This window comes from Diadema antillarum, unplaced genomic scaffold (genome assembly GCF_040938485.1).
Source record: "Diadema antillarum isolate AM-2024a unplaced genomic scaffold, OU_Dant_1.0 seq00000079_RagTag, whole genome shotgun sequence".
Taxonomy (NCBI): Eukaryota; Metazoa; Echinodermata; class Echinoidea; order Diadematoida; family Diadematidae; genus Diadema; species Diadema antillarum.
The window spans coordinates 2,958,971-3,102,634 of record NW_027271172.1 but is presented as its reverse complement, the minus strand read 5'-3'; the positions used below and the strand labels follow the sequence as shown (position 1 = coordinate 3,102,634).

The window sequence follows — 143,664 nt, the reverse complement described above, 5'->3', positions numbered from 1 at the left end:
ACACGCACATTCAGTTCAGTTCAGTTCAGTTCAGTTTTATTCACCACCATTAACACATTGTCGGTAACAGCAGAGTAAAATGCACCAAACTATTGCTACTCCCAGTGGGGTGTATCAAATTCTGATTGCAGGGTTTAGAGGGAGAAAGAATTAGCAGAACTTTATGTAATTTGGGGCTTGTTGGCATATTTTACTGTATCTTTCCTCAAACATGTTTACAGTATTTCTTTCTTTGCCTGTGAGTAATGCAAGAGCTTATTATGCAAATTTGTCACATGGTATTCTTTTTCCCTCAGGTCCAGCTTTTATAATCATGTACAAGTACAGCTTCAGTGCACATGAAAATACAACGTATAAGTGTATTTATAATTCCCGTACACTTGCTCACAGCACGACAACTACTTAATATGTATATCTTAAGTGTGTGTTCATCATGACAATCTTATGTATTCTTTAAAAGGCACGCCAAAGGCACACCAACGTTATACCTTGTATTATTTTTATTATTATCACTTCAGTTTACTAGCATGCTGCTATGTGTTACTGCTGGGCTTGTGTGCAGAATTACCTAGAAGTTTTATTATGTGAAGTCCTTGCCCATACATTCATGCAGACTTATATTGTGGTCACTTGGTTTGGGTCCCTTTCTCTTTGTGAGTTGGTCGGTGGTTTAAAACCCCACCCAAATGTGTTACCTTTGTCCTTTTGCAAGACCGTTTATCCATGCTGCTGCTCTGCTCAAGGGAGTTTGAATAGATACCCGGAGGGACAAAAACATATGCTGTCTGCAAACATATCTATACAAGTGTCAGAGTAGGCAGCTAGAAGATGGGTACACTCCAACAAGTGGAATATTTGCACTGCATGGCTTATGTGCTGCATAGATATTGTCTTTGTCGTGGTAATATATAAGAATCTGAAAACATGAGATAAACCCTGGAGGAATTTCGCGTTTTATTACTATGTCATTACTACCTTTATTGTAATCACCTTTGTTATTGTTATTGCTGATGTTATGGTATTATGGTATGATAGTGTTAAACCACTTCTCATTATTGTCAATATTATTCTTATTGTTGTTGTTGTTGTTATTATTATTATTATTATTATTATTATTATTATTATTATTATTATTATTATTATTATTATTATTATTATTATTATTATCTTTGTCATCTATTTATATTCGCTGTCATAGTATTCACCAGTTTAAGTTATCAGCTGTGAAGTTTTTGACTGTAGCCTTTGACAAAATGTACCTTCTAATTTTTTCATCTTATTTGACAATCACTGAATGGATGTTTGAACATTTTGTAAGCTTGTATTCCAGATATGAAATGAGTGGTTGATTGTTAGCCAAGGGTAACTAACATGAGATAATGTGAGACTACTATAAACTCAGAAAATCAGGTATTTGGATGGCATAAACCATGATTCAAGAGTGGGTTCTGGGAAGAGTATGGGAGAAGAAAAATACCAAAAAAAAAAGATGCGTTTCTACCATTCAGTTCCACGTGAAGTTTGCCAGGGTACCTAAAGGTATTTTAATTTTGCCATGGAATTGAATGCATGTTCATCCCTGTAAGCTGCAGTGGAGGGGTGGCCAGTCACAGTTATAATATTTCCTCTATATTTTCATTCCATCATTTGAAGGAATGGGCCAGCAAATCTCAGTTTTAATGCGAGCAGAATGAGCTAAATGAATTTTGGTTTTCCTACAAGAATCAAAGGAAAGAGAGAGAGATATGTGCATAGAAATGGGGATTAAAAAAAGATATGGAATTGGAATATCCTTTTACATTTTTCTATTTTTATTTACCCCACTGATCGATCAGGAGAGACTGATGTGTTAGTGGAAAACGAACAGCACTGAATCACAGTGTTAGAGGGATGTTATAGTGGTGGAGATGAGGATTGGGCCTTTAACTTTCTGTGAAATACCAAGAAACCATTTATGAAATAATACAGAGCATACCATTATAAGAGGAATTCAAAGTTTATTCGATGAAAATCAGTTTTGGAATGGCTGAGACATCCAAAAACAAAGTAAAACAAAGTGATCGTAATAAATGGTGGGTCCCACCTTTTATTAGGATTGCTCTTTTTTGGATATCTCAGCCATTTCAAAAAGCAATTTTCATCAAATAAATGTTGAATTCCTCTTATAATTGCTCAGTCACATTTCACAAGAGGTTTCTCATTATCTGAACAAAAAATGTTAGAAACCTGAAGTTAGGTCTCAACCAAAACTATATAATCCCTTTAGGCTCTTGAGTAGTTTTGAATCTGTACAAACAAGGAAACTCTCAGGATATCAAGGTATTGAAATGATCCTAGACATTTGATACGTAAGTTACTTTCTGACTTCAATTGTTTTGTGTGATGTGTTAGAAATTGAAATACTTAATTAAGTGCTAATGGATTAATGAATATAAAAAGTGCATTTCAATTCCTGGTAATAAACAGAACCTGATGATTTTAACCCAGACTTATAAGTAAGTATTACATTGTATGTTGAATAGGTGTGAGAATAATGGTGTCTTGTACAAGCAAAGAATTTGCCTTGATTATTTATGTGGTATTTATGTATATTTAAGCTGCTTGAACAATGAAATAGTCGGTTTATGAATATGAATTTTTGCCCATGATAGTCAAGAATGATTTATATAAAGATGTTTTACTTCTTTGAATGAGGCATTGCTCAAGATGTGTAGATATCTGTATAAAATTTGAACGGTCGGATGTCTGAAACATTGTTAGAGTCTTATGGATTACATTATAACTGGTCAGAGTGAATATTTTGTATATGTTAGGATGTAATATTTGTATTTTGCCCTGGCTTAATTTGAGGTAGCGTATGTCTGAAATAATTTTGATGTTTATCATTAGGATGTAGTATTTATATTTTGCCCTGGTTTAATTTGATATAGATTATGTCTGAAATAATATCATTATTAGATTTATAATTTTACCTGGTACGTATGTATTATTTTTGTTGAAGTGAGAGGAATCTTAGCTATAAAGTGTGACTGACTAGTGAAATGGAGTCAGCAAATTATCTCAAGGCATGGCGAAAATTTTACTCGGATATGTTTGCGATATGTTTGCATCATGCAAGTGATCATTTGATAGAACTACCGTATGGAGACAACTACACATTGTACTGTAAAGATAGTTCATTTTGGAAATGATCTTTTTTTTCAGTTGGCTAGCAGCTTCACTCGTTTTCAAAGCGACATAATGCGCACGCTTGCCCAACATTAACTGTTTATGGAATTCATGTTCAGACAAAGAGTGAACTTGCATAGACCAGCTGACCAGAACGGCCTGTCAATTAATACTTGGGGAAATATTCATGTTGTTTTATTATCAAACTGTTTTCTATTTGTACCATCACAAACTGGCTTATTTTTTGTGAAATAAACAGGAAGAAGGATCCCACCCTTCTAAGCTATAGCACAATAAGCTGTGCTTTCAGAGAGAAAAAAATGCATTTCTAGAGGGCTGGATTATCAAGATATGACCTGTTCATGGCAGGTTTTGATTCTCTCTCTGGAAACAAACAACAGAGAGGGAGGGAGATAGAGATAGGAGAAAATTGACAGGAGTACCATCACACATGTTAACTCTATGTCAGGTGGTACAATGATTTGTCAGCAAGAGACATATTATGATAGACTGCTTTCCCTATTAGTGTAGTTCTTGTCACAATCACCAATTACATTTTGTGACCTTCTGGTACCAAACTAAGCAGTCAAAACTTTTCGGGCGCCCCTCCCCTGTTAGTTGTATGGTAGAGAAAAATATTCTAAAGAAAGAAAGAACTCCACTTTGGCTTAATGCTGGCAGTAAGGAGCTGATTATAATGATCACAAGCTCATTGTAAACCATTCTCCACCCAAATGTTGAATTAAAAACAAAATACAGTCAATAATGTCTTTTCTCTCACACAGTGATACTACGATGTATCCTGCTATCGTTTATATATTCACTGAGTACTAGTACTGTTTTAGACGGGAAGTGGTAAGGAGCATTTTTAAGTGAGCAATATGTCAGTGGTTGCGTTCCTAGTGCTGAAAGTTCTAGTACATGTTATCAAGCCACTCTTGCCAAATCTAAAGTTCTTTTTGGCAAACCAAAGGAGCAATATAGTGCCAGGATGGCAGAAAATAAATTGCTCAATTGCTAAAGTTTCCTACGCCAATACTGTATAATTGAGAATTAGGGGGAGAAGATGCTTGTAAACAGTGTTTGCATTTGTGTTACCTATTTCGTATTGTGAGGATTTCTGCACTTGTGTTCAATAACTTGCAGTGCGAGTTGTCAAGCTCTCTGTTGTGATTTGAAGTGCATATCTCTGCCGTTAAGACACTCAGGACCTTCATTCTAAAATACCATTAATATTGTATGTAGATATGTCATAGCCATGGGAGTAGGGGAGTTAAAGAGGTGTTAATTTCACAAATGTGTAAACGTTGACATGACAGCAGAGCCTTGGAACTAGTAGGAAAAAGTCTGCATTTGTATTGAAAGTGCACTGCATTGATAGCTCTGATGTTAGCATTGTTCAGGAATGTTGGATACTATGAAAGATCTGTCCCCCCTTTCTATAAAGCTGTTTGTGGCATGGTAATATTGTACATTTATTTGCCTGTGTACACATTTCTGTGTATGTTTCTCAATGTTAGTTTCTACCTGGCACACATGCAAACTTGATCATAAAACTCACACTTTGACGTCTTTAAATGAATATGAACTCATGGTTCAGATTAATGATCTATTGTCATTTTTTAGAGACCCCAATGCTTTTGAACAGGTCTCTCATCGTGGAAACAATTCCCACATGACTAATTCAGAGTAATAGAATGCTCACTTAACTCTTGTTGCAGGCTGAGAACTACTAGTACGTCACTGAAAAATTGTTTTTCCTCATATCGACATAGTGTGATCATCAAATGTTTGGGTTTCAATCACATTTTCATGTCACTTACTGTCTTATACTATACATCTTGTACATTTTCAGAGACATTTCTTTTGTCTGTTTTGCCACCAAAGTTTGTATGGAGATTTTATCAGAATAAAATCACATGAAAAAAAAAAAAAGAATCCTGCCTCATGAATATTCATTTTGATAAGGGTCATGTGACCTACTCTTTGAGGAGAATGAGACCCAAATATTCACATGGATACATCAGTGGCAGTGTGAGGAGAATCTGACGTTCCGTTCATGAGTTACGAATTTTTCATAGTTTTGGTGCAGCCTTTGCTGGATGAGAAGACTACTATAGTTTGCGACATTACATTTCAAAAATGATATAAAGACAATGCAAAGAAAATTCAACACGATGACAGATGAGACGCAAATACAATATGCTGTTCTGATAATGAGTTGTATTTGAACACATTAATTGTTCATCAGCAAATTGGACATTCAGTGGGCGTGTCTTCCATGTTCAAAAACCAATTCACAGATCACGCAAACTAATTTCATCATGTTACGGAAGATTGAACATCATACAAGTTTTCGCACCAGCGTTAGAGAAAAGAAAAATCGTATTCAATTTTCTTTTCTGTTTAACAGATGCAAACACTTTCCTGGATAAAACTAAATACATGTCATTCTTGATACAACCCTCTACAAATATGTTTTGTAATCCTTTCCAAAGTCTGCTAATACCACAAATCACTTTACACTGGTATGCACCTTTCCTTATAATAAAATGGCTCTCGGAAACGTATAAACATTGGTAATATAAAGATGAATTATATTCTATCCTTTGTGCAATGCTTACAAGAACTAATAAATCTATAAACTCTAGTTTCTACACAATTGTCTGTTCTATTCATCAAGCAAGGGGTGGCATATAAAATTACATATAGATATATACCTTTGCATAAATATGTAAATCATAGAGATTCCTACCAATTTTTATGATCTGAATATTCAGAAGTTCTACATTTCCTTTCAAAAGACGTGTCTGGTGTCAAATGAAGAAAGATGAATAACAAGTCATATTTTAATAATTATTGCTCTCACATATTTTTGCACCAGATCAACCTAAATCTAATAAAAAATGATGGTGATGATAATGATTACTAAAGGTTTTTGTAAAATATAGTATAACTCTCGGACAACATTAGCAAAAAGTTTTACTCTGGAAACAAATCAACTATCATCATAGATGCAGTATCATTAACTACACACGCAACTTACAAGCTTTAACTCTTGAAGTCCTGTGGGTAAAATGTTTATATACAAAGTCAATAGGATTCCAGGCTGGTGGTGCTGACAGGGTCAGTTGGTCACAATAGCTGCGTTCACACTGGCAAAACTTCTCATAATTTGGCCATTCTGAATGGCACACTTCCTGCAAATGCCTCCCCAAACTTTTCACAAAACTTCCAACTTAATGTAAAAATGGATATTTCTAGAACCCCTGCAAATCTCTTTGACATTCATGCAGTCTGAACGCAAGCAATTGAAATTTTGCAGAGTTTGCCATACACGTATGACCAGTCCAATTCCTGTGCCTCCAGAGGGCGCACTTGCTAGGACATACATATGTGTTCATTGTTTACATGTACATACATGTACAATCCTTGGCTGCCGGATGGTTCACACTTTCTTCTCTGTAAGTTGTGCATGCTCATCAGTGACCCAAACTTTGAGAAATTATTGAGAAGTTTGGCTGGTAGTGTGAACGGACAAGCAAACTTCATAAAAGTGTTCTTGAATTTAAACCTCTAGAAGTTTTTGCCTGTGTGACCGCGGCCACTGTGTGCCTTTTTTGTCCACCTCTGAGATACCTATAGTTAACAGAAAGTTCTGCACAAAATGTGTCAAAAAAGATATATCAAGTGCCCAGTCAGGATGCAAAAAAAAAAAAAAAAATCTATTATCATCCAAACTCATTTGTGAACTGTGCCTAATCTATTAATACAAAATTTACATTCATGCCAGCATTTAATGTCTGTTTGAGGATAACAGTGAAGTTTAGGAAGTCAAAATAAGCAACTGTGACAGATTGTCATCAATTGGTGTACAACCTCTGTCAACATCAACGGTTCTTGAATTGATCCCATTTTAAAATGATGGGCAAAAATACAAGAAACATTATCAGTGACAATAAAAAGTGGTGGTCAAACATTCCCTCGATTTCTTAAACTCCTGAGGATGGGCTGATTTTGCTACAACACGCATTTCCTACAGACCCTGGCCGAGTATACTCAGGATCTGTCCAAGACAGGTTAAGACTCATCTGTTAAGACTTCAAATGGAACTATCACAATTCCACTGAATGCCATACAGTAACTACTGTGTGACAAGTCTAATCCCATTTTTCTTTTATTTCACAAATTTACTCCCCACAGATGTTATCACAAGCTTACAAAACAGTGGTTCCTTGATGAGGGAAAAATTTTTCCTCCTCATTACTACACGTACCTTTTGCCTTCAATTAAAGGTGATGTTATTTTCCCAGCTAGTGTAAATAATTGACATTGTATTGTTGCCTCACAACAAAAGACACAGCTGCTACTAATCCTTTGAAGCTGCTTCTTAAAAAAACAAACAAACAAACAAACATGCACAAGTTAGAATCTTGCCAAATTACGCAAGTCCCAGTGATTTTACTACTGATGGCGCAATGGGGGCACAGCAAATAAAGCTCTGGCCTTATATCAATACCAGTGGGAGAGGTTTCACTGTTACACGGTGACATCAGTTTGCGGCAATATTATATCTTTCACCAGTCAGACAGATACGGGTAGATGTGAAGATGAAGGAAATTACTCTTTCATCTTGAAAAACCGACATATCTTTTATCTTGAAAAACCAACATATCTTGTTGAGGAAAAAAACCCTGCCATACATTATTTGTGATTTGTTTTGAAAGTAGCAGCTGCAATAGTTCTGTGTACATTGCTGTGTGTTCTAAAATAATGGTTAAGAATTACTGTATCTTGAAGTCTCAAAGTTTCAAGTTGCACAGTGTTGCGTGACCAAGATACAGTACATGCCATATACTTAGCGAGTCTAATTTTTTTTGTGAATTGGGGACTTCCCGACACTTTCAGACTGGTTTAATTCTCAAATGTGGAGTATAGACAGGGACAGAGAAATGTACATACGCACATCACATTCATGTCAGGTCAGAGTTGATATTCTCACATGCTTTAAACTTCACGAATAGCATCCAATTTGCAAATTTCGCGAAAATAAAAACCTTGCAAAATATTTGGCGTATACAGTAAGCCTGCTGCTGGTGCAGTTTACACAAACTTGTCCCACACTGTCTGCCAGAAGTAGGTCCTTAAACTGAGAAACAGCAAAAGAAAACAACACGACCTGCCTCTAGCAAATCTTGAACACAACATGACAAAGAGGGCCAACAGAAATGAGTAAACATGCTCGTAATCTGCAACATACAATTACAAAGTTTGGCTCTGCTCGTAATGCACACACATCCTGAATTTTTGTCACATTCATACAATATACAAGCTATATATTCGTCACACCACCATCCACCAATAATTTCATTACATACGGTTTGGCTTGCCATCTGCTGAATATTCATTTCACACTGATTCACAATGAGGTCATATTCACACGTTTTAAGATTCACAAAAATATTCTCTAAAAACCATCACTGAGCAATAACTTTGCAAGGTTTATACATAAATATAGTGTCTGTATTTTTTAAAAATGCCATATTATGGACTAGCACACTATTTCTAAAGCTTATAGAGCAAGCTATGATTACTGTTGATTTCGATAAACGTCCTTACAACTGCATTTCACTGGAGCATTAGCAACTTTGAGCACAGATTTTAATACGGCTGACAAAATCCGCACATTCTCGAGATCCAATCTGAAACTTCCTTTCTGAGAAAGGATACAACACACACAAAAAAACCCACTCCAATTCAAAATTGTTTTCCCCATACAGTAATACGCCAAATGCGAATATAATTCTTGTAATTCATCTAGGTTTCTTTATAGCTATCATTTGTCTTTTCAAGTGATAGATATCTCTTGCAGCTTGCGAAGTATCTTTGTAATGGCACTCCTTCTAACCCAATATAACCTGAGAACATGGTGAAATGTCAACTGATCGACAAATTGCCCTCCATAAACGAAGATACACGTCTGTAAACACTGATTATTGCAAGTGTATTAGAGGTAGCCATGACAAAAATCATGGGCATATAATTTACTCGAGTTGGGCTTGAACCAACGACCTGATTACTAGACAGGCATCATATCCACTAGACTACCGCTTGATAGCAGGTAATGGTTCCTATCCCTCAGAGCAACAGGTACTGCATATTAATGCAAATGATGCCTGCCCAGCAATCAGGGGGTCGCAGATTCGTGTCCCACCCGGGTATACACATATGTAGCTTGTATGTACACTGTATGCCCATGATATTTATCATGTTCACTACTCAGACACTGAATAATCGGTGTTTATTTACGTCCAAGAAGGGCGATAAGTGTTTCTCTATGTTAATGAGGGGCAATTTGTCGATGAGCTGTTGCAATAAAAACATCTTGATGCAAGAATCATGAAATTTGCTGTCACTTGTGCCATTTTCTTTTTTTTAAAGGAGGTAATAGCATCGCTCCAAAAATAAAACTGGAACAGTAAAGTTACACAGGATCAAGAGGGCAGCGTATCTTCCTACACGGGGTCATTACCGCCTCAAGAAGGCCAAGGCGAAATAACGCTGCACAGATGAGAGGGTGAAACAAAAATAATGAAAGCAATGCTTTACCGCATAAGAAAGTGTATGAATGAAAATTGCACCAAGGTACATTTTCTGAATATATGCTTTCCGTATACTGTTACTCACAAACAGTTTCCATACACACTGCCTATACCATGCACACTGTGTGCAAGAGATGTTATAGGCAGACGATACATGACACATTGTTTGAACAGCTTCACACTCTTCAACAACTTGAACTCCTCAGACGCCAACGAGATACAAAATTCAAGAAACTACATTACATCAATACACATCGCTAACCCATTAATATTATACAAGTGTAGGTGGCATGTAACAACCTTGTATAAACAGGTATAAATACTGTATAAAAATCTTTCTGGGACCATAGACTACACTCATTTTCTTTCAAGTCGCACGAGCAAAAAATGATTCGAGTCCAAAATTCATGGAATGGTTAGGAACTTTGATAAATGAGTTGTACACATTGTTAGAAACACCCGACTTTGATTGTTAACGCTCTGCATAAATATTTTCTTGTTTTCATATTCATGCAATCATAGAAAAATTAATCTTCACATCTTTCATCTTTAATACAGTTATACTCGAGTATGAATATTATACACACACTTGTGGCAATACAAAAAAATCATACATACACATGCTTATGATAACATACACAATGTAATCTGAACACAAAAGAAAATTAACATAATCCAGTATGTTTACCTATCAACTAGCAATGACATCAACAAAAAACAAAAACACAAAGAGAAAACAATGAAGTATTTTCCCCTGGATTCAATGGCTATCTCTAATACCAATTTACCAGAAATAAAAAGGGCAAGTTACATGTATTGATAGTTATCATTCTATATGGATATATTATTTTTCTTAATAGAAACAAGTAAGAGCGTGGAATAAAATGAGCATTAAAATGTTTCCCCCACTCCCCCCCCCCCCCCCAAAAAAAAAAAAGAAGAAACCACACACACCATAATTTAACTGGTACTGATTTTAAAATGTTGTCAGGTAAACACTCTGGTTTTATAGGATGTGTAAGTACATTGTACATATACACTCTGTGTGCACTTATTGAACACCCACAAAACTATCACAAAAGTACATGTGCTTGTGGAGACATACACTTCAGAATTGCCATTTTTCATATATGTTTATATTGATTGAGAGATTACTGCATTCTACATGTTTTGTGAATGGTTTTTCTTTTCGAATGGGTGGGACCTTGGGCGGAAGAAACATCCTTGATTGATATGTCACATTATACACCTTGTATACTACAGGGTAAAGACATTTCTTCATATACAATGTAACAGGAGGATCAGGAGCATATATAATTGTATTAGATTTACCAATCACTTTGTAACACTGATTACCATATAGGTTGTTTCACAGAATTTGCAAACATGCGGGAACTTACAGAAAAGATAAGAGTTGCTGTGGCTACGAATATATTTGTGCTGACTCTGTCTATTGCTTTACATTCTTTCAGTGTCACAGTTCTTGAGTGTAGTCTAAAACTTCTCGCAAAATGCTTCATGAAAGACATGCTTTTGATAAACATATCACGTTGGAATTCTAGGGCCTATGGTGTGTATTATTATTAGTATTTGTAAGTAGCATTAGAGATGGTGCAGTAATTCAATAAAACACAAGCAAAGCAAGAACTTAAATTGACCAACAAGACATGACATCAGGTGTTCGCGAGTCTAACGATCAATCATAACCCTGGTTTATATGCAGTAAAGATACAGTCCCATTCTTAAAAGTGAATTCTAACTAGTCCGTACAGTCTTTTACACCTTTCTGGAACATTGGCTGATTTCAATCTTCATTTGATGATTCCATTTCTGCGACACGTTTTCATTCACAATTGCTATGTTGCCATACTATATTGATGGTCAACGCTTTTACACTACTGGTTTCAAAATACAATGCTCTGAAATTCTTCTCGACTACATTTTTCTATCTTTTATCTACAAGTAACGGGATGAAACATTCTTGAATAGGGAAAAATGCCCATCAATGAAAACATGAAACCCTGTTTATAAGAATAAGAGGGGACCAATACTGATGTAACTAAAACAAATATGATATTCAACAGATTGCAAAGACACGGACAAGCATGTGAATGGTTACTGAAAAATCTGAAACACACAACCAAGAAATAACACAATGTGGGAGTCTGGACAAGAAGCTTTCAATTAAGGTTAGACATTGTATACACTTGGGATTCTGTGGTTTGTGTCTTTTCAGAAGTGCTGCTGTTCCGATAAAGTTCTTGAAGAATTCCTTTTGCTCGGGATGTGAAACACGGGACCCCATAGCAATGGGAGAAACAAATACTGCACAGTTGTAAGCTGCAGCAATCTTTGATATTGCCATGGCAACTACTCAAATCCTCAAATCTGATTGGCTTCTGCCATACTGTTGCTAAGGTAGCTGAAGTCATCATCGCTTTACAGTATCCTCGCATTCATCCATCCATCCTGAAACATTTCCACTGGACAAGAAGGTGCCGCAGGACGCAACCCGGCGAACTAAACTCAAACAAATACACACACGCCCACACTCACTCGCACACATGCTGTCTCCACACAGCGTTTCCATGGCTACCAAAGCTCAATGAATTTCATGGTGGCAAAGCCGGGGTCTTTCTTCACGTCCCAGTAGTCTTCCTTGAAGGTCCATCTCTCATGCTTGTCTCCTTCTCGACTCAACCTGTGGAAGGGACCAAGGACAATAGCAGACATCCTTAGGAATGAAAAATTCATGTGACATCATTTCACAGTTCACCAGGTAGAATTCAAACACACATTTCACCCTGCTTGAGATCCAACATCATCCCAAGTCCATTCCTCTTGCCACTGGACATAGATATAACCCCTTTTTGCTGCCCCATCCCACCACGCAACATCCATTAGATCTCCATCATCTTGCCGTAACTACATGAATCTTTGAATCTATTTTCTCATCACATCTTATCCATCTTCAACAACTTGCCATATCCCATCCATTTTGATCACGTTTGATCTTAATCCTCTTGTCATAAATGTAACATCATCTCATCTTTGGTTTCCCTCCCTCAATGCACCTTACCCATCTTCAATTACGTGCCATGCCACACCCACTTTAATCACATCTGATCTTCATCATCTTATTATAAATACATCATCCTATCTTCTGGATGCCCTCCCTCAACCCATCTTAACCGATGTCAACCACTTGCAATACCCTGCCCTTTTGACCATGTTTGATTTTCATCATCTTGCCATAGATACATCATCCTATCTTTGGTTTCCCTCCCTCATCGCACCTTACCCATCTTCAACCACTTGCCACGCCCATCCCATTCAATCTCCACCATCCTGATGTACACCTCTCTCCCATCTTTAGTCCGCTTGCTAAATCACATGCAATCCCATCTTGTGCCACACCTACTTCAATTCCCCCCCTCTCCTCCCCCATGACCCACACACCCATACATCTCTCCCCATGCCCTACCCCAACCTGCCCTACCTGAAGAATCGGGGTTGGTACTCCACGCCCTGCTCCTCCCTGAGTTTCCGCCTCTCCCGCTGCAGCCCCTCCAGCCGCTGCTTCTCCAGCTCTGCCCCCTTCAAGTCCCCTTCCTCCAGTAATCTGGGGAGGAACGTGATAGAAGAGGGTTACCATGACTACTGGTCCAAACATATCTCACGACACTGCAATCCACTCAAGCTGGGTACAAGTGTAGGTCTTCATTAATATTCTGGGCATGCATCTTTGAGTTGTGTCTTTGCCGGCAGCAAGTTAATCACTCCCCTCCTTGTGGTGTCATGTCCCCTATGGATGATGACTGCAGATGATGCTGTGGTATTTCTGGCTCTAGTCCACTGGAGGATTTCTCTTTCTTTTGTTTTACAATTTTGCTCATGTTGATTTACAAGATTCAGAGAACATTTATTTATCTATTTATTTATTGACTAATTAATCAATTCATTTATTCAATCACTAATGCATGCATCCATCCATGCATCCATCCATCCATCCATCTAGTCAATCAATCAATCAATCAATCAATCAATCAATCAATCAATCAATCAATCATCACTCACTCATTCATTCATTCATTCATTCACTCATTCATTCATTCATTCATTCATTCATTCATTCATTCATTCATTCATTCATTCATTCATTCATTCATTCATTCATTCATTCATTCATTCATTCTTTGGTGTGTGTCTTCTTTGAGTCCCATTTACTCAAAGTCAGATTGACTCACTCGACTTGTATCTTATCACTAATCTGAATCAATGACTGGTTAAATGAGCATCTTTCCAAAGTTGTCTCGTTGAATTATGCATTAATTCTGAAGTACATTAGGCTTAATAATATCCAATACAGGCCTCTGCTCATGGCTAGCAGGTACATATAATTTTGTGGTAGCTATAACAGTACAGTTTCACTGTTGCTACGGAATCTTCCCTTTCATCTTCTGTCACGTTTCGTAATCACCATGTATGGACAATAATACAAAGAAAGCATACAGAGAATTCAACATGATTTCATATTTTTAGCATGATGAAAAAAACTTGACTCACCGCTTTCAAAAAACAGGGGGAATGATATGACCCTAACATATGTCAGTAGCATGAGGGAACGCTTACTTTCCATTCAAAACTGAAATTTGTGCGATTCTCTTTATATTCTCTTTGTGTCGTTTTTCATGCTTGACGTTATGACCTGTTGTAGTCTTCTCAGCCAGCCACGATGGCATCAAAACTTTACAAAAGCATATCTTTTGAACAGATTGTCCGACTTTCCTCAAACTTCAGACATGCTCTACCATAATACTACTGCATTCTCTCAATCCACAAAATAAGTTTGGGTTTCATTCTCCTGTAAACGGTTGTCTCACCTTTGGTCAGGTCTGAATCTAGAGTCTGTGGGAGGTAGCGAGTCCTGTGTGTATGGGTCAAGCTCGTTGAGCTCAATGGCGAATCGTGAGAAGCCATAGTACAGCTGGTGGTTGGCTGGCATGGATGCTGTCAGGATGGGCAAAGGGAGAGAGAAAAAAAAATACACACACTGTATGGCTGCACTAGAAAGGTCTTGCTATAAAATAATATAATATAAACAAGAACAGAAAGCTAATTACATGCATGTACACACACACACACACACACATACACACACACACACTACAAGTATATGGCTGCTCCGGAAAGGGCTTGCTATGAATAATGCAAACAGGGACAGTAACAATTTACATATACACCCACACGCACGCAAACACACACGCAAAGAACTGTGGGCCGCACTCTATGGTCGGTGTTTAAGAAGGAACTCTATGTTTACATCTTGTTCATGGATCCTGCATGTTTCAATTGAACAAATGCACATGACACATCCCCTATGGCATTGGACGTCCAACAATGAACGCACATTGACACGCGCATGGGCAAGGTACACTGTACGTCCATTTCTCACTTGCTTTAGTCCATGGATGGTTTGCACCTAAGCCATGGGCTGGACCTAAAGTACCATTTGAGAATTGAGGTACACTTATAAAGCAATTTAGTTTTTTTTTTTTTAATAATAAATAACACTTCAAACATCCAACAATCTTTGCATGCTATTTACTTTCACGGAAGTTCTGTTGAGCAAAAAATTGTAAAAGATTATCACTTCACAAAAAACATTCCTCATGTATACTGAAACATTAAAGTACGCCATCATTTACTAAGTACCTGCCCTCCAGACGCACTTGGCCGACGCCGATCTGCCACAGTAGAGGCCCTCGTTCCACTTGCCAAAGAGCTCGTGCACGACCCTCCCCTCCTGGTTGAACACAAGGCCAGTCACTTCATGTAGCCGGCTACTCCAGAAACTGGCCTGGATGATGAGGTAGTAGAACTATGTATGACTTTCTTGCACTTTGTTTCCTAATCTTTAATGGCTATTAAAGCCAGATTGTATGTCATGTTACAGGCAGATCTGCTCCAATATGAACTTGACCAAATTCATTTATTCAATCATACAAGCACATTTACTTTGATCTATCGATCCATTCACTATCAGTCAATTAATCAATGGACTGTGAAAGACTCACGGTAATAAAATTTTTGTGAACTGAAGCTGAAGGCCTTTTTTGCACCATAACACCTTGGCAAATTGAATACCGACCATGACAGTGTACAGCAGCTCAACTGGCATTCAATGCATTGTGTAGACAAAATCTTTCAGGCGCACTTCACTTCCGCAAATCTTGGCTGCTTGCAAAATTTTGCAAAAGTTTCATGACATGCAAATGTATAGTGTTAGAGTAGATGCATACATAATCCTCCAGCCTACCTTTGTGAAAGTAAGTTTGCATGAGATGTCCCCGCTTCGTATGGTGGTCTCCCCATAGTGGTCAACCCATCTCTCCCCACTCAGGATGTTGTGCACACAGCTTGTCACCTTGCTTAGCGTGTAGTGGTCGTCATACCTAGTGTAAACACATGCCAAGCAATACAGACAGAGTTTAGGGCAGGGTAAGGTGTTGAGGCACCTGGTGTTAAACACTGAATGTGACACAAGTGAAATGTTGATGCCACTGCATCTGGTGTTGAAAGACAAGTGCTACATGTCTTGCAAAAGCGCAATGGGGGATACACCTAGTGTAAGAAACTGATTGTGATACTGGCAAGGTTAGAGGCCCTACAAAGTGAAGTGGTCATTACATCTTGTGTATCAAAATCAAGTGCAGTACCTGGGCCCTGTTTCATAAAAGATGTTAGGATATCAACTCTTGCTGGAATGACAACTTCCCATAGCAACAGCCAATCAGGAAGCTGCATTCTTGTCGTTACCACGACATTTGCCATTCCAGCAAGAGTTGTTATCATATCAACTTTTTAAGAAATGGGGCCCTGGTGTTCAACACCAAGTGGTATACAGGAAGAGTTAAAGCTTCAGCATGGTGTAACAACAGAATGCAAATCAAACTCGAAAAAGAGCCTGTTACAATGATGGGTTTGAAAATAATGGGACCTTTGCTTTAAGGGTACATCAGGAAATTAAATTCATAATGCAACTTTTGTTTATTGTTTCACCTTCATGCAACAGATTATGCTTATTTTACACATAATTGCTGCATAGATGGACAAATTTTGACACTGATTTCCGCACAGAAATGACACTGCTACCGTCAGACTCACTTTGGTATGTGTATATGGATTGTGCCGGCCGGAATAACCTCCATGGACTTGCCCCAGAACTTGGTCTTGATGCGAACATCCTGAGTGTACACGAAGTTCTTGCTCTCACAGTGGCAGGCGATGATGGGCGGATGATGGGACACCTGTTGTCATAGCGATGCAGAGACATAACAACAATATGCAGCAAATGTTAAGGGTACTTTTCAACAATAAAAGTCATTAACTCTTTCTGTGTCAGGGACTTTAGACAGTAAATACCACACTACAGTTTTTTTTGTGTCAATTAATACTCAAAGCACCCAATGTATTATGACAGCAGTTCAGGAACGACCAAATATATGAGAGCAATTTGACTGGTGCTGTGGTCACTGAAATGTTGACAACTTTAGAATCAATGCAGATTTCTTTCTGAAAGAGGGCGGGAAACAACACAAGCTCAATCTTTACACAGGGGGTAATGATAATAATAATGATGATATAGAGTATTTGTAATGCCCCTTACCACTCTGTCTGAGTGATCAAAGGGGAGAAACAGATGACTATGAAATTTGTTTTTATATTGAGTTTCTCCTTTGTAGATCAAGGAAACTGTGTTTGGCCAAATATCATCAAAGTGACCATCAGGCATTACACCTCTCACACTGCAATGGGTACTGGATGAACTTGTTTTGGGGGGGTTTTGGTTTTTGGTTGTTGTTGTTGTTGTTGTTTTTTTTTTTGGGGGGGGGGTTTCTTTTAAAACAGGGGCAAGTGTGTAAACAAGTAACAAAAATACATGTAGACATGAAATGGATGTAGAATTTAAAATGTATGAAGACTAGAAACAGTCACTACATGATCAAGCACACTGTAGTATTGACTAATGAGTGGTTGCACCTGTGATTGTACTACAAAATTGATATGGCCACAACAGGAAAAAGGCTTTCAAATTGTTGGAAATTGTTTAATATTCTTTTCGACAAATTTTTCAAATAGGCCTAGAATATCTGACAGCATTCTGTAATCTACATGTATGCACCAGAAACTAAAACTTTTCATCATTCATACAGAATTATCATCAAAACACTATCACTCACGAGATGAAATAAGTGCCCCCTACTCCTGCCCCCCCCCCCCCAAAAAAAAAGAAGACGAGCTCTTGGCAACCCACCTTTTCTGCAATGAAGCGGAAACCCTTGTCATCCCGCACACACTCGTAGGTCTCCCCTAGCAGTGGGTTGAAGGGCTTCGTCCCTGCCCTGGTGAAGGTGGAGCTGTAGCTGGACACGGCAAAGGCTGCGATGAAGACTATCCTCTTAAAGGGGTCATCGACCTCAGCAGCCTTGTCCAAGAGTTCACTGTACTCTAGCTCCTCACACAGCACCTGCAAAGATACAAACACACACACATGCATCACATTTATAAGCTTAAATTTTCGCAGTGTGGAAATTTTCATGCGTTTTGCACAACCAGAAGCTAGCATGAAAATAAAAGCACATGAATATTTTTGCATGCCATATGTTCCAGTGGGAAATGTCCCAATTCCGCGGAATTAAAAACATGTGAAATTCATCTTACCCGGAGTGTGAAAAATTACTTACATGAAAATATTCACTTTTACAGTAATGATGATGACCATAATAATGATAATAATAATGATGATGATGATGATGATGATGATGATGATGATGATAATCATAATAACAATAACCATCATCATCATCATCATCATAATTAGTACATGTATAACAATAATAACAATTTTTTATACAGTGCATTTCAGACATACACACACATACACAGAGGCAGGAGGAGAGAGAGAAAAAAAAAACAGGGAGAAATGAGAGAAGGGGAGAGAGAAAGAAGAGAGAGAGAGAGGTATAAGGATATAACCCTCTTCAGAGAAATATACCTCAACTCCAGATATTACAGTAAACCTTCTGTGACATTTTATAATGTCAAGCATTCTCTTTAACCTCAAATGAAGTACTGCGTCAACTTTTAATCAAGGAGTCTGCATTCAGACAGTAAGCTCATTTATCTGCTGTAGATAAATTCTGAGAACAATGACTGAAAACAAATAAAAACTCTCTAAGTGCTGACTGCCAAGCTTATGAGAAAATTTGATTATTGCAATGTTGATAAAATCTTTATTGGCATGCAGCTTTTTAAAAACACAGGACTTGTAAGCCAAGAAGCTGATCGACTGCTTCTGACCTACATTTCTGTAGGTTTTTCTTGACTCTGTGAAACCCGAGAATGGGCAAATTGTAGCATGGTGTACGCGTTTACTTTGGTATGGTTCAGGTTTCCCTGCATCTGTGAATTTTGTCATATTGTTCAGGCTGCATAATGGCATTTAGTGTAGGCATGAATTATGCCACTTTCCATACTTGCTGTGTGACTTAATATGTGTGTGTGTGCACTGTATGTGTGTGTGTGAGTTGTGTTCGTATGTGTGAGCGTGTATTTTAGTATTTCATACAAGTGTATGTGTGTGTTATAATAATACAGGCTACTTTTGTTGTGGAGGTACAGAGAAAAATACAGCACAATTAATTGGCTTTATTCTATCAAACTTGCAGGACACACAAGACAACAGAAGCAAATGAATGTGCAATCTCAGATCAATGTGTACGTGTATGAGGTTGTGTGTGTGTGTGTGTGTGTGTGTGTGTGTGTGTGTGTGTGTGTGTTTGTGTGTGTGTTTGTGTGTGTGTGCATATGCATGCCATTTTATTGTGTATTTACGTAGTTACAACATATACTGTATATAGCCGTGCATCACAAAATTGACTTAACGTCGCAATCCTTGATCTTACGTGAGGACTCAAAAAAGGTAAAATGGGTCAACCAAGTCAATCTTCAGTTTCTTACATTTTCTGAAAGAGCAATTCTTCTACGTGTTTCTAAATCTTAGCTTGTCATTCTTTTTTCTCAGTAAACATTTTTCCAGAATGTGACTGTACTTTCTTTCCATTATCAAGATACACTTGCAAATCAACTTGCATTGAGTTATACATCATTATTCTTATCAAAGCATCGAGTCGATTTTCTTATTCTAATTAAAGCATAGAGTCCGTTTACTTCAGAATCTGCCCTGAACGAAAAATCCATGTCTGGCACCTTTTTGGTTGGTTTTGTGATGCAGGGTCACATATTGCCAGAGAGAACACTAAGAAGTCCTGCAACATTCTGCAAACTGGAAATGAAGAGAGCTGACTTCTCATCTTATCACAATCTCAAATGACTTTGAGCACCAGAAAATTCTCTGCATCAAGCAATCTCAGCAAAAGCAACTGAGGACTTATGCTTTCTGTTTTGGTTCCTCAAATACCACTGATGACGGCCCAAACAAGACGAATTGAGCTGTGCAGATTTGAACCATCGAGTTGCAATTCACTTCATATACATGCGAAACTGAAGGAGTTTGGCCAGACTCGTGTGTTCTGACTGGGTTAAATACAGTGCATTCGTGCAGGCTTACTCATTATCGCCAGCACTAAAAACTGACGGACGCTACATGTACAATGTAACTCCATAATTCTGTGCACTGTCTGTAGGCATAGTATACCGGTCAAGGCCAATTTAAGACAAAATCAAAGCAATACCTCGAGCTTCATTATAGGTGTGGCCTACATACTGTATATTGTGGATAATCAAATTTTTTGCTTTAACATCTATACATATCCACAAAATCAATACTTGTGGTTGATCAACACAGCTTGTTGGGAAGAAGTCCCACAGGCATTTAACATACATTGTACATGTATACAAAAGTGCTTATGAAGGCAGTTTGTTTGAGCACGCCTGGCAATGCTGGGTACGTAAACATTGAGTGCAGGAAAACTCTTCAGAAATGCACGGACAGAATGGTTATTACTTCTGAGTGTGCAGAGATTTTAAGAATTGATGTTTGATAGGATTTACTACACTGTACCACAGCATACATCAATCATTGCTATCCCACCCACCCCCACCCCCTTGTAGCACAATGTGATGCTGGTTATCTGACCAGGAAACAAAAACATCTACATCTACATGTACAGTACATACAGGTGTATTTTGTGAAGTTCTGGTCAATGTATATTCATTTGGTTTTTACCCCATGCTGCTGAACAACTTTCAATAATACACTAGTTCATTCACATAGCACATATTTTTGTGGCTGTTACTTCAATCCGGGCTAAAACTTCCTTATTGCTTGAAGGTGTCTGTATTACTTTAAAAAGGTGAACTAAAATACTGCCTTATCCTGTCAAGGACAAACTGATTTTGCTATAACAAACTTTCCCATAGACACCTACCCAAGTATAATCGGGACTAGTCTCAAACAGGTTAAACATGAAAAAAATTGACAGCAGGGGGTATGACAAATATACAAATATGAATTTGATGCAATTCACTGTAAATTTAATAGAATCAAATCATTTGACTGTTCAGTAGAACAAATTACAAACATGTAAATATTGTACACTGGATACTGTATACATTCATTCATAAAATGAAAGGATGCAAATTCCTTAAAGAAGAAAAGCTCGGAATTGAAGCTCATTAAAAAAATGCAAAGCGAGACCAAATTAACATCAAGCGATGAAGACCTACATGTACATTTTGTGGCTGGGTCACTGTGGTCTGCAAGTGTTGGTGATGAAGTTATCCTGAAGCATATCAACTCACCTAATACACTAATACTTTAGTTTTCAAGGCTTTTTTTTTTGTTTCTGCAGATGTTCATACTTGCAAAAAAACTAAAAAATAGATCTTATCTCCTACATCCTATTAACATATTTCGGCAAAATATTTGTGAGTCATTTCAACCATGATCTACATTGTATTAGCTTTTTTTATTGAAGTCACATTTCACACACTGACATCAACTCATTTAATAATGCGAACTACACCTCATTTTCTCCTCACTTGACCATAAATGTGTATCTCAATAATAAACAGCAATTACTGACTTCATAGCAAAACCATAACATTTCTCCGAAACATCCAGTAAACATATCTTGGCAAAATATTTGTGAGTCACTTTGACCATGATCTACATTGTATTAGCTTATTTTTTTGAAGTCGCATTTCACACACTGACATCAACTAATTTGATAACACGAACGACACCTTATTTTTCTTCAATTTACTCTACACGTGTATATCTCTATAATAAACAGCAATTACTGACTTCATAGCAAAACCATAATATTCCTCCCAAACATCCAGTTGACTTATCTTGGCAAAATATTTGTAAGTCATTTTGACTGTGATCTACATTGTATTAGCCTTTTTTTTTTTGAAGTCGTATAACACACACTAACATCAACTAATTTCATAACATGAACTATACCTCAATTTTCCTCACTTTGCTCTCGATGTATATAATGTGTATCTCCATAATAAACAGTAATTACTGATGTAATATAGCAAATCCATAATATTTCTCCCAAACATCCAGTTAACATATCTTGGCAAAATATTTGTAAGTAATTTTGACCATGATTTACATTGTATTAGTCTATTTTTTGAAAGTCACATTTCACACACTAACATCTACTAATTTGATTTATACACAAACTACATTCTATTTTCTCCTTATTTTACTGTATCTTTCTTTGCTTGATGTCATCTTTCATTACAGACATGTCTTCTCTCAAACCTCTCCCCCCCCCAAAAAAAAAAAAAAAAAACAACTCACTTCTCGCAAAGATTATGCTGCAGGAGAGACTCCTGTATAGATTCTTGGAAACAAGAGCAAGAAAAACAACAATCTTGCCCCAATTCCTTCTGAATTGCATCATAAAGAAATTTTGCCTAAATAAATGCAAGCCACACCCCTTTGTTTTTCTTCTCCTGCATCATTATATTCATCATCTCATAACATCAGCGCAAATTTTTGATAAATGAGCCCATTTCAGATTCTACAAATAAGACCCTCAACTCATTTCACATTGCGTCCCCTTGGTTGATTACTGTTCTTTTGACACGAGTCTGAATGGACTGACGTACTTCTCTTCTTTCATTCATGGACGCTCTCTCTCAATGACGAGTGTATCGTCCTTCACGATTCCCCCTCTTTCTGCCTTGCTCATCTCTCGGCTGGCCTTGATGCCGGCTGGCTTTTTGCTTCTTCCATTCCTCGTTTCCAAGGAGGCCTGCTACTGCATTTTGCATTTTATGCATCCATGTGCTTGTGAAAGTGTGTGTGTGTGTGTGTGTGTGTGTGTGTGTGTGTGTGTGTGTGTGTGTGTGTGTGTGTGTATGTGTGTGTGGTTGCGTGTGTTTGTGTGTATGTGGCTGGGCATGTCTGTATGTATGTATGTATGTATGTATTGTATGTGTGTATTGCTGCCCACATCTCCCGTTTGTCTTTCCCTCCTGTTTCTATTGACTGTTTTCACAAATCTATACCTGGTAGATACATGTAGCTTCTCTCTCCCCTCTCTCTCTCTCTCCCTGTCTACGTCTATCTATGCATCACTAAATCTATCTATCTATTTATCTATCTACATTATCAATATGTCACCTACCATCCCTCAATGCACCCCTTCTATCATGTTAATGTCAAGGGAATACACATGTATTGTACATATTGTTATCCTCCTATTATGTGAGGCACTGTGAGTACTGTACAGTACATTGCTACATTAATCAATGCATATTCACAATAGCTAAAAAGCAGCCTCAAATCACAGCACCATCAAACACTACTAAAGATTTGCAGTCTTTTCAAGCCATTTTTTTTCTTTGTGTGTGTATATATGTTTCTGGGTAAACAAGGGGATAAGCAAGCCATATACTGTAAGAGTGGATATTTTTGTGCTCTATCAAGTAAGATGAATTTCACATGTTTTTAATTCAGCGGACTGAAGACATCACAAAGTGGTACACTGTACATACAGCAGGCAAACAATATTTGTGCATATGTTCTTATTTTTTGTGCTAGTGTTTGGTCTCACGAAATGTGCAAAAATTTCTATGCAGCAAAACTATTCACTTTTACAGTAGGCGATACGCCATAATTTTGTCTTAACAAATGCATACACGCTGTATAGTAGTGAGTTGCACCCCATTCATACACCTCATTTGCATTACTTGAAAGAGACTAAGCTTATGGTTAGCCCTCAGGCAAAAGACTGACCTGTAGCATGCTCAGAGGTTCATTAAGCGCAACTGGCATGGAAATCTTTGAGAGGTCCTTGCCAATATTCTTCTTGAGGATGTTCCACAGGCTCAGCTGGCTTGTGTCCGGCTGAGGGGCGGGCAGCTGTGACCTTCGACCCGTCTGCGACCTCTGCTGAGCCTCCTCCGTGCCGTTCTCCACTGCAAGGGGGGCGGGGTCAGGATGCAGGTTGGCAAGCAGGGAGAGAAAGTAGAAGAAAGAGAGAGAGAGAACAGGTGGAAGGAGATGAAGAAAGGGATGCGAGATCAGAGAGGGATGTGTGTGATGAGAGGAAGTGGGTGGGGAAAGGGGCAGGATGAGAGAGGGCAGGGCAAGATGAGACAGGGCGGGGCAAGATGGGAGAGGGCGGAGCAAGATGAGAGAGGGTGGGGCAAGATGAGGGAAGGTGAGGCAAGACGAGAAAGGGCGGCACAAGATAGGAAGGATAGGATGAGAGATAAAGGATACCATGAGAGGGAGGGCGTGATAAAAAGAAGAAATATGGGAGGGAGGGCAAAAATGAGAAAAGATCATGAAGAAACAGGATGAAGGAAAGAGGGTTGAAATGGCGGAGGGAGGGATAAGATGAGCGGGTAGGCCAGAATGATACAAAGACAAAGAAAGAGAGAGAGAACATAATATAATCAATATTGTAACTCAAGACATTTAGAAAGCAACCATGGCTGACAATGCATAAATACAGCAGTCCTGGACATATCAGAAAGTATTCAACTTAACACCTGTCCACAAGCTTCTCCTCATAGTCACTTCAAGCTATTATGTTTTATCTCCTCCACACCCATGTACCCACTACACAAACAGACTTTACTGTTTTACAGCCTACCATGTCAGTTTGCATTGGGGGGGGGTGGGGTACAGGCATAGAGCTGATAGATCAATATTCTGGCCTACTACAGTGTACATGCACATCCTTGAAACTCCTTTAGTCAGTACACTGAGGATGCAGTTACATGCAAAACCCCCTCTTGGCCCTATGGCCTATTCCACACTCAGCTACTATATTAACATCTTCATAAGACAGCAGAAGGCACATCACACTTTATGGGGGGGGGGGGGGGGGTAGTATTGACACTCAACACATTCCTGCACTGACATTACCCACACATAATCACCCTGCACATGTCCAAGATCAAACCGGGCAACTGATATGTTATACATAATACAATGGTGTAGAGAGAGATAGGGAAAGATATAGAGAGTGATTTTTTTTTTTTTTTTTGGGGGGGGGGGGGGGAGGGTGATGGGATATCACAGATTTCAAGTCAATAGTTATCACTGCTTTCTCTTTTGCAGCAGCACACACACATGCTTCTCTGATTTAAGTTTGATCCACGATGGCTTATTCTGCACTTTAGGTTTGGTTTACATATTCCTGTATCCAATTTGAAGGCAATATATTGTACATGTATATATTGTATGTACACATGTATGCCTGGTGATTAAAAGAATATTGACTCCTCTAGGGGTGTAAGACTATGTACCAGGTACATTGTATCTGCAATAGGGTGTGTTTAATAGGGAATGTACAACAGCAAAGTCATATCAGCATGTACTTTATTCACACACTAAAAAATAGAAATTAAAAAGGTAATTTCTCTGTGCATCTTAAAAGAAGTCTCATGCACATACTAAAATGACTGCTCGCACATACAATCAAACATGTACATGAGTGCATGTGTAGGTATACAGTGTACATACGTGTTTGTGTGTATTGTATGCTTGTATTTTCATTCCTGTGTGTCTGTATAGTGTGACTCTGAGCCTGTGTTTAAGCTCAGATTATTGCATTTGCATTTACTGTGATACAACACCTGATTAGAAAAAAAAAGAAGAAAAAAGGCATTGGTGCAGAAACTGTTCACGATCATGGCATGTGACGTGTCGATGAAGACAGAATATTAAGCATGGTCCATTGTGTGTAGGGAATTTGGATCAACACTTCAGGCACTCACCACTCACTTCATACCAAGGGCAGGAAAACACCTTGGCACATATAATATCACTTTTTTCATCTTTTCATTCACTGTCAAAGCATGCCAGATAATCACATAAATCCCCCGGAGTGAAATGCGAAAATTCTCAAACACAACGTCCCCCCCCCCCCCATCACGTCATGGCTTAGTCATTCACAGTGTATACACCTTGTGTACTTAGCCACATGTTGTCATGCCAACGGAGGGAGATTGTGTTTGAAGTGCAAGAATAGATTTGCTGTTGTTACAGTTTCTCCTACTTATATGCTTTGCAGGAGTAAGGAGTACAGGCAGGAGTTCCTTTACACATTTTAATTTTTTTTTAATGCCTAAAAGCATCTTACCAATGAAACAGTACAGATCAAGCTTCCTTTAAGAACAGTGACACTCAACTCTTTTTACTCTAATCTGATTTGTGCAGTTTTCAGGAGTGAAAATGATTGATTTCTTAAATGTGATCATAAATACTGATGCTTGTCAGTCATGTGTTGTTGGAAGTGTAGAAGTCATTTACATTTGAAGTCAGAGTCATTTATATTTGCTTTGAATCCCTGTTCATAAATGAGATATCTGTACGACTATCATGTGAATGAGGGTTACATTGTTTTCCTTTTCCTAAGTTACTAGTAGCCCAACCCTTGTCATCAAAAAATATTCTGGAAAATCACAAGAAGGAATGTTACAGCCTTACAAATGTTGTCATGCATGAGGACATTTTGCAAACCATCGGTGCAACAGTCATTTAATGGACAACACACTCTCACAATGAATTTTTCTGGAGAAAAAATTTCCCTTCACAAAGATTTTCTTTTGGCAACAACTAAATGCATGCGTGAAATTCTGGCCATAGAATACCATTGGAAGTACCGGAGGAAGTAAAATGCACACAGCCATGTTTTAAACATATCAATACAATGTCGAAGCAGTTGCATATAATTCAACCAATCCACTCATGCACCACACCACAACATTGATAAATAATATCATTTTTCCTTAAAAGTACTAACTAAGGATCAAATCCATTCTTGTGTAAAGAATACAAATATATGTCATAATACTTGGAATCCTGTTTGCAGGCACTATGTGTTAATATGTCAGGCGGGTCTCCTGCGTAACATATTAATTTGGCTGAAACTATTTCTACTGTACATATAGGGGTAATCACAAGATGTAAATACAAAGTCTGTATATTATACCCACGAAGTCTACAATGTATTTGAGAGACATTGCTTACAAGAATGTTACTACCTCCTGTGGCACCACATAAATGTAGGCCTTGTGCAGCCGCAGATTAATTTTCATGGTGACTCCAGCGAAAAACGCAATGGGTACATCCAACAAGGGGACATGTTAGACATGAGGGACAAGGCACTTTCCTCTTGATTTAATCAACAGGTGGATCCGATGGGAGCCAATAAAGAAGCGAGAGGGAATTCCACCAAAGTGGCGCGGAGAAATGCCCGGGGGCGAAGCGGCGACCGGTGAAACTTAAACTTCGTGGAACACTTGTGCAAACAGGTGCGTGGGGCTGCACATTTTGATTCAGCATCAAAAGACCGCATTCTTGCTGCTTTTTTTCCAAGCTCCCCATTATTTCAGACCAAAGAGATTTGCGACTGTAAGCAGCCACAGGCAAAAAGAAAAAAGTACTGACTGAATGACAGACATGCTTGTAGTCACACATACACACACACACACACACACACACACACACACACACACAAACACATACACACACACACACACACGGACACAGATGTACATTGCTCAACAATCATTGTCGGAAAGATAGGCCTACAGAAATGATGGACAGGAAAATACAATAACCACTACTGCTGCTAATTCAAGGGCATAATTAGCTTCAGCCTATGCCATCTCGGGTTCCATAAACAAAGTCTATCTGAGCATGGCTGTCCTCAGTTCATTAATGCTATCAAGGCCTGTGTTCTTCAGTACAGGAAGGCATGTGGCCCTACGTCTTCCTCATTTTGCAGTTCCCTGTTTTGGTTCCCAGAGTACGAGGGAATTTGCAGATAGCATCAGGGTGCTGTGCACCGTGTTCCACTAATCTCATCCTTCTCTCACACACTTTGTCAGACACTTTTGGTAATCTATCATAAGTCGATATACCTAATGAAGTCACTCCATGACACATGAGAAGCTATTCTGAGCATGCATGTGTACACTGTTTTTCATTTCTTTTCTTTAAAGGAACAGGAAAATTCTCCTTACATTCCACATTTGTGAAAAGGGCGGGTCTTGAGAACTGTCTTGAATAATGTGAATAAAGGTTTGTATTTTTCTTTTTTCTGTTGGTAGGGAGTTTCAGAGAACAGAGGCAGATGGTGAGATGGCTCAATTTCAATAAATACTCTTTTTTTGGAGGAGGAGGAGCATATAACTAGGAGATGTGCGTATTGGTGAATAAGTTATGAGATGTACATGTAGGATGGAGCGAGATTATCAGTAGATTAGAAACACATTATAAGTGTTTTATTATGTATTTCTCAATTGATAACCAGTGAAATTTGTACTAGATGAATGCAAAGGCAGATTGTGTGACAGACAGACAGACAGACAGACAGAGACAAATGCTCAAACAGACTCATCATAATGGATGCACTGTGGTTTAGTGGTTAATTCTATGGATTCTTTTTACAGAAGGTCAAGGGTTCAAAATCCCAACTGGCAAGTTACATGCATATACATCCGTGGGAAAGATGCTTTACCCGCTGTGTCTCCTACTAACCCGCTATTCAGTGGCATAGCAATACTTCTTGATGTTGGGATTAATGATAATGGGAGAGCCCAGAGTGAGAACAGAGCTCAATTACACTGCAGAGGATAGCCCCAGTTGATAAGCCTCATCATATCCTATCATCATCATAAAGCTAACAAAAAACCCCACAGAAATACAGCAGAAAACATCAGCAGCCATACAGAAGCCAGACGAAGCAGCTGTGTACTTGCAAGTTGGCATCACAACACAGACAAGACCGCTGGCGAACTTAATTGGGGGCATGGCCGCCGAAACCAGCTGGCTCATTGAACTCTAAGTGGCGACGAACTCTGACATTTCGATTCCGACATCATGAAAAAAAAAAGTGGGCATCCCGTTCACATGGCCCTTAAAGAAGAGAGAAATCCTGTCCTTCCTCCAGCCCCACTTCCCCCATTCCCCATCATCATCATCATAATTCCATTACTCCACTTCGCTGGTTCACATCATGTCCCCCTGCCCACACTCTAACCACTGTGTCCTCCTGACCCATTCCATCTCCAGGCACGTCCCGGGTGCTACACACAGAGTGGAGCGACTTTTCAGCCCATTACCCCTTCCGTTCGTTGTTGTGGGGGGAAATCACTTTTTTTTTTTTTTTGGAGCAGTTCTTGCTTATCTAAATAGGTCATACAGTTAGTAAATCACTCGGGATATGAGTGTAAAAATTCATAAACTTGATTTGCATCATCCGTAACCAAGATGATACCGATAAACCGATGGTTGCTATGCACAAAAATTTCATTCATCTTATATCAGAATAATGCATCCTAGAAAATCAATGCATTTTACAATGTCAAGTTTGGTCCTCATGCCTAATCTGCCATGTTACACTTTGGAGATTTAATTCATTTTGGAAAGTGGAGTAAGTGAATTCAATACCATTATCATAAGCCTGCCCACATAGGCACATCTTGGTACAGAATTGTAATTGAAAGACTGGACATTTATGCTAATAGAACAGGCACCAGTCTGTATTAAATGATATCATTTAACATGACCTTGGATATTGCAATTATGGCAGCGGAAGTTGCGCTGGTGATTAGCATTGATCCCGAGACTGCAGCGAACCAGCAACGAATGAACGAAAAATGTAACAACAATCTATATCAAAAAATTAATCAGTCGAAATTCCAATTTCTCATAATTTACAGCACACTGAAACAAAAAGACAAAGAAAAAAATACACAAACAGAGAAACAACTATTTGACCTTGTGTGATATTCATCACTTTGAAAATAGCTTCCTCGCGAGAGCATGTCTTGACCAGGTTAAAGTTAAAGTTCAAAACCAATGGATCCAACTTTCATACATTGAAAATAATGCAAATGAATAGTACTGCAACTGTTATCTTGTTGACAATATACCTATATCTTTCATGTGAAGAGATGAATATATCATGACATTAGTCCATGAAAAGGTTAACAACAAAACCTGCCATAAGACCAAATTTTGATCATCGAATGACTTACATAAATATCTGTAAAAAAGCAACAGACAGAAAAAACCCACAAAACCTCTACATACCCATATCAGACTTGCTTGCTTTAACATAAATTTCTTCAGATTAACTCATTGTTATTTTTTTTTCCCTGTTTGACTACAATGTAGGAATCTGCTATTTGCACATTTCATTCATGATTTACACAGTCATTATACTACTGTATGAAGGTCTCTTCTTACAAGAAAGTCATAGTAGTTTAACCTTCCTTTAATAGTGCCCACACAAAGAAACAGGTTGCCAAATTGGCAACCTGCACTGAATGGTAACAATTGTGTTAACCTGTTGTAGGACAAGCTGATTTTCCTCTAACACGCATTTCCCATAGACACCTGCAAGAGTATACTCAGGACTAGTCTCCAATGGGTTAATACAACTGGAATTTATCATTTTTTACCTATATACAATGTATAGGGAGGTCAAAAATGAATTTTCTTTCTTTTTCTTTTTCATGTGTCTTTATGACACACTTGTTCACTAGATTCCTCATATTGATTTCCCAGGTGCGCAACTGAACTGACCAATAGCATGACGGTAGGAGACAATACTCGTGCAGCACAGAAACACGTACGCACTGGAATAACTCCCCTCTGCTGAAGTACATACAGTGTACACATGATACTTTGCAGGGTATTTACACTGTGCATAATGTATGCTCTACTCCTTCAAACTGGTCTAATTGCAACTTAAGCCTACCCCCCATCCCATCCCAACCCCCGCCCCCGGCCATCCATGTTACTTCGCATAGTGACGTCTGTCTTACAACAATTGCGCAATCAAATTTTACAAGCCATTGCCAACACTTTGCAAGAAGACCAAAAAAAAAAAAATCGCAGCACGCTACTTAGCAACCCGCGGCACGATTAATTATGCCCCTCTGGCTGTCCCCGCCTCATCAAATGGGGTAATTATCCCGGGTTGGTCAGCACCATCGCCGATGACACACGGGAGGAGAGGAGACAAAAAATGGAGACGAGAGATTACCGCCAAACAAACGAGGGGAGACGAAGACAATCAGAGGTGAGAAGAGATCAATTCAAGTGACGGGAATTGCTTCAATTTGCTGCATCGGTGCTGCCGCACTAGAATAAAATATTGCCTGCATTGGTGGTGCCGCACTAGAATAAAATATTGCCTGCATTGGTGGTGCCGCACTAGAATAAAATATTGCCTGCATTGGTGGTGCTGCCCTAAAATAAAATATTGCCTGTATCTATTAGTTCCCCTGAGTTTTCATTAAGACACCCATGCCCTACTCAAGCTCTTAACCCATTGAAGACTAGTCCCGAGTATACTCGAACAGGTGTCTATGGGAGATGCATATTATGCAAGATTAGCTTGTCTTCCATGGGTTAAAAACATGCATGCCTTCAAATCAAATGCATTCAATCAAACGGTACCTGGACCTTGTTTCATTAAAAGATATAATCAATTGTAAATTCCCTTAAATACCACACAGGCTACCATAGACTTACGTATGATAAAAATCAACTATATTTATGAATTATAACTCTTCATAAAACAGGGCCCAGATCATGTGGGTTTTTTTTTCTCCTCTGCATTATCCCATCAAAAGAGTAACTGTATATAACAGTACAAGGCACTGGGTTCGTACACTTTCTCTGCTCCTCTTCAAAGAGTTTCATGGTGAAGGAACCAGTAAGTGGATATTGCAACAGAGATGTTGTCATACAGTGTGACGGTGACACTCAGCCTCAAACATACACTTTATATGGTCTCTCAGCTGAAATAAACGTTCAATCAGAATTGATTTTCCTTTCCTCGAATGCGATCACTTGCAACCATCTCAACAGAGGAAGAGAACTGTTGCCACTGAAATTGCAATGTTCACCGTTCAGCCTGGTTGGGTTGACATTAAAGCCAACGACGTTGATGTCCACATTTACTCATGTGGCCGCCATCCAGCTGTGATTGGCGATGACTTCGCAGTCAAGCGAATGGGCAGAGAGATGGGTGAATTTCCACGTGACACAGAAAAGGAGGGGATTTTGGAAAGTACTATCAGTTGCTTGGGCATACTTTGCTCTCTCTCGTTATTTTCCTTTCGAAGAGACTTCACTCAGGAAGGGTAGAAGTGGACAATTTGATGTGATGGAAGTGATGATGGTCTCCCTGGCATCCTCGTCTTGTCTTCTGTTTTTTTTTCCTTAATCGCTCTACTTCAAGATGGTTTAACTCGCTACCAGCTCTTCAGGATGATCATAGGCCTCCCTCTCTTCATTTTAGCTTTAGTACAATCAGTTCTCACAAGCCAATCTTCCGATTACTGATCCCTCCTGGGCGTTTCGAAATGAAATGAGTGCGAGCAAGTCTTCCATTTTTGGTAGGCTCTTCCCCCCCCCCCCATCACCAATACCCTGTACTTTTAAGATAAAAGTAATATGGTTTGAGGAGAGATTATCTATATTATCATATCCTGTTGCACTGCTCCAGGAAAAAGAAGAGTATTAAAATGGCTAGTCCAACAGCCAAAACAATGCAGTTCAGTTGCCATTGTCTCTAAACCTTTACACATACATTAAACTGGGTGGAAACATGTCATATTAATGCAGTGACATTTAGTTAACCCAACAATGGACCATTGCAACACTGCAACATTGGAAAACCCATTCTAGTATAACAATACCACAGTCTCACACACAGACCAAAATGACGCATCAGGAATTAAGACTGATCGCGAAATCCCTGTTCGTTGATAGATGGTCTCAAGACAACGAGGCTGGAAGGCAAAGAAAGCAGGTCAGTGGATGTGCAATTTGGTGAACAAGCAGATATCAGGGTAGAGTGAAGAATGTCTTGGAGTATGTGGTACGGTAGCCAAAGACAACATGATATAAACCTAATACTGCAATCACAAGTTCAAAAAGCACTGGGCTTTAAAAAAACCACACATGCAAGGAGAAAAGAATCTGGATTTAGACATACACTGTACCAGTAAACGTTAAAGTGCATGGAAACCCCAAAGGATGATTACAGTCGCTAAATCTTGGGCAACTCCAGCTTGGGACAGCTGCTGGGAATGGAACGATCTCCAGCCCACAAATGAACCGCCTCGCAGCCAAAGGGGACGGACATGATAGTTCACTTCAACACCTTCACATGGGTGGGGTGGGGTGGGGGGGGGGGGCAGAAAAGGGGGAGACAGTTTCAAGTAGCTGGCATAAATGTATAAAGAAGAGCACAATAATCTTGCCTCGTAGGTATTAAAGGCAGGTGCACATTTATTCTTAAATGGGGTGAATGTATCTCTGTCACCACCTGCACAGCAATGGAACATGATGGAATGTTTATGATTGTGGTACTTTCGCATGCTCAGAGTTGTCCAAATGTGAACATGCCCCTTTTATCTACCCACCTCGTGAACAAATTGCTTGTGTTTACAATTCATATAAAATCTAAGTGGTGGCAGGATGGCTCTTCCATTACATGTGTTTACATTGGGTCTTTTAGCCTAATATGATCATTCAAACAAAGGACAGATTGTCAAGGAAAAAGCAAAACACATTTAGGTTTTCAACCATTCTTCCAAGAGGTCTTCCATCAACAGAATTTGACAATTTGATCAACCACAGAATGAAACTAACACATTAAAAAAAAAAATAGGGCTGTGCTATTTTGAGAGTGAAATAGAATTCAAGAGCTATCGTATTACATTGCACACATTTGCAAAGTGTCTCCATAAAACACTGGATCTCTACCCCTCATACATGTACCTTGTCTGACATTCTATGAACTCAGTCCTCTGAAGTATTAAGCCACAAAGGTATTCCATTCTAAAGTAATGAGTGGATGATGATCACTGCTAGAGATACAACAAAACCAGTCATGATACCACAGCAGGGAGAACTTATTTTAATTGAGAAAATGCCTAATTCCATCAATTTCACTCGTATTTGAGAGAATAATTGGCTTCTTTGAATTCTAAAGATTAGAATCCAACTTGATAAGGAGAAAAATTTAGCGCATTTACATTCTGACAGTTCTTCAGACATTTCAAGTGTGATGATGTGATCTAGTATGTCAATTTACAGGATTTCCAGTTTGTATTTCTTAAGCCAGAATCCCAATCTATGACTGGGGGTAAGGAGAAAAAATATCAACTGAATTTCTGCAATGATTACTTGCTCTCCTAGCCTAGATGCTTTACTGGATTTAATCTAAGCAAAAGAAAATATATGCAGTGGCACTCCTTTACATCAAGGACTACAGAGTCAGCCCCCAAAGTTAGCAATTTATGGAACGAGGCAACAATCTTGTTACATTCACGCAGCACCGGCTCAGCATCGCTCTTAGAAATTTCATCAAAACCGCATCAGATTCTTCTTATGCTCCTGCAGCGTTACGGGTCTTTGACCTTGAAGTGAAGGAAAAAAAAAACACTACTGATTTTCAATCTCCACTAAAACATAACAGGAGCACACACCACGTCGTGTACATTGATGTGCGCCAGCACGCCTTCAGTTTCATAAGTCGGCCCATCCTCGCCATGACGATGCAGAGAACGTTGACATTAAGAATCGTGCCCACGAAACGAGAGGTGAGCATCCTTGTGTAAAGGTGATGCCATCTGGCAGGAAATTCATCCGCATTAGGCATGCGACCCATCATCTCCTCCATTACCTCATCTGTTGCCATGGTAACAGGCCTCTTTTTTTTTCCAAGTGCAAATAGAACATACACACACACTCAGTGAGGATATTGTAGGTGCACGCCAGTGCACACACAATATCCTTATCAATGGGGCTCTTGATGTACACCAAGAAGTAGCTCACAGTGAAATACATAAATCATCAACTACACCATAGGAGGAAAATCTTAAATCCACTGGAGCTAAAAAGTCTCCTTAAAGCTCTGCATTCATTCTTTCTCTCCCACTCTCTTGTTCAAGGAGACCTCTGTATGATTTTCAGACTTTTACATTATTTTGAACAACTATAAATTAATTATACTGAGTACAGAGTTTCAGAATTTATAGAGATTGGGATGCGGAATAAGAATGTTTTCAAAATTTATAACAAATTACAATGAACAAGGATGATGACATGGCAGCCTCACCATAAGAATGCATGAGGTGGGGATAAAGGAAGCAGAACAAAAGAAGAAGGCATGCATCAGATTCTACACAGGTGACCTTGTTAAGCAAGCAGTATTGTGATGGAATTACACTGCTACATTTCTGAAATATGTGAACACTGTTCAGTGTTATTTGTTTCAGATTTTCAGAGTATCGGTTTCTCTGCTCAAGGACCACAATAAATTCCACAAATTTATGCATGGAGCAATCGATTTATGTACTACATGATGTGAAATTATGAAAATTTTCTGGAATGCCCCTTTAATCCTCAAACATCATAAAGATATCCTTTATCCCTTGCCACATAAAAAGAAGAAGCAAATGTTTGGTATCAGAAGTGAATGGGGGAGTGCATTTCCTTCTCTGCTCGTTGATTTCAGTATCAGGATTTGGGCAGAGGGTGAAGTTCGGGGAATGAGAAATGACGATTTGATGATCGCGCATCCTGCCTGCCTTCCGGATTGGAGTGGTCTCGGGAACACAGGAATGACGACGGCATTAACTCGCATCAAGATTTTCCATATGGGTACAAGGACCAAACGAGGCAGGAACACCACAGATGATTAAATTAATTGTGATTGAGAGACGCACAATGAGAAGCACATGATGAGAAGACGCCTTGGCGACCGAAGCCGACATACAAATTTTATGCATGGGGAGAGATCCGATGTTGAACAGTGATGTTCGGTAAATTTAACGCATCTGACAGCCTAATGATAATTAAGGCGATAGTGTAGGCAGGTGGGGAGAAAGCCTGATAAAGGGAGAGAGAGAGAGAGTGAGGGAGAGAGAAAGAAAGCTATGCATGCATGTGCATGTGTTTTGGGGCACATGTACAGGATATCAAGTTGTAGCTGATAAGCTTGGAGGCATATCATTAGTTGAAAAGTTGAAAAGTCTTTGTAACAAATGCAGGCAATGAATCTAATACACTTCTTTGCCTTCTTTGCTATCAACCCACTGCTTGCCACATCAATTTCATGTACACAGGTATGTGTGTGAAATTTGTGTACATTTTAGTCATTGGCTCAGAAAGGGTTCAAAAAATGGTGTTGTTTCTCCACGGTGTAAATTCTCTATACCTATGCAAGAAGCTTGTGGGTTTCCTCAGATTCCAGCACCATCCTTGAATTATTTTAGATCCTCCTTTCTTTCTTTTCTCTTTGTCTCCTCTCTTTCCTTATCTCTCATTGAATCCCTTTCATCAGGTTTCCATGCCGCCTCCATAAACTAGCGTGGCAGACACATTAACTCTTTATGTGCTATGTTCGCACGCACAAAGCCGTCCACACCATTCGATAAATCGCCAAATGCCACTGAACAATGAAAGCTTTTCTTGTGTTACCGTTCCTCTCATATTTAGCTTGCATTTTATGTGCTGATTGACTAGCAATCGGTGTTCGCTACTGGATTTGAGTGTAAATTCTTAGTTTCTGTCGCTGTTTTGTGTGCAAAAGTCAGCTACTGGTAATTTGAAAGAAAAACAATCATAGATTTGACGTACAATTTAAATCAAGGCAAAGCTTGGTATTTTCTCTACAACTTTGCTCACTACATGTCCAGCTCAACAGATATCTATAAAAGTTACATAGATTTGAAAAACAGAATGTTTCCTCAAAGTATGACTACGTTGGTGTCTCAGAATAATGTGGCACACAGGGGGTTTCCACCATGGCACATAAAGAGTTAATATCGTGAGAAGATAGATTACAAGAAATGTAATGTCATCATTTGGGGTATTGCCTTGCCGGCTTGACCAGGTTCGTTTTAATAGAAGAGTGAGAAAAATGACACATATCCATTGGAACTTTCAAGATACATTTGTTGAGACAGCCCCCCTCCCTACCCCCTTCACCCCCCCCCCCCCAAAAAAAAAAGACCCAATAACATAAGAATACTAAAAAGCAAATGCCATCCACAGTTTCTTCATCAGATCTGACCCTGTTTAGCACGCGTTGCCCAAGCAGACCAATGCATGGGTATGTCATTATGTGTCATGTTTGTTAGCGGTGGCACACTACTTGTGGAAGGAAGGTCACAGGGTGAATCTCACTTGGGGGGCCCCCAAATGGGAATGGCAAAGTTTTAAGGCATAATTTACCATTTTGCAGATGAAACAAAAACCCAGCATTAGTGCTTTAAAATAGTTCTAAAATGTGAGGTAGGGATAGAAACAACCACTGTAAAAATTTGAATAAGTAAAATTGATGTTAAGTATTGTTAAATATACAAAATGTGAACAATAGTTATAATAAAAATGTTTCCAGACTAAACCGTGTACAGTTACGGTTTATTGAGAAAAAGACAGAGATCTCCTTATATTTTAGGCATTATCGTGAAAATTTTATATGATAGGTTGTTTTGTGGTACAACAGACCTACACATATGCATTAAATGTCATATCTTGAAAATTTTTTAAATCATTGTTCCCAAAGATAAACAAGGACTTTAACCCTTTGTCTGCTACAATCACAAGCCACAATTAAAGAAATGATCCCAAAAGCTCTCCCTCTTCACTGTACACCACCAATTTATCAGCAGCACTCCCATGGAAAATGCTGTTAGCTCTTAACAAATCCTCAATTTATCCCAAATGTTACAAGTTATGACGGTGATACTTTGACTACTTCTTATTTCTCATTTTCCCAGTTTTTTCTGCACCATTCATAAGGTAGAGCTGCCACATAAAAATTCTCATTACTTTTATCGGTTCTATTAGATATTAAATTGTGACCATTACACTAATATTACTGTTATGATCATCATTTGATTACCAATATCATCATCATTATTGCCATTACTCATTATTCCTTCTTCTACTATCACTACCACTATAGATATGATGAAATTGACAATGGTAATTGCTGCACATCAAAATGAGAAAAAAATGAATATCAACACACTGAAGATGCAAGTGACAAAAGCCAGAGGTGTGAAACAAAATGAGAGGATCACAGAGTGCAGTCAATATACATACGTGACCCGCTACAACATAAGGATCCTAAAGTCGCTGACGGGTGAGCCGAGAAAATTGAGTTTGAGGTCAGATCATCAAAATCCGTCAAAATGTTCGGATTTCTGTTTTTGACATAATTTTGTTGTCTAATGTATCTTCCATCATCTGCCGAAATTTCAAAGTTAAATGATCAAGGGAAAGGCAAGAAAATAGCGTTTTTCTGGGACATGATTTTCCAACTTTCAACGGAACAGAAACGTGTCCGAAGATTTGGATTTAGCGCTGCAGCTAGACTCTGCCCCTAGGAACGAGGGAGTGATCTCATTGGTCAGTGCGTGGCATCCTGGTTACTGATTGGTTGTGCGTAGACCGCTGGCGCTAAGCTTGAATGAACATCGTGGAAGTTGCTAGGAGCATACCTTCTATTGTCAAACGGTGACACTGCTTTGCTTCGCCTTAATCCTGATAGTGTCGGAAGAACAACTATGAAGGCGGTTTTCTCGAAACGCCGATTTTCTAAACCACTCGACATGCGCTAATAAAATCATCGATATCTCCGCAACCGAGTACTTTTATGAGTCATGTTACATAATATGACATTAAAGTGGAAGAGTCAGGGAATAATGGCATGTCATTTTCAGAAAATTGTCCTCCCCCGACTTTTGGATCCTTTAGTTGCAGTGGATCACATATCATCTAAAACAAACTTCACCCCACACTGAGGCAGACTTACATAAGAAGAGAGTAAAAGTCAAACAAAAGGTGTGATGAGATCTTCATACATATGAAATGAGCAAAAATACGAAAGTTCTCAAATCTTAAAGCTTGGTTGCATGTTTGTATAAAATGTTGACATCAAACAAAATCAAGGGGGAAAATCAGATAAGGTAATACCATCAAGACACCGAGACTGTATAAATTTCCTTCAACTACTGTAAAAGTGGAAATTTTCGCGGTGTTGAAATTTTCGCGCATTTCGCGCAACCAGAAACTAGCGCGAAAATAAAAGCACGCGAATATTTTTGCATGCCACATGTTCCAATGGTTGATGTCTTGATTCTGCAGAATTAAAAACACGCGAAACTCTTCTCACCCGGCCAAGCGCGAAAAATTAGTCGCGCGAAAATATCCACTTTTACAGTACTGCACTGTTTCATGTCAGTGTTCAGAATTATTGCTTGTGAAAAGTAAAATACAAAGAAGTTGGATGTTTTCTCACAAATCATTTACAAAGAAAAAGGAAATAAGTTCAAATGTCAGTCATCATGTGAAATCTACAGAAGATGGTAAACTATCACCAAAAAGGCTTTTTATGTTTATAAAGGATTTATCCACATCTATATCCTATAAAGATTACTCAATGATACAAAATGATACTTAACAACATTGGCAAAGGAATATTCTATACAGCAATTAAATTCTGACTCCCCTTATGTAAGAAATGACAATCCTATATTATGTAACACAAACAGTAGTCTTATTCACACATACCCAAAATTGATGAGACTCAAGAGCGCTTCATTTAAAGCCTAGTGATCTTTTTTTTTTTCTCTCTCTCTGTGAACGCTGACATAGAGTGTTTAAAAGCAGCTTTTGCATTGAGATGCAAAACGTGATAATTCCTGTGTGTGAATGCGGCTATGTAACTCCACTACAGAGCATCAAATTTTCACAGCTTGTGATCTGCATGCAGTCCACATCTAAAAAAAAAAAAAAAAAATCTATCATAAAGATTGAAAACTTGCAGCTCATGAAGTATATGTGATGTTATCACCTTTCCCATAAAAGAATCACTTACTGGCACCGAAACAGAAAGAATAACTTATAATAACAACATCACATGAAATCTCTAGTGGATTGTTCTAACCAATGCTAATTTTAGATAATTCAAGAGTTTTTACTTCCTTGATTTGAATAGCCAAGATGGGGCAGAACTGTAATAAATACTTCTGAGAGCTTCTACTCTATCACAGGTCACAAAAAAAAATCATTATATACTATGTACACTTACATCATATTCCTCTTTGTCTTCTTCTTTATTTGAAATACCACTGTGAAATTACATTCTCCATTCTCTCTTACTACTCAGTACTCCATCTCTTTAAGTCTCTCTCTCTTTCTGTCTCCCCTCATCCTCTTCCACTCTCCCCTTTCAGCGGTGCCATGGCAACACATCCTTGTTATTTCCATCTCAAAAAATTTGTATCAATTGATCCCCGCCCAGCCATGCTCACTAGTCAATTCCAAACATCCCATCCATCAAATCATGCGGGGAGAAACAGTCGTGATATCAAATAAAGAGAAGACACCACGCCATCGGGCAACTAATGTTCTTCCCTATCTCAAATGTGATATATACTTGGAGATATACAAATAAGATATATTATTCTTGTAAGTCTTTCTCTCCACTCTCTCTCTCTTTCTCTGTCTGTCTGTCTGTCTATCTATCTATCTATCTATCTATTTATCTATCTATTTATCTATCTATCTACCTATCAATCTATCAATCTATCAATCTATCAATCTATCAATCTATCAATCTATCAATCTATCAATCTATCAATCGATCAATCTATCAATCTAGCGAATTATCGATCTATCAATCTTTAAATCTGTCTATCGGTCTATCTATCTATCTATCTCCATCATCAATCTATCTATCCATCTGTTTTCATCTATAAGAAGAATTTACTATGAAACATTATTAGGATACCCCTGTCAATCTAATTTTGCAAATTGTAATATATAATATACAATAGTAACAGCATCACTGCATTCGCTCTAAATAAGATACAGAATTATGCATATCATCTTTCTCTGTCTCTGTTTATTTACCTATCTATCTGCCTATCTATCTCTCTACATCCACTATTTAACTATACCTTCCTATCTATCTACATAAATACATACTATGCAACATTAATAGGATACCCCTGTCAATCATAATTTTGCAAATTGTAATTTATATAGCATCACTGCAGTTGCTTTAAACACATAAGATACACACACATATGTCTTTCTCTCCTTCTCTCTATCTACTTTTCTATCTACCTAACATCCATCCATTTGACTATATCTTTCTATCAACATAAATATATATGATGCAACGTTAAGAGGATACCCCCTGCCAATCAGATAATTCTGCAAATTGTATTGAACAGCATCACTGTAGTTGCTTGACTGAAAAGAGGAATTATTCAACAATCATTTTTGCCTGTGATGCCAGCTATCAACAGTCTTTAATTTGCCTACATGCAGGCATCTACCCTCAGCCAATTACGCTGTCATCTACGATCCACACAGCTTTCCTGCATGGAGAATACAATCTCACAATCACTGCTATTAGCTTGCAATTTGCAACAGAGAGCTTCTGTTGTGCTCTACCATTCAGTCTGTCTGTCTGTATGTCTGTCTGTCTGTCTGTCTGTCTGTTCATTAATGCTCACCATATCACTGAGATATTCATCATTCATCAATCCATCAGCACAGCAGGTATACACTTGACATATATCACCATGATAAGAGCCCAGACAAATGATTCTATTATATCATGATCAGTATATGATTTGAAAGGAGTCTTATAAAACTAATGATGGAGCATTCTATACTCCATCTTACCTCCAGCTATCAATTAAGTATAATATTCAGCATCAGGGTATGAAAATAAAGCTATGTGTTTCTATGCAAAAAAAAAAAATGCTTGTAAATACATACATACGTATGTGAGCGAGAGTATTATACTCATAAATATCTTTTAAATATATATGCATACAAACATATACTGCCTTATAATAAAAACATTTGTCTATGGGCATATACAACATTTACATGAATTATACACATTGTAAATATACAAAGTACATGTACAGTATATCAGTGTGACTACAATTCCTCGAATTTTGTACTCCCTATTAAATTCTTTTTCTATACAATTTGTATATAATTATACACACACATGTACACAGAAGACATAGACACAGACACACACACGCATACACACACACACACACACACACACACACACACACACACACATATATATATATATATATATATATATATATATATATATGTACATTTTTGCTACAAGGATTGTATGCACATCAGGATTTGCTTTATCTGTAGCCCTTACTATTGTTAGTTGTAATGTCTTGCATCAGCTTACAAAGCATCATTACAGGACACAAAATAATTGTACATGTTGTATCTTCTGCTAACACCTGATAATTTTGTATTTTCTGCAATATATTTGTTATGGTGATACAGAAATCAATAGACCAAATTATGTCAAAGCAAATCATATCCATAATATTGTCAATTGAACCATACTCACACTAAGATTATAATGTATGCTGCGGAAGGTATGTCACATATATGCATAAATGATAAGTAGATAACTAATAACAATATTGCAATGTATTTGACTGATTTGAATGTGATATTTGAACTTGGTGAGTACACACGCTACAGCTTTAAACGTAAATTCTCCTTGTGGTTAATGTTTTTTTCTTTTCCAGAAAACAAAACAAACAAAAATATATCATGTGAAGAAACAGGTGTTCAAAGACCCACATGTGTGGGCGTTTAAATTTTGTATGCTTGATTGATTGATATTTCTTGCTACCATCCCCCCCCCCCCCTCCTCCACTCAGTAAATAAAGATCTATGTATCACAGTGGTAGATATTTTGTAAGCCTTTTTTTTATAACAAAAATCTCTTTTACCTTTTGTTTCTGTACAATAGTGTTACTGGCATGATTGGGCATGAATTTTAGTTACTAACTACAAAGGCGTCATAGACCCACGATCAAACAATGTTACATACACAAAAGTGAAGCAATCCACTATGATGATATAACGTCAGATCATTCCCGCAACCACATACATACACTGTGTAAGTGCACTACACACCAAACGCAGATCACACAAATGCGGCACTCAGCACCTCTTCTTGCCCGCAAAAGCAGGCGGTGCGAGTGATCGAATGCTCGTGTTATCAATAACCTGCCCACCTACCGGAACACGGCTGGTCCATATAAGTAACTGTCATGCTCTCGCCGCTGCCATCTCAGAGAAACGGCAGAGAAGAAAAATCGCAACGAAGCCGAAAATTCCAGAGGAAGTTTCGTGCGGGGGGGTTGCCTCTCTTCCTCAAGAGGTAGTATAATTCTCCAGCCTCAAATTAAAGCTCATGCTGACTAAAATGCACAGAAACAAACTAGCACCAGTCATGGAAAACACCGGAGGAAGGTGGAGGAAGGACGGCAAATGAAGGAAATTCCTCTTCCACTGAATCTAGATTTTGCTCCTTAGCAACGGCACTCCTCGGGAAGATATGAAATCCTTTTATGGCAAGAGGTGATATATCTATAGCTATCTTTTTTTCTTCTTCTTCCTCTTAATGAGAGGGTGAGAGCAGAACACAGTTTAATTAATCCAACATCACTGCAAGGTCGGCGACAGACACGAGTTAGAGCGGCCGGGAGAAATATTGTGCACATGCATCTGCCTCCAGTGTCCGCTTTCGAGTGAGCAAGCATAAAGAGGAGAGGGAGACGAACTGAATGAGAGAGACAGAACGTGTGATGGAGAGAGAAAGAGAGAGAGAGAGAGTGAGGCAGAGAGAGACAGAAGGGGAGGTGGAGAGAGGGCGAAACAGTCGGTGGTTGCTTGCTTGCTTGCTTTCGTAAAGAGTGAAAAGCGGGTAAGAGGTAAAGAGCAGTGTATGTCACAAAATGCTGTGTGGGCATGCCAAGTGCTCCATGCAGAATCCCACACATGTCTGTGTGTGTCTGTGTCTCTCTATCTGTGTGTGTGTGTGTGTGTGTGTGTGTGTGTGTGTGTGTGTGTGTGTGCATCTTGTATTCCAAGATAACATGCTCTTTCTTTTTTCTATCTCTCTCTGGCCCGACTTTGCCAAATGCGGAGACACTTTAATGGCCATTTTTCATTCATTCATGCCTCGCATTCAATGTTTTTTGCACTGTGTATGTACTCAGTGTATTCATTCTGCACAGCGCCAATTTACAGATGCATGCACAAGTACAAAGTTAATTTTTCTAAGATGGTCTTAACCAATGAGTTTCATTTTACACTTCAAATTTACTATTCATGCATAAATATTTGCATGTGATTGAACAAGCATATGCTCATCAGCATTTGGTTGAAATGATATCAAAATATCCCACGATGTAGTATTTACAAACACTTGATTTCCTAATGTTAAATATGACATGAACGGCTTTTTGGCAAATGTTGGAGGTGTGCATATAATGTGTGTTCATGAGTACATGTTTCTAAGATAGTGAAATATTCATACATGCAAGTCATAAATAACTCAAATCGTGTCATTACCTTGCCTTACATTCACAAGAATTTTACCATAAAGATCATCAATTATTTTCATAATACATGTAACCTACCCATAGAACCCACCCACAAACACACACTCACAGACACATGCCCACACATATCAGAATATGAACAAGGAAAGTCATGTACTACATGTACGCATTTTTCAAAAGGGGGGGGGGGGCTGGTATTGTCTCACACAGTCAATATTTTTCTGTGAACACGAGAAGCAATACAATGGCTTATTTTTTTTATATAATAATAGATCCTTGGGGGAAAAAAATCAACTCTGGTGAAATGAAAAAAAAATACAGTAAATGTACATGGCTGAAAATGCATTAGTGATAAAAGCATATCACAGCCAATTTGGGTTGTGTAAGGTGCATATATGTGTGTGTGTGGGTTGTTGTTGTTTTTTTTTCTGTTACAGTCAATCTATATTCTATCTAACGCTTGTACTTTCTATATTCTATACATTCACTGCATGACATAAGGCCCTCACTCCAATATGTCCACAATTTGGATGCTTCTTTTCGTTTACCATGCCTGCTAGCTCCACAAATATTTGCAGTAGCCAGCCGCAGTGATGTTTACAAAAGCTCAGGCATCATATGTTGTGAGCGCCTGCTGACTTTGCTTATACTGCAGGGCAAGTTAGCTTTAGTCCCACATGTACAATTTGATGGGGAACTTAAAAATCAATCGATCAATCAACAACAAGATGTTTCTAATTTTGAAACATGTTTTAATCTAAATGTCCATGTATACAAACATGGACATTTCAAATTCCTCACTCTTGCTCTCTCTTTCTCATCAAAAAAAGTGTCCTTGCAGACACATCTTGGTAGAGTGAATTTAAATTAAATTTGACCTTCAGAAAATGTCCTCCTTTTGTCTATTACTATTGGGGAATATGGTGGAGAGTAACATTTTCTATGGGCATGGATTTAAACCTTGAAAATAAATCTCAATCTGCAACCTAGACATTTTAATAGATTCTTCTGAATGATTCTTCTATTCGAAATGATATTTCATCAAATTTAACAAACCAAATGAAGAAAAGGATACACCCTTTCCAGGAATATAATGCTAATTTTCTCTATCATGCCTACCGATTGCATGCCATGTTGTTTCCTAATAAAAAAAGCCATAGGTAACACTCTTTGCAATCAGTAAATCAAATCATACAGGGTTGCAAAGGGGAAAAGGAATGGGTGAAAGGACCACAAGTCTCAAAGCAAACATTATGCAACACTGCTGTTATTGGGATGTACTGTAGTACTGTCCCTGTAAAGCATGAATTTAAACACAGATGCTTGAGATTGTACATCTTGTAGTTCAAAATATCACGCAACATACTTGTCTATTCTTCTCCTTCTGTGTTACACCATTTCTTCCTTCACCCAATTGTGACTCCATTTTTGGCAACAATTACAGTATGCATCTAATATTTTGCTTTTTACACTGCAAATGTTGTGTTTTGATACTTTCTTGGACTTGTGCAATTCTCGTACACTGCTGACAAGGTACACGTATATTTATTCCTGCGATCAAAAATCTTCCTAATCACTTCCATGGATTCATTATTGACTTCAGTGACTTGCAGGCAGATTTTGCAAGTTTGTTTGATAAGCATTTGCACAATCATTTTTTCTAAAAAGAGGGAACATTATCAATTTCAGCACCTGATGTAGCACCTGGGCCCTGTTCTATGAAGAGTTAGAATTGATTATAAAGTTGATTTCTATGATAAGTCTATGGCAGCCTGTGTGTTAAGCAAATTTAAAATCGATTTTATCCTTTGATAAAACAGGGCTCTGATCCCAAAACTCTGTAGAAAAATATCACTGCCAACATCTCTCTCATATCCCTTTATTTGGATTAAATGTCTTTTTTATGCCTCCGCCACGAAGTGGTGCCGGAGGCATTATGTTTTCGGGTTGTCCGTCCGTCCGTACGTCCGTACGTCTGTACGTCCGTACGTCCGTACGTCCGTACGTCCGTACGTCCGTACGTCCGTCCGCTTTCGTTTACGCGATAACTTGAGTAATATTGACTTGAATTCTACCAAACTTGGTCCAAGTATGAAGTATGATGGGGCAATTAGTTGATTAGATTTTGGGTGAAATCCGCCAAAGGTCAAAGGTCAAAGGTCAAGGTCAAATCATGAAATTGTATCTGTTTACGCGATAACTCAAGACTGGATCGAGCAAATTTCACCAAACTTTGTCGGAGGATGATGTATGATGGGACAATTACTTGATTAGTTTTTTAGTGAAATCGGACTGAGGTCAAAGGTCAAAGATCAAGGTCAAATCCTGAAATTTATCTGTTTACGTGATAACTCAAAACTGGATGAAGCAGCTTTCACCAAACTTGGTCCAAGGATGATGTATGATGGGACAATTAGTTGAGTAGATTTTAGTGACATTGGCAAGAGGTCAAAGGTCAAAAGGTCAAGGTCAAATGCAAAAAATGTTGCTATTTCCCCAATATCTATGCAATGCCCTAAGGTATTTTCTTGAAACTTGGTGCAGACATGTACTACTGCATATAGATTCTCCAGAGAGAGTTTCATGTCATAAGGTCAAAGGTCAAAAGGTCAAAGGTTAGGTGAAAATGCTGTAATATCACTTTTCTCACAAATGGTTCAATGTATCTTCATAGAACTTGGTACATACGCATGTACTGACTGGCAGAGATTATCTAGGGAATTTAGGGGTCGTAGGTCAATAGTCATGGGGTCAAAGGTCAAGGTCAACTCCTCAATATTTTACTGTTTCCCTCATACACTAATATATGAAATGCTTGCATTATTAGTTTTCAAACTTAATATATACATGCATTACCTAATGGAGATTCTCCAGGAAATTTCCAGCCAGAATGTCAAAGGTCAGAGGTTAAGGGTCAAAGGCCAGGTTTCCATGCGTCCCCCCCCCAAAAAAAAAAAAAAAAATCTATTTTGTACTGTAATTAACTCTTTCTTCATACCTTGGAAATTACTCAATGCATAAACTTATAAAAGGGTCTGTCAGAATTCAAGTAAAAATTCTCAATTCCCCAAATATGTGCACCTGCACTCTTCGACAATTATAGCAAACCCAGTTCAAGGAAAGTGAATATTCAAGTCATTTCTGACAAACCTGTCATATCAATATTTTGCCAGTTATGTGAAACTGTCATGGATCACACATGTGAAGACATTGTACTATACGCCTATTGGGAGAATCATGCATTATGGCGGAGGCATCAGTCGCCATAGCGACATTTCTAGTTTCTTAAATTATTTTTACCCCAAACTATGAATGCATGTATCAGTTTGAATGACAATGACTAAAATTAGCAATGCATGTTTTGATATTTCACATACACATCACCATCTAGTTTGTGAGATTTCCATTTGGCATTGATTATTTCTGTCTGTTTTGTACATGGCCAGGAGTGATTTGCATGGTTTGCTAAAAACATGTTGTCTATTAAAGACTGCTTGTAATTGGTGTTTCCCACTACCCATTTGCTTAAAATAGAAATTTGATGTACATGCGTGCAAGGACACACAGATATACATAGCAAAAACTATATCAAAAATACATACTTGTAAATATAATTTGATAACATATTTGTCTTTCTGTTTTGTTGTCATTTCAACTGACTTCATCTTTAAATGAGTGCAAGTGTGTGTATATTTATATATTACTGCTATTTTTGTAAGTTGGGAATACATTAAGTTTTCTGTATTAAATTTAGAATGGTCATATGAGTAGAGCTTCATCTTTGTGGTAAACAATATCCCACTATCAATGTAAAACTACTATGTAGAGAGAGAGAGAGAGAGAGAGAGAGAGAAGAAACACAGCATGAAGCCCTCCCTTATACAATTCATAAATAGTTTCTTTGTTTGTAACAAGCAGAAGATTATTCCTGATACATATCTAACTTGGGAATATACAGTGTAGTGTATTTAGTTTTCTGTGTTAAATTTAGAATGGTCATACAGAGCTTCCTCTCTGTAGCAAAGAAAATCTTACTATAATAGTAAACTACTATGTAGAGAAAGAGAAGGGTGAAGCCCTTCACAATTTGAAAAAAAGTTTGCAACAAACAGAAGATTATTCCCGATATTATACTATTCTAAATATAAATGTCAAGTCATTGCATCTCAGTTGTTATCTAAAGACAAAAAATTGTGAGTTGATGCTTCATTTAAAAGTCTATGGAGGTACATTTGTAGCACCATATTTCTATTAAAACAAAAGATACATTAGAGAGGCATCACAAACGAACCAAACATCTTTAAAAGTATCTCTCTCTCTTGCGCCCCTCTTTCACCATGGCTAAATTTTGAACTCATTCATCTCTCTCTCCTCCTCCTCCTTCTTCTCCTCCTTCTCTTTCCTTCCCAAACTTTAACCCTTTTGAGGACGAGTCCTGAGGATACTCGGGCAGGTGTCTATGGGAAATGCATGTTGTAGCAAAATCAGTCCATTATCAATGGGTTGATTAGCATGTAGTTCTGCTTGGAAGAGGTCAGCATGAAATTCAAACAGTATGGGACAAGTATGCTGTAAGATGTGATCATCTGGAAGTTTTCATTTGGACTAACAACCATTCCTGGCGGCACATAATAGCGTCTATGGTGATATGACTGGGACAACACTGGCTGGTAACTTTGCATCTGAGGGCTGGTCCGTGAAATGTAACATGTTACTACTGTTGCATTATTAAACAAATCTCTATCAATATGCCACCACTTACAAGAGTATACTGTCCCCATGGCATTTTCCATACAGATCTATTATTTATAATCAAAATTTAGGAAAATGTTAGCAAAATTTTTGGTTCAAAGACAATTTTTTTTTGTTTTCAATAAAAAAGTATAATTTAGTCTGAGCCTGGAAAAGTTTCTTCAAAAATCAAAGCTTTTCTGTGTATATTGTGATGCATACTTTGTGCACTTTACCTCACACAATGAAGAAAAATATAATAATCTGTGGAAGAAGTACCATAAAATATATGAAGTCTCTTGTGATATTTTTCAACGATTTCAAAAACAGCCCATCACAAGTTTTTTGACTGTAATTTACTCATGCAACATTAGCATTTTGTACGACAGTTTGAAACTTGCTTTTCTGAAAACAACAGAACACTCACAACATATGCATTACACTCACAACATATGCATTACACATTCACAGCACAATAACAACCAAGTCACACATCCTCAGACCTGGCATTTCACACAGTATCAAATTCAATTCAATTCAATTAAAATCAAATTCCATCTCCAATATCAAATTGCTATGATCAGGATATAAGTGTATGAACATGCCACATCATATACATATGTATGCAGAGCTGCCAACCACAGCTGATCAAAACACATACTAATGGACAGTCAAAGTAAAACAAAAAACAAACAAACATATTTTCACATACACACAAACAACAAGGAAAAGTAGAAATTACGCGGTGCGTAAAATATGTCCCCGCCGGAAGTAGCATTTAGTAGCAAAATGTACAATATAGGTAAAAAGATCAAGGTCAAAGGTGAAAGAAGTCAAGGGTCAAAATTCTATGTAGAAGTTTTGAAGCCCTCACCTAGTGCCATCACATAAAGCAAACGGAATCGAAATCGGGTTAGAAATGGCGAAGGAGTAGCATTTTGTAGCCAATGTACAATATAGGTAAAAAAATCAAGGTCAAAGAAGTCAAAGGTCAAAAGTCTGTGTAGAAGTTTTGAAGCCCTCACCTAGTGCCATCACATAAAGCAAACGGAATCGAAATCGGGTTAGAAATGGCGAAGGAGTAGCATTTGTTAGGAAAATGTACAATACAGGTCAAAAATCAAGGTCAAAGGTCAAAGAAGTCAAAGGTCAAAATTCTGTGTAGAAGTTTTGAAGCCCTCACCTAGTGCCATCACTTAAAGCAAACGGAATCAAAATCGGGTTACAAATGGCGAAGGAGTAGCATTTTGTAGCAAAATGTACAATATAGGTCAAAAATCAAGGTCAAAGGTCAAAGAAGTCAAAGGTCAAAATTCTGTGTAGAAGTTTTGAAGCCCTCACCTAGTGCCATCACTTAAAGCAAACAGAATCAAAATCGGGTTACAAATGGCGAAGGAGTAGCATTTTGTAGCAAAATGTACAATATAGGTCAAAAATCAAGGTCAAAGGTCAAAGAAGTCAAAGGTCAAAATTCTGTGTAGAAGTTTTGAAGCCCTCACCTAGTGCCATCACATAAAGCAAACGGAATCAAAATCGGGTTAGAAATGGCGAAGGAGTAGCATTTTGTAGGCAATGTACAATATAGGTCAAAAATCAAGGTCAAAGGTCAAAGTCAAAGGTCAAAATTCTGTGTAGAAGTTTTGAAGCCCTCACCTAGTGCCATCATATAAAGCAAACGGAATCAAAATCGGGTTAGAAATGGCGAAGGAGCAGCATTTTGAAGCAAAATGTACAATATAGGTCAAAGGTCAAGGTCAAAGGTCACAACTGAAATTCTGTATTGAAGTTTCAAAGCTCCCATGTAGTGCTATCATATAAAGCAAACAGAATCAAAATCGGGTTAGAAATGGCGAAGGAGTAGCATTTTGAACATTTTGATCACACACGGACGCACGGACAGACGGACACACGGACACACAGACACACACACGTACGGAGCCCGTTTCATAGTTCCCTGCTCGAACTCGTTCGGCGGAGACAAAAATAATATGGTACGAAAGCAAATATATGCACACAGTATCAGAGAATATAAAATCAAATACTTCAGAATACATACACTTCATTTCAGAAACACCTTTTCGTATTTTTGATGAAGATATACTTCGGAATGTTACAAAAAGAGTACTGGTTGGCAGCTCTGTGCATGATTTGTATTTGCTCTGAGTAAGAATTTGATTTATTTTGATAGATATTAGCAATTGCACCCAACAGTCGGGTGCATGAAGTAATTAAAACTGAGATATAAAATCAAATTAATTGTTACTCACAGTCCCTGAAGTCTTCTTCCTCAAACTCCGCCCCCTCGTCATCTTCACTAGCCAATGAGGAGCTCTCAACTTCTTCCTCCTATGACATCACAAGCGAGAGGGCAGAATATCCAAATGAATGAATGAACAAATACATAACTGAAAACATGAATAAGCAGATGAATGAAATAATGAATATTCAAAAAACATGTACAAGTATGATATGCAGGCAATATTAACAAAGGCAGTGAATGATATGAGTGTGAATAAACCTTGGTCCATGTGTTCACTTATATGTATCTATCAGTAAGCCAAGTAAGATTTAGATGGTGTTGTATGGGCAATGCAAACAAATAGCTGACAAAATTATCAATCTCTGTTTCAAAAATAGTGGAGGAAGGCAAAATAGAAACAGCTTCAATAGAAACTATGTAGGTATACAAGTACCAATGAAAACTTTAATATCTGACAGTTTACTGCCACATCTAATTCAACCTGAGTCTGATTTCAAAATATATCTGATAAAGTGAACCCGAACTGATCCTAAACTCTACAGTTGATCCAAATGTGAATAATAAACTACAACTCTAGTCCTAATCTCAAACATTTAATCTTAAATCCCCAGAACACTCCTCAAAGCCTTCATTTCGGTAGTGTGATATCATACAGCCGTACTAACAATGGCATATACTGTAGACTGATTGATACCACATCTAATAGTTTGGCAAGTTATGACCAAGTTCATGGGTACAATGTCAGGTCTTAACAACGGGCATCATTTACAATTACTCTTAGGCCATTATTCCACTTTGTTATTGTAAGTCTTGGCCTTTGTTTTTGTTTTGTTTTTTCTCAACCTGCATCTTGCTGGCTGATTCTCTCCACCTAACTGCATAATCTATGACTGGCTGTTGTGCTAAAAAACAAACAAACAAACCAAACAAACATATGCATAAGGTCTCCAAGATACAATGCAAGCTTGTCTCTCCATCGGAATACTGCCCTCTGTTGTTCAAAGTGATACAGCATGTCAGGTTCAGACCCTCGGGTGAGAATTGCATTCTTCTCTCTCTTCCTCTCTCTCTATTTCTTAGCCCATTGTAATGTAATTGTACAGAGAATTGACTATTACTTTTTGCTCTCAAATGTGGCATATGATACAATCAAACTCATGGGGCTAATCTGGGGTAATTTCACTCTATCAAATCAAAAATCCGGGGAACAGTAATCAGAAACAACTTTTCAAACTTGTACTCAATATTTTCACCTTCAACCTTTTTTTTTTTTTTTTTTTTTTACATTGGAAGGGAGGAGAACACTGATTTTCCATATTGGTCTTTTGTTGTGTGCATCATTTTCTTTTCTTTTTGTCTTTATTTCTATGGTAGATCCTATGTGGAGTTCCAGGAATTGGGGGGGGGGGGGGGATTGGTTGAATGAGGGGAAAACTCTGAAGGAATTTTTCTTACCTCATCTGATGAAGAAGCACTTGAGGCGAGGTATTCCTGAGCATCAAAGAATTCCACGATGGACTCTGACCGTGAGATCCTATCCTCGGAGTGCTGCGGGGTCAGAGGTGAGTGCTAAGTCCCAGGAAAAAAATGAGAAAAAAAAAGTGAAACTCAATGTCAAAACGCTCCACTCTGTTTCACACTAATATAGCAGGACACAAGATGGTATGGAGACATTAAAGGGATGGTATATTTTTGGTAGAGATGGGGATTGAGGTTATAACTTTTTGCAAGCTAATTAGAAACCACCTATATGGAATATTGAAGAGCATACAATTCGAAGAGAAATGTAACATTTATTTGATGAAAATCAGTTTTGAAATGGCCGAGATATCCAAAAACAAAGTGAAGCTAATAAAAAGTGGGACCTATCTTTTATTAGGACCACTTTGTTTTACTTTGCTTTTTGATATCTCAGGCATTTCAAAACTAATTTTCATCAAAAAACTTTGAATTTCTCTCAGAATCGTATGCTCTTTTATATCTCATAAGTGGTTTCTAATTATCTTTTTTGCAATCCCCATCTCAACCAAAAGTATGCCATCTCTTTAAAATGCATTTTCAGTTGTACTGGTACTCTACTTCTATTGCAGGGTAGAAAAAAAAAATATATATATAAAGGGTCCAGTATTACCAAGACTAACACACACTGAAGAGTTGTTCTGTACAAGGTCAGTGAGCCATTTATAATCAGTTACATACCAACATTAATATTCATTGCAAGTCATTACAGAATAAACAAGGAAAAGTAGAAATTACGCGGTGCGTAAAATATGTCCCCGCCGGAAGTAGCATTTAGTAGCAAAATGTACAATATAGGTAAAAAGATCAAGGTCAAAGGTGAAAGAAGTCAAGGGTCAAAATTCTATGTAGAAGTTTTGAAGCCCTCACCTAGTGCCATCACATAAAGCAAATGGAATTGAAATCGGGTTAGAAATGGCGAAGGAGTAGCATTTTGTAGCCAATGTACAATATAGGTAAAAAAAATCAAGGTCAAAGGTCAAAGAAGTCAAAGGTCAAAATTCTGTGTAGAAGTTTTGAAGCCCTCACCTAGTGCCATCACATAAAGCAAACGGAATCGAAATCGGGTTAGAAATGGCAAAGGAGTAGCATTTTGTAGCCAATGTACAATATAGGTCAAAAATCAAGGTCAAAGGTCAAAGAAGTCAAAGGTCAAAATTCTGTGTAGAAGTTTTGAAGCCCTCACCTAGTGCCATCACATAAAGCAAACGGAATCGAAATCGGGTTAGAAATGGCGAAGGAGTAGCATTTTGTAGCCAATGTACAATATAGGTAAAAAAAATCAAGGTCAAAGGTCAAAGAAGTCAAAGGTCAAAATTCTGTGTAGAAGTTTTGAAGCCCTCACCTAGTGCCATCACATAAAGCAAACAGAATCGAAATCAGGTTAGAAATGGCGAAGGAGTAGCATTTGGTAGCAAAATGTACAATACATGTCAAAAATCAAGGTCAAAGGTCAAAGAAGTCAAAGGTCAAAATTCTGTGTAGAAATTTTGAAGCCCTCACTTAGTGCCATCACTTAAAGCAAACGGAATTGAAATCGGGTAACAAATGGCGAAGGAGTAGCATTTTGTAGCAAAATGTACAATATAGGTCAAAAATCAAGGTCAAAGGTCAAAGAAGTCAAAGGTCAAAATTCTGTGTAGAAGTTTTGAAGCCCTCACCTAGTGCCATCACATAAAGCAAACGGAATCGAAATCGGGTTAGAAATGGCGAAGGAGTAGCATTTTGTAGGCAATGTACAATATAGGTCAAAAATCAAGGTCAAAGGTCAAAGAAGTCAAAGGTCAAAATTCTGTGTAGAAGTTTTGAAGCCCTCACCTAGTGCCATCATATAAAGCAAACGGAATCGAAATCGGGTTAGAAATGGCGAAGGAGTAGCATTTTGAAGCAAAATGTACAATATAGGTCAAAGGTCAAGGTCAAAGGTCACAACTTAAATTCTGTATAGAAGTTTCAAAGCTCCCATGTAGTGCTATCATATAAAGCAAACAGAATCAAAATCGGGTTAGAAATGGCGAAGGAGTAGCATTTTGAACATTTTGATCACACACGGACGCACGGACAGACGGACACACGGACACACGGACACACAGACACACACACGTACGGAGCCCGTTTCATAGTCCCCTGCTCGAACTCGTTCGGCGGGGACAATGACCCTACCCTGATAGCCTTTTCTAATAAACACTTGTTATCTGTGCAGTTGCACAACAACACCGACTTCAAACTTTTGTTTCTGTTTCCAAGGTACAGGAAAATTAGGACAGGCAACACCCTTCACCCTAAGATTCCTCTAAATTTAATCTAAATCCTCCAAAATGAAGAAAAAAAAAAAAAAAAAAAATAGGAAAAGAAATATTCATATGTGAATGCAGGGTTTCAACACAGAATTCGTTAACACATACACTGTCATTTTTTCACAGTCTTGAAATTTCTACGTCATTTTAATCACATCCAAGGAAACTGTTGATACAAACACATGTCTGGAAGATGTATGTCTTCAGCCTTGGTTTAAGGAAAGAACACTTTAGCCACAAATTCATCAGTTTCATTGAAATTCAACAAGAAAATAAAACAAAACAAATCAAAATGAATCCTCCCAGCTACTTGAAGACTTTGTTATACAACATAAAGATCTCTCTATGCTCTCTTGTGCCTACCTGGAGGGGTAGCGTCAGATCAAAGTCTGGCTTAGCAGCGATGGGGGTGTATGTGACGGAAGCCTCCTCTACAATCCGGGAAAGACGACTGCGCATGTCTTCATTCTGTGCCTTCAACTGCAGCAAATGGACAAAAATCATATTCAAAACATGCTGTTTGTTGTTGTTGTTTTTTTTTTCAAATGAAAAACCATTCACATACAGCCATTATAACTTGCATGCATTGCAAACAGATTATTTAATCTTATCTGTGCAAAACTATGATCATTTCTATTTATCCAATGACAGGCTACATTTTAACCCTAACTAGGCCGGGGGGGCCTCCGAGGCCCCCCCCCCCCTCGACGTTTCGCGCGATGTATCGCTAACGCGAAAAGCTAACGCCGCGACGTTTCATGACTTTTGTCTTTCGAGTCTCCCACATCTTTTGACACCAAATTTGCGATGCCCGGGCGCGCGGTTCCGAAGTTGCGCATAAATATGTATGTGCATGTCAGACCAAAAATTGCTCAAAAACGTGAATTCGTGTACAATTTCAACGCAAACTGTGCTTACAGGCAAATTTCATAAAAGCATGATTATTTTGGGGTTTTATTGATTAAAATCAATTAATAACATATTTTCTGGGTTGGAACAATGTCCCGGACAAGTTTCATCGAAAAAACGATGAAAAGCATAAAGTCTAAAAAACAAAAAAATACATAAGAAATTCAAAAAAACAATAAAATATTTAAGAAATGTTTTCAGATGGCACAATTTTTTTCTTTTATATTTGCTCAGGACACTAAAAAGAATATTAACAAAAAAAAAATGTGTCCATTTTGAGCTTTATTTAGTGATTTATACCAAATTGTCTGATTTCATGCATCATTATGCATAAATTAGCATAATCAAGCATAAATGATGATTTGTTAAAAATTTAACTCCATGGTACTTTAGATTACGTCATAGGCAATGTGTGTGCGAATTTTCATCGCGATCGCGTGGTCGACGGCCGAGATTTGGAGGGGGGGCCTGGGAGCCCCCCCCCCCCCCCCCCCCCCCCCCCCCCCCCCCACCCCGGCTCTATGATCTACCTAAATAGCCCGGCCTAGTTAGGGTTAAGCTCTGTCTATTCTTTAGTTCAATTCTATTTCTCTCTATTTCTTGAGTGCCTACTATGCCCTGAAATTATTAGGTATCGGCAAAAACTGTGCATGTTCTTTTTTTTTTCATAATCACAGAGCCTATGCAACAGCTGTTGTTTTCTTTTATGCAATTCCTCTTTTTTCTTTATCTTTTTGGTGGAATTGACCGATTACAAAAAACAAAACAAAACATAACAAACCTCAAATCAATATACGCCTAGATACATTAGCACAAAAAGAAATTCTTGCTTTGCTTTTCATAATTATGATACGTATTGTACCTGCAGCATTTTACATGTGTGCTTTCTGTTTCTGCCTCTTTTGGGTGGTATTTAGCAAAATAGCCACACAAAGATTTGAATGATGATTTTTAACTATAAATGCAGTGTTACATCATAAAGCTCAATCATTTACTTGTTCTCATTTGTTTCCTTGAACTTTTTTTGAAGAAGGGAAATCCATACCTTCTGCATAGCATCCTGCATAACAGCCATCTGTCTGGACGGACCCAACGTGCCTCCAAACATGTGGGACTGATACTGTGCGTCGCAGACCTGTTTGCACCTGTCAGACTGCACGGACAGCCAATGGAGGGCGCTCTTCAAATTTCTGTGAACTGCAAGCATGAGTGTGTGAGAGAATGACAATTTTACCACATGTTATGCTATGCAAAGTCTGTAGATTTAAAATATTATTCTATCTTCTTCACTCCTTTTGCAAAAAATATCTCACAGAAAGCTTGATGGGAGCAGAAAATCTGCCACTGCCATAGTCTTTTCACAGCCGTTCATTTCCAGATTTTTGTTCCTTCTTTTTTATCACTAGTCTGTAAATCTTACATCTGCAATATCTATTTCCAAAGAAAGAAAAAAAAAATCAGATCAATGTACTCTGCTCACATCACTTGTTGAAACTCAGTCCATTTTTTTTTTCAAAAAAAAAAAGAAGTAAATTTCCATAACATTATTTGTTCAACTCTTATACCACCCCCCCAAAAAAAAAATTATCTGTTTCTTTTTCCTCTCTTTAAAGTCTCTATGTGAAACATCAAACCATAGCACCACACATTTGCTGGCAGTTCTAACCCACAATCAATGTACATTGTGGAATGCATACTTGTCAATACAGTTCACATCTATAAGTGTTTATTTTGGTGTGAAGTACATCTGGCGCACCATGGAATGCCTATTGCAGCAATCCACAATCAATGACGGTAAACTGTATCACGCTAACCTCATATCAGACAAAACCTTTGAACTCTTTATGTGCCATGTTCGCACGTCCGACTCGGTCGACGGCGTGCCAACTTTGCATATTCTGCTCAAACGCACAAAGCCGCCAAAACCGATCGATAAATCGCCTAATGCCGCAGTACAATGAAAGCGTTTCTTGCGCTTTTGTTCCTCTCACATACAGCTTGCATTCTATGTGGTGATTGACTATCAAGTGGTGTTCCCAACTAGATTTGCGTGTAAATTCTAAGTTTCTGTCACGGTTTTATGTGCAAAAGTTATGCCTTTACAGTAATGTAGCAACTGGTCATTCAAAAGAAAAATTGAAAATAGGTTTGTCATACAATTTATATCAAAGCAAAGCTTGGCATTTATCTTCAACTTTGCTCACTGTATGTCCAGCTTTACAGAAATATGTAGAAGTTATACAGATTGGAAAAACAATTCTTTCTCAAAGCATGGATGCGTTCGAGCGCTCTAAAGCGAACTGAACCAAAGTGTACTGTACCGAACTGTGTCAGTTTTGGAGCGTTCGAGCGCTATGTGGAGAAAGCATACCTCAACAGTTATTTTTAGAAAAGGTCATGCATTTTTGTAGCAAGAATGTCAACCACCTGCCGCTTGAACTACTTACAGCTGTCCCGAACAAAGAGAATGACGTTTTTGCATTGTGACGTATGCGCATGATACGCACATGCTTTACAACGAACTTTTGGTACGCTTTGGTACGCTTTTGGAGCACATCGGGAAGTGGTCCACTTTTGGCTCGGTACAGTACGGTACGGTACACTTTTGGAGCGTTCGAGCGCTCCTCTTGCGTGGGTACGATAGGGTACAGTTCGCTTTAGGAGAGCGCTCGAACGCACCCCATGACTACCTTCGTGTCTCAGAATAACATGGCACTCAGGGGGTTTCCACCATGGCAAATAAAGAGTTAATTAAAACGTGCAGTACTTGATTTATACATGTAAGACACACCAACCATATTAATACTGGTATATGTTTTTCTAACTTCACTTTAACACTTTATATAACAGTTGCATCATGTGTTTTTACCAAACTTACTAGGAGTCAAAGACTAGTACCAATACCTATTGACTTCAGGTACAAATAATACTCATTTACATGGGTCATAGCATTCATACACTTGTAAAAACATATGGTGTGTGTACAGGTTATCATCTTAAATACTGATGCATGGACAAGTGTCGTGATTTACATGTACACTGCATATCTCATACTGGAGACTGAAAGATTACTAGTAGATGAAACTGGTTGCATTCTTTCTAATTTACACAACATGAATAAATAAAGTGAGAAACACAAACTTGATGCTGTTAAAATATGTTGCCAATTGAAGATTCAATCATAAATTTAGCATGTAAATTTTGCACCTGAAACAAATAACAACACTGCGATCATGTTAAAAAGTTTTTTTGTTTGATTTTAAATTGTTTGTACTCTTTCTCATGATAAAAGAGTAATGATCTCATGATGGAAAAAAAAAAAGAAGTTATATAACAGATAGAGCATAACACCACAGAAATGCAGTTCCTGGAACTTGATGGTTTTTAACATGCTGATAAATCATATCGCTGTGTGCTACGTACCTTGATTGGCACACTCCAGGAAGTCCTCGCGATTCTTGAGATCGACGTCCCGCGTACTGGAGATGGAGGAGGTGTGGGAGCGGATGCTGGCTGCATCCTCCTCCACCACCAGACCGGTCCCTGGGATGATGGCTGAAGGGTGGCTGTTTGGTCTCTGTCGGTCAGTGGGTAAAATTGGTAGAGATGAGTGAGATGTTAAAAGACTGATGATCTCAATAGTGCCACTTTTTGGTTAATTTCTCAACAGTGTATGGGGCTGCACTGGATACCTTAGCATGGTGCACCTCTAAGAATGGACCACCATAAAAAGGCCATAGAAAGAGACCTACATTGTACGTGTCGATACAAAACATGAGGATTTTGATCTGTTTTTGTGTTTGCTTTTATTCCACATTCTTAGTAGACCTGTGTCAGATATACCGAATCCTGGTTCAATCTGCAAGATTGGGATGTGCTCGCAGTGTATTTATTTTAGGTGTGCAAATCGCATGTGTGTGTTTGTGTATGTATGCATGTCTTCACATAGGCCCAGCCTGGGAACAATACAGTACAATGGATGGCTTTGTTCCCATGAAGCTTGTGGGTTACAGAAACACAACTTGTGAGAAATACATGTACTAAAAAAAAAATACAGCAAAGGTATACCTAACAGATCAACATGTGTTGAGTTGTGTGTATGACTGTGTTTGTACTGGTGTACATATTTGTATGTGTGCTTGTGGTCACACTTCAACCTACTCAATGAGACAAATTTACACACAACAATTAATTTGTTAAACCCAAATGGAGCTCCTTTGTGTGTGAGAGAGAGAGATCACTAAACAACACATGATACAGAACCCCACTCCATTTCTAACATACCCCGGGTGAAAGCCAACACCAAGGAGAAAAAAGGTGTGTAAATGCAGCTCACCCCTGAAAACTGGTGAAAGTTGGTAAATGGAAATCATAATCACCTCATGTTTAGCAGAGAAGATGGGCAGTCTTCGGATAACATTACCTACATCTGACCAATGGTTTGTTTGTAAATGACTGTATCAAGCAACCTATCCAAAAGTTTCCATGTTTACAAACTTTGCATCCTCCACGATATACTGATTTTTCTGCAGACACGACATCCAAATTCATACCATGAAATGCACCCACAGTAGTCATAATAATAAGCCAGTTCGGAGTTCCACTTTGCGCATGAGCAGAAACAAGGTCATTCGGACCAACAGGCATGTTGGTTTTTAAATTTACTGGGATAAGCATCTGTCATGTAATGATTATTCATGTAATCCTTATAAATGCCGCTTGCCAGCACAACCACCTGACAGCAAAAGTGTATTGTCAATACATCCAATGCAAAATAATGAAATGGATGCTTTCTCAAGTGTGAATTGACAGATCATTCTGCTCATCTGGTCTACGCAAGTTTATTCTTTGTTTAAACGGGATTGATGAATCCCATAAATTGTTACGTAAATGCATTATGTCGCTCTGAAAACGAGTGAAGTGCCCCTAACCAACTGAGAAAAAAGAAAGGTCATTCGTACCAATGTGCCCATGAGCTAACTCCGAACTGGCTTATTGGCCCATTTGCAAATCATGGATGATACTGCTTAGAATAATGCCATGAAATTATCTATTAAGGAGCAGTATCAACTCTAATCTTGCACTTGATTCTCTCAACCAGCTGACATTAAAGCCCAACTAAAATGGTTCTTACATAATTTTGATAGCAAACTAATGGTCTCTACTTTGTGCAAACTTCATAGCTTTTTGAAATTTGTAATAAATTTGATGTCATTTCTTCAATTTGGGAAGTGTCAACACTTTCTTCACTTGTGGCACATTTTCATAAATAATACATTACGACATAGAAATGTGGAGTCAAGATCATGCTCAGTGGCCACTTTGTATCCCTGTAATTATTTGTCCCTTGGATTGATCCTCCTGACATATTTTTTAGAGTGCACATAAACAGCCAATGTTAGATCAAAGTACTACACAACTATCCATATGTGGGACTACACCGAGATGTTCAAATAATTCTTCCCTTATCCTTCTTCCTTTCTGATGTTGCTTCAGTTTTGTTTTCGTTTTTGCTTTTTTCACTGTCACACGGCAAAGGTTAGAAAATGCTTTCCACGCACTTTGCATTCCACTGTGCTATCTCACATAATCAAATTAAAACCACACAATTATCAAAATAACATATATCATACTGTATAAACTCCACACACACTTGTCCATGTCTACCACATACAGAGACACATGGATTGTGCAACTACATCACTGCTGGCCAGAAAATAGAAGAAGACAAAAACAAAACTTTTACCTCTCCCAGCTCATTGCTCGAGGCTCGCAAAATGCTGTGAATCAATCAAATTGCACATTCTTTGAATTTGTTTGCAACTTTTTCAATGGTATATGACACTGGATCTTAAGTCCATTGATGTCTTGTCATTGGTATTTGCTCTATGAATAATAAACAGTATATTTTCTGATATTTGAATCCTTGAAATGCATATTATTATTGTCTCTTTGTCAGTGAAAGTGTCCAGCAAGCTTTAAAGCAAGCTTGAGGATTTAAACATGATACATATTGATTTCTGGATGCAGGCCTTGATAGCATTAATGACCTACGGACAGTCATGTTAGATAGAGAGGTTTGGAGGCGCAACTTTGTTTATGGAACCCGAGTTGGCATCGGCTGAAGCAAGTACATGCCCTTGAATAAGTAGTAGTAGGATACACCCATATACTGTGGTAATTACACTGCACAAAGTCATCATTTTGTTGTCATTAAATCAGTACCTCTGACTTTCAATGCATATCTTCTGTTGGAGAGAGAGATACAATGGAGCTGGATAAATTCATTACATCTGCACAAAGTTAGATGGAAATTTACAAAGATTTGCCAGTTTGAGGAAGAAAAAGGATCTTGTAATTTTCCATGATGTGTTGCACATTTAGGACTAAGTTTACACTAATTTCAGTAAATGAAGAAACTCTTGAAAATTCCGCAAGTCTATCAGACAAATTTGTATGAACAACAGATGGCACGAATAACAGAAAATATTAGACTAAATCTAAAGAACTGCTAACAATGAAAAGTGAAAACTTATAATAACAGGGTGTAATACCAAATGACAGAAATGTTTGTTGGACTTGATCAATAACAGGCAAGTCACTGATTCTGTAAATAAAGGGAAAAAACTTACCGTCTTGATGTCATGAACCTGAGGGTCGCTGGGTGTCTTTCTTGTTCTCATCTTCTTCAAGGACTTACGCCCTTTAGACTTTTTCTGCCAGACAGTCCTTCATCAAACTAAGGAAGAAGAATAAGATTATGTTTATAATGTAAAAACTGCCAAAAAGGTCTATCAAAACTCGTATCAAACTCCCTATCAAAATATCCAATTTCATATCACACACTTTTTATTCTGTGGCTACTCAGAAATACAGAACTAAAATCAGCTTTGAATGGCACATGATACAATGTACATCAAAAACATAACTACTGTATACGCTATAATTTTCGCGTACATAAATTTTCGCGAATGGCCGCTGTCACACATTTTCACGAGTGGTTAAATTCGCGATTGGGGGACCAGAGAAAATATGAAGTGGCAAAGAAAGTGTGAATTTTCAACTTACTAGCAAATAAGAATGATACTAGTTACTGTATACACTGCATGAAAAAAACTTACCAAACTCTGTGAACTAGTAAGTTAGAATTCAACATTTTTGAAGTGGTTAAGTCCATCGCGCTAGATTTCTGACGAGTGGTCCCCTTGCAATAATGGATTGGCTCTCTACAGTATTCGTAAGTAGACGTGGACGTGCGTAAACAAGCTTAGCCAGTATGGTCTGTTCGGTAAGCCGTGACATGGTATATACTAGTACTGAAATGTTCGTATCATCAAGGCAAGGGATTCATTTTGGAAGGTAATATTTTCGCGTGTTGTTAATTTCGCAAATAGCTCCCGACTCGCGAAATTCGCGAAAATAAAACCCCCGCGAAATATATAGCGTATACAGTACATTGTACCTAGAAGTAAAAGAGTGAATATGCACAGCACCCACTCCTTGCTTGCGAGAATATTGGAATTTATCAATAGATATATATTCATATCGATCAATTTCTTACATGTACTCATTTATTCACTATTCATCTACCTATGCCTTAAATATACTTTATTTCCTCAACCAATAATTCATTCACTCACTCTCTCATTCAATCATTCATTCTTCATTTAAACATGCATATTTTCTCAATCCTTCTTTCTCTTTTGTTTAATCCACAGCCATCCCTTGACCACACTCTGACCACAACTTACAGCAAAGATTCCCCCTGGACATACACGTACCTCAAAGTTGCCGTCGGCGTACGGAGGCAGCTCAATGTTGAGGAGCTCCTGGAGGATGTTGGACAAACTGACGATGCTCTCCTCCGCATCACTCAGCTCTGAGGGGATATGGAGATGGAAGAGAATAGCAGAGATGGGAAGAAGATTAAGGGATCATCTTGATAAAATCATCTTGATAAATTGTCTACGGGTTAACACATACAACTCGTAAAATGATTAGAAGTGGAAATGAGCATGTTATTCATTACATGTGATGCCCACACAAACCTGCTTTCCTTTTGTTTGATCTGGAAGAGATTTAAGAAATTTATATACATGTATGATTATAATCTACTCCATACAAGATATTTTTCACAAAAAAAACCCAACAACAACATCAAAAGGAAATGTAGGATCTAAAAGAAATTCGTACTGGGTGAGGAATATATGAATAACATGAAGAAAGAGATAGGGGCATCAAGAGTATTTCTAAACAAAAACTCTAGTAAGTAATGAAGACTTTGAAAGAGAGGGATCAAACATCAGTGTCAAGGCATGGAGTAAAGCTGTCTTGTAAAGTCTATTTCTAACTGACCACAGTGAAGGTATGGATTAGGAATCAGGGATCATCTAAGCTTAAAGAAATCATTTACTGGTAAACAAAGATCACAATTGTTTGTTTGTTTGTTTTTAATTTGTTATATATTACACATACAATTTACTGTTCTATGCTTTCAAGTTATAGTTGCTAATCCTTCTGTCATATTGTTTCTATTGCATACTTTTGAAAGCTGTCAATGCAAGAAATCCCATGTTCCACAACAGATACTATCCAGAGGCACAAGACACTTTTCAAGAACACTGTATCTCCACTCAAGGTAACGCATTCCTTATCCAATGTGTCATAAAAGCATCCACGCACCTAGTCACTCAACTGGGCTTTCTTGACCTTCTTTGATTTTGGGAGAAAATTGCATATAAGATAAGCAAGCAAACAACAAAACATAAGGGTTAAAGACATCAAAGGTATTAAATCAGGATCTAACGTCACACTGTAAAAGTGGATATTTTTGCAATTTTGTGTGACATGACACTAGCGTGAAAATTATAGCACACAAATTTTTTGCTTGTTATTGATGTACACTGTAATACTGTATTATACTTTGAGTCTGCAGAATTGAAAGCACTCAAAATCATATCATACTTGGCTGAGCACAAAAAATTACTCCATCTAATATTTCCACTTTTACAGTAACTTATGAGCATCAACTTCACATTCTATCAAAAGAGAACCTTCTACCACCATGAAAAATATATCATGACTCCAAAGCTAAGTCACCTTTATAGCATTTGTCTAACTCCAGGCTGTCGCTCTTCCACCCGAATGATGCCCCGAGGAGGGAAGCGTTGGGCCCACCCAGCCGCGCCTTGGAGTACTGCTTGCGCAGGCTCTGCCGCCGCCGCTCCAGCGTAATGGCCCGCAGGGTCAGCTCGCTGGTGGGCGTGGCATGGGGCGGAGCCTCAGGGCTGAGGGGCTGGGCCAGCGTGCCCGTCGTCGGGGAGTGCATGCTCTGCTGCTTCTTGTAGAGCTGGTGGTGCTGTAGGTGCTTGCGCCAGTCACAGAACTCATCGTAAGAACTCGCCTAGGGCAGAGGGAGACAAACAGTATAAAAGTTTTAGCAGATTGAATGGATAGAGAGACCAATGATGAATTAATCAATATTTAGATAAGAGATTGATAGATGAATATTTACATATACAAATATATAGATTTAATAAAAATGAAAATATAGACATGAGAAGTAGATACATATAGACATATAGATTAAGAGACAAAAAGAAAGAAATACAGTAGCAAGAGCAATGTACAAAGATTGAGAGATGGAGATGAGAATCCTCTGGAGAAAGAATGTTCAGACAGTGAGAGTTAGAGAGAGAAATACTACCAGGAGTGATGAACAAATGACAAATACAGTTCAAGGTTTCATAAGGAAATAGCAAAATGAAAATACACAAAGGATCAGCAGGGAGAGAGAGAGAGAGAGAGAGTGAGAGAGAAAGAGAAAGAAAGAGACGTCTTTATACATCTTCCAAAGGAAAGATGTGAGGGCAGACCACAGATTTAAAAGCAAGCGAGAGATTTAGTAACACAGTTCAGTTTTGATTGATGTGGTTGAAGGGACCCAAACATAAAGAAGTATATCATTTTTTAAACTGAGAATATAATATCCATCCTTCAGCAACTCTATTGATACCAAATATAAATTTCCAGGGTTGAATACTGACATTTTTCTCTGGTGGCCCTTTTTGGGAGACTAAAATCTTTAATTATGAAATCTTGGTGGCTTGAAACAAAAGCAAAAGTAGCAATCCATTTTGAATCTTATTTGCCTTAATATTCGGCCACCAAAAGATACAATTTTTTAATTTGGTGGCGTGACATCAATTTTTGGTGACCCCGGGCTACCGCTAATGTTGAGCCCTTATTTCGATATGCAGGTCACTCATTTGCACCCCTCCACATGAATAAAGTTATAAGTGCGACAATGTCTCAGAGCTTGCTTGCACTTTGAATGATTTTTTTTAAAGCCAAAGAAATCTCTTTAAATATCTTTAGAGGCAATATATCGGTATAATAAAACACTCCACATATAAACACAGTATTCAATTTTTGCTCTATCATGCTTCCTTTTTCTTTCCATGGATTTCCGACTGCTTGAGATTCCGGATCAAATTCTGGATGGAAAAAGCAGCGCTGTCTTTTTGTATGAACTCTTTGGATGTGCCACACTAACCTTGAGGTGATAGACAAAGTCTTCCGTATCAATGTCGATCCTCCTTGCACTCCTGTGCTCTTCTTTCTCTGTTGCTATGACAGCAGTGGCGATGTCAATCGTTCCATTGATCTTCCCCTTCTGGAGCTGCAATGTGTATGAGTGCAGACTTAGAAAAATGTAATCTGTCTTTTGAACTGTTGATACACAATGTGCCCCCTCCCCCCCCCCCCCCCCCCATACTGCATTTCTAGAACACATCAGGTACAGAGTCATGACTTAATGATCACATAAGAAATATATCCTTGTAACTATCAAGAACCAGATTCTACATTTCTGTGGATGGGAGATGCTAGGCAAGGTGCAATATTCTCATTGCCTACTGGTAATCCTTTGGAGGGATCTCAAAGCCGTTGATCCTATCGTTGCTTGCTTCTAAGCATTCAATGCTTTCTATTCAAATCAATTCTAATCTAGTTTGTGCATCCCTCTTTCGTATAAATCATTCTTGTCCGTCCAAGAGAATCACAAAGAAGCTCTATTTTTTTGAATCTTTGTTTGTTTAGTTTAGATGCCAAATACATTTTCTAAAACAATTGATTGCAATCATCGATATCACCTACCTCTGATGGACTCTTGCCATATGTAAGCATTGCCTTCTCCAGAACAAAGTACCTCTGCAAAGAAATTTCAACAGAAATGTAGAAACACATAACAATATGATTCTCTCTCTGTTATAGAACATGATATTCCCAAATTATATGATTTGATGATATGACCTTCACTGACTTTCATGTATCAGCACAGATGTCCTGGTATTATACTGGTATGTCAGTGAAGAGGGATCATATAATTTTATCACTCCCTAGTTTCAGCATAGTACCTTCATATGGAACTGTCATATTGTTTCAGTAGAATGGGTTTGTCTAAGGGTGCGTGCGAGCGCTCTCCTAAAGCGAACTGTACCATACCGTACCGGTGTACCGTACCATACTGTACCGAGCCAAAAGTGGACCGCTTCCCGATGTGCTCCAAAAGCGTACCAAAGCGTACCAAAAGTTCGTTGTAAAGCATGCACGTATCATGCGCATACGTCACAATGCAAAGACATCATTCTATTTGTTCGGGACAGCTGTAAGTACATGTAGGTCAAGCGCAAGGTGAATGACATTCTTGCTGTAAACAAGCGTGACCTTTTCTAAAAATAGCTCGTGAGGTACACTTTCTCAACAGAGCGCTCGAACGCTCCAAAACTGGCACAGTTCGGTACGGTACACTTTAGTTCAGTTCGCTTTGGTTCGCTTTAGAGCGTTCGAACGCACCCTAACATGTGCTCAACTGTTTCATGGGGGAGTTTTTGAGTTTTTGATCCTACTACACTATAATATAATTATTACCATATCTGCAGCAAATCATCTATAGGGCTAAGTCAACAAACAATGCATTATTAACGCTCTACCCTACCTTTGAAAATGTAAGGGTTTTTTAATTTTCTTATTGTGTCAACCCAGGAAAAGTTTACATTTTGTGACACTAGTATAACTGAAATAAGATGTTGGACATATCTATGATTGGTTTTAGAAACACATTTACTGTGTTACATCACTACTTGATTTAGCGCACAATGATGTACTAAAGAAGATTTTGGAAAATTATATTTCCTCTTGTTGCAAGTTATCATAACACAATACATTATTTATCATAAAACAATACATTAAAAGAATGACATTAAATCATTATTACAAATGTAGCCTTCCATGTCTGGCTACCATCATTTTTCCATAATTGTTTCACTTCACCGTTCAGGCATACATAACTTTCAAATGGTGCATATTAACAGACAATATGCTGACACCCATTGTTCCTCTGGATCTATGAGTTGCGTCCTTCAAAACTGTCAAACCTATCACAGGTGGGATGGTGACTGTCGCCATAATGAACGACATTCAATATTCATGCAAATTTGCCTGCCCCTGAGGGGGAAAAAAAAACAACAGTTTTGAATTGCCACATGTCCTGCTGGAAAAGGGGGGGGGGGTGGCTAAAACTTCATTGTTTTGTTTTATCACAATAGGGAAAAAATGCAAAATGCAGTCCTTGGAGAAAAGTGATTGTTTCTCTTAAACGTCCCTGTGATGTAGGTATCAACAAATTCATGATTTGTCAATTCTGTTACAATGTATATATGTTGCTTGAAATGAAAAAGGCAGTATCTTAATCTCCTGCCTTTTCGATCACAAATTTTCCATGTTGTAGCAAACCTACGCTTTACCTGCTATGAACAATGATGAAATTGTATAGATACCGACATTGCAATTTCAATTACTGCATCCAAAAGCTTGATAGAATATATGTGAAAATATCTGAGTAATCACTCAACAAGAGAGATATACACTACAGCTTATCCTGATTATAAGTTTTCTTGACAACACTCATAAATGCTGTTGAGTAAAGACAAAGGAGATAGAAAATTCCTTCACATGCTTTACATTCCAGATGTTATGTATTGCAGAACAACAACATTCCATGCACGGGGATCTCATGACAAAAATATCTCATATCTGACCCTGAACTTTGTCATATAATCCCCCCTGCCATTATGGCATTACAGAGATTTGTGTCTGATAACATTTGAATGTTTTCCTTATGTGAACCGGCATGTTATGCTGCCCCAAGTGCAATTACATTGTACATCCCACCCTGGTTAGCCTCTGCCAAACGTTAGAAATAAATCCATGATATAGAAATCTTTCAGTGCAGATCCACTCATTACCATTTCTCAAGAGGACGGTAACCCGAGGCCTGTATTGACTCTCACGCTCCGCCCTTGACAACTTTAATCACAAGAATCAATTGACGCATGACTTCCATGCTAATTTTTTTTCCTACCATGTTTTGGATGAATATCGCTGCTGCTGCCCTGTCTTTTGTTTTCTCTTGTTTTTTTGTTGAAGTAAAGGGATTGTTCTTTGCTTTGTTTTATCTTGAAGATTTTTCCTCCACTTTCTCCAAATTCTACTCTGAACCACACATTAATTACTTCACTTGCCAAGATTCAACTTCAGAAATTTAGAAGGTGCAATTTGCTTCATACTCCACCAGAATCAAATGCAGACAATTTTTTCGAAAGTCTCTCCTACCATAACCATTCTACAAAAATATTCTAAATTTTTGTTAAAGGGAAGCAGTCCTGAGATTTTCACTGTACTGATAATTAAGAAGAGTAAAAAATATAAACTTTCACCAATTTATACGCTTGGACATCAAAAATTGTCTCCGTACGCAATTTTTGAAAAATAATTCCTGCAAGCGATCGTGAAAGAGCCGGCAAAAAGATGCTACGTAGTGCATGCCCTACTCACCAAGTTGACAGCCGTGCCTCTAAAAACCAATTTAAGTGTTCAAATGATTAGTTGCAATTTTATCACATAATGTGAAAGTTTGTGGTTTTATAATTTCAAACAAAATATTTCAAGCTTAGATATATATAATTTACGAAAAATTAATATTGTAAACATAAATTTATATGTATTTTTAAACCAAATATACCATGAACTTGACATCAAATAGGCACGGTCGTTTTCTAGCTTCCGTCCGTGTTGCATACTTCTTAGCGTAGAAACCACTCTCGCGCGCAAATCCTTACCATACCATGTATACATACACAGTACACTCGACTCCGTCCAGTCGATTTTGGCATTCAAACCGAAGATAACCTGTGCATGAGAGAGTCGAATTCTTCAAAGAAAATATTGTTTGTATCTCAATATTTCTGTAAGTAGTCAGATAATCGCCTTTCCTCGAAAAAAAAAAATATATATGACGTGAGCCGGGAAGGGTAAACACAGGGGGTCGTAGGGATATGATTTCGCTCCACTTTGCCGTGCATGTCCAGTCGGCACTGGCAGCAGCTAGCTCAGTGGCACTGTACTGCAGTCCAACCCCGGCTGCAGGCCCACGGTAAATTAAACATAGCTAGCCACTTTCCTTACCTCTCTACGCTTTTTTCCCTCGGTTCTCTTCGAAGTCGATGCTCGAGGTGTTTCTGTTTTATAACTCATGTGAGCAAATGGTCAGGATTGCATCTGGTTTCAGGAGTTTTCTCGGTTTATAACCGAGGGCCACAGCCTGCCGGTCCACGTAAAAACATCGCTTCACAAATTGTCCACGCACAGGTAGGTCACAACACGATTTCGAGATTTTGTAGGCCCTAAGTTTCTTATGTTCGGCATCGTTGTACCGATATTTCCCAGCCATACAGCTCACCTTTCACGATACTTTTGTTGGTCTGGGACGGAAAAAAGGATTTTCTTGGGAAATTTTCTGCACGATTCGAGCAAAACTACTGATGTAAGATAGCCTGACCAGACGACGCTGAATGCGGTCGCCCCTGTAGTGTACTAGCGCTAGCAGGCCTGTGTAGAATCGTTTCTACCTACAAATATGTACACTCTGTACGTACTATAGAACATGCATGAGCGGTGACAGGTAGGGCTGCAGCTGCGCTTGAGACTGGAAAAGTGCGAAGGGCAAACCGCGGGCGTACGGGGTGCGTACGTGTATCTACCGTAGATCTATCATCTAGTTGCGAATATAATACACAATACATACACACACACACAAACACCCACACACACACACACACACAACGTAGAAACAATGTCAAATACGAGTCGGAGTAGCCACCGACGTCTTCATGCATACGGGTAAACTAGGGAGTGTACGGATAACGAGCAGAACACGGCTGGGAAGAGTTGTGCATCGACGACGTATGACTCTCCGCCAAGACTTGCTCATTAGCATATTCACCGTGCAGAGTCACACTTTTTCAACCAAAATGTACGAGCTTATTTGGTGATTTTAAAGTTTGTTTTTGGTGAAAGTAGTTCATTGGAGGTACCAACAACAACATATTTTTTTAAATTTCGTGAGGACTGTGTCCCTTTAAAGAATGCAGACTAAACATTTTGAAAAGAAACCTATTGATATGTGGCATACTATATCAGGGCTTTCATGTGTGAAGTTTTGTTCTGTTACCTTTATACCTACAAGTAAACAATAAAAGAGCACACACACAATACACACACACACACACACTGTAATTATGAATATATTGCATGTAAGAACTCAGTGTATAGATGTCTGTGTGTACCTGTGAGAGCTCAATTTACACCAACATCAAACACAAACACACATGTTTGTGCTTCGTTTGGTTCTCCCCCGAGGGACGAGGTCAATCAAACAATTAACAAGCACGGCTCATTAATTACTGATGGATAAATATCACTCCTAACATCGCTGTGTATTTTGCATTTCAAATGCACAAGATCTCTTCCTCCACCTGTCTGTCTATTTCTCTGTCTTTCCTTTCCCATGTTACACACATTCTTATCTACCTTCCGTGTCTCTATTCCACTACTAAACTCAGAGGCCCGAATTCACGAAGGTGGTACAAATGAAACCATGGTTTAAACCATGGACAAAAAACATGGAGCGCCAAGTGTCGCATGGAATATTTTCGTTGCGAAATCAGTCACTTCGTCGATGAAATGATTATTTTGTAACGAAATGACATTTTGTTATAAACTAAATGAACATTTCGTCCACGAAATGATAATTTCATAACGAAACGGTCATTTTGTTGACGAAATGACCAATTTTGTAACGAAATATTCCGTGCCACACTTGGCGCTTCATGGTTTTTGTCCATGGTTTAATCCATGGTTTCATTTGTACCACCTTCGTGAATTCGGGCCAGAGGGTGTGTGTTACTTGCAGAAAAAAAAAATCTGAAACTCATGTAAAAAAAAAGAAGTCTGAAGTGCATACCATAAACTGAATATTTCAATGCATTTAAATTGCTAAAATGTCTGTAAGGTGGGTTTTGGGCACAGTCATGCAGAATCATCCCTGACTAAAATCTACAAGATTACAATTTTTTTTTTCTCTCTCTGTTTCTATTGGATTAACAATGCAGAACACATACAACATACGCATTTACATGCTTCTCTGACACGCAAACACAAACACACTTTTTTTCCTCTCATTATCCCCCCCCCCCCACACACAAACATATACACACAGACACATACATTTGAACAAATGCATACCTTCTCACACACAGGAATACAAACATTTATTCTCTGTCTTCTTCTCCAGCTTTCCCTCTCATCTCCTCACTCCTTCTCTCTCACAAAATATATTTCCTCTTTGCCGTCTCTCTTGTACAATGTATCTCTAAAGCCCACACAAATTGTATTTTTTTTCTCTCAATGATATTTCCTCTGCCCTTCCCAGTTTCTCTATCTCCTTCATTTTACTATCTCTCTTTCTACTCCTTCCATTTCTCACTTGGCATACATTTTCTTTTCCACTTGAAAATACCACAAAACACTTTTGTATTTCTCTACATTTCATTTGTCTCTACATTTCATTTTTCTCTTTCTGTCGACTGTCAAACGTTCATGGAAATGGATGAGCTTTGGGCATCAGACTCACAAATATAATCTATTCCATCAATTTGTGGTATCAAGATTCTATCCCCGTGGATAAAAAAAGGTACTTCAATTGACAAGACACTCACATCTTCATTCCTCCATCACGAAAAACTACAAATTATCTTCAGAATTTAGCATTATATGATGTACTGCCATGTGCTTTTCCAGCTCAATTTGCATCTTTTCTTCTTCATATATGTACATATAATTGCATGCTAGATTTAAAATGTCAGTCAGCACAAATCAATTAATTTGCTTGCTTCTCTCTCAGGCATTCTAACCATGCTTCAAGCAATTTTACAGAATTTTGTATACTAGACTCTTAGATGTTTACATACAAAGATCTACATATGATTGGGAAAAGTTACAAATGACACTCACAGTAATTAAATGTAAACATAATTCATTATATCTAGAGGTATTTGTTTATTCCCATGACCAATTACCACAATGCAAACAGCACAATAAACAAATTCAACACCTGCTGGTTGTTAAATACAGGCACATAAATTCTTCTCCCTCCCTGAAAAAAGTGGGTAATCTCTTTCCATTTCTCCCTCTCCCTATCTCTCTCTCTCTCGCTCCCTGGAGCCCTGTGGTATAGTTCAAAGTGTCCATTCAAATTGCCTCCACGAAGTGACAATATCAATCAATGCTAACAAGGCGGGGGTTGGGGGCGCTATTTCGGCAGGCATCCCATATTGAACTCTCAATCCATAACCATGTGCATCTTGACAAGCACTTTATTAAGGTTAGGAGGGGTGCAGGAGGGGGACGAAGAGAAGGAAGCTGCCTCCGCGCATGATAGGGAAAGGTTAATTTGGATTTAAATGGAGGAGGAGCAACCAGTGTGTTCAGCTGCCCAACACAGCCCCACTTCACATGCAAAAGAAAGGTAGTAGGTTAAACGTAAACATCCCTTCCTGCGATGGATGCGTATATTCATGTACAGGAAAACAATGCACAAGGAGGGCAAGTTAACACATCAGAAAAATTGTGTCTTTCCAACGGGATCTGATTTTCACAATCCATAGTAGATTCTGCCATTTATTTTTAGCTTGTTATAGCATATTCTGTGCAAGCTGGCCCTGTTGACAGTCCTGATCAGTTTAGACTTGTGGCTTATACATGGACTGAAACAGAAAATATGCTCACTCGCAATTAATCTACTTTTGTTTAATCATTTGTCTGTTCATTAATGTAATAAAAAAAGAAATCATAAAGTGTGAATCATAACTCTTGGAAGTGTTGCTGAATTGCACATGTGAATGGTTCTACAAATATATAAAGCTGTCTTTTGGTTTATATAGCCCTATTAATATGCTGGTTTTGATATTACAATGCTGCCCACATTTATATGTCAAAATCAGGGAGGGTCCAAAGAGCAATCGGGGAGATATTTGAGTGTTAAATGCAGCTCAATGAGTGAAAATAATTGTTAACTCAGGGGGGGGGGGGGGGGGGATCCTATACAGTCAAACCTGTCTATAGCTATAGACAGGTTGCCGCTACAGACAGGTTCTTAACATGCTTTTTCTCTCAGAGGGAATTGCTTTTTAGCAGTGGTTATATATGGCAGGTGGCCACTATAGACAGGTGGTCACTAATACAGGTTTGAATGTATACCATTTGAAGATTTTAACGTAAATGAAAATGAAACAATTAGACTTTATGAAATAAAAAGTTTATCTCATCAAAAGTGGGTAGATATGTATGGCATGGTTCCAAATATTTCTAGAATAAAATACCACCCTTGTGGTTGTAATATTAATGAGGTCACAATACCTCTAGACAACATGTATTAGGCACATGTGTGCTGTCACACTCGATAATTTCATGAGGTACATTACCATGGACATATATTACATCTGTAACTAATTATCAATGGTAAGTCTGTCTGCTGGAATTTCTCATGGCTCTGTCTGTGTGTGTCTTTGTGTGTGTGTGTTTCTTTTCATTCCTGGCACATTTTTTCTGTGGGGTAAACACTCCACGGAGGAGAGAATTTGAATTTAAGGAGTTTATGCACGATGAGAATGCAAGAGTTGGTGCTAGTTAAACAGAGTTACCGTAACGGAGAAGAATGATCTCCTCAGATAACAATGATGTGAAAGAGGTCCAGGAGAGCAGCGATGAAGAGATTCTCCGCCGGAAAGCGGCTTGACTACCCGGGGCCTCGTCTTCATTATGCTCGCATTCCGCGGGAATGATCGCCGATCGATCAGCGAGATTGCTGGAGATTGGAACAGGGCCTGCGGGTATTGTTTAACCCCCTGTGAGTGTGCATCCCTGTTTTGTTTTGTTTTTTTCTTCTTGTTATTGTTTTTGTGGACAGCCTGGTGGTCAGGTTATAGAGATGTTAATACTGGAAAGGGGGGGGGGGGTGAATGCAGAATTCATGACAGTATGTTCTTTGATGTGTTTTTCCCAAAAGGGTTGCAATACATTACTAGTACATCTGTCTGTCTGTCTGTCTAGAATTTGTCCAGAGGTTCAGTGTCCTCATTTATCACCACTCAACAAACAATCTCTCCTCCCTAACAAAAAGAAAAAAAAATAAGAAAAAGAAATCTTGTATAAGGCATCTCAATTGTCTTGAAATGAATCATAGATGCACTGGTGTTTTATTTTTGTTTTTTGTTTTTTTCATTAGATGGCTGGGGTCCTCATTCATCAGGAACCATAGCGAGATATACTTGTTGATAAATTGTTAAACTTTGGTAGTATTTTGTTGTACATGATAAGCATTAGTATTAACTTCAAGAAAAAAATCTCACTGTGTACCCCATTTTACAAGATGGGCACAAGAGCACTCCTAAATGCCCAGTATGAATAGGATGTTAGCTTGAATTGGGTATGAATGACATTATGTTAGAGTAATCTCAATGTACCTGGGTAAAAGTATACATTTAGGGTTCCTTTACTTCTCTGGTCATGGGATGAAACTCCATCACGTTACTGTCCAGCAGTACATATCAAAGACGCTTTTTTTCCCTAGCAGAAATCATTTAAAAGAAATCTTTCTTGACCTTTCACCCCTGCTAGTTTGGTGACTTATAGTGTTATTTCTATCCTTCTTACCAGATGATATCCCCAGTGGATATACCTTGCTGTAGTTAAAGTACACCTGAAATGAGCATACCTTGCTAAGTTGCAGCTGAAATGGACCCTTTTCAGGTAAAGTTCAGTACCGTTTAACCTTTCACCTTGAGGAATTTTGCCCCAAATCTAATCCGTGCATCTACATGGTACATCTCACTGATGTGGCATACTTTGGCCATGTGGTACCATTATAAAGAAAATCCACTGAGCTATATTTCTCAATCACACAACAAGATGTGGGAAGAGCAGATAGAGAGCCTGAAAACATACAGTGTACATAATGCTTCTGGCATCCTTTGGGGCTGAGGCATAAAACTGATAATGGTTGTACTGTATTTACCCAGGGTACCCCATTCAGTATTAGTGTTGCTCTTTAGAGAGAGCACTCCGATGATCATTAACCCTGCTAATGTTGAGTACCCATGAGGTGTATACTCCCCTATGAAAGTCAAGAGGGACATTGTGGGTGAAATAGTTTGCCAAGGAATATTTGCAAAGGGCTGTATTTACAGGAAGAACTTCAGACCGCTCACACTTGTTCGGTTTAAAGACCCGGTAGCATGGGGATTCATGGGTGGCCCGATTCATTCGCTGCCCACCAGGGTATACATTCGAAAACCACTTATACACCTATAGCACTGGTCAGCGAATATGTGCATTAAAGCGTACGCTCATGGGGAATTGTTGACTCCAGTCGAGATTCTTCGGCTGTGTGTGTACTTATACAGAGGTCAGTGATAAAGCTACACACAATTTGTTACCGGAATCTAGAATATATCCGAGCTACAAAATTGTAGACCAGTATTCTTCTCCATGGTATCCCTACACTACCAGGTCTTTAAGAGTTCCAGACTCAATTCTAAGACTTCCTAATCTGGACCAAGTACCACCATCAAAACCATCATCATCACCACCACCACCACCACACCCACCCACTCACTTACCCTGTGCCAGCCCTTAAGAGGCCTCTTGCGCCTCTTGAGGAGGTAGCCCTCAATCTTGCCTGGTTCCTGGACCAGGTCTGAGCCCGTCTCCACGGAGAGGGGTTCCAGCTTCAGTGTCTTGCTTCCGTCCATCTCGGACATGCCGCTCTCTGCCGTGTCCATGTTAGAGGCTGTACCTGGGTCCTCCTGTGAATTGACCAATAGTAATACATTGTACATCATATTTATAAATAACATTTTACATATAACACACATGCACATATAAAATATAATACATATATTCAGACAGACAGATGTATGCAAATTGGGAATATTCACATATATGTAAAGATTATCATATGTAGGTTTGTGTGATTGATGTATTGAAATATAGGCCCATATTCATGAGGACGGTTTGAATAAACAAAAGCAAATGGTTTACATTTCAATAGCCTATGAACTAAAACATGAGTGGGAAAGGTGTACCTTACACACACAAGTATCCATGCATGGTTATTACTGGATGTCTGTTGGTGTACAAAAGTCAATGCAATCTGTCAAGCACATTTACGCAGAAAAAAATTTGTATAGGCCATGGACTGAATTTATAGCATCTTCATGAATACTGGCCAAAGTGTTCAAGTCCAACATAGAGAAGTTGGGAGGAAAGTGTCAGAGAAATCTGAGGAACATATAATGCTAGCATTTATTTGATGTCAATAAAAATGATTGCATTTGCCAAATGTTTCTCAGTCAAAGAGGCAAATGAGCAATTTCACTACTGATAACAAACCAAAAAAGAATGAAGCAAAAAGGGAGTTTAATGCATTATGTTTTCCCACCCATGACTATCATAATAAGAAGAATATTATTATGAATACAAAGGTATAATCCATACAGAGGATATTCACTGAAAATAAAAGAAAAGCTTTCCTTCTTTCCTTTTACTTCCGGTCAAATTTTGATGGACATGAAAACTACAAACACGAAAATATTAAGAATCCTTTTAAATTTCAAACTTTGATGGAAATCATACATGTGCATACAAAATGTATGTGTACATACAATATGCAATTATATGAATATCTGTATGATATGATATCATATATGTATGTAGTACATTGTACATGATCTTATGCATTTGGAATATTTGCCAGAAATGTGCATGAAAGAGCATGTTCCATATAGTAAACCATGTAAGAAAAGATATAGCATTCATGTTTCACAGAATTCCCCTTGCAAGAATCAAAAAGTATACTTTACAACCATGATCAATATTAACAAAATCAATGAATGTCACACGGCACCAATTCAACCAGTCGCAAATCCTGATTCACTATTCAGTGTATACACACAGACAAACACATGTCATGACATGAACTCTGCAACATGCTTTGGGAAAGTCGGCAAGATGTGTGAAAGGTGTAAAAAGCAATGACACAACGTCTGAATCTAGCAAAATGATACATAGGAAAGTACATGTGCATTCACAAGCGTGATATTTGAATGATCAACATGCTGTTTTTCATACATGTACTGACAGCACACAGCAAGCAAGGACATAACATGTGTATACACACTATCTTACAGTACACACATAAAATCTGGAAAGCATGAAGTGATTAAATGAAACTTTTGATGAAAACACGAACTGCAAGCAAAATCAAGCAAAAGCATGATATCAACACAAGCAAATTTTCATCTCACATGATCTGGCACGAAAATTGCTAGTCTTGTTGCAATAACAACATACAAAAGTTTGTAGACATCTTGTAGGAAGTTCGGTTCAATCACTTCACATCTTCTGTAGATGTATATGACATGGGGGGGGGGGGGATTCATAGCATGTAAAAGAGCATGAAACCCATGTAAGTTCAGATATAATTGTGGATTAAGGAAATGCAGCAATATTAGTAGAACATATCAGCATAGTTTGAAGAAAACCTGGTGATTCTTTCAAAAGATGAGTGTTGAATGTTTTGTTACAGCCATCGCTGGATGAGAAGACTACAACAGTACTGTTTGTGACATTCTACAAAACTTCAGTTTTTATGAAAAGTACACATTCCCTTGACTTGCTACTGACATGTGTTACAACATATGCCCTTGCTTTCTGAAAGAGGACAATCATGTGATCTTCCATTACGCTAGAAAAGTGAAAACATGTTGAATCGTTTTCATATTTTCTTTATATATTTCTCAATACATAACGTCACCAACTGTAGTAGTCTTCTCAAACTTTACAAATTCATAACTTTTGAACAGACTGTCCTGTTTTCCTCAAACTTCATGGATATGTTCCGCTAATATTGCTGCATTAATTAAACCCACCTATACGTTTGAGTTTCATTTCTCTTTAAAGGAGAAGTGCATTCTGAGAAAGAGCTCTTCAAGTACACATGTCCACACCAGGTCCCTGTACATAAAGTACAGCCAGATGGACAGGATGGTAATGTTTTTGTGTTAATCGACTCAATTTATTACGGTAAAGAGCACATAGCATTTTAAAGTTTGATATGTTTTCATGAATCGTTGGTATAACTTGCATCTATGCAAATTAGTGTAGGTGATGGTATCTGCATCTTATGAGTCTACACTATAACCAGTACATAAATTTTCTAGAATCTTCTTTTTTCTCCCTTCTTTTTATGATCAAAGTCAAGAAGAATCAGTTGTATCTATAGTATTCACAATAAATTATCATAGAGCTCTTTGTAATAACCTGACAATAATAATGTTCATTTGACTAGTAGTAGTCTATTTATTGACTAAAAATATGACTTTCATATTTTTTCTTGCAAATCAATATTGCAAGGCTGCGACCAATACTCTCTGAAGAAAGGTGAAACTTTGTAACGTTTCTTATTTCATGTCCGATTTTGATTTCACCTTCTAACTTCTGATAGTGATTGTGGCAATCACCTCATCAGCCATTCTCACACTCGAGCAAGCAATATACAGCCATCGGATTGCAGTAAAGTTTGTGACGGATGTGTTGACGGACACCTTTCATCTGATCACAAGCTGACATTTCAGCCGGCACGAGCCGCTGCTGACCTACCGCCACGTTCATCAGCGAGGAAATAAACACGTATCAGCATCAGATGTGTTCAGAGATTAGACACAAGCGTGAGGCAGAAGGCACTAGACTACCAACATCCTTTTCCTCTTGGTATGTTGGACCATTTTTTTTTTTTTTAGTTTGGCATTCACGTCACTTGAGACTTATCACCATCCGCATTCCACATGCCTGTAACATTAATCCTTATTCTATCTCTCTCCCTCTCTCTCTCTCTCTTTCTATCTCTTTCTATCTCTTTTTATCTCTTCTTCTTCTTCTTCTTCTTCTTCTTCTTCTGTTTCTTTTAATTCTGTTTGATGGGAAGATAGCATGCCTACGGAGGCTGGTGCCTCGGTCAAACTCATTCGTCTCTCGTGTCGCGAATTTCCCCGGCAGCTGACTCCGATTTTTTTCCAATAACGCCACATGTAACTCTAGGCTGCGGCTGTTCTGGGAGATTGTTTGACTCTTTCGCGAGACTCCTGCAGGGTCTTGTATGAGGAAGAAGCTTTGATCTGTGAGAAGGGTGTCCCAATTTTCATCTTCCCACGTCAATGTGATGTATCTATTTGCCAAGAGTGGAAGAAACTGAATCTGTACGGCACATGAGAACTGCTATAGGTGTACAGCAGACACACAGACAAAAGAAAAAAAACAAATATCTGAAAGTTCCTCCTGTACTCCGCTCAATTCCAAATTAAAGGTGCATGGTCCCGGTGTTTTAGTCAAATGCGTACGCGGGCGCACGGCGCAAGTTTCCTATAGAGACCTACGCTATCGACTCCTCTCTAGCGCTTACGCTTTGGCCCATTTCCCTGAGTCCGAAGATGTCCGATTCACTGTAGTCAGTGGTCGGATCACAGTTAGGCTCATGATTCGGGTGAGGGGGTAGACAGCTTTAGCAAAGTTCTTTTGTGATGTCATAATGTCAAGCACATATCGTCGATTGAGAATGATAAGGGCGTTAAGTTCTCACAAAACCCATAGTGTTCGAGACAACTTAACGCCCTTCTCATTCTCAACAGACGATATGCACGCACCCTGGCATTACTACAGACTGCGCGATGCACAGAGAAGACAACGCAGGCAACGTTACTTAGCAACAACTACGCACTTTACTCTTGATGACAGCTCAACTTCGGTAATCTTCGTATCAATGCTAACGGTGATCGGCAGTATCATCAACAGTGCCCTCTACACCACCAGGACTATGCCCCTTTAAAACTTAGTCTGCATGGTTCATCTTTGTGGCTGCAAGTCCTCACTCCTGTAAAAGTGGAAATTTTCTTGGTGTTAAAAAATGTTCATGCATTTTGCGCAGCCAAAAGTTAGCGTGAAAATAAAAGCATGTGAATATTTTTGCTTGCCATGTGCACCAGTAGTTGATGTCTTGATCCCCCCAAATTAAAAACATGCAAAACTGATCTACAATGTATCTGGCCGAGCGCAAAAAAAAAAATTACTCACACGAAAATATCCACTTTACAGGAAACAAAGCTTGAACCACAGAATTTCATTTCATTGTGGTTATGTTACTATGCTACATTTGGGTCACTACAAGCTCTTGGCATCTCAGTACATCTGCTTCTTCTTTTTTTTTCTTTTTTCTTGGGGGGGGGGGGGTGTTTCCTTTCATCAAAAATTTATTAAACTACCCATGGCCTGTTCAAAGACACTTCACAAAGCCATAAAGTGCTGCAATTGTCTCTGGTGTCCATTTGTGTGTGTGTGTGTGTGCGTGCGTGCGTGTGTGTGTGTGTGTGTGTGTGTGTGTGTGCCACTGACAACAGGTGTATTGGTTGTACTATAAGCATGGATGTCGGGAGGGGGGTGGTATTGGACAGTGAAAAAATGGGAGCACTTTTTGTCTCACTGTCCACAAAGCCTGTTGTATTTCAGCTATCCAACACTGCCCTGAGTGACTACATAACGGCAAAATGCATTTACAAGACAGCCCTAGAAGACGAGAATGCTTAGAGCTTTATAGTTGTTGCTTTCTTGTCAGTGAATACATCTATAAATGAACCTTGAGATATAACACAGCTGACACAGATGGTCAAAAAGAATACTTTCGAATTAAGAATCTACAAATGTATCAACATATTCTTTAAAAAAAAAAAATCCAGCAACATGATTATATGCAAAACAAGTATGCCATTTAAATAACTGCAGGGTAGCTGGACATGCATTTATTTTCTTAATAAAGTTACTAAACTGTGTCTATAAGCTACCAGACAAAGAAAAGTAGTAATCCTCACTCTGACAGTCACACCTTTCAAAATTAAGAGCACAAGTATTTTTTGCTGAGATTCTCCTTCATCACAATCTGTTAAATCGAATAGTCAAATCATCATGACGCCAGTGAATGGCTTTGACTTTGGGTGTTGCCTTGTAAAACAGAAAAATGTCACATGTGCTAAACCAAACATCAATGCATACTATGTTGATAATCATGAAGAGGTCAATGTACTATTATGACAAAGCTACTCCTGTCGAGCTGTCACTGCAAGCCATGTCCAGTGGACGCTATAGTGCATTACTTGTACACCTGTGGTACGAAAGCATTTGGACCGAGTCGACTGATGCTTGCTTGTATGTAACACCCACATACCAAGAATGCATCAGATGCCTTCGAGGCACAGGAGAACAGCCGAAAATCGGGCAATTACCGTTACGAGGATAACGTGTGCCCTAGCACAGACAGTCTGGACAAATGCTGAGGCACTGCTCTTTAATAGAGCACAAAGCAACCTGAGGCTTTTACCACCAACTAAAAGCACTCCACAATTAGCGTATTGATGTCAGCTGCAAAACAGATACGATGTAAATCGCTGCCATTAGGCCAATACAGCAAGGTTGGGCAAATCCTAGCCTGGTGCTCACCTTCACAGCAATCACAAATGAGACGAAAATGAGTCAGTTCTGACTAATTTGTGCGGAAACTCAGATGTTTCGGCATCAATTATTCACCCACAGCATTGTGTTACATATTAACTCTCAAGACGCCTCTCTATCATCTAAACATTCTTCATCCCCATACAGAATGTTACTGAGGTCAAGATGTGATTAAGCAGTAATGGTATATATGGCATAATTGGTATACTTCGGATAACGAAGTAAAACATTTTGCAAATTAGGACTCCTAAGACAATTTCGCAAATGGTTGAATACAGGATTGAGAACTGCAGGTAATGGAATGAGAAATGAGTACATGTATTATTCCTTTTCAGGAGAAAAATGATAATTTTCCATCTTGGAATCAATACACAGCACAGTTGAATTATATGTCAGGGGAGGCAATGTTTTTGCCACTTGTGAATTTTGCAAAAATCAGCAGATTTCCAAAAAGTAAAAAAAAAAAAATTGTGCATCACATGCAGCATAACATTTAATGGTTTAATACTTCTAGGTACTCCCAAATACATTGCAATTCATAATATATACTGCAGGCTTGAGTTTTGACTGTCTGGGGCTAAGATCCAGTTGCAAAAGACTTGTGAAATGTCTCATTTCCATACAGAAACTTTCTCAAAGTTTACAAATTAAGGCTGAACATAAAAAAAGAACTAAAATACAACTTGCTCTTATACACAAAGAGAAAAGGGATTTTCTTGTGTGGTGTACCAGGAAAGCTTCCAGATGACGCAAGAAGTCTACATTTCATTATTAATACAACCTAAAGGCAACCTCTCTACCTATTAAACTTAATGGCCAGCTCATTATTAAATGGAGAGAAAAAAAAAAACATGAGGACTTTTCTACTTGTTCTACACTCATTCACGTCAGCAGAATGCAATCTTGCAATATTAAAGGATTCACACTTCAAATTGCTTCAATCCACTGCTCTCAATTCAGAGTCTCAATGAAAGTGGTTTTGATGGGGGAATGGAATTTTTAGAGAAGCAGTGCGTATGCTTGCTGATTGTATCTAAGTGGTTATTGGAGTGGATCCCTTCCAATTTTTAGAAAAGAAATGTAGTGCATGATGGAGAAAAATAAGTTAAAAAACAATATGTCCTCCGAGATATTTAAATATTAAAGTACTCAAAATGTGACTTTTGTTGAAAGCGATAAAATAGTATGTGTTGAACATACAGATTAATGAGATCAACATTTAATGGGAGGAAAAATTGTATTCTTCTTGTGTTTAAAAAAAGCAAGCAAACAAATAGCCAATGACAATTCCTGAGTGAATGGGTGCATGAATGCAGTAACATACAAAGAAAGCAACTTTCCCATTAGGTATTATCGAGTGCATTTGAAACTAAAATACATAAATACACACAGGCAAACAGTGCATAATGTACACAGGAATACATCTTTTGTATGGGCCATATCAATATACATATTAAACACTGAATAAACAACAAGACAAATACATGTAGCCTGAACAATATGCATCATGTCCATGGTATTCTGCCTAATTAGCACCTTGAAATCAATTTTAACAAGAGTTCCTCCATGGATGCTGCCAAGACTAATACCATTGGGACGGAAAATGGAAATGTACGACCGCGCAACCAAATACCAGGTCTATGAACTTAAAGGGACTGTACGGTACTGGTTGAGGTGGGGATTCAGGTTTATAACATTAATAAGTGAGATACGGAGAAACCTCTTATGAAATATAAAAGAGCATGTAATTCTAAGAAGGATTCAACGTTTATTTGATGAAAATTGGTTTTCAACTGGCTGAGATATCCAAAACAGTGATAATGATAAAAGGCGACAGGCCATGCCTTTTATTAGGATCTCTTTGTTTCACTTTGTTTTTGGATATCTCAGCCATTTGAAAACCGATTTTCATCAAATAAACTTTCGATACCCCTTAGAATTGCTCTTTGACATCTCATAGAGTGGTTTCTGAATTTCTCGCAAAGCATTGAAAACTAAATCCTCACCTCAACCAGAACTGTACACACCCTTTAACACCATGTGAGGAAGGAAGGATTGATCTGTCAGTACAACCTGACACATTGGCTACGTGGTAATTGTAGACGTTGGGAGACATCAAGATCACGAACATTTCTAGTCTTGTGGCGTCCATCTCGCAGCTTTGATTAAGTTGAGCATATTCAATCAGGTACACTGTATAATCAAACTATGTGAATTATCACATATTGCTAAATCCATACAACACAAACTAACAAGAGTGTAGTAACCTGATTTTGCATTGTTCTACCTCTAATCACATTTTAAATCCTCAAACCCCTCCCTAAAAAAATAAACAAATAAAGAATAAAAATAAAACAGGGGGTAAAAAATGATACACTTCCCTCTGCTATCAAAAAGACAGATCAAACTCGGTCTTTTAATCCTAGCATTCTGATCTGTAATGTGACTGCAAAACAAGACTAACCAAAGACCTTGAATGGTGGATGGCAACACATTCGTCAAATAGACGCATGAAGGGTATAGATACAACATTTAACAGTCCACATACAGTAGCTACCATGTACAATGTATAAGGCCATCTTCTCCTGACTGCTATGGATTTTCTTGGGTCACCTAAGGAGCTTATGGCCAAAACATAGATTTCATATGCCTGCAGAACTATCAATCATTGCTCTAAAATGTACAGTATGCATTAAAGAAATGTGTTAAATAATGCTGTAATAATACAATTTCAGTAGGGTAGGCCTAATGACTAAAATATGGAATAGTAGCCACAAAGGTTCACCTGACGTCCACAATCTCAGAGCTTGCCCCATTGCAGTTGCTACATAGTTTTTCATAACTGACTATCGATAATCGACAAATCAGACCACGGTGATATCCATCGATCTTAAGTGCTAGATTAAATCCCATGCAGCTTGTTGGAAAGATACAATTGCACGAGCACGATTGATCATCATGTTACTTTCTATACATTGTACCTTTCCACAATGCTGAATGTGGGCTTAAAGGGTGTGTACAGTTCTGGTCGAGGTGAGGATTTAGCTTTTATCGTTTTGCGAGATATTCAGAAACCACTCTATGAGATGTCAAAGAGCATGCAGTTCTAAGGGGTATCAAAAGTTTATTTGATGAAAATCGGTTTTGAAATGGCTGAGATATCTAAAAACAAGGTGAAACAAAGAGATCCTAATAAAAGGCGTGGCCTGTCGCCTTTTATTATTGTCACTTTTTTGGATATCTCAGCCTTTTTAAAACCAATTTTCATCAAGTAAACGTTGAATCCTTCTTAAAATTACATGCTCTTTCATATTTCATAATAGGTTTCTCATTATCTCACTTAGGAATGTTCAAAACATGAATGCCCACCTCAACCAGTACTGTACAGTCCCTTTAACAAGGAGGGCTCTTCTGGAATAAAAGTTGTGTAATATTAAGATTGAAATTATAAATTCTATACTTTTGATCTCATTACTCTAAAACAGCACATCAAATCGCAGTCAGCCAGCCAAGGTTCTTGGGATACCCTTTTGATGTACTGGATGCACATATTCCAAATGATGGAAGATGAATTTTAAACCCTTTGGAGAACTATATTTTGGCTTTAAAGGACAAGTTCACTCAAATGAGTGGATTGAGCGAATTAGAAAAAAAACATCAGTGAAAGCTTAATGAAAATGGGATAATCCATTCAAGCGTTATGATTTTTTTTTTTTTTTTTTTACATTTTCAGTGCTGCCATCTCTGGATGAGAAGACTACAATGGTTGGTGATGTCACTGCTGTACATCGATGTAAGGGAAATATAAACAGAATTTAACATATTCTTATTTTTCCAGCAAAGTCAAAGAGCACCTGACTTACCCCTTTCAGAGAGTAGGGAGAACAATTTTACCCTTAATAATGTGTCAGTGACAAGTCAAGGGAATGTGAATTTGTTATAAAAAAATGAAAGTTTGTGGAATTCTTTTTTTCTTTATTTCATTGTCCTGCAGTAACATCACAAATCTGTCGTAGCTTTCTCATCCAGCAATGGCAGCACTGAAACTTCTACTAATATTACTGCATTCACTCAATCCACACATATATTTAGGTGAACTTTTCCTTTAATCACATCCTCATCCGAGTTTCAGTTTCCCTCTCTTCTATCTTTAATCTTAACATCTCTGAATTCTCAAAATATAATAACGGTCTCCAAACAAGCCAAACAGTAATGGCCACATGCCCGAAACTGCAACCATCATATAAAGTGGATTGATCACTCCCATGCTGGCTGTCTATAGATACAGGTATGGTAAGTATCTGATAACGCTCCAATTTATGGCACAAGCAGTATGTGAGTCTGTGAAAACAATTCCCTGTTGCAGAATACATTTTGAAGCAAAGATCGTGTTTTTACTCTACAAAGACATGGCAATCTTGCTGCTTGGTAATCTGCACTGTACACTGGAAATGGAAAAAAAAAAGAGTTAAATTTATAGGTCTAGCGCACATTTTTCGAAATGAAATTTGGTGCCAAGAGCGCCGTTGGGTATTGCTCTGACATGACCATCTCACAAATTTCCCTATGATGAAAACTAGTGAGACAAAGTGTGTGTGTGTGTGTGTGTGTGTGTGTGTGTGTGTGTGTGTGGTTTTTTTTAAGTCATGCTGAAAAGAACGCTGAAAGAATTCACACATATTGGGAGACATGATTTCTGATTTTCGTTTGCTTGAAAATTTGTGCAAACAGAAAACTACACACTCTGGGAGTTCCATGATATCAATGTAGTTTATACGCAAAGGTATACACTGTACGATGAACACCAAAGCCTTGAGAGTTTAGACCATCTCTTGTCCAAACTAATATCACTTTGGTTACATAACCTCATTTTTATCCCAGTAACAGGGCCATAGATTGGTTTGGCCTAATGGCCTGCCACTTAATATAAATTACATGATGGATATTTGGAAGAGTGATTACAGAATCTTCAAGGCAGGTATCACTTGTCATCTACATAACTTGCATTCTCTTCCGAGTCCCCATCTTCTTGGCTTTCCATACAAGCCTTCAATACTGCTCACCCTGACAAATCAAATGACACATTGTATGATATCAACACAATGCTATACAGTTTTGAACATCATTTGAGCAATATATAGGCAAATATGTATGTACATTGTATAGTCCTTGAGACATTTACATGAGGTGCAGTATCTTTTTAAGTCCCGGCTTTGAATACTGTGCTCACCATAAAAGTAATCATATAATGCAATGAAATCGAATCTACAAGCAATTTCAACTCCATTCGAGCAATACAGTTTTCCCATGGGACGTCAATACAATGTACATTTTCCAATACATTTCTCCCTCCCCGTTTTGCTTGTTGTTGTTTTTCTTGACTGTCAAATATTCTCTTATATCAGTCTGTCACGTGTACAAAATATGCCCAGTTGCAAAAAGGTTACACACGTTCAATCTTTATTTGGAGTTTCAATATTGTTACAAGCTGTTCCTAGTCAATGGATCTGTAATGAAAGGAGACATGTCTTCAATTATTATGTATATTTCAACTCTCATTTTCTCCCCCTGATAACACAACTCTCTGCAGATTCCATGAATCCTCTTTTTTTCTTCGTAGAATCAAGAGCAATGGCTAATCAAGTTAACTGTGCTATTATACAATGTATGCTGCCTTTTCCTGAATTTTCCTTTCATTTTCTAAAGAAAATACAATCAAATTATCTTGAGGAACTTGAGATTAACAATTTAATTATTAGTAGTTTGTTTCTATGGGCATTTCCCCCTTTATTTGTGGTTGCACTAGTATTGGTTGTGGTTGCTAATATAGGACGAAACAGAAATATTGATCAAATCATGATCTTCATATAACAGTACTGAATATCAGTAAACTGCTGAACATTTATACAACTGTGCATCACTGCAATGGGCAGTCTTACTAAATGTATCAGGTTGTCCCTGTTCACATGTCAAAGACAATTAGGTTTTCACCTGTCTTTGGATGCTACAAAACTCCTCGTCGTAAATAATTTTCTTAAAAATTGATTCAGTAAATAAATCAAATATGATCAGAAAAAAAATACTTTGTGTTTTCCTCATTCAATTTTCAACTGTAAAATTTACTTCTCACAATGTCTAATGCAAGATTGACGAGAGAGAGAGAGAGAAAAGAGATAAATCAAGATTATACATGATTCAGGCACTACTCTTTGTATAGAAGGACGATCATTGCACAATCATGTTTTTATAAATGGACTCATGAATGCTTAGTTGTGACTTTGTTGAAAGCGTGACTCAACGTGAGGAATAATAGTTGACTACTACTCACTAAAAGTGAAAAAGAATAATGACAACTATGAAATCATTCTCAGAAAAAAATGTGTGGTTTCGTTCTATTCTGAAAAGATGTATAATCTAAGAATTCACATTTCCTCAGTCAGTGCATTTCTGATCTACTGACTCATAATGTCCACAGCTTTACATGCACACACAAAATACACTTGTCTGAATCTTGTAACTGTGCCTTAATAGCTGTCAAATACTATGGGAAATATACCGTCTGCCATTTCATGAGTTTCTGTCAAAATGATGAAATGGTACAGAACATGTATACATACTGTATGTAAGGGCGGACGTCCACTTGGGCGCGGACAAGCCCCGGAAGGGTTGCGGAAGCAAATTTTGTTATTTCGGCATCCTGTCCGCGACAGACGCGGAATAACTTTGTGAATCGGCTTGTCCTGGGACATTCCTAGGACTGTCCGCGGACTGTCCGCGGACTGTCCGCGGACTGACTGCGGACATTCCTAGCAATCACTCCGGAAGAGCGCGAAATACCTCGGAATATGCTAATCGTAGCCGGGCAGCGCGGAAACATCTAGGATTACACCAGGAATGAACGCGGACAGTCAGGATGCCTTCCGGACAACACAAGTTAGGCATGCGGACAAACTGCGGACAATACCAGGAAAATGGAAAGGTATAGATTTGGCGCTGACTTTGACTTTTCCTCATTTGACTGCTAGCCGTCATTGATGCTCCTTGTTGTGCTTCGATCCGCAGTAGCGGCTGATATTATATTAATATGATTGGTCAATATTATTTGATAAATGTGACCACCAAAAGTCGAAGAATAGGATTGTCTGCATGTCGGCTGATGACTCATTTTTTTTTGTTGATTTGTCTCATCTGGGAGAACAATTTTTTCTCTGCCTACAGTCACATTGATGATATTCGCAAACTTTTTGAACCATATATATATATATATATATATATATATATATATATATATATATATAATATACATAAAAATGTAAATGTATATACATATATTTATATATATATATATATATATATATATATATATATATATATATATATATATATATATATATATATATATATATATATATTTTATATATGTATGTATAATCATGTTAATAAGGTAGTCCACGTGTGGGCAAGATAAAAAGATAAGTAACAAAACTGCAACAAAGTTCATGCTGTATTCACCAACGGTTTATTTCTTCACAAGAAGCATGAACTTTGTTGCAGTTTTGTTTCTTATAAATATGTATTTTTTTAGACCTGTGCTTTATCCATCGTGTAGTATATACATGTTTTGTCTGATACTTCTGTAGAGCATGCCAAAATGATCCCAATCATTAAATTTGTTTTTCTTTCTCTGATTTTTACCCTTGTGCATCTCTAACCCTCTCTTATTTTGATCACTTTTGAACATTTTCAAGTCCGAGAATTTTTTTTTCATGCTTAGAGCTTACTCGCCTATTGTCAATGAAGTGTAAAAATGGGGAAATATTTGTAACCTACTTTAATTTACTTTTTTTTTGGAGGGGGGGTTCAGCTGGGCTGTCAAATTGGACAATCGAGTTTATTTGCAACTAAAACAAAAAGAGAAGAAAAAAATATTAGGTAATAACAACTTCGAAAATCATTCAGGTAAAGAATATTTCTGAAATGATTTGTGATGCTTATAATGTGTACTTAAAGATATACACTCAGCAAAAAACAAAACAAAAGAAAGACAGAAATTCAACACTTTTTCGAGTTCATGATTTATTGCTTTTTCTCTCATTTCACTTGAATTTTGAAGTGACAGAAAATTGTTCATTTTCCTCTATCATCTTTAGCTTTCATTGTTATTTTGGGCTTTAAAGATATTACATTGTAATGAGACCACAGGTATATCTTTGCAATTGAATTCATGCTTTTTAGTGTGATGAATTTGTCTTTTGTTCTAGTATGTTGTACCATTAGAAATCATTTACGTATGAATGACAACTTTTTCATGTTTATATAATACATTAACATTTAGCCAAAAATTCTATGTTTTTTTTTTTTTTTTCTGAGTGTACTTCCACCTACTTTTGTGATTTTTCAGCTATGCTGTCACATGGACAACCTAGTTTGTTTGCAAATGAAATACGAAAACAACATAAAGGAAAATGTACTATAGTAAGTGATAGGAACCAGGAAAGTCACTCAGATGAAAAATAATTTCTGAAAAGATCAAATCAAAACAAACTTACTAGGAAGTTAGGGGGCTGATTTCACTTCTTTCTGGTTGCTTTTGGCACAGTCTCTACTACCTTCTTCTTTGCCTTCTGGGACCTGAAATTCCTTAGATTTACCTGTTCTTCATCACTAGACGAAAGGTGTGCCTGTGATGGGGATATTTGCATGGGGGCCTCGCCTCCCTTCTTGCTCATTTTGGGTTTATTGGCATGACGCTCGCGGAAAGTGACGACATTTTCGTGTCTGGATCACAAAATTTCCGCATCGGTTCCGGACACTTGCATATATAGATCCGCATCGGCTCCGCGCTGTCCTAAAACATTCCTGGTGTCTTCCGCTTTCATTCGGGAAGCTTCCCCACACCGCGGGATTCTTTCCGGAGCGTGTGCGGAAGAAGCGGAAGGGTTCCGGACAAGCGGGACATCCTCAGGACATCGTCAGGACAAGTCGCTGAAGGTGTCAGGAAGTTCATTTCCGCGTCCAAATTTTGGTCTCGATCAAAATTTGGACGCGGAAATTTTTCTCTCTGCCGAAGGTGCGGAAACGCCCGGACATGTTTAGGACAGTGAGCGGACACGTTCAGCAACGTGCGGACAGGTTCCCGAAGGAGTGCGGAATACCAAATTGCATTCCGGGGCTTGTCCGCGTCTTGTCCGCGCCCTAGTGGACGCCTGGTCTTAGTGTGAAGGGCAGAATATGCACACAATGAAGAATAAAATTGTACGGTATCACTTTGCCCTACAAGTATACTAGCAATTATAGTGTGCTGGTGGGGGGGGGGGGGGGGGGGATAGGAATTTTCCATGAGGCAAAATGTGTATTTAAACTGTATCTACTGTTTCTAAATGTACTATCCACCCCCACCCCCGCAATCTATGTTATATCTCTTTTCTCCACGTCACATGTACTGTCTACATTCACTATAACAGTCCCTTCGTATCTATTGCACATTTTCTTTCTCTTTTATCTTTTATCCATAGGCTTCCCTCTCTGTCTCCCTACATTGTATCTCCCTTTAAGCCACAATGTACTTACCCGATAATGATAACTGAAACAGTGTAGAAATATGAATGACTTCATACACCTGCATTTCAGACCATTTATTATTAAAAACACGGTATAATGGAGGTGGGGGATCGTCGATCCAAAGGCACATTGCTTTAAATTCAGTGACCCATATTTTGTACAGTGGGTTACTATCTAGCCCAGATCACTCGCCTCGGTTTGGGGTACCACCAAAATGCATAATAATGCATGGCGGCTACAAGCATTGTATGGTCTACCGAACAAATGTCAAATCCATCCATGTCCAGCTGCATGAAATCTCAAATTGTCACTCAGATCATGGAGACACAGGTAAAGTCGTAGCTCCATATTCAGGTAATTGTAGTTACGATTGTACATGTAAAATTTGTACACCACAAATTCAGGTAAGAATTTTGATCTCTGCAATGTTACATCGTATTTGTACTAAAACATACCAATCAACCCATGTGCATGTATAACAAATAAAAGATGAAGTGTTATAATCTCGACATATGGAAATTAGCCAGATGATTTTGAAAACTGCTATGCATCAGGGGCTACATGTAAACAAGGCAGGGAGAAATACACTGTGAGTTCTAAGTTAGTCCAGGCTGATCATCATCTCAATCAACTTGCACATGTGATTACAAATATTATCACACTTTGGTCTAGAGGAACACGTGACGAATAATAACAACAACAACAACAACAAAATACTTTCTAGAATCTGCATCTGATTTTGATGAAATTTGTATTAATAGTCTGTTCATCTGATTTTACTTTGTGTCTGAAGGTCAACTTGATCATGGCCAAGGATTACATTTTAAACCAACTCTGGGGGAAATTTGTAGCAAAAAATCACTATAATGTTTGCATAGAACTCTACATTTCACAGCACATGAGATTTTTTTAAATTGTAGAAGGATCTGCATGGAATTGGTAGAATCTGTTCGATGTGAATTGAGGTTATTGAAAGAATGAAAAATTGCCAATATGAGACAGAAAACTAAACTTCAACTTCTGTAATATGTTGCCAATCTAAAGTAGATTTAAATATCTGGTAATTTAGAGACTTTTGATGATAATATTACAAAAATAGATACTGATTCAAGGGCAAAGCAGGAGGGATACAATGAAAGAGAATATTTCATTTTACCTCATGAAGTACTGTAAAAGTGGAAATTTTCGCGGTGTTGAAATTTTCGCGCATTTCGCGCAACCAGAAACTAGCGCGAAAATAAAAGCCCGCGAATATTTTTCCTTGCCATATGTTCCTGTGCGTGACGTCTTGATTCCGCGGAATTAAAAACACGCGAAACTCTTCTGACCCGGCCAAGCGCGAAAAATTAGTCGCGCGAAAATATCCACTTTTACAGTACTAGCAATAAATTATGAAAGTTATGACAAAGATATACAGCATCAAGCCATTAAAAAAAAGAGAGATTCATTTCAGAACAGAGTAGTAATATAGCCCTTGACATCTAAAGGGCGTGTTAAAAGATCCAAGTGGCGGAGCCACATAGACATATTGTATGCAATTGTAACATAAACTTCATCACAAACTACAGTGCATGTGATATCAGCATCATTGGTGCTTTCTTCATTTGGCTTTTCCTGCCTACATTGTAGCTTACCATTTTGCATGAATACAAAGGAATGCGGTAAACTGTATCATGGTCTCTGTTTGAATGTCTAAAACTTTGCTGGATGAATACCAGTAATCCACAATACAATGATACAGCTATTTTGTCTATCTGCCAAAAAGAAGAAGCAGAAGAAAGTCTCTTCCACAGATTACTGCTATAAGAGTACATGTCACAGCATTGTGCAGAAGGACACATCTTTTACTGAGAGAAAGATTAAACTCAATGAATTTCTGACTTTCAAGACAGAAGCCTAAGTGCAACTTTTTTGTTGTTGCTGCTGTTCAATTTAGTATACCCCAGCGAAGTACTAATTAAATTACACCTCAAGAGACCCCATTAAGGGCATTACTAACAGGTGACATGTCGTCCTAGGGTAAGCTGTAAAAAGGGAGAAAAAGAAAACGGTAACCAAATTACTTATCCAAGTCCTGGAGTACAATGTGACAACTGCATTACCTTGCCTGACATTGGCCAGAAGCCAGCGTCTGGCATTAACTGCCAGCGTAGACTGTGCAAGTCTTCGGACAACAGTTTCAACATACAGTAGAATCTGAGCATTCAACGAATGGAAGGTTGCCTGATTCAAGGTTGAGTGAAAAAAATTTCCTAATGCGATTATATGCAGGGGATAATGTAATCCTATACAAATACAATGCTGTGTCATTTTCACTAACTGTCACTTAGTTGTATAGAGGTCATACTGATATATCAAAGCTGCATGCTTTCTATAAACACAATGATCCCGGTAGTTTTGTCTAGTTTTCCATTAATAAGACAACTGTCAAAACCAAGAATAGATCCTTCGCCAAGAGCTATTTAAAATGAAATGTAAGAAACAAGAGGGATATATGGTTATCAAAAAAAAAAGAAAAAAATGCACAAAAAATAAATGGGGGGGGGGGAATAATTCATTAAACAAAAATACTGTGACACTTTTTTTTTCAAGGTGGGAAATGAAACTACAGACATCTCATAATACAAATGTACATGTACATTGCATACTACACTGTATGCGAAGTAGGTCACAATAATACATGTGCAAGCCTGTGACTTGCCTTTAAATTAGTAGATTACCAAATGCAAAAAGTGAAAAGCTACAAAGCTGCAGGAGGATATGAATACCCCAAAAAATATGCTATCCTATTTTCATACGGCCATTAGGTCATTGTTTGTTGTGTCATACACTAAAACTGTGTTCGAGATAAATCAACCATACATCTCAAGGAATAACCGATCAATGACTGATCTGTTCAATATCTTTCTGACGTGTCCTTTAAGTCACTTTTCACCCCCATTATCATGAACGAATGGATGATCATCATCGTCTGATTGATTTGCGGGGCTTTTCATTTTATGGGGCTGCTTGAAGGTCACTCCTGATGGGAAGAGTTGACTGCTGAGCCAACATCCCAGAGAGGTGATGATGAGGTATCTGTGGACTTTGTCGCCATGGCGACAATGATCCTTTGTGTAAACAGTAATGTTGGCAGCACAGTGGAACCAGGGAGGTGAGACCGCCCTCCATGATGGAAGTCACTGGTCTTTGCCAGGCACTGCCACAGCATGGGATAGGCAGGATGCCTGCCTCTTGTTGTTGTGGCAAAAAGAGGGGCACCAAAATGCCAACCTTTCTTGGAGTCCTTTCATAATACCAGGAGCATCAAACATCCTCAATGAACATCTACAGCAATACTAAAATATATCCAACAGGAAACAAAACAAAAAAGTAACAACCAAAACAAAACAAAATCAAACATAAAAATTAAGACATACCTACAACCTGAGCTTAATGCACAACCTATGTCTAAAAGATATCACTGGTAGACCCTAATGCTATAGATACATCATAACAATGGGTATTTCCTGACCATCATTTACATTGTATGATCATATCTTGCAATCCTCATACTGACTATTCTCAGGAAATACCACCTCAAAATACATTCGAAATTATATACAAAGTGATTGCCAATGGTAATGAAAGGGATAATCATACATACCACTGTTTATACAGCAATCAATCCATGGCTTTTAATCCGTTGAGGACGGTTTGATTTTGCTACAACACGCATTTCCCATAGACACCTGCCTGAGTATACTCCGGACTCATCCTCACATGATAAGGACTACCATCTCTTCCCCAACCAATCCCCCCTCCTAAATTTCTCTATATATATGAAGGAGGCTGTACCAAGGTAAATAGACCAAGTGTATACCAGGGTTTGGGTTTTTTTTTAACTTTTAGGACAAGCACTAAATGAAGGCTATTTCTAATAATTAGTGTGAACGTAGAACTGGTCATCTTTTCCATTCCAGCTTAAATCTGTTTGATGCTGTCCATATTAGCATAAGTGACAACACTCTCATATGCAAACACAAAACATCCAAAATCAATAGATCCCACCAGGGGATGGCATCAGTGGATCCTGGTTACCATGCCGACAATACTAATCCCTTGTGTCAATGCATCCTCATTCTCTCCCCCCTCCCTCCCATCATTTGTGAGCAGAGAGCTGGGGAAGGCTTGCTTGCTTCCTGACAGATGCTGTTTGCCGATTGAACAAGAATGCCTGCCTGTGTGGATATAGCATAAAGCATTCACATTTGTCATAGTGCATGAGGAGGGTCAGACATACCTTTATGACATTGATATTTACGGTTATACAAACAGATCAAGGAGCAAACAAAATGATATGTGGATTTACGAACAGATCCCTCCTACAGCTTTATTCACAGACTATCATCATGGGATCTACAAATACATAGTTTGTAGTACCATTGAATAAGTCCTTGTTACCTTTGGCTGATCTATATTGCATCACTATCTGACCAAAGATGATGTGACAGAAATGTTGATATGATAATCCTCCGAAATCTGGGGGGCATTTCATGAAGCATTTTGTCAGATATTTCGTCTGACCAAATACTGAAATCCATGCATCTGATTAGCTGAGAGCAAATTTGTCCGACAAGATGTCAGACAAAATGCTTCATGAAATGCCCCCCAGATCTATTGATTTGACTTTTACTGAAGATTTTTTTTTTTCTTCTGGAAATGAAATATAGAATGGTTGTGTGCTGCTATTTCTCACTGCTCTTTGACAGTTTGTTATCATTCTGTTAAAGGAAATTTTCTACTGCTTGCTATCAAAGGACATCAATGATTACCATCGTTTACTGCCTGTTTCCTCAAGCTAAGATTCACAGTAATTTTTGAATCTTCGGCACATCTATAGCCTTCTTGATATGACTTACCAAGTTATCAAGTAATACAATAACTGTTACCATCTGATCTCCTGTACAATCCACTGCCATAAATACAGCTATGTGTTCTTGTGTATTCGTACTTCCATTACGTTAATTTCTGTAAATGGTTGCATACACATCACCAAACATAATATCTTGTTATGTGCAGGTATTCAGCTTTATAGATGGACTGCACATATCAACTCAGTACTCAGAGTCAATGTACATCCTTCTTTATATTCAGAATGCCTCATCTGTCGAATCATTTAAAATTCTTCTTAAAACTCACCTGTCTAATCAGCTGTAATTTTTTTTTTTTTTTCTGGAGGCGCACACAGTTATCAATTGTTGTACCATTGTATCACATGTATTTTTCTTTTCTTTTCTTTTCTTTCTTCTTCTTTTGTTACTGTTAACGTTAATTTTGTTAATGTTGTTGTGTTTTCTAGTCTATTTGTATGAGTAGCAAAGTGCGCTTAGAAACGTCAGTATGAAGCGCCATATAAATGCAATTATTATTATTATTATTATTATTATTATTCTTTCTGTATCGAGTCAACGAATGAACAGTATCAATACACAACCTACACTTACAGAAACACACCATCTGTACCAGCAACATTTATCTCTGGATCTCCATATGAGGGCCACATCCCGAATATCTCCCAAAGCGCTGCGGAATGAACAGCTGAAGGATATTCTATCTCACAAATCCGCGGCACTTTGCTGATCTTTTTCTCCTTCAGCCACGCTGTTCTCAGATTGATGCCAGTGCAATGTGGCCAATCAAAACCAGGAACTTTCCAGGACACAGCTGTTTAGCCTGATTGATGACTCAAGGAGATTTGCACTCATGTGATCAATTCAACAGCGACACACACACATCTTCAATAATAGCCCTGTTCAGACGAAACCGCACTTTCACACGAAACCTCACTTTCAAACTTAACATGTTGTAATAACCTCAGACTCTTGAATTTCAAGTCCCCAATTCAAAACAGAACCTGTATACTCACGAAACTGTGTAGCCACAACTGATCTATGTTTAGAATGAGACAATAATGTGAATCACACTATCACTTCCCTGAAGGATCAGAAGTATTATTCTGAATACCAACCCAACAGTGCAAATTTGTATTTTAAGTTTCATATAGATCTAGATCTTAAAATAATAACGAAATTGCATACGGTATCGGATAAAGCGGTCACTCATCATATCCCAAAACGCAAATCATTAAATGCCTACGTCATATTCCACGTTCACACGAATGCAGTCCACTACTGTAAAAGCCCATCCCATGTTCAAAATGACTTGAATTCAAGTAAAATTAATCAAACAATCCAAACGGTGAACTTTGTTTCAATATAGAAGAAATCCACTCCAAAATTTGATCAATTTTGTACGAAAGATAAAAACATTTCCTGTACAACAGTGCAAAAATGATCAAAATTGGATAGGAAATAAGGAAATTTCAACATTTTTCGGACAACACTTCTCGACCAGTCACTGTATATTCAAATCAGCGAATTGATGCCATGCTTTCACAATCTATTTACATGTAGTATACAAATACATTGTATGACAAAAATCTTATATTTCAGCTGTATATATAAAACTGTTTCAAAGGTACCAAGCCAGTTATTATACTACAACAGGTTACAGTTGTATACCAAAACAAAATCATATGTATGATTTAAAAAAAGATATAAAAAGCAGATCCTTGTTGTCAAAAGAATGTCAAACATTGGGCATTTTGAATTCTCCAGCAGCCATTTTTGCAATGAAGTCTCCCTTGTGGTCACTATCACAGTATGATAGTGCTAGTGACCAGTCATTACACTTTACGTATGACCGCTCCTTAAAGCAAAATTATGTGTTGCCATGATCTGTTTGGGTTCACTCTTCCAATTGAAGCCAACTTGAATACCGAGTGATGTTTCCCTTTAACTCTATTTTGATCTCACGCCTTCATATCCTGCGCTTAGTTTCCAGTGTGGTTCGAGTACTTTAAAGTGCTGTCTCTGGTGCTATTCCTTATGTACAACTGCATTGCATTGGGCTCCAACAACGACAGTCAGATTAACGCAAGTGATACAAACATATCACTGATCCCACACCTACATGTAGTGTACAGATTTGTATGTCATCTTCACATCACCACCAAGTCTGTGGAGTTCTGCTGGAATTGCACAACAAGAGTGAATACACCAGGCTTCAAAGTGTCAAATACGACAAGATTCGACCACAAATCCTTGTTTTTGGATACATGATGAAGGCGAGGGATCAAAATAACATTAAATCCTAAAGCTCTCCAAAATAAAATCTTGCATTTGCTTTAAAAAACAGATTTACATGACCATCTCTATTAGTGTTTGAGTATGGTTCATGGGCAGAGATTTCAAAGGCATCATAATGTTTGTGGGTCTCAACCCTTACGCATAGTAACAAAACACCAATATCAAACTGTACATTACTGTTTTGATTTTTATGGGCTGGTGTTTCCAATTGGGAAAAAGCAAATTCCCACCATGAATAGTTTTGAAGCTTATTCTGTGCTTTAAGGTCCCCAAGGAAGAACAGAGTTATTCTGAAAATATCACTGGATTTGGGCTATCCTCCGTATTACTTTGATGTACATGATTTTGATATTTTATATATTTTGTATATGCTTTTTTAATACATAATTAGGAAATAATACATAATTAGGAAATAAATACAAACAAACAAACAAACAAACAAACAAACAGTGAATCTGAGTTTAGCAGCGGACATTCAACACAGGGCCCAACACAAGCTACCCGAACTACAGTAATAAATGTGGAGGTATTAGACCTGTTAACATCAACTGATTTCAGGTTGGGGATTATTGCTGATGCCACTCTTATTTAAAGATAGCACTCACACCAGCACTAGCACCAAACTTAAAATCACTCATTAACCTGCTGCTCTTTCTTCATATCAGCACCAAATTTTCTGAAATTTTGAATGCTAATGAATAGGGATCTACATGTAGCACAAGACAGTGCTAGTATTCTACACTGTACCTTCTCTTTGGTATACGGTGTGTAGTAGAAAGTCAAGTGGGATATTCAACCCGAGTGGGTACAATTTGTATGTCCAGCCTGAGTTTGGGGAGACTGAATTGAATGCCATGTAGATGGCTAGGCAAGTAATTGCAACCAATATCTGGGTGGAAGTCGCCAAGGTCATGTACACGTGCAACTTGTTTGCTTGTCCGCATCTACATTGTACATGTATAGTAGGACACGGGAGTTCCTATCTGCACAAAGCTCATTGGGAACAATGAATACATTACTGTCAGTTTACGATTGCCCTAACCTGGTGTGAAGGTTAAATGCTAGACTGGACCCTGAGCATTGTAGGTAGGCCTACATCTTGATCATGTATGACTGCGTTTGGCTCATAAACCCAGCATAAATGCATCAAACACACAGCCAAAGAGTCACGCTCAACTGCAGTTGACCATTACCGTTGGGCGTACACTCCAGCTCACATATTCGTTGGCGCGCAATTCTTATTCTAGCAGACCTACCCAGGGCATGGTTTTCAAATGTTCCGCGATGGGCTGCGAACTAAGATCAAATCAATAGAAGAATGACCACGACTGATTCCCTTTTAAAAACAAGTCTTGTCTCTAGAAGTCCTTCCTTCCTGGGTTATCATGCTTTGGTATGTAAGTCTATCTACTCACATGGCATGTTTCTTGTCAAATCGCATGCTTGTCATGTATTTAAAGAAAAACAAGTATCTAAACACACACTCTAACAAGGTTGTACTCCAAAAGCAAAAACACATCTAGAGGTTTATTTTCTGAAAAAAAGAGTTCAGTTGCATTGAATGAGAGCAGTGGCATCAAAGCATGGCTGCAAAAAATGAATTTAAAGCAGATTTGACTTTAAGTAAAACATAATAGCATTATCAAAAGTGCAATGTTCCAACATTTTTTTTTTTTCTCCAACAGCTGGGAATGAGTTCTAAATCACTAAAAATACTCTACTAAAAAAAAAAAAAAAAAAAAAAAAAAAAAAAAAAAAAAAAAAAAATCAGTTCAAGGAGACATTAAATGCAACATGTCAGAGTACACATACAGTCCTTGTGTGTAATATCATGCTGTGTTGAATACTGCATCTCAACTTTTGCAGAATGTGTAATCTTGTTTCATTGCATGAAGAAAGACCATTCACTATGTCTTGTAATACACATAGATGTACAACACCATGCACTGAAGTGGACACGGTCAAAGCCAATGGCCTCTGGCAAACAAAAATCCTTTAAAAAACTGTCACACTTTTAAAGCACCATATTGAGTTAAGAGTGAAGATGACATCATTAATGAACTGTCCCAAACTGCTCATGGCACTTGTAAATGATATTGCATGCTAATTTTATGGACTTACAGCAAATGTCAAATAATCACCAATAACTTTGACAAATGAGGTAGCGAGAATTTTCATTTGGTGTTGTGTAATTGCATGTATACATCCCAAAACTTACATACTCTATACACAACTTTGAGCTCAGGGAATCTATTAAAAAGTAATTGCCAAAGACTAGTGCTAAATTGACATTTACATTACTAGTATGAGTACTGTATACATGTGAGCTGTTTCATACCCTCTGAAGGTCTTTTACGGGTGTATCACACAATGAGGACAGTTGTTTGGAGCTACAATGTAAGCTCAGTGAAAACACAGACTGTGCAACAGACATACTCAGTACTTGACAGTTATACGTACACAAAATTTGAATCTACGTACATTTGAAGCACATACATGCACATGGACAGGAATGAATGCTGGTGAATAAATGGTGGTTTTGCAGCTCATCAAAGTGGTGGACAATGGTGATGAGGTGGAACAACATGCAGTGAAATATGAGAAAGGAAAGTGCGAACTATTGGTATATTTTTATACATAAAGCTCCTTTGTATTCTGTCCATCAGAAAATGTTTTCTTTGTAAAAGAAATTGCTGTTAAAAAACATACTAGAGCTCAGCAGCTGAAACTTTTTTTTTTTCACGGAATTAGAAAGTGCTTTAATTTGTTTTTCCTGGATACCTATATCTTCCAAGTGGTCAGTAATTAAACAAGAGCATTGCACATTCTGACAATCATTTGAATGTTACAAGCAAGCAAAGAAGAAAAGTGACATAATCAGAATCACATTTATTTCACTCACTGTGTTTGTAATTGGGATCTTTATACTGCATCAATAATAAAAGAAAGGTCTGTAATTATCTCAGGAGACTGATTTGTGTCAGATTTAAAATATCAATGGTCCACATGCAAATAAAAGTTTCTATATAATGGTTGACCTGTGAAGTATACAATTTGTACACTCAAAAAGTACATGCAGAATAAATGTGGGATACATCCAGTCTCTGAACTACAGTAATTCCTGTACCCTGTTGACTGTTAATTAATACTTGTGATATGAAGGAAAGGGAATAGGGATACAAGCGATGACGTAATAATGCTTTTGATAACTGCTTCAATAGCAGCATGGACGAGTAGAAATATAATGTACAATGTAATCTATAATTCAAAAGCTAAATATTCACACATCACATGCTATATAATGGGAGGAGAATGCATTCACACATACACAGAACAAAAATAACTTAATAAAGTAAAATTATCAAGCATTGCTGACTGTAGGGCATTACTGATACAAACCTCTGCAGGTTTGCATCAAGTGGCTTTTACAAACACCACACTAATTTAACAAAGTATGTCACAGACATACTTTACAATACAAAACACACAAATACAAAACACACAAATACAAAACACACAAATACAAATACAAATACAATACAAAACACACAGTCATCACTTTTAAAAAACTGGTTTGAACACATGGAGCAGAAAGTTTTTCGATGAATACTATGACACACATACTCAATTATAAAAAAAAATCTAGAATTACAGACGGATTTTGGTATTTTAATGGCAGTGTAATGGCCTTGGCATAAATACAGGTTTCATTTTTAAGCCGAGGAGTGATAAAACTTGGCAGGAAAGCAAGAAAATAGTGATTTTCTCATGTTCCATTTTGCAATTATCTTGCTTCGAAAGCATCTTTTGTTTAATAGTAGTCTTCTAATGGTGGATGAGAGAGGAAGAAAGCTCTCTTCCCACAATGCTTTGCAAGAAGAGGCAATCACTGGTAACAGGCCGCCCTGTCCGAGCAGCTTTGGATATAACTACAGGTAATCTTTATCAAGCTGAAAATTCCCTACCCATGATGCTTTGCAAGGAGGGATTCCATCAATGGTAAAAGGTCGCCCTCAGTGCACAGCTGGAAATATTTGCTGGTAGTTATTTTAGATGCTTCAGTATCATAATCTGTCATATGATGCACTGAATCTAATAATAGACCTTGCATCATTTTGAAAATGGTGTCACTGATGGTTTACTGAGAAAACTTCGCTTGGTCAGGGAGTCATCATCCATGGAAAAAAAACAATGTAACAGCAACAGCCTCTCCCCATAATGAGAATGCACAACATGAACCGTGGTCTGTGACTATTCCAACCATGAAATGAGACATGAAAAATTGACTACTGGTTACAAGTTTGTTTTTATTTTGTTTTTATAGTGAGATGATTGCATTTTTGCATCGTATTCAAATTTTTCTATGTTAGGTACAATATGTACGTGTAGCGCAATATGAGGTGCTGTGCCTCTATTATAATACCTACAGTATACAATTGTACAATAAAGTAGTTTTACAGTGCATAGCTGAGAGTCAGTCTTCAAGCCATTAATGTGAGGGCTAACAAAATGCAGCAGAGCATTCTACACAGGTGAACCGAATTGTCATGTGATGATGGGGATGTTTATGGCAAGAAGTATACATCTTTTTTTCCCCCAACCCTTTCTGGTGATATACATTTTGTAGGAGGTGTGAACACAAACAGACATGCAAAGTTCAGATGCGACTGGACGGTGGAACGAGGTATGATGAGTGGGGTGCTTCACATTGGGCGATCCATGCACAAAGAAGGATGACTTCAAAACTTACCCTTTCCACCTACGAAAGTTCTCTATGGTAATCTCCCACTTCAACCTATGATTCCTTTGGTCAAAGAGAGACAATACAGAGATCGACGGAGGCAATGGGTTAGCAGCAGGTTTGCTTTGCTGGGGTCATGAACACTGTGCAATATCTGAGAGGGAGGACTGATTTGAATGCATAATGGTGACTGGCAGAGTTATGCATGAAATCCACACTGCTTGGGACAACAAAATCCACAAACAATGATGATAAGCAAAGCCTTTGAATAATTAGTATAAAAAACATTCAATCATTCAATCATTTTCACGACAAACATCTATTGTACTTTTATAACCAACATTCAACACCATCACTTCAATAATGATAAATGAAATACAGTGTCTACTGTACATTTATTTTGTTCAACAATCAACAATCACAGACATCGAACTACAGGTATACAGTACATTGTACAGTATGTACCTGGTACATGTACATTGTACAATGTACATTATGCACACTTTCACTACTGGGGAACAAGAATTTCACACCACTTTTAAATTCTTTTTATATCTAATTCTTATCTATATCCTTCTTGAATGAGAGGATCTAGTTTCCTTCAAATAATTTTGAAAACGGCAACATCACAAGGTGTCGTACTGTACACATAAGAAGTAAAGAGGGTGGCACATGGAATAAAAACAACAGATTGTCCTATTAACTCCTGAACAGATTGTCCAATTATCATCAAACATTCACATAATGTTTTTCCTACCAGTAATCTTTCTGCATTTGCTGAATACAACCATACAATGTACATACAGCGGTAGGAAAATTATCCTTCGTAGTTCAAAGGCTTTGGTGACAGGGAAATAGGTACACTGTACAAGGTGCACAACCATCCCCAACTATCATTATAAATGAATTGCCAATATTACAATCTGAACACTTGCCTACATTTATGCAATGCTTGTTTCAAATAAAAGACAAAACATTCCAGAGGCTAACTGTACAACAACAAATCTAATCAATACTACAGTCTATCTTTTCCCTTTTCTACACTCGACAAGTAAACCTCATTGTTTGCATTTCCGAGGTTCACTACTCTGGGCCATAAACAGGCCGCATGGAACTTGTGTTAACACACTTCAATCTCTTTTGTTAAACACAATTTGAAGTATGCTATCTATGTCTGTGTAGTATAATCACTCTGGGTTCTGCCAACACCCTATACAAGTCCCTATGTAGCGTGTCCACCCCCAATCACCAACCTCCACCTACATGTAGGCCCTACACCCTATAATTTACAACATAACAAGGTTCTGTATCTTCACATTGTATCTGCCCACACAGAGACAAATACATGGTGTCGAGGGGTGCATAACATCTATGGACATAATCTACAAATATCAAGTGCACATTCTACAAAAATACGTGTGCATTAAACCACAAAATAGCTTTAGACAATCACCAGAATGAATTTAAAAAGAAATCTATATCTCCTTGAGTGCACAAAAGAAGTCTAGATGGACAAAAGTTATTTTAAAGTCACAATCAATATTCAATCAGTCATTAATTCATAAGATTTTACTGTGTTTTGTAGACTATCAATAACACTATTAGAAGCAGTGGCAGCATTTTAAATCTTGCTGAATGCTCTGTCCTGTTTCTAGAAATGATTCAAAATGGCATTGCTAAATGTGAGCTTCCACTGGAATTTGAGGCAGTGATTGCAAAACTATGATAATATATTTCCCCCCCCCCCCTTCATATTACATGTAGGTAGGGTTCTGGCAAAATGAAAAAAAAAAACAAAAAAAAAAAACTAAGATGTGAGCATTATTTCCTAATGATGTACTGTGTAATTTACTCACAGAGTATGAACAATTTGTAGAATTATTTTCTTGTAAATAATCATGAAAAAAAAACACACCACAACAGATCTACATTGTTCCTTTAAGGTGGATGACCTGAGGGGAGAAAGAAGTAAAAGACAAGTGCAGTAGGGCCTTTAATTTCCAAGGTCATTGCACTTGCAGCCATCAGGTAATGACGTTCGCAGCCTACACTGACACCTCTGGTTGAAATCAACACTTGCCTCCCATCAGTTAGATTCATGCACCAGCCTTTATCTTCCTACAGACAGGAACTTGTGCGATGTACTTTTACAGTGTACAATGTATGTGTACAATGTACACAAGGAGGTCCTTGCTGGTACGCCTTTAATGACAGACCACATTATATATACCGGTAATCTACAGTTTACAGTCTACAGCATGCGGTGTGAAATGGGGCCTTGGAGATACAAGAATACCACCCCGGTGTTAATCATTTGATACCAACTGACAACTGTATGGCAAGGCCTTACCCTTATTACACAATCATGTGCCCAAAAAGAATGTATTGTGCACATCAAGAGTACAAGCTCATACATTGAACACAAAAACAACAAAAGGACTTGCTTTTAAAGAGTAAATTGAAAGTAAGAGCTCTTATACAGGATGTTAATGAGTGAAAATATCTTTAGCTATTAAATTGGATATATTGCTGTATCCACCATTCTCATCATCACATTCCTCATCATCCTTGTAATTGTCATTAATTACTTGTATCATATTCATAGTCACCTGTCAGATCAATTCATCATTTATATGTATACATTAAAAAACACAAATCACCCCAATAATCATGATCATTGCTTTACTGTGAAAATGTAAAACTTTACTCTTTATTGCCATCATGTTTGCCAACATATGACAATGTTACCATTCTGCTCCCAAGACCAAACCACATTAAAGGTTGGAGTGCCATTTTGCATGATTTAATCCCAGAGCTACTTTTTGTACACTTGTACACGTACACTGTACGAACAGTCAAACTACACATGAACCATGATATGTTTAATACATTTTGTATGTAGTTTGACATTGTGAAATGGTGCCATAGTTCAAGTACTACAAATGTACGTCAATCTGAGGTACATGTACATTGTACATGTACCAGCATTGTACAGATATCACACAGTCATGCATAAAGTCAGATTCGGTGGGCATTTACAATTGATCTTCTCTTTACTATTAATACATTACAGTGTATATCATTCCTTGCTACGGTCTATTAATGCTTTAAAAAAATGCCAACTGACAATGTGGAGGCTCATTTTCCACTAAACCAATTACACACCCCACACCCTTCATTGTCACTTCTCTCAGAGGTCAAGCCCACTGCCTGCAACATGAATTGCAAAATCCTAATACTGGAGAAATGTTACCAGTCTATTTCTGACTGACAAGCACACTGCAATGGATTACGATCCCTGCTATTTATTAGATGTCAACGATGAGATCATTAGTCCTGCATACAATAGTTCCATGTGCAGCTATTGAAAGCGATCATTTATCAAATTTAAGTAGAATTAGCATATTTTGCTAAGATGAAAAATATTGTGGTTTGCTGAACCAACTTGTAAATTCATATCCCAAGTGCACTTTAGCAAGCACTTTCCAAGTATTTTCATCCATGCACTACAAAAGCCAGCAAATATTTGCATGCCTAATTTTACTACAGAATGTTCAATTCTCATTTTATGCAGTGAGTTAGTACAACTATGCATGGATATATACTACTAACAGAAAAACCTAGGTACAGAAACAACAAGAAACAATAAAAAAAAGAAAAATATATCGATGTATTTGCTCTGCTGCAATCTGAGGATTTTCACACTCTTGACACACCTGTCTTCTTTTTTTTTAATCACTTTGTAGTGATTTCCATTTTAGTATCGATGTCTTCCTACTATAGACATACTTTTAAGCATAGATTTAAAGGTTGTAATTGATGATGAATTTTAAAACATGCAGCATCATCACCATTTTTATCACCACCATCATCTATCAAATATCATTATCAACTAAAGTGTACCATCCAAACTATAATCAATTTCCTCACAATCTTTGTTTCCATTAATATCACAGCTCTTCCTTATCTCATCCTTAAATTCATTTCAACTGATACCACCATCTTTAAATACCACCTAAACCATCATCACCATCATCATCTCAATCAACATCTTCCCCATTCTCATTCACATTATCTTTATCAGTTTTGCTACCTACAATATCATGATTCATCAACATCATCCAAGCAACTTCGTTATAATTGCATAAATTTTATTTTTTTAATACCATATCTTCATCATAATTATCATCGCTGTCATCAAGTTCCTAAAACATCCCCATTATCATAATCATCATCATTGTTATCATCATCATCAACATCATCATCATCATCTTCATCATCATCACTATAATCTTCTTCATTGTTACATTCATCATCTTCATCACCCTAATCATCATCAAATCATTATCTTCATCATTATCATCATCACCACTATCACCACTTTCATCATCATCACCTCCACAAGTTCATCCTGATCACCATCATCTTCATCACTGGCCCAAAGAAGATAAAATTTCAATACCTGGATGGGTGCCGTGCTCGGTGTTTGCCTCTGGAAACGCTGTCTCTTCTCTCTGATGTCAACTTCTTCCATCGCTATGGAAATGGGACGCACATCAAGATGTCATTAAAGAAAGATAATTCCTATCTGCATGGCGAAATGAGAAGGAGAAGAGACAGTGAATATGAAAGGCCTTTAAACTCTACATTATATTCATTGCAACATTATTTTAAATTGACATGCAATGAAAAAAAAAAAAAAATCCCCAACTTTTAAGACTGACACAGAACCTGTGCCCTGTAAAAGACAACGAACAAATGGATAATCACACCAACAATAATTCTTTTTTTTTTTAATTCTCTGAATCACATTTGTAATGCACATGTCTGCTTTCAGCTTCTACAGTGCTGTGCCAGCAAACTCCTATTAAAAGTCTTCACTACCTGGTACACATACATACCACCTTCTTGGTAGGGTACATTGTTCACTAGCTTTCTGATCTGTACAGGGGCCTATAAGTACCTGCAAAACTGAATGCACTTTATAGTAATCAATTTGGCTTTCAACCTCTAAACTCAATACAGCTGTTTACATTATCCCATGCCCAGGACAGAGTCAATGAAAATAAACACACACACACACACACACACACACACACACACACACACACACACACACGCACACAAAAACCCACTTCATTTTGCAATTGGCAAGCTACTAACATCAAACACACATTGTTGACAAAACTACAAATAATCAAACAATGAAAATCCTTCTGGAACACCTTTCAAGAGAACAGAGAGAGCAGTACAATGTACAGTAGATAATAACACATTATCACACAATGTGGAACGTGCTGCAAAATACAATGTACTGTTGTACTACAGTAGATACCATGTCATTTTTATCATTTTGCTTGTTTGTTTGGTTGTTGTTGGTTTTTGTTTGTTTGTTTTTTTTTTTTGGGGGGGGGGGGGAGGGGGAACCATTTCAATGTGAACAAAGTGCAGAAGTGTGATTTTATAAAATCAGGCAGTCACTCATCTGCCAATGCTGGTGATTGTAGTTCATCACACTGGTACAGATGCACTTGAAAAACTGTGGACTAATTACATTGTAACCCTCCCAGCCATTCAGAATATGGCATGTTGTGTCGACACTCCGAATTTTAATTAGGACTTCAGCGGGAGGTCTGGTAAGAAGCCAAATCTCTAGATAGTACACATTTGCATCTTGATGACAACAGTGGTGTATAATTGATTCTGATACAAAATCTACTCCAAACGTGATACGTTGTATAGTTGGTTGTTGTCAAGTACACTGTACTTACATAGAGGTAAAATCTTTCAATATGATATTGCAAAATAGAGCCGAAGACAATTTAAAGTGATCTACAATAAACAGTGTGATGTAAAGACTATCCTTGATGACAAGATTAAACATCTATCCAGCTGCTTACAATTGTATAATCAAATCTTACACTGTATGTGTAAGGTGGAGTCAAAACAAAATTTGTGGGACTCCATCTTTGTACACAATAATGAAGTTCTCTTTGCAAAAATTTCAAAATTTGGGTCGCCACTAGGGTTGCATCTTTTTGATTCAGCTTTCTCACTGTCCAAACAAAAGTAAACTTTTTGGGTTGCAATTATTTGCAAAGAGCTGACCTGCACAATTATGAATATTATGCTTATAAAGTAGTCTACATCTCAAGGCAAATTCAAAATACAATGTATTGCAGAGTGCCATAGCACGGTAAAAATATCAAGGAGCGACACGTGCAGTGCAACGTGGGTTAGCTTGAAATTTTGTGCAGTCACCGTTCTCACTGCACAACTTTGTGTCTTTTTGCAAAAAATCACAGAAAACTGTGCAATTTCGATCAAAACCCAAATCACACAAAAATCATGATACTTCTGTTCTCACAGTAAAAAATTCAAAATTTAGGCGATCAGGATTGTGACCTGCAAAAATGTGATATTCTGAGTGCAATGAAACAGCACTGGTGTGACATTAAGATCAAAATTTTTACAACAATCAAAATCTCCTTTTCCTTGTCTAGCTTAAGACGCAATACTCGATGAACACACAGCAAACTCTACTGGAGTAGGCACCCTAGGATCTTCTCCTACTCTGTTTACTTCCTTAAGCAGCCAGCACTGACGATGATAATTTGTTCTTTCAACAAGGCCCTGTTGACCGTAGGACGGTGGCAAAATGCACGACGAAACATTCGAGAGGGAGAGGCGCCAACGAAGCAGGCGTCCCGACACAGAAGCAAACCCGTTATCTGGGACAGCCCCCTCCCTGATGCATTTGGAAGGCATGCCCTGAAATTGTAATGCACTCATAAAAGACCATCCATTTTAATTCCCCATACAGTTAACCCTGTATTCTCCTCCACCCGACCACCATGAATAAAGTTAATAATGGCATGATGCCAAGGAGGAGGGTGCCTCTTGGGGTAATGCCTGTTCCTCATAATTCCATTCACCATGCACTTCATGGAATTTGAAACCTGTTAAGATGCACATTTTTAATGTACCTACTGTACAATCAGGAATGCATTGAAGGCTCACATGGGATGGTTGTTGTTGCTGCTTTTTTCTTATCATTTTAATACTGTGGTTGCAAATGGGATACAGAAAAATCATTTGTTGACAAAAATGTATGGGGGGAGGGGCAATGATTAATTTGAAGAGGGTAAAGTACTTACAAACACATACAACATACAATTATGGTTTGGACAAAAACTAAGTTCAATAATACAGGCAATTTTTAAAAATCACTTATCTTTATAGAAATGTGTATATACTTCTCTCCTATCTGATCAAGTTAGAACTAGAAAATGTTGCCATCATCATTAATACTACATGCAGTTTTGTTAAACTTTGTACATATTACTGTAGTAGTACAATGTACATAGTAGTAGTAGTAGTAGTAGTAGTAGTAGTTAGTATAGTGGAAGGTGCTCTCGTAAATTAAAATATCATCATTTATTAGTTATGAATGCTACCTCATTGGGTTGATCACTGAATTTTATGTATAGGCCTTACACACGAGATAAAGGATTTAATTGAAGAACGCTCTATATTATATGTACATTAACAACACACACAAAAGAAGAGTACTGTAAAACGAGAAATGTTCGCGTGCATTTTAATTTCGCGAATTTCGCGAGCGCCAAGATTCGCGAAATTAAGATGCACTCAAAATTTCTTATCTACACTATATGCATTGAACGCAAGAGGCAATTCCTGAAAATTTCTTGCCACGAAAAAGGCCGTCGGTTCCAATTCGCAAAAATTTCGTGCCGCAAATATATCATGTTTTACAGTAATACCAACAACGGTAATTCGTCAATGTTGCTGGGTATTGAAATTCACAAAGTTCCTAGTTTCTGGGTATTGAAATTCACGACTAGTTTCTGGAGACCTCAATAATGAGCATTTACTGCTGAATCTTTGATTAGCAATTATACCTTTATTTAAATAAATTGCATTAGCTGCATCATCTAATTCTGCATCAAAAATTAACTCCTGAATGTTTATTATCAACAACATGCAGAGTGAAATGTCAAAATTGAAATTCCAGACAGACAGTGTACTGCTGCAACTATAAAACGTTTGGTGTCCAACCTCAAGGCTGTATGCAATACAATGTATTACCAAGAAATATAGACATACGAAATTATCCTCAAATCTTAAAATAATAATAATATTTCTAGAAAGAATATGGATACACTTGACTTAATCAAGCACTAACACTTAAAAAAAAAACCCTTATGACCTTTGTAGAAACACAATTTACTTAAACTGCCATTGGAATGTATGATAAATGAAAATTCACATTATTTGAGGAATTCTTCAAAACTTAATATGTTATGTCTCCCTGTCAAACAGAGCTTTAAAAAAAAACCCTAGGAAACATTTGAAGGGCCTTTTGATTGTTTCCACAGGAAACTGATACATGTACAACGAACCATGCCACACTTCCATTTACCGGTATTGTAAAAGTTCACAGCGTATACATGTGACTCTGCATCTCATAACTAACAAAAAGTCGTAAGACATGAATTTTGGTTAAGAGCAGACTTTAAGCTTTAAAATGATGTAGAACTCAATTCAATCTAAATCTAATTTCAAATTTAAATATTGGAAAGCAAGCACACACTCTGGAAAAGTGTGTACTGAGAAAAGAGGGTCTGAAGATCAAGCACTAATCTTACCAAGCCTTGGTCTGTGCAATAAATGGGACGAAAAAAACAGGATGTCAAACTCCGTGGCAACAATGAAGGGATAATCAGATTAAGCTGAAAGTGAGCATGCTCTATCAGTACATTGTATCCATGACCATGGTAGCTCCATGCCATGACTAACACCAACTTTCAAAACAGTAGCATCATCCTTTCAAAAGTTGAAGAGTGTGGGTTTAAGAAATGAAGGGGGGGGGGGGGCTCTGAGACAAACTGAATGCACTATTCTTTTTTTAAAAGTGTCCTAAAAAAACTGCTAAAAGAACACAATTTCAGATCTGTTTTATGATCCCAAAATATAGAAAAATGGAAAAGAAGAATTGCTCTTTCAGAAACATAAAAAATATGAGATTTACCATGAAAAATAAAATAAGAAAAGCTTACAACTGTCTAGGTTGTGACCTCTCTCACCTATTTTGAGTATTTACATGAAATCAGGGCATGCAATAATTTTTTGTGATGCACAGTCACATAATACTCATTCAACTGTTTTCTCAAATAGGAAGACTAAGCTCAGAGGTCACATTTTAAAATAGAGCTCATGATCTTTACTAAATTTTGACTTGGCAGTTAGTCTTTCATTGATGAAGATTTTCTGGCAAACCCATATAGAAGAAGCCCTTTACCTGTCCTATCTCCATTCCTGATGTTCAGGAAGGGTACTATTAAATACACTGTATGTGCTGAGATTCACAAAGCACTTGCAATACGATTAGGATTGTGGTGTAAGAAAATACAGTTGTATGAGGAGCCAAGTGTTACAAATCAGTCATTAAAAACCCGGTAAAGATGAGTCCCGAGTTTACTTGCAGAGACTCCAACCCCAAGCACCTTCTGATCTGGAGATTCTCCCGCCTGAAACCCCTAGCAAACAGGAGACTCCCAACTTGATGTGCTCAAAGCGCTAAGTTCCTTATTGCCGGGGTCCAGCTCTAGGGTTCTAGATGTTATTTCATGCTATCTATAAAGGCTTATTTTTCAACATACGATGACACAAAGTCAGAAATCATTTCAAGCGGGAGAAATTAAATCTCAAGCGGGAGAACAGGAGATTTTGCAAAAATGGGCTTTCGGCAGGAGATCTTCCGTCGAAAGCGGGAGAGTTGGAGTCTCTGTACTTGTGAAGGTGTCTATGGGAAATGCATGTTATAGCAAAATCAGCCCGTCCACAGCGGGTTATCAAGCTTGCAGCAAATTCAGCAATTGTTCGAGTATTCATAACCTGTCTTCTTTCAGCACAACATTTGAATTCCTAACATTGGATCAAATGGGTAATTTGCATTCGTATGCAGATCAGTTGCGTGGGCTGTTTGCAATACGCACCATGAAGAGTTCTCCTGTATACCATCCTTACTGTGAAACACACTATAAATACAAAGTGTTACTTTTCAAAGTTACTACTTCTAGAGCCATCTAGTAAAATAGTACCCATGCTTACATGTGACTAATAAAAAGGCCTGCAATAAAGGCAACTGTAGGTACAGAGTACATACCATATCAACAGAGAAACATGTGGAAATCCTAGAGCTTGGTGTTCTATATTTTTCTTCAACTGACCGGTTGATTAATCTTTATCAAAGTGTACATAGCACACTTCACTGTTTACATTGACTGTAATTGAGTAAATTAAAAGGGGAAGTCTACCCTAAAAATTAATTTACCGAAGTGTGATTAGATGCAGAAAAAAATAGAGGAACAGGACAGTGAAAGTTTGAGCAAATACTGATCAAACCTGAGAAAGTAATTGTTTTTTGAAGCTGTAATCAGTCAAATAAATTGGCAATTTTGTGATGCTGCAAGCAAGCTCTAGCTCTGGTCAAACGAACTTTTATTTATTTTTTTTGAAGGGCAGATTACCCATGAAAATAAAATTAATGCATGGTAGCAGCTCAACTGGATGCTAACCGGACATACACTAGGATGTTTTGAAGTTTCAATTCTCACACCTTTTACAGTATTAATGGCACAGTGATATTGCATATGTACAAAATGTACATGGCATATTTTGGGTGCATTTTCATTTTTGCAAAAAAAGAACAACTTGCAAAGATATTGTCTCCCCTAATCCAAATGCTCTGTGTTGTCCAAGGTGGGAAATCACAAACTTTTAAGTCCTGAAAAGGGAAATAACAGAGCTGATTTCTCATTACATCATTGTGGTCGTCATTCACAAAATAAACAGTCAGAATTTGTAACATCCACATATGAATAACAAATAAATACGGCGATGTTTCATCTGATACTTCACAAGTCTCCAACTAAGGAGCTAGAAGTTGCGTCATTTCATCGGTGGTTTTTCGAATAATAATGATATGGCAAATTCTGCAGGATGACCCTCCCCAAGTAGTAGGTAATGTAATGCACCACAAGCGATGTTGTCATTTCTACGCATCAGCTATTGATCCAATTTGGCCAGTTGGCGACCTCAAGCATGACGTTTATGAAGGCTTCGTTGTGCAAGGAAAAAACAAACTCCGGATTTCCCCATGATAGCTAGTCTCCACTCAAGATGCCGCGAGTTTGTGAGACAGAACTGTGCAACCAGGCAGGTGGGAAGTCTCTTCCCACCTCCCCGGTGCAACATTTATCAGGGCTGAACCAAGTGAGTGCGGTTCTAGACAATTAGGAAAACTCATTAGGTGGGACATGGAGACTGATATTTTTATGTTCCTTCCCCTGACAATGAACCTATTCATCGCTTAACATGTCTGGCACGGTCTTCATGACTTCTTGTTTTCCATCAGGATAATGAATTTACAAAACAATGGCAACAGGGGAAAGATAGCACTTTCACATACAATGTACCTACAATTTGTACAAACTGTTGTATAATGTACATGTAGCTCACGTTAAAAACGAATGCATTTAATTTTCACACAAGCATTCACCATCAAAGTCTTCATTTTCTCACAGAACATTCATTAATGTCCCGAAGGAAGCATTGACTTGGAAAGTTTCATCACAAATATAATGCACTGCTGGGACAGCATTTTTAAGTTTCTCTCAAGTTCAAGTTACAAAGAAAGAGGGAAAAAATGCTCTGTATATGCTGAAATGGTAGAACATTGCCAATCTTCGTAGCAGGGAGGTGGGGCCCAGTTTGTACAAAATGTAGCTATCGGGTTAATATTGTTGAGTGCATGGAAGTACAGCTTGTACAAATGCCCAGCTTCTTGCACACAGTGGAAAGTGGAAATCTCCAACACCCCAAACAGGGACTGGTCATTATCGCAAAATAACCAGTTATTGAGTTATGTAAACCCTCATGCTTGCACGCATGCTTGCATACATGTACCAAATTTGGCTCGGTGTCACGCACCAACACCTGGACAAAAGATTTTTCACACATGATGGCGAGCACACACTTTAAAAAAGCATGGACTGGTTCAAGACCAATAGTTTTTTTAATACACAATTACATTTCAGAGTAAGGATTTCATTTTGGAGAATTTCCTCCAAAGTTCTGAGGTTTTGTGTAGCTACCTAGCAATTTCTGGTAAAAGTCAACAATATGAGAAATGCATGGGCCTCTGTGAATCTAATTCACCATATACAATACATGTAGTTTCACAGAAACAATGGCTAGCTCCCTATGGAGTGGATATTAACACAAGATATCTATTCAGCCCCACCTGATTACAATGTATACACTTTGAGTATACACTTTCAATATATCATCAAACCATTTATCATTTTTACAACCTTTCTCACCCACAGTACAGTGTACTTTGAATCTCTGGATGAAATGAAATACAAGATTGAAGGTTCACCTTATTTATCTACATACAAAAGTGTATGTCCGGTGAAAGACATCTTGATATTTCCCAAATTTTCATTCATTATATACCAGGTCTGGTCGACTGAAGACTACACAGTGATCATAGCTGCGGAAATATCGTCATTCTATCTGGTTTCCTGTTGATTATCAGGACCTGGGTCTGCTGACATGATGCTCATGATTATAACTGTCAAGTACCGCAAATGTCACAGAATCATGCAACAATCTTCCTTTAATTTCTTGTGGTTGCCATGGTAATTCATAAGGCATCAAAATGGGTGCACTTGTGAAGAAAGGACATGCATTTTGAAACTGTCCACATACACATTCTGTATCTAAACAGTGAATTAGTATTGAAGGCAATGCCTTGTACAAATTGACTTGATTAAACTATCAAAGTAGAGTTCAAGAAAGAAAAAAAAAAGATTTAATCAAATATGAAAGTTATGGAATTCTATGCTAAATGTTTCCACAGAACAGTGACACTGCTTGTAGCCATGCTTCAAATGGAAATTTTACAAAGTGATTTCTGTAAATAACAAAGGATTTGCAAGCAGACCAATGGGAGACGTATGGATTGATGGCAATATACACATGCATCATCATCTCATCTTTTAATGTAGTATGTTTACCACAAATATCACTGTTTTGTGAGTGTTACAGTATGAAACTGTAAGTCCTGATTTCTACATGTATCTAAAAGAAAAGTACAAAACTTACCATTCTATGTGACTGGTTTGGTTAAAAATCAATGCGCACACAGCAAATGGCATTGCACTTTAAATTAGTCACCACTTGGTAGCCATGGCAACAAATGAGCACAGTGCCATGAAAAATCACAGATGTCACATTTTGGTTACCCACAGGGGAAACCACAGTTTTAGCCTAGCAGCTAGGCAGAATACAACATGAGCAGATGAATGCACTAACATGTATCACCACGAGCTGTAGACAGAACACATTTGTCTCATTGACATTCTGAAAGCCTTGTTTAACCTGTTGAGGACGGGCTGATTTTGCTACAGCATGCATTTCCCTAGACGCTTGCCCGAGTATACTTGGGACTCATCTTTAAAGGGTTAAGTTTTGCCCAAGTATTTTGTGTGATTCCTCCAACTGTAGGAATTTCTTACACCGATCCCTTCTGATTCGTAAGACACACTTTTGAGGTTTTGTTTAGGAGTTGAGTATTGGAACTTGGGACAACCAATGCACACGAATAGAATAAAAAGTAAACATTTGGAATTTCACAATTTAATCTTCTTCTTTTTTTCAACACTTTTCTCTTTGACCCGTTACTGAGATATAGGTACATGATTGATTACTTCTGAAGCCAAGGGATTCTTCTGATTTTCTTTAAACTTTCACCTTGTAGAGTGTCTCAGTAATCTTTCTGCATGATCACTGAATTCATGCACTTTCGGGGAAACTTCCTATTTCCAAAGCCTACGCAAATCAAAAACTGTCTTGCTACCCTCATTTTTTTCCAAGCCTGATGGTTTCCTGTTTACATGAAAAATGAAACCAAAATTGGAACATATCACCAACAATACAGTGTTGCCAACAATACAGTGTTGCCAAAAGAGAATTGCAAAGGGAAAAATATGTGTAAACGATACTTGCATAAAAAAATCATTTGACACCTTTATACTTTACATAATGTATAATATAAAACCAACAAAAGACAGCATACGAGAAGGCAAAAAATTAACAAACAATTATCACTCTTCCTGCCAGCTAAACCAACCACCTACATTGGGCCGGATGCATTTACGCTACCAATTGCTTGTGCTAGCCTTTTACTCGAATCCGTGTGCATTAAAACAAGCAATTGCTTGCGAGCAGAAGCTTTTGCTAGCAAGCACAAGCAATTGCTTGCTGCCCGCAAGCAATTGCTTTGGAATAGAGACAAAGCGTTTGCTTAAAAACGTATGCATAAAACATACCTTTTGCTTGTTCTTGCTAGCAATTGCTTGAGATTTTCCAAGCTCTGTAAAATGAGCTTGAGCTTTTGCTTAACTGGGACGTTCCCTTTAAGTATCATTGGACCGAATGCATAAAACAAGTAATTGCTTGTAAGCAATTGCTTTAAGCAAAAGCACAAGCTCGTCTAGCAAAAGGTCTAGCTCTAGCAATAGCTTAAATCCATTATATGCATAACCTTTTGCTTGTGCTTTATACGGGTACCTTTTGCTTGTCCCGCACAAGCAATTGCTTGCGTTTTCAACAAAAGGGATGTCACGCCTGTGCGAGCACAGGAACAAAGGAGTGTGGCTGCATGTATTTGAAGGGGCATGTGTGTGCGGAAACATTTCCTGACATAGCAGAAGACCTATGAAATGACACTCATAAATGCACACACGGACGCATACACACAACTATACACACACATGTATTACTGGCTGATTCCCATCACTGCTTACAGTAGCCCGGATCTTCCAGATCGCACATCATTTGCACGTGGTGAGAGGTCTCTTTGCTCTCCACCGAAGTCAGACGTCCTACCTGCTTTTGATCACATTTTGCATGCTAACCACTGGACATTCCCGTTGTTGAAATGAAAAAGTTTCTTATTCTACTTATGAGTAATTTCTTGTAGATTTGTACCACTCCTTCACAAGTGCGGTCTTTCTTTCATGAATATGAAAATAATACTTAAAAGGGAACGTCCCAGTTAAGCAAAAGCTCAAGCTCATCTTACAGAGCTTGGAAAATCGTAAGCAATTGCTAGCAAGAACTAGCAAAAGGTATGTTTTATGCATACATTTTTAAGCAAATGCTTGGCCTCTTGTTAAAGCAATTGCTTGCGGGCAGCAAGCAATTGCTTGTGCTTGCTAGCAAAAGCTTCTGCTTGCAAGCAATTGCTTGTTTTTATGCATACGGATTCGAGTAAAAGGCTAGCACAAGCAATTGCTAGCGTTTATGCATCTGGCCCATTTTCACAGTCATACAAGAAAGACCACACTTGTTCAGAAGTTGTATAAATCTACAAGAAATTACTCTTTAGCAGTGTAAGAAACTTTTTGATTTCAACAACGGGAATGTCCAGTGGTCAGCATGCAAAATGTGATGAAAAACAGGTAGGATGTCTGACTTCGGTGGAGAGCAAGGAGACCCGTCTCCACGTGAGATCTGGCAGATCCGGGCTATTAGCCAGTACGTGTGTGTGTGTGTGTGTGTATCGATGTGCGTGTACGTCTGTGTGCGCATTTATGAGTGCCATTTCCTAGCTCTATTGCTATGTCAGGAAATGTTTCGCACACACACGCCCTTTCAAATACATGCTGTCACACTCACCTTTGTTCTTGTGTTCGCACAGGCGTGACGTCCCTCTTGTTGAAAACGCAAGCAATTGCTTGCGCGGGACGAGTAAAAGGTATGGGCAGAAGCAAAAGGTTATGAATATGGATCCAAGCAATTGCTTGAGCTAGACCTTTTGCTAGACGAGCTTGTGCTTTTGCTTGAGGCAATTGCTTACAAGCAATTGCTTGTTTTATGCATTCGGCCCATTGTCACATGGCATGAAATATTGCATCATCTTCCATGTGTAAAGTTCCTGGGCTCTCTTGCACATTCATTTGGGCATCATCAAAATAATCTGCACAAATGAGTATCAATGACACTGTGCACATAGTGCATCACCCTCCTTCTTTCTGTCTTTACCTTCTTCAATACTATGTGTACCATGTCAAAAACTTAGTGGGGTAGTTTCCCAACAGATGATTTGAATTCAACAATAATGCAGAAAATTTAAGAAATACACACTACACAACAAAATGAAAGATCTAGATTCAAAAGTTATGAACGTGGAAGTTTTGGATATAATTCCATAGATGTGCCATCTTTTCCAGAAGAAACCTCTTACAGTTTTTGATGTTACAGCTATAATAGAAGACATGAAGGCAAAATAAGAATAAAAATTTCACCAAAAAAAGAAAGAAATAATAATAATAAATAAATAATACTTTGCTTGGACACTGAAGAGTGCTTGCCCTACAATGTAGCTCCTCCAGAAGGCATGGAGACTTGACATTCGTTGTGAATATTTTAGTAGCAGGCCAGGGGATGTGGACTCTTCATTTAATAAAAAATGGAGATTTGGGAAATTCCATATTATTTCTAATGTTGTTCTACTATGTACAGTAACGTCACAAGCTGTTGTGAACATTTTATCTCCAGAGGCCAGCACACAGACTCCACAAAACTTAAATTATAAGAAATTAGGTACAAAACTTTAGCACAAATTTTATTCATTTTCCTCAGCTTTCACTGAGTATTTCATCAATCTTTCTGCATTCACTTAAATCCACTTCTAAGTTTGGGTAAAATTCCCAATTACGGTAATTCCAGCAATTTTCTTGTCAGGCTTTGCCCTAATTTGAAAGATGCGTATACTAGTACTACCATTGTAGGTGCAGAATTCATCACTGGTAATGATCAGAATTTTATTCATGGATGTGGAATTATCCAATATCCAATCATCCGGATAACTCACCTAGTCCAGGGAGAATCTTGCTGCTAAAATTTTAATTTTGTAATTTGGGAATTTCATTTTTCATTGCATATCTTACAGTTTGTATATTGGTGATAGATTACTTGAACTGGTTATACTAATAAAATCTACACAGAAAGTAAAAAAAAACACCCACAAAAACTTGCAAACTTGAGAGAGAAAAAAAAATGCATTGTATTCTTCTGAGTTTTAATATGCGTCAACAATTCAAGCATCAGTTGAAAATCTAGCAATTAAGAGATGCCTTGTTACTTAATATAATTCTGCAAACTGTCAGAACAAATGACGAAAAGAGGTTTTGTTTCTGCACCTTTACAAGTATGGAGACCAGCGGAACCAGCAATGAACAGCAAAATGTAGTCTGAAATCAGATACAGTGCTCAACAAACTGCATAAAAGTGGCATTTGGGACTTGATGGGATTATCAAGAAGGACGGAAAAGGATAACAGACTACAATGAGGTGACACTGCACACAGTACCACTAAGATAGATCTGCCACAGCTGGACTCTGGACTCTGTACTCTTTGGAAGAATGTTTGGCAAGCATTCCTTGCTTTCTTCTTTGCAGATCTTTTATGATTTTTACGATGTGTGTGTGCCTATCCAGAACCTTCCACAGAAGTGCTCATTATCCCCTGAGCCATCGTGGCTATTAACTCGTTATGTGCCATGGTGGAAACCCCCTGTGTGCCACGTTATTCTGAGACACGAAGGTAGTCATGCTTTGAGAAAGAATTCCAATTTTTATAACTCCTACAAATTTCTGTTAAGCTGGACATAATAGTGAGCAAAGTTAAAGAGGAATACCAAACTTTGCTTCCATATAATTTGTACAACGTATAACAATTCTATTTTCAATTTTTTCTTTTAAACTAGTTAAACCAGTTACCAGTTGCTACATTACTGTAAATGCATGACTTTTGCACATAAAATAGTGACAGAAACTTAGAATGTACACGCAAATCTAGTTGGGAACACCGCTTGATAGTCAATCACCACATAGAATGCAAGCCGTATGTGAGAGGAACAAAAGCGCGAGAAACGCTTTGATTGTACCGCGGGATTAGCGATTTATTGATCGGTTTTGGCGGCTTGTTTGTTGAGCAGAATATGCGAAGTTGGCACGCCGTCGACTGAGCCGGACGTGCGAATGTGGCACATTAAGAGTTAAAGTGGATTTTAAAGGGACTGTACAGTACTGGTTGAGGTGGGGATTCATGTTTTGAACATTCCTAAGTGAGATAATGAGAAACCTCTTTGATATGAAATATGAAAGAGCATGTAATTTTAAGAAGGATTCAATGTTTATTGATGAAAATTGGTTTCAAATGGCTGAGATAAGTGATAATAATAAGTGATAATAATAAAAGGCGACAGGCCACGCCCTTTATTAGGATCTCTTTGGTTCACCAGGTTTTTGGCTATCTCAGCCACTCGGTGCATCGGGATCATTCATCTGTGCATCGAACATCGTATTTGGACATTTCCAGGGGATTACATGGACCTTGTGATTTAAGATTTGGCTGTAATGCATGTAGGGCCTAAGTGATTCCATTACTGATTTATAATTGTTTCTATTGATCATTATTGTACTGACGTGAAAACCGATTACGAGTCTGTACCCACAATATCACTGAACTACCGCCTGAACATTAGTTGCTTGTTTCTTTTGTGCGATCATTCTCAGAGTGATTTTGGTCGTAACAAGTGGAGTTCTTCTTAAGGGTCAACATAATTGTAGGCCTGGCAGGGATTTTTCATGACTCCAAAGAGCAGACTATTATTCCAAATTGACACAGAGAAATGTACCAGGTAGTGAACATCATCTTCCATGCACTCATACCAATGCATACCATATACCCTAGTGTATGTCTGTCATTCAGTCTGCACTACTAGTACAGCTGTACCTCACTGTTGTGTTTCTGCATAACGTTTGTGCGTGTGTTTGGGTAAAGTGTGTTCTCATTATTCTTTTGTTCTTTCAGTGATTTTCACAACTGTGTCAATGGCAACACATTCTCTCATTTTGCCCCGAAAAATTTGAGATTTTTGCAAATCGTGTGTGGGTAACATCTGCTGCATAATGTGTAATGCCTGCTAAATGCCGGTACTAGATCTAGATGATGTATTCTTGTGGGGAAAAAAAAAAAAAATCTGAAATCTCATGATGCTCTGAGTCTTATTCTTACTGCTATTTTTCATCCTGCTGATTTGTTCTGAGCTCTTCTTTTTTTTTTTTTTTTTTGGGGGGGGGGGGGGGAGGGGTGAGTGGGTGCATATCAAAAGTGGCTTTTTCAATTTGATTTAGTTGTCATATCTGCAGAAACTACAGTAGGCCCTACCTGGTAATCGATTTGGAAAATTAAAAAGCACTTTCCACTTTCTGATTCAACCTGGACTCCATAGATCTAACATCAATTACCGTATAGTCGCCTCTTGCGTGTATTTCCTACGCACTCCCGGGTTGGCGAACTAACAATAGGCACTGAATTAGTTCGCCGCCCACAGCGCGCCACGTACACACGTGTTATACACACACTTCAATGTAGGATGCACTGTGCATCATTGCGTTTGAAAAACTTTGTTAATCTGCCACCTATAATCCATTCAAAATCAAAAACATTCTTGCATTAAAAATGGTTTTGTCACATATTACATAAGGGGAAATACATTTGGATTCCAATTATTTGTGTTTTTATGGAGGTAAAAGGTGAATTAGGAATGTCTTTTGAGAGCAATGAAAATCCGTTGCCCCAGCTCATCTCCGATCATGGTGTGCGTTTATACATGCCTTGTGAATGTCTGGCGACTTTAGGTAGAGGCGACTTAATGGTAATTGCTGCTAGTCAAGATCTGATTTGGGTGAGTATAAAACACAAACTTATTACAAAATTTCTGCAATTACAAAGTATTTAAGCATGTACTGAATAAAAAGCAACAAAATAGATACATTGTCAATTATGCAGTAATCAATATCATCTTCAATATGAAAATTACATGTCCTTGCAAACCCCAAAACAGCACTCCGAGATCTCAATTTTATAGGCACCGAGTCAGGTCCATAAAGTTAAAAGTGTCCTTGTGTCAATTGTTCAATCCTTGTTGTGCCTTTCGACTGTCGTGTCACTGTCAGACTGTTTCCTTTGTTTTGAATTTGCTCAACTTCAAATATCATAAATCTTGATTCCCATAATACCCCCCCCCCCCCTGGTAGTCATAATTTATAGAGAACCATACATTATTATCAGTACCAGTCATCTATAGTCGATAGACTCTACTACTAACGTTAGTTAACAGTAGACATCTTTTTATGCATGACTGCACACGAGCCACAACCCACGGGCCACAAGCCACACATCACAAGCGGCATGGGCAGGTCCCGCGCCCCTGTGCATGTGCCCGTGCCGTGGGTGGGCAGGTGTCATTTCTGTGAAGAACCAGAGTGAGTTTCACTGGAAACGCCCACCACGTAAATTGTACCGATACAGAGGAAATCAGTCTTTAACATAATTCCCATCACTGCATTCCATAATTCTAATAACGAACACACACAGGCCTACAACTAACATCAGATCCCTCATTGCTCATATCATCGTGCATTGCTTATTTGGCAAGCCATTGGCATTGCATATCGATCGTACGGTGGGCTAGTAAAATACGAGGCCAAGACGGCTGGCCTGGCGAGTGGCACCATGGGCTGTGGTGGAGGGTAAGTAGGCGTAGCCAGGCGTACAGGTCCTTACCGCAAGTGCAGACTTTAAAATACGGAATATTTCATAAATAGCCACCTCTCTAACAGAAAAATAATACCATTGCTATTTCTCACCTCGTTATCTAAAGGATTCCCACAGTCTATTTGCAGAGCTACAGCAGTATCCAAAATATCGCCGATTTACTGAAGTCACCAGAGAGAAATCGCGATCACAACCGCCTGGCCACTGGACGTACGTTCCACGAGCGGAAGTGCAAATCTAAATGAACCGCCACGTAATGTGCTTTCACGTAAACACCTACCTCACCTACGAGTATCACGCTTCTCGCAGAATCGAAACAAGCCACAGACAGCGCACGCGATGAGTAATAATACTATGGAAGGCCATTGCAGCCATTAAACTCGTATTATACAACGTCCAAGTAGATCCTTGTAATTTGATTGGAGGATTGTTGGTGACGTGTGATATTCAATAAGTACTCCATTCAACGCGCCGTGCAATTTTGATTCTATTTTTTGCGTGCAACTTGGTTCGATTTTTTTCGTTCTATTCCACAGTTCGAGAAATTGTACGGTACTGCGCGTACTGTGTGTTGCATATTGAGGATCGCATTGCAGCTAAGCGCAGTGTACGTGTGCGGTACATGCATGCGCGTACGTAGGCCTACATAATGCTAGTGTACGTGTATTGTATCTACACTGATTGCATCGAGCCAGAAAGAGAATCGCAGTGGATCCACATGTAAGTATGGCTATATTTTTCATACATAATAGACTTCTAGGCCTACTTAGACAAAAAGGATCTACTTGGACGTTGTATAAATCAAATAGTGTATGGTCTTTACTCGTGCAATGGAACGAGATTTCGCACTCGGTGAAAGTTGAGGTGCACTATTCAACTCGGCTTCGCCTCGTTGAATAGAGCGCCTCTATCTTTCACCTCGTGCGAAATCTCGTACCATTGCACCTCGTGACCATTCACTATTTGTATACTACTTGACGTATGCTCCAAAAAGCATACAGCAGCTAATACTGTATAAGCTATTATTTTCGCGAGGGTTTAATTTTCGCGAATTTCGCGAATCACAGTTGGATCGCGAATTCAACAACACGCGAAAATGTCTCCATGCGCTTGGGTAATAGCACGTTAACGTTAAGCGTCGGCGTCAATTCGCAAAAACGTATACGTATACGTGTGCTATTTTTGCATAGCCTACGTATGCTTATTGACCAATCAGAGCTCTTGGTTAACAATGTGTACAAGCACGTGTAAGCTATTAGCATACATCACCTCAGAGCATACATATGCTACTACAAAGTTGCATATGACATGCGCAGTTATTAGTTGATGCATGCGGAATCGTTAAATCAGATATCCTGTAACATTACAATCTCGAAATCTCGTAAGTCAATGGCGTGCACGGTCAGTCGGTGATGTCCTGGTCAAACTTCGTGCACCAAAATAGCTCGTCCCTCACGGTCACTATAGAGACAACTCGTGATTGCACCCAAGGTAACTTGTCTCGCTGTTGTCTTCTCGCTTTTGTTTTGTTCTTGTTTTTGTTTTCTAATCTTTCACTGGAGTTTTGATATCTCTTGTATATAGGCTATTGATATCAAATATTGTTAGAAAGCGAATAGTGTTACATTTTTGTTAAGTTTGTTTGTTGCTTTGTTAGTCTTTTCTCTTTCCTTCGTCCTAAACATTGCCAGAACAATATCTATGCATATATCTGTGTCTTTATGTAGCTTGCGAGAGTGTTACCTTACAAGCTGTGATATACACCAGTATGACCCTGGTACTCTACTGTTGAATACTGTAATTATACTCTGTAAAGGGCCTTTTTTTTAAATACTAATTTAATACCATAAAAACCCATCTTTAAAAAAAAATCTCGTGCTATTTTTTTCCTCTCTTTTCTTTTCCTTCGTCCTAATATTACCAGAACAATATCTATACATATTACAGTTATCACATAATGCAGGTCAATCTGTACCTTTATGTAGCTTAATTGCCAGTGGGTTGCAAGCTGTGATACACCGGTGTGACCCTGATACTATATACTCTGTAAAGGGCCTTCTTTTTAATACTAATAACAAAACCCAATTTATCTATTACACACACACAAAAAAAATCATGCTAGTTTCTTCAAGTTTCTTCAAGTTGTTGTTGTTGGTTTTTTTCTTTTATTGAATTACATGTTTATAGGTGTGTCACTTGAGTGAACCCGAAGTGTATTGCATTGACCCCCCTCCCCCTCTATTTGACGGTTGCTGATTTATCTTTCGATTCTATGGGTTTATCCTGTCTTTTGACTAAAGCAATTGTTGTCTTCCATGTATAGAGGCAGACAAGAGAACCTTTAAAAGTTCTATACAAACTTTTGAATGGTGTATTAATTGTTCCTACAGAAGAAAAAACAGATGATATCAAATTGTTCAATAACAATAAAAAATGAGTCCCTTCCCATAGGCCCTACTTGACAAAATCGTTTCCAAAATGATAATAATTTGAATCTTCTTTATTGCGCCAAATCCACTCTGTGAGTGCTCAAAGCGCAACAAATACAGAGAGAAATTAAGAACAAAATGTAGTACAGTTTTAAATACTTTTTTAAAAATAAATACTTTGATGTCGTCAGGAAGGCTATTTCTAGAGTTTGGGGCAGGCGTATATAAATGATATCTCGCATATGATTTCATGACTTTACGGAAAAACAACTGAGAACCAGAAGTCCTAGATGATCGCAACAATCTTGAGGGGTGTAACTTTTGAAATTAGAAAGGTATTTGTAACCTGGGAGCAGAACCATGGACAGTAATGAAAAGCGAGCAACATTATCTAGAAACAATGCCAATCGTTAAGGGGCAAATCCAGTCCCTTGTATAAGTTACTCTAAACAGAGTAAAAATCTTACCAGTAACAACGGTAAAGATGATATAAGGAAGTTATGACATTTTGTAGCTTCCCTAATTTTGCAGACTCGATTTTCCATTGATTGTGTACCCCGCCCCCGCCAAAAAAAAATGACAAAAATTATATGTTTCTATATTATTGAAGTCTGCGACATGATGATATTCCTAGTTGAATAACTTCAGAATAGTGATCAGTTAGATATACATGTATCAGGATTTGAGACTGGGGGCATTATTGCATTTACATGAAAAAACTGGAAATTTCACAATTTCATGTACAATTCAACTCTATATAGCAAGTTGTGAGGGGATGTCATCATCGCTTTGCTGTTTGCATATTCATATTGACCGTTCAAGAACTATTTCCTGCAATTTTAGCGAACTACAAAATGTCATGACACCCTTATTTGTTTTGTTTTGTTTTTTGGTCCGATTTCAATTAATTTTTTTACTGTCGTACTCGTAAGATTTACTCTTTCTTATCAGACTATATTTGGACTGGATATCCCCTTTAACAGGGAGCCAATGAAGCAACTGCAAGACAGGTGCGTAATATGTGGGTGTGTTTGGTAGACCCGTTTTTCTATGATGCGCACATTTTCTTGTTCTGTAACATCCGGCGGCCCTGCTGATTGTATAGTTTGCCGTATCTGGGGGCGTTTCTCGAAGATTTGAAGTCGATCTTAAATTCTAATATCAACTATAAAATTATGGTATGCTGTGTTTCTTCAATGATATTCTAACTTTCACACGAAAATTAAGATTTAGAGACTTTTTCATAGATAAATTTTTCTGTAAAATTGTTATCTCAATTTGATGTGAATTTTATAAGAAAAATCACATTAAACTAGATCGGGAAATCAATGGCATACCATAATTTCTCAAGTTGATCTTATAATTTAAGATCGACTTAAAGGGACTGTACAGTGCTGGTTGAGGTGGGGATTCATGTTTTGAACATTCCTAAGTGAGATAATGAGAAACCTCTTATGAAATATGAAAGAGCATGTAATTTTAAAAAGGATTCAACGTTTATTTAATGAAAATTGGTTTTCAAATGGCTGAGATATCAAAAAAGTGCTGATAATAATAAAAGGCGACATGCCACAACTTTATTAGGATCTCTTTGTTTTACCTTGTTTTTGGATATCTCAGCCATTTCAAAACCGATTTTCATCAAATAAACTTTTGATACCCCTTAGAATTGCATGCTCTTTGGCATTTCATAGAGTGGTTTCTGAATATCTCGCAAAACGTTAAAAGCTAAATCCTCACCTCGACCAGAACTGTACACACCCTTTAAATTCTTTGTGAAACAGCCTCCAGGAAACAGAGAGGGTGAGTTACCTCCAATGCAAGGGCGAGTTGTGTATCAGGTTCTCTGCTTGGGATGATATGTCTCTGATACGACTTGTCTAGTCTATCTAGACTTCACTAGACTTCACTGGTGCGAGTTCCGAGACGATGAAAGACGCCATGTGATTGGTCAAGCTACAAGAACGATTTTCAGATAGTACTGAGCATATGTATGCTAAAGGATGATGTATGCAAGTTCAATACACGTGCTTAACTAGCAAAATTCCATACGTATGCTTAACTGAGCATACGTATACTTAACTGAGGGCTCTGATTGGTCAATTAGTTGACGTATGTTAAAAAGATAGTTGACGTATGCTTTCTGGAGCATACGTCAAGTAGTACGCGTTAATGGCATCGATGGCCTTCCATATAATACCGGTACATTACACGAGTCGCGTGCTGCAGAGCTGCTGTCTGGCCGAGCGATCGCGTGCGAACGTATAGGTGTTAAACTGCCCAAGTCGGGTACAATCCACGGTAATAAACTTACCGGTACTATTTGATTTTATAGATGAATCAGTTATTCATAGTGCATGTATACAGGGTTTTTAAAACAGTTTATTAGTCAAAGATATCACAAGAAAAGATTACTCTACTTATGAAACACAGAGACAGGTATCATACTTGTTTTATGCTTTGCAAAACATTACTACATGTACATGTACTCTTAATAATATTTTATAGTGCATCACTGATCGAGCTGTCACCACACAAGCATTCAAAGGTCAACAGACATCAGACATCTACTTCATGATTTCTCCAGACTCTAAATCTTCGAATCAGGGGCGTACCGTGGGTCAAGACGTTGGGGGGGGGGGGGGGCACCTCATGGCAGCAACATCAGAATTGCATAACGGTATACAATTAAATGCGAGCGAGCGGAGCGAGCGAGCTTGAAAATTTTGACATTTTACAGTCCCCAAACTGCCGTTTGTAGCTATCAATACTTGCTTTGGAAATTAAGGGGGTTGCACCGGGCGCAACTGCTGGCAGTTGCTGGCAGTAACATCAGGAGAATGGCATAACGATTAAATGCGAGCGAGAGGAAGCGAGCGAGCTTGAAAATTTTGACATTTTACAGTCCCCAAACTGCCGTTTGTAGCTATATTTTTTCGTTTTGGAAATTAAGGGGAGGGGCGCACCGGGCGCAACTGCTGGCAATTAGACAGCAACATCAGGAGAATTGCATAACGATTAAATGCGAGCGAGCTTGAAAATTTTGACATTTTACAGTCTCAAAACTGCCGTTTGTATAGCTATATTTTTTCGCTTTGGAAATTCAGGGGGGGGGGGGGGCACCGGGCGCAACTGCTGGCAATTACTGGCATTAACATCAGGAGAATGGCATATAATGGTTAAATGCGAGCGAGCGAAGCGAGCGAGCTTGAAAATTTTGACATTTCATAGTCCAAAAACTGCCGTTTGTAGCTTTATTTTTTCGCTTTGGAAATTAAGGGGAGGGGCGCACCGGGCGCAACTGCTGGCCATTACTGACAGCAACATCAGGAGAATTGCATAACGATCAAATGCGAGCGAGCGAAGCGAGCGAGCTTGAAAATTTTTGACATTTTACAGTCCCCAAACTGCCGTTTGTAGCTATATTTTTTCGCTTTTGAAATTCAGGGGGGTGGGGGCGCATCGGGCGCAACTGTTGGCAATTACTGGCAATAACATCAGGAGAATGGCATATTACGGTTAAATGCGAGCGAGCGAAGCGAGCGAGCTTGAAAATTTTGACATTTTATAGTCCCCAAACTGCCGTTTGTAGCTATATTTTTTCGCTTTGGAAATTAAGTGAGAGGGGGCGCACCGGGCGCAACTGCTGGCAATTACTGACAGCAACATCAGGAGAATGGCATAACGATTAAATGCAAGCGAGCGAAGCGAGCGAGCTTGAAAATTTTGACATTACAGTTCCAAAACTGCCGTTTGTAGCTATATTTTTTTCGCTTTGGAAATTAAGGAGAGGGGGCGCACCGGGCGCAACTGCTGGCAATTACTGGCAGTAATATCAGGAGAATGGCCTAACGATTAAATGCGAGCGAGCTTGAAAATTTTGACATTTTACAGTCCCAAAACTGCCGTTTGTAGCTATATTTTTTCGCTTTGGAAATTCAGGGGGGAGGGGGCGCCCGGTGCGCCCCCTGGATCCGCCACTGTTAGTCAAGGGTGTCTGTTTATGTTCATGATTGGGGGAGGTATGACCAGCGAGGGGGGCGTCGAAGTGACCAAGCGGGAGAAGGATGTCCAAAATCTGCACTTTATATAGAGCATCCCCTAATTTGTTTGTGTTTGTGAGTGTGTGTGTTTCATATACATGGAAAAGTTAGGAAATAGCCAAGGTCAAGTCTTATTATTGGCAATGCAAGGCATTTTAATATAGACTAGTATGTAAAGCAACACTGCAAAATCAATGATCAAGCTTTGATAGCAAATGTGTACAACCTATCAAACATCACATTGCGCAACATTGCAGCGACTCTTTTTGCCATTCCGATGTTTTGAGTACACTGCGCACATCCTGCTTGTATTCAAAATGCCAACCAGGAATCACGCTGAATCACAATCTTTTGTCGTCTCCGGGCTTTTTGAACAATGTTTCACTATATATACCTCTTTAATTATATGGTTAAAAGAAATCTTAGAAAAATATCTTTTTTCTTGATCATCCTTTTCATTTCGATTTCAAAAGCAGTTTACTAACCCTTGAATTACCATTTTGGTAGGTTTTTTTTTTCTTTTTTTTTTTTAAACCAGCGGATTGGGGGGGGGGGGGGGGGGCACGTGCCCCCCATGCCGCCCCCCCCCCCGTAGTTACGCCACTGCTTCGAATGACACATAATCTGTCACACATTTCAATACACACGACGGTAAAGGCAAGCATACAGTTGAACAAAATGAATCTATGATGAAATATTGTAAAAAAGAATTACAACTGTATTGGATTGCGCCTGTTGCAAACGGAAATAATGCAAAGTATCCCACCGACAGGATCAATTATAGGATTTGTCATTAACAGGAAAAAGTTCCAACCTTTGAACTCTTTACCTGAGAAATCCAGATATGATAAATATTCCCAAATATTAATGATTCAGAAAAAAAAAATGTCTAGATTAATATCACATTTTTTTCTGTATATACATTGTACATATTTTGTGAAATCATTGGTAGGCCTATTTCAGCCTCGGGCTGCGATGAATGACTCGACATGATGAAGCTGCCCTACCATTAATATTTTTCTTACTTTCAACTTTTCCTGACTTTATTGGGTCTAGGGCAATCACCCCCTGGGAAATTACCCCAGACCCGCCTCTGACCCTAACCCTAATCCTAATCCTGAAACTAATCCTAACCCTAACCCAAACTCTAACCCTACATCTAACCCTATCTAGCCCTAACCCAAACTCTAACCCTATCCTACACCTAACCCTAGCCCTAATCTTTACCTCTAACTTTATCACTAACCAGTATTAATAATTATTAATTGCCCTAATACGCTTTATTTTTATCATGATGACAAAGTGACTAACCATTAGGCAGGACTTTGTTGAGAACATGAGTTTTTGAATGCAAAAACAGAATGATAAGTCCTATTTTTATTTTTTGTATATGAATTATCGTATATATTCTAATTGTTGTATTAGCTTGTTTTCCACCACATACAGACTCAATCTCAAATACCTCAAATAGATAAAAATGGATAGACTGTTGTTTTTTTTTATTCAACTCTCCATAATACCCTTTGCCACTTATTTCATCTCATTCACCTTTCACCCCTTCGTCCATAAGGGCCTGGCTTCCTCACTGTCTTAACCCTAACTTACCTGGGCTATTTTGTGAGCTTAAAGTCCTGGGGGTGGGGGGCATGATGGCCCCCCCCCCCCCCCCTTATGATCTCGGCCGCGGATCTCGCGTTCGTTACGAAAATTTGCACGCGAGTCACTCATGATGCAATCTATTGGGCTGTGTGGATAAATTTCAGTAAATCGCTCTATTTCAATCTATATGAATTAATTATGTTAATTTATGCATGAAATTACAATTTGGCTGTAAATCATTAAATAAAGCCCCCAAACTTCAATTTTTTTTTTGTTTGAAGACTCTTTTGTGAATTCTGATTAAATTCAGGTTGAAAAAAATTGGTATCAATTTTCATTTCTCATGTATTTTATTGTTTTTATAATTTCTTATGTATTTCCTTGTTTTTTCACTTTGTGCTTTTTTATTGTTTTTTCAATGGGAATCTTTGGCGACACCATTTCAATCATAAGAAACATAAAATTAATTACTTTTAATCACTAAAAGTAAAAATAATGATACAATTATGATTTTGAGATAGAAACTTTGCATTGGTTTTATACACAAAATCACGTTTTTGAGCAATTTTTGGTCTGACATGCACTTACATAATGTTGCGTAACTTCGGAACCGCGTAACCGGACGTCGCAAATTGGGTCTTAAAAGTTGCGCAAGGCTTCAAGGTAAATTGTCACGAATCGCCGTGTGGATGGGTTTTCGCGTTGCGGAGATATCGCGCGAAGTGTCAAGGGGTTAGGGTTAAAGAAACGAAACTGATGGAGAAAAAGTTTTCTGAACATAATAAGTGAATAAGTAAGGAAAGTCAGAGCAAGTGCGGAGGGAAGGCATTTCAATAAAAAAAAAAACTATGTATAGGCCTATTCATAAAAAAGGACTGCATGGTGTTCCATGGCAAACACATGTTGTAATTACATAGGGCCCAGTAGTGTTGTTGTAAATGACAATATCAAGTCATAATAATTATTCCCTGAATGTTCTGCATGAAAAAAATATCAGCAAGGTGTTTCAATTATTTCTTTGAATCACCCTATGGAGATTATGACTTTGTTGGTCTTGTGGGAAAATAAAACCATTGGTGTATCTTTCATCTTCAGCAAAATTCTGGAAGAATAGTCCCCCCCCCCCTCCTTTGAGAATCAGATATAATATATATATGTATATATATATATATATATATATATATATATATATATATATATATATATTCACAACAGCAGGTCAATATAAGAACTCCGTTAGAGACGTAAATTTGACGAATTCGTCAAATTTACGTCTCTAACGGAGTTTTTATATTGACCTACTGTTGTGAATCTATACTTTCTTAGGACTCCGAGCAGAAACTAATTATTAATGTTATATATATATATATACATATATATGTATATATCTATACTTTCTTAGGACTCCGAGCAGAAACTAATTATTGCTGTTACATATATATATATATATATATATATATATATCTATATATACATATATATATATATATATATATATATACACACATATATATATATATACATATATATATATACATATATATATATATATATATATGTATATATATATATATGTATAAATAAAATACTGTGTGAGTTTATGTCTAGGTATTTGCGCAAAATGTTGTTTCATTTCTCTTTTTCAAAGATGCATGCTCAGCCTGTGTGTTTCATAAACGATAAAGATGTGTAGATTATCTGGGTCCCATTTCATAAAGGCTGTTAGGATAGCAACTATTGCTGATGTGGCACTTTCCCATGGCAACAGCCAATCAGAAAGCTGGACTCTTGTCATTACCATGACAATTGCCATTCCAGCAAGAGTTGCTATGCTATCATATCAACGTTTTATGAAATGTGAACCTGGAGGCCCAGTCTGGAGGACAGGATGTGGGGTTGATTCTCCGAGACTGGGATGATAATTGTGGTGTTTGGAGAGGAGAGAAAAAACAAAAGATACATTTATTCAACCACAATTCACTGGTAGAAGGCATCATAGAGGCATTGTAACCTGCGGCAGAACTATGAACACAATTAAAAGTGACCAACAAGATTGTAAAAAAAAAAAAAAAATTAATGTGATCATTAACAGGGAGCCAATGAAGTGACTCCAAAACAAGTGTTGTGTGGGTGCCATTTGGTGGACAGTCCGACAGTCCGACTATGTTATTGCCACCTACATTTCCCAACCTTTTATAGTAATAAAGCTTGAGGTAGTGGACCATGTGCTGTTCCTGGAACATGATGGAAAATAAAAGTTTTCTAACTGTCTACGATGAGATACTTTACTGCCACTGCCTTTCTTTCTTTTTCGTTTTAAGATACATTATAAATACCCTTATGGTGAGGTCCATTCAGGTGGGCAATGCTTGTTACTGCTAGTGTTTGTTACTCCAAAAATGAAAAAAAAAAGGAATAATTTCTTATTCAGCAATGTAATATTATGAATTTTGTATAGGTCCTACCTCAATGGTTGGTCCTTTAATCCAAAAAAGAAAGATTCATTATTTTGAAGGTCCATCAATCCGAAATGAAAACAAAAAGTTTGCTATTCCAGTGGTTCATTGATTTAAAAATGAAAGGTTTGTTAATCCAAAAAAGAACAGAAGGTGGGTACTGTAATGAACCTTCAGAATTACAAAGCTTCTTTCTTGTTTGGAATAATGAAAGTTTGGAATAACACTTTTTTTTCACATTTGGATTAACGAACCTTTGAAATAACAAACCTTGTACATTTTCGGAATGACAAACCTTTGGAAAAATTAACCCTCAGAATGATGAACCTTAATTTATTTTTAGATTAATAAACATTTGGAACAATGAACTGCAACCCATTCAAGCATATCCTACAACATACATGTATAGCTGTATGTGAAACATTACCCTGCAGCACACGAATGCACACACAGACAAAACAATATGAATGCTCAGGAACATATTTTGTTATCATTGTATTTAAAGAATGAGGTTATACCTTTATTTTCTTGCTGCAGGCATTTCAAAGTGATTATAGATTTGACAAATTTGATAAAATGTGAGAGAAACCTTTAGATGATATATCTAAGAATTTGAACATATGCAGAGTTAATGTGAATGTATACAATATAAGACACTCTTAGCTTGTCATGTATAAATGTATATACATGTATATATCTATATATATATATATATATATATATATATATATATATATATATATATATTTCTTTATATTTCTATTTCTTTATATAAATTATGTATTGCAAAATCAGGCACTTGATGTCAAATGATTAGTCAACACAAGGCATTTATTAGATATTACACTTCAGTATTTTGCATAGTACAAGTACTTGTATGGGAAATTAGATATCGCCATCAATACCAAAGCACTGACATATATTTGTTTATTGTCGTAGCATTGACTAACTGGTTGCAGCTGTAAAAGATTACACAAAAGGACTCTAGAACAAAATTGTTGCAGGAAATGTGAAGAACTTTACAACTTTATGCTAGGGATCTTGGACTATGTGTACAGAGCTATGGGATTCCCGAACCAATCATACAGTTAATACATAAATCATATTAAAACAAAAAAGAAATGTAAATGTGGCAGTAGTCTTTTTCTTCTTTTTTTTTTCCTTGAGGAGGGATATTGAGCAGTTTCAATATCTTTTTCATCCAGTCAATGTGATAATTGCCATTACATATGCCTGTAAATACAAACATACTTTCAAAGATGAAAAGGGGAACTGTAAACTTTATATTGGACAAAGTCATTTGTGCAAAGACATAAATGACTTAACCATTATAAAAGTAGCTGGGTGTGTGGTGCATAAATTCTATGAGGAAAAACAATCACTCTGAGCTAAAAGGTTAAAAACCACAAAATAAATGAGATGAATTATGTGGCTTGTGTTTTACTCACACCAGTCTAATACTCGTGCCAGCACTTCAAGTATTTCTGTATACTCCAAAATATTTTATGAACATGTAAATTTTGTTAATTGTACACTGTAGTGTAACTTATGCACTAAATTTCTGAAAAAAGAGAAACCATATACAAGTATTTCTGTTGGAAATGGAAAAATGACTGAATGACTGAATGACTGAATGACTGAATGACTGAATGAATGAATCCTCGTTGCAGCTCCTACATTAACCTGTTGAAGACTTGTCTCGAGTATATTCGGCCAGGTGTCTATGGGATGTGCGTGTTGCAGCAAAATCAGCCGTCCTCAACAAGTTAAGTTAGACTGTAATGACTGGTTTGGGGAAGTCAGTGATCAACAGTGAGTGTGGTTGCGCAAATAGGAGGGGACAAAATGTTCTTTCTACAATTCAAACAGTAGAAATGCAAGTAAAATTTGGACCCTTCTGGAGTTACAGCATTCTGGACACTAGTAGGGGCCACCACATCATACACTGTAATTGCTGGTACAGTAGCCCCCTGAATCTTGCCGGTTGCAGTCAGCACAGTGGCAGAAACAAAGGGTAGATGGCTTATTGCAACTGATTGATGAACTGCCTTTAATTGACATAAATAAGCACTGATCATTCAGTGTTTGAGTACTGCAAAAGCGGGCGTAAAAGTGGATATTTTTGCAAAAGTAATTTTTTGTGCTTGGCTGGGTAAGATGAATTTCATGTGTTCATAATTCCTTGGATTCAAGACACCCATTAGTGGAATATATAACTTGCAAGAATATCCACGTGTCTTCCATTTTGCACTGGTTTCCTGGTGGTGCAAAATGTGTGAAAACTTCCACATTGCAAAAATTTCCACTATTACTGTCATAGCTACGATTAAAAAAAAAAATCATGGACATACACATACATTACTTGTACTTGGATTCATGAATTGACACAAGAATTTATCAGTTTGGATCCATATTGTTTCTGGTAAAAAGATGCTTGATATGTGAAACAGCAATTTAGCCAAATAAAGCTGAGCTGTAGTGTTGACCATAATATCAGTCAAAATCTCTAGAATATGTTTGGATGTTTGCATTCCTTGCTGGAAAAATACAGAATGAACTTCTTTTCTGTGGCATGATCTTGATTTAATAGCATATTTCATTAGAAGTTCCAGAAGCTGGACAAAAGCTCTTGCTAATATCTTTGCCAGATTACAATCTCCAGATTTGTTCCTTCTGATCAACTACTCCACATGAAAGAAGAATAAATTCAAATCATTGCAGATATTTCATCTAATTGCATGATGCTCTCTGTGGGCACAGCACAATCCCTTCACCACATTTCTATTAAAATTGCTTGTAGTCCTGATTCTTAATGTATCTGTATTATGCGGGTCTAATTAACATTGAATAGATAGCACCTGCATCCATTCAATCACACACACACACACACACACACACACACACACACACACACACACACACACACACACACACACACACACACACACACACACACACACACACACACACACACACACACACACACACACAGAGACAAACACACATACACACATTACTCATGGTATATTCATGTACTGCTGGCCTTGCAACCACATCTTGCCCTGCTCAAATTGACTGAAATGAATTGGACAAAACTTTGAGGCAAGGCACAGTCGGCATAAATATTTATAAGTTGAGCATTCTTCCGTATTTCAAGCTAGAAATATTGTTCATAAAGGTAGTAGAACATGATTTCAGTATCTAAGAGATATGTCCTTCATAAGTACATATTTAGGTCACATCATTTCCTCTATTTTTAGGAGGGGGAAGATGCATTTACAAATTAAACCTTCACCTTCCGAGTATGCCTAGTGTCTTTGGTATAAATTATAATAAATCTTTACTATCTAAGGTGTAGTATATGAGATGCAATGAGGAATATGACTTTTGAGAAAAACTAAACACTTTGGTAAAAATAAGTCCAAACTATAGCACTCTGATTGTCAAGAGATAACGGTACATTTCACATAAGAATGCAATCTCTCACAGATTGTACATAAATGAATGGTTTGACTGACTTGGGGAAAACAATTGACTAAAAGCGATAAGGCAGAACACTGAATGTTATTCACAGTTCAAGATTGATAAACAGAGGTACATGCTGTACACATCTCGGTAGGCATTTGGAATATGACTGAAACATGTGACTGTGTCATTGTAATTGTCACTGCACAAGAGTTAAAGGCTGTCAAGTAAAGCAGTATCAGGGGATGATGATTGGTTGAATAGAATTTCCCTCTAAAGAGCAGGGCGCCCTCAGCGCAGAGAGATGAAGGTCTTGCATCCGTCTTTTGGCTTCATGGTGAGCTCTTCCTGGAAGTCAAGGTCCTGGCCAGGAACGAGGCAAAAGTCATACCTGCTGAGGAGCTTTGCGATGATCACCTTCATCTCGATCTGAGGAGGATAAGGAATAAATGGAGACCTCTCAACCTTTCTGACTGGGAACTGTGTAGTAGAATTATCACAAAAAATAGGAAACTCCTACTGAAAGAAGAGCTGGGAATGATCAAAATTCAGATTCTTTCCTCCAAATTCAGAATGGTTTGGAGGTTGGGGAGGGGGAGTTTGATAGTAAAATAGGGGCATGAATGGGATGGGGTTAAGGGGGAACAAGATGGGAAGGGTAGAGAGGGACAGGGAAAGGGAATGGGGTTGGTAAGGAGGAATAGGGATGGGGGTGGGGGGTTAAGGGAGAAGATGGGGCAAAGAAGGATAGGGTGGTGTTAAAGAGGAAGATAGGGGTAAAAAGAGACAGAGATGGGTAAGGGTTAAAGGGGGCAAGGAAAGGGAAGGAGATTGGTACGGAGGAATTTGAATGGAGGAGGGGTTGAGGAAGAGGATAGGGGCAAGGAGGGATAGGATTGAGGGGGATCAAAAGGATGAAGATAGTGGGTAAGAAGGGACACAGATGGGGGAGGGTAAAGAGTGACAAGGAAAGGGAAGGAGGTGTATAGAAAGGAGGGATAGGAACAGGGGTGAGGTTATGGAGGAAGATGTGGTAAGGAGGAACAGAGATGGGGAAGGGGAGAAAGAGAATCGGGGAAAGAGGTTGGTATACAAAAGAAGGAACAAGGATGGGGGGGGGGGTTAAGGAGGAAGAGAAGTGTTAAGGAGGAACAGGGAAAGGAATGAGGTTGGGTAAGGAGAAAAGGGAATGGAAGGGAGGTTACAGAGGAATAGGAGATAGGAGGAATGGAATAGAGGGGTTAGAGTAACAAGGACGGGTGAAGGAACAAGAACAGAAGACAAAGAAGAGCATGCAAATATGGGTTTTTAAAAGGCAAATACCAGTCAGTGATCGTGCCATGGTAGTCTATTATTATCTAATGTCCTTCCATGGATAGAACATTCTGGGATTTTTCCCATGGGAAAACATCGTCAAGAAAATAATTTCAGAGCAAACAGTGTTAAATGATATCAACTATACAGAGAGGGCAAACTCACCATGGCAAAGGCCTGGCCGATACATGATCTTGGTCCAATAGAGAAAGGGAAGTATGCAAAGAGAGGTCTAAAATAAAACCACAAATTGAATCCAAAATCAATGAGTCATACATACAATATGAGTTTCTATACTCTTCTGAACAAGGAAATATATTCAGTACCAGGTAGGGCCTACATCTCACAACTCAACACTTGTCTATTTCCTGTGCTCATAGCATAATTACACAAGGAAAATTATTTTTTCTGGAAACAACTCCAGTTTCATCTCTCTAACTGCAAAACTCTCACACTGGCTGATGGTAGTATAAAAATATGTTAATTAAGTAATTCTGAGACAGAGAGTACATGTACTTCATTTGGCTTATCTGAACAGGCTGACTTAAAACCTTTCAAAATAATAGTGGAAAGAGGCAAGGAGGAACAATACCTTTTACTTTAGGAAATTTAGACCTCTGACTTGAGAAAGAAGGAAAGCTAAGAATATTAATTGCTCATTCTTACTTGTCGTCATCTCTGGTAAAGCGTTCTGGGTCAAAGGTCAGAGGGTTTTTGAAGTGGTCCTCATGACGCCCCATGGTGAACATCGGCAGCTGATACACACAGTAACACATATGCAAAAGAAAAATGACAATTTGGTTAACCCTTACTCTACTTCCTTTGCCACTTGGCAATGACGTCTGAGGTCAACTGTCAAATGAATAAAGTTGGCATGATTTCTCTAATATAATCCGTACGGCCTTCCTGTTGGACTGAGCATTGTTACACCATTGTGGGCTTGCTGAAATTATTGCAAGGTTCAACTTTGGGAAATAAAGGAAAGCCAATGAAAAGGCTTGGCTAGTTTTAGCCAAGGGAGGGTTAAAAATAACATTGTGGGATCCATATACTTGCAATACAAGAAAGGAATATGATGTAATATATCGGGGGGGGGGGGGGGTGGGGGGGGGGCTGGTGATGACATTGGCAAAAGGTACCAAGGATCAGTTTCTGTTCAATAATGCAATCAAATCAGGAGAATGAGTGACCTTGATTTAATGTACACAAACAGAGAGGCAGCGGAATAATGCCAACCCATCGTGGTTCATCCAGACAATAGTTATGCTCAATAAATTTGACATTTCACTTGTGAATTGAAATAAGTTGTCTCCATTGAATAAGCTCATTTATACTTTGGATTTCACCAATCAAAGCCAGTTAATAGAAAATGGGAAAAGAGATGGCTTTAACTGACGTAATGCAGAGAAATTTTTCAGCTAAATTTTAAAACAAGACTCTTTACAATGGTACAATGGTAAACTGGCACCTCGTCTACAACCACACTGTCCACTGTTCACCAAGTCTAATGCCATCTCGTCTAAACTCGCTTCGTCTTTTACCAACTCGTCTACCAATCATTTTGTCTAAATGCCAATTAGTCTAATTGCCATTTCGTCTACTAACCATTTAATCTAATCTCTAATTTGTCACATTTCGTCTAATACCCATTATGTCTTTTGACCATTTCGTCTATTAATCATTAGGTCTATGAATGAAATAGTCCACAGCCCATTTTGTCTAATAGCCAATTGGTCTACATCCACCTTGTCTAATACTCAATTAGTCTAATAACCAGTTAGTCTACTCCCAACTGGTCTACTCCCAACTCGTCTACTCCCAACTGGTCTACTCCCAACTGGTCTACACCCAACTCGTCTACTCCCAACTGGTCTACTCCCAACTGGTCTACTCCCAACTGGTCTACACCCAACTGGTCTACTCCCAACTGGTCTACTTGTTATATAGTTGTTTTTTTTGTCTACTCCAAACTCCTTACTAAAGTCTACTTCATCTAGTTTCCTTTCCCATTGAAATAGGTTGAACACTCTTGGTGCCCCATTCGGTTTAAATTTTTTGTACTAATATATGACTTTGTATAAAAAGAATAATGTCACAGTGTGAAAAACTTGCTGTGTTGTGGTGCTGGATGTGTAATTATACGCGTGCCTCCGGTGTCAATCCAACTACACGCACACATCACTTGGATCGTTGTACCTTTACTTGTGTACCAAACGCGATGAAATATTACTCGATAATTCCTCATTCGGGATCCCGTCAAGATCGCTGCATGCATGGACGGGGGTGGACGGGGTGGGTGGTCGAAATGTAATTCTGTTTCGTATGACTGACAATTCGTTTGTGATGGAGGATTGTAACTGAGCTAGTTTATTATTCAAATTTATGAAGTTCTTCCGTCGAGATGTTTTCATTGCAACTGATTGACAAATTGCCCTACATCGTCGTAAATAGTTTATTATTATTTAGTTATTTTACGGACAGGATGTTGACTGGATAGTCGTGTCTCACCATTAATATGTCTTTATATTCAGCACGTGCGGAATAATTAACAACTTTAAAGAATAGACTATTATTGATTTTTGTACCACGGCAGGGTTACGAATAGTTCGTGACAGTGAGACGGACTGCACACTAGGCAAAGTGGTATATTCATTATTAGCATGACCAGATGGG

The 143,664-nt window shown here is 38.0% G+C and overlaps 3 protein-coding genes across 3 annotated transcripts in view; all 3 read right to left on the bottom strand.

Annotated features, from left to right (window-relative positions):
- Positions 1-10,746: 10,746 nt before the first annotated feature.
- On the bottom strand, positions 10,747-20,539 carry LOC139726094 (oxysterol-binding protein-related protein 6-like). Its single transcript, XM_071637175.1, has 8 exons — positions 20,528-20,539; positions 18,088-18,300; positions 16,938-17,080; positions 16,090-16,225; positions 15,486-15,630; positions 14,654-14,780; positions 13,270-13,392; positions 10,747-12,471 (listed from the first exon to the last, which is right to left on the bottom strand). The coding sequence occupies exons 1-8, from the start codon at positions 20,537-20,539 to the stop codon at positions 12,363-12,365; spliced, it is 1,008 nt and encodes a 335-aa protein (XP_071493276.1). The 3' UTR covers positions 10,747-12,362.
- A 31,195-nt stretch (positions 20,540-51,734) lies between these two features.
- Positions 51,735-125,911, bottom strand: LOC139726093 (oxysterol-binding protein-related protein 6-like). The gene is made up of 14 exons (XM_071637174.1): positions 125,778-125,911; positions 109,426-109,551; positions 104,973-105,026; positions 77,537-77,722; positions 67,617-67,670; positions 67,015-67,140; positions 65,559-65,862; positions 64,241-64,338; positions 63,092-63,175; positions 59,883-60,036; positions 57,505-57,656; positions 55,914-56,030; positions 53,191-53,304; positions 51,735-51,821 (listed from the first exon to the last, which is right to left on the bottom strand). Exons 4-14 carry the CDS (start codon positions 77,696-77,698, stop codon positions 51,735-51,737), a joined length of 1,452 nt encoding a protein of 483 aa, XP_071493275.1. The 5' UTR covers positions 77,699-77,722; positions 104,973-105,026; positions 109,426-109,551; positions 125,778-125,911.
- Positions 125,912-139,968: 14,057 nt separating this feature from the next.
- Positions 139,969-143,664, bottom strand: part of LOC139726146 (cholesterol 24-hydroxylase-like) — a 16,657-nt gene continuing 12,961 nt past the window's right edge. The window contains exons 11-13 of the mRNA XM_071637226.1: positions 141,658-141,746; positions 141,157-141,223; positions 139,969-140,106 (exon numbers count right to left, since the gene is read on the bottom strand). Of these exons, the coding sequence (XP_071493327.1) occupies positions 139,969-140,106; positions 141,157-141,223; positions 141,658-141,746 (294 nt within the window). The remainder of the gene's footprint in view (positions 140,107-141,156; positions 141,224-141,657; positions 141,747-143,664) is intronic.

Excerpts from the sequence above, each read along its gene's own strand:
- LOC139726094 (XM_071637175.1), bottom strand. Across the intron at positions 16,226-16,937 it reads ATCCATATACACATACCAAA|GTATGACGACCACTACACGC; the intron begins GTGAGTCTGACG and ends TGTTTACACTAG. Across the intron at positions 13,393-14,653 it reads AGATTCAGACCTGACCAAAG|ATTACTGGAGGAAGGGGACT; the intron begins GTGAGACAACCG and ends GTTCCTCCCCAG.
- LOC139726093 (XM_071637174.1), bottom strand. The coding sequence starts at position 77,698 with ATGGACACGGCAGAGAGCGGCATGTCCGAGATGGACGGAAGCAAGACA. Across the intron at positions 63,176-64,240 it reads ACGCCGACGGCAACTTTGAG|AAAAAGTCTAAAGGGCGTAA; the intron begins GTACGTGTATGT and ends ACTGTCTGGCAG. Across the intron at positions 56,031-57,504 it reads TGCAGGATGCTATGCAGAAG|TTGAAGGCACAGAATGAAGA; the intron begins GTATGGATTTCC and ends CATTTGCTGCAG.